The 102,065-nt window shown below is 45.9% G+C and overlaps 2 protein-coding genes across 2 annotated transcripts; both read right to left on the reverse strand.

Moving 5' to 3' along the window:
* Nucleotides 1–26,722: 26,722 nt before the first annotated feature.
* On the reverse strand, nucleotides 26,723–47,688 carry Coq2 (coenzyme Q2, polyprenyltransferase). Its single transcript, XM_076546723.1, has 7 exons — nucleotides 47,407–47,688; nucleotides 41,686–41,852; nucleotides 36,483–36,604; nucleotides 34,727–34,812; nucleotides 32,900–33,033; nucleotides 30,243–30,431; nucleotides 26,723–27,519 (listed from the first exon to the last, which is right to left on the reverse strand). The coding sequence occupies exons 1-7, from the start codon at nucleotides 47,657–47,659 to the stop codon at nucleotides 27,358–27,360; spliced, it is 1,113 nt and encodes a 370-aa protein (XP_076402838.1). The 5' UTR covers nucleotides 47,660–47,688; the 3' UTR covers nucleotides 26,723–27,357.
* A 4,223-nt stretch (nucleotides 47,689–51,911) lies between these two features.
* On the reverse strand, nucleotides 51,912–93,644 carry Hpse (heparanase). Its single transcript, XM_076546724.1, has 12 exons — nucleotides 93,328–93,644; nucleotides 84,659–84,804; nucleotides 82,270–82,395; nucleotides 77,719–77,892; nucleotides 74,150–74,318; nucleotides 73,091–73,138; nucleotides 71,852–71,945; nucleotides 71,344–71,450; nucleotides 65,966–66,080; nucleotides 64,164–64,282; nucleotides 60,894–61,040; nucleotides 51,912–53,463 (listed from the first exon to the last, which is right to left on the reverse strand). The coding sequence occupies exons 1-12, from the start codon at nucleotides 93,543–93,545 to the stop codon at nucleotides 53,304–53,306; spliced, it is 1,623 nt and encodes a 540-aa protein (XP_076402839.1). The 5' UTR covers nucleotides 93,546–93,644; the 3' UTR covers nucleotides 51,912–53,303.
* Between the last annotated feature and the right edge of the window lie 8,421 nt (nucleotides 93,645–102,065).

Raw genomic sequence — 102,065 nt, forward strand, 5'->3', positions numbered from 1 at the left:
ACTGGTTTCAGTATTTGTACAGCTGGTGAAACACATACTCTGTGAACTTTCTGCTTAAACACAAAAATTAGAATCAACACCTTGGCAGATAGGTAAAACTTGACCTGTCGATGTGACTGCAACTCCTGGTGACCCTCCTGCCTCCACCTCGTAAGCGCTGAGGTTACAGGCATGTGTCACCAAGCCCAGCTCCATTAGTGCTAATTTTAAAAAAGTGTAAGGATGCAAACTGTTACCTTTGTAAAGAAGAACATGAGTGCTGTTTGATTGGTTGCAATTGCTGAGAGATGACTGACTTGGGCCTTTTCCCCTAAATTGACAAACAATGGGAAGAGTTAACAAGGAAGAGCTATCAAGACCCCATAGCCAAAGGTAACATGAAGGGAAAGAGCTCACTTCATTACAAGAATGAGGGACTAAAACCTAGATAGATCTCTGACAGACAGACAGATAGTGAAGGGGGCCACAGATAGATAAAAAGAACAAGGCAAACTCTGGCCTTTTCTGCCCCTCCTGACCTGATAAAGTCCTTTGTGCTGGGTAGTCTGTGGCAACTTAATACACAAACTAGAGTTATCTAGAAGGAGGGAGCCTCACCTGAGAGAATGTCTCCATAAGATCTGTCTGTAAGGCATTTTCTTAGTTATCAATGGGGGGTGGGGGGCAACACACTGTGGCTGGTTTCAGCCCTGGGCTGGTGGTCTTGGGTTCTATAAGAAAGCAGGTTGAAGCTGGGCATGGTAGCGCACGCCTTTAATACCAGCACTTGGGAGGCAGAGGCAGGCAGAGCTCTGTGAGTTCAAGGCCAGCCTGGTCTACAGGGCTAGTTTTAGGACAGCCAGGGCTACACAGAGAAACCCTGCCTGGAAAAAAGCAAAACAAAACAAAAAGTTCAGAAAACATGAATCAGCTTACTTATTTCTCTTATCTGAAAGAATGTCCTGTTTGTAAACGAACATTTAGGTGGTTTTATGGGGTTCATTGTTCAGGGCTGGGGAGGAGAAAAGAGAGCTGATTCAGTTAAACAACAGTTGTGGACATTCTGGCCGTAGCACAGCCCATTTGTGGTTTTTAACATTCCGATTTGAGATCTCTTGGAAAGGGAATATTGTCTTAATGTCTCTAGGCAGATTTGTTTGTAGGGTTGAAAGTTTCTGACTCCCAGCCAACAGGAACTGTAACCAGATCTGGGGAGCGTGGGGCTTCACTCACTTCCCATGGCCCCTTCATTTTCCTCATCTTTCTATCCTGCCTCAAAGATATTTCAAATTTGCTAGTACTGTTTTGAAAACCTTCTGCCTCGGCTCTGCAGCTGCCAGGGAAGGGGAAGAACACATTTTCAGTTTCCTCTCGTAATTGCCGGGAAATCAAAACTTAAGGACTCCCTGGTGGTGGCACAGTCCCAGCTGGGGCGACAGGTTCTGCTCCGTGGAAACATCCTTGATGCTCCAGAGACCAGGACAGCTACATCATCCAGGGAGGGACTCTTTGTAGTGAGACTTGGACCAGTGCCTGCCTGGGTTGAGCTTTCAGGCCAGAATGCACCCAGGGTGCTGGCCAGATGTCAAATGCCATATCCCTGGTCTCCACACTCTCAGAAACAAAGGGACGCGGGGGGTGGGGGGGAGGGCATGTCGGGCATGGTTCCTGCCTCTCTGGGGTTCCCAGTTGCCTTGTGTCTGGTTTCCTTAACAGTGAACCTCTCGGTTGAAAGGGCTGCATAAACTCAGACCTCACAATAGCAAGGCAACATAGGCTCTTCTGGGCGAGTTGCTTTTTGTCCTGTGCTAGCAGGAAGGAACACCCGGTCTACCGCGTGGAGAAGGCAGTTACTCTCCCCTTACTACAGTGGTCTGCTGACTGAAGAGGCGAGCCTGTGGCTGGCCAGTTCCCTCCGAGAGTTCAGATGGCTCAAAGGCTGATATTGTTTCTAGTCAAGTCTAGATACACTCATGCTAGTATTTTATGTGGTGCTTTTGGCGAGAGAGTAGGAACGATTATGTTGGGTTTCATCGCATACGTGATCTAAGATATTTTAGGCTTAGGGCAAGGAGAAAGAATAGAACCCAACCCTTCATAGATAGGAGCCAGGGCTCTTGGAATCCGGGACATAGGAAGTAAGAACACAAGTGAGGTGTAGGCATGTTTTCCTGGAGTGGTCCCGTCTGCCATTTACTAATGTTATCTGGACAGAATGTTAATGTTTTACACGAGCAATCCCATCTAATCCCCACAACCCCATAATATGTGCTGCTATCTTCATTTTATTGTGGGAGCAACCGATGCTTATAAATGTGTACATAGTGCCCAAGGTCCACATGGCTGATGGTCAGGCAAGATCTGGACCCGTATCTGTCTGTCATGGTGGACTCTATTGATTTGTGCTTTATATAGCCAGGGAAGCCTTTGGACTCCCCAGAATAATGTTTGTGATTTGGGGTGTTGGAATTTTTTTTTTGTTGTTGTTGTTGTTGTTTATGTGGGGTCCTTCTCAGGCCATGTGCTTAGACAGTGTGTACTCTGTCACTGAGGTAGGTCCTCAGCAGCAGGACAAAACTTTTAAATGCAAAAATCACAACCAAACGCCGGGCGGTGGTGGCGCACGCCTTTAATCCCAGCACTTGGGAGGCAGAGCCAGGCGGATGTCTGTGAGTTCGAGGCCAGCCTGGGCTACCAAGTGAGTTCCAGGAAAGGCGCAAAGCTACGCAGAGAAACCCTGTCTCAAAAAACAAAAAAACAAAAAAACAAAAAAAAAAAAAATCACAACCAAACAGAATAAAAAAAGAGAGAGGAAGAAGAAAGAGGAAAGAAGGGGGGAGGGTAATTCTATTTGAGACACCAGCCGAGCGACTTCCTGGAGCCTGTGGTCACCACGCCAAACGCTCTTGTCTCTGCCTGGCTTGATAGGCCGATGGAAGTGAAAGTGACCTCGGGCTAGTTCTTCAAAAACGTCTGTTTTAAAGTAAAACAAAACTTAAACTCAACCAGCTACAAGCTACCCACTGACTGGAAATTCCTGGCCGGAGGAGAAAGCAGGTGAAGTGCCAGCGCATAACTGATCTCAGTCAAATATCTCCTTTACTTCACATGCAGAGTCATCCCGGAAGAGATGTGTTATCTTCCACTTGTGTTCTCTCAGGTGGGCCCCCCCAAACCATCTTTGGTTTCCTCGATACCACAAATTGCTATTTGCTCAAAATAGGCGCTTTACATTTTTCTTGTGTCTACAGGACCCTGTTAAGTGGTCAAAAATGCAGCCTCAGTCTGGCTCTTGGATAACTTAGTAATGAGTAAGGCATCAGAAGGGAAGGAAGGGGGCTGGAGAGGCGGCTGGGCAGTTGAGAGCACCAGCTGCTCTTCCGGAGGAGCTGCGTTCGATTCCCAGCCCTCACATGGCAGCTCACAACCATCCGCACCTTCAGTCCCAGGGGATCCAACACCATCTTCTGGCTTCCAAGGGCACCAGACATGTAGTGCACAGATATACACATGCAAGCAAAACACTGGGACACACAAAATAAAAAAGAAATCTTTAAAAAATAGTCAAGGCGATACATGTTCATCTTGGAGGCCATCCAAGCTCCCCAGTGAAAGGTGCAGGTGGTGCTCAGGATGATACCTAGTAGGGATGTGTGCTCATCCTGGATCTGGTGGGGGAAGCAGACCCAGACCCATATGTACCACGGTGAGGACCAGTTTCGGATGTAACCAGGACAGCAGGCTCCCTGCCTGCACTGTCCAGCAGCTATTGAGAAGAGTAAACTTAGAGAAACTGATAAATGGTGCTCAAACATCCAACAGTGCGGCAAGAAGGACCAAGAACAATGTGTAAACAGTAGTAGGGATTATGCACACCCACCCCAGCGTGTCTGATCAGGTCACGCCTCGCTTCACAAACACAGGGTTGGGAGGAGGAGAGGGTTGGAATGGCTTCCAAGAGAATAGGTGACTCCTTTAGGTACGCCAAAGAAGTCCCCACTAGCTCCTCACGCCAGGGGCAGAAGCATGGCGGAAGCTTGGATCTCTAACATAGGCTCTGAGAGACTTCTTTTTGGGAGGGAGGATGTGGTTCAGAGCCATCTAGCTGGAACTCTCAAAATTCAAGACTTCCTTGAAGTCACATGTTTAATTTTAAAACAAATAATTTTCTATTTTACCCCACAGTTGTGTTGGTATAAAAGTCTTTTTACATGAAACTACCATGTGCAGTTGCCCCGTAAGATCTGGACTGTGCTGTACCCCACAGTCCTACTGGGGCTTAGGATTCCACTATAGCAAGTGTGGAGGGATAAAGACTTTGAGTCCATAATGACGGGCAAACACACACATGTGCCAGGCATGGTGGGGCACACCGTTAGTCCCAGCACTCGGGGACTAAAGAGGCGGGCAGATCACTGAGCTCAAGGCCAGCCTGCTCAACAAAGCATGTTCCAGGACAGCCAGGGCTTCACAGAGAAATCTTGTCTCAACAAAACAAAACAAACAAACAAAAAACAGCAACAACAACAAAACCCAACCAAACAAACAAAACAATATATACACATGTATACCACATCATAACTGTTACCAATTCTAGATCTGGGTACCCACTAGTTCACTCTTAAATGAAGACCTGACATTCGTAAGTATAGGCAGTGCCCTCCATGTGACCTTTCTTACAGAGGTTTATGGTAGCTGTATGATATGTTCACAGATATTTTTCACTCTTTCCCTCCAGAGAGAGGGGCCTAATTCACCTTCCTATAAATGTGGACCAGACTTAGCTACTTGCTACGTCTAACAAATTCAAGGAAGGACAGTGATCGACAGGCTGGGTCATTACCACTCAGGCCTTGTGTGCAAACTCCAGGGTAACTGAGCTACACTTGCTCCTAGACAATCCAGCAGCCTGCAAGCCACTGGGGCATGGATGCTGCCCACAGACAGCATCTGTGGGCGAGGCATGGGTGCAGGTCAACCGCAAGAGATATCACAAGCCACGCCAGGCATTGTGTCGAATGCCTATTATCCGAACACTTGGGAAGCGGAGGCAGGAGGATTGTGCAGGTTTGACGTCAGCCTTGGATACATAGCAACACCTTGTCTCGAAACACAGGAAACAAAAACACAGGTCTTGTTCCTGGTCAAGCCTTGAGATGACCACAGCCTGGCCAACAGTCAACAGATGTTTCGTTGCTCCTAGGAGGGAAAAGTAGGATCAGAAGAGCAAAGGGAAGCAAGAGGCATGACCTGCAGGCAGCCTAGCCGATAACATCCGAGTCTAGTAGAGCTTTGGCCTTTCCCATCCTGGCTCAGGAGAGTCACATGTACCAACCGAGTCAACTTCACATTCACTCACATCGTGTACTTGGCTTTGAATCGTCATGGAGACTACAGGTATCACAACAGTTGGCATATGGTACAAAGTGGATCACCAATGGCCCTCTTCCTCAGAGAGCTTGCTTTCCAGAACACCTGTGGGGCAAGATCACAGATGGAAGTCCAAATCTTAAAAAAAAAAAAAAAAAAAACCCGGGCGGTGGTGGCGCACGCCTTTAATCCCAGCACTTGGGAGGCAGAGCCAGGTAGATCTCTGTGAGTTCGAGGCCAGCCTGGACTACCAAGTGAGTGCCAGGAAAGGCGCAAAGCTACATAGAGAAACCCTGTCTCAAAAAAAAAAAAAAAAAAAAAAGATTAAATAATACACATTGCACCTTTCTGTGCTTACATACCCTCTTCCTTCCTTCATCCCTCCCTCCATCCCTGCCTTCCTTTTCTCCCCCATGTGCTGGGCATTGAATCCAGAAACATGTGCATGCTAAGCAATGTGCTGTACTGTTAAACCACATTTATAATGATCTAAAGGACAGGGTGTAGCAGGAATCTTAAAAGTTCCTATTAATAAAGTCAAACCTGAGGCCAGTTATTGGAGTGAACACTGGAAGATCAGAGAGGCAGAATAAGCCACAGCTATCTCACCTCACCAGTTCCTCAGCTGGTCCTATTTCCTCAGACTGGAAGCCTCTTAGTCCTCATCCAGAATGAATCCCAGCTGAACTGTGTTGCTTCAAAGCCTGAAAGCTTAACCAGTCAAATGCTTAACCAGCCACATGCTTAACCAGCCAAATGCCTCTAGTTTCTGGTCCTCACGCCTTATATACCTTTCTGCTTTCTACCATCACTCCCTAGGATTAAAGGCTTGCTTTCTGGGATTAAAGGCATGAGTCACCATGCTTGGCTGTAGCCTTGAACAGATGGATTTTTATGCCTCTGGAATGCTAGGATTAAAGGCCTGTGCTACCACTGCCTATCCTAAGTATCTAGTGGCTTTTCTCTTCTCTGACCCCAGATAAGTTTATTAGTGTACACAATATTTTGGGGAACACAATACCACCACAACCGGGTCAAGGTTGGAAGTCTCACACAGCATGAGTTTCCACCACAGGTCATGGAAACTGCTGGCTCCTTGGCTTAGCACTTGTGGCCAGAGGCTTGTCCTGTTGCTGACTCTGTCCCTTCCCACGCTGCAGAAGACGCTGGGTGCACCATGTAGGGAACCTCTGCTCTCTCGTCCCCACCCCATCAAACCTATGTTGCTGGGAAACTCCTGAGACTAGGGCTATGTTCTCAGGAAGGACTGAACAAGGGAAGAGGAGTCTGGGTCCTATGAACGGGCTTAGGTCTGCGTAGGCAGAAACAAGTGAGGTCTCAGGCACCCAGAGCGTGGGACAGAAGAAAATGGCGCTGAACCCATGAGACCATGGCTGTCAGCTGCGGACTCCTTGCCCTACAAGGAGGAGTGTGTTTGGATGAAAAGTGAGACCCCCTAAACATACAGAGAGGACCCTCATGCCCGGGTCAAAGGACAGTTGGCCTGTGTATTACACAATGAACTCCTCTCTATGGACCCTGAATCACCAGGGTTCCCAGATTTACTTCCCCTAGAAAGTGGAGAAAGGGTGACTTCTGGGTCATTGTTGACACAGAAGGAAAGTGTGACAATCCATGTATACAAGGCTCAGGAGGAACTAGAGGCTGCAACGGACGCGTGGTTCCATCGTGTCTGTTCTGGGGGTTTTATTTTTACGAGTGTGTGTGTGTGAGTGTGTGTGTGTGTGTGTGTGTGTGTTGGTATGTACAAGTAAGTGAGTGCAGGTGCCCAAGGAGGCCAGGAGACGGTGTCAGACCCCCTGGAACTGGAGTTACACACGGTTGCAAGGCACTCACTTTGTGTGTGCTGGGAACGGAACCCGGGTCCTCTGTAAGAGCAAGGTGCTCTCTTAACCACTGAGCCATCTCTCCCGCCTAATGCAGATTTAAAAACCGGGGGTTCTGGGCAATCGAACTCAGGTCCCCGTGCTTGCAAGGCAGGAACTCCGCAGACCCAGCCGTTCCCCATGCTCAGGTTCTAATTACTGATTTAGAAAGATCACATCCTGCGTGTGAGCTCTTCTCCCCTTCCTTCGCTCCAGGAGACTTAGGTTGGCCAGCCGTCTTCTCTCCATGCCTCCTCTTCCTCCGTAATAGCATAGGTTCACGTGTCTCTCATTTGAACTCAACTGCAGAAGCCCCATATTGCGTCTGTGTCTTCATATGTAGAGCCCAGGTTCTTGGATGAGTACCTCCCTGCTCCCACTTCCTGCCTAAGCTCTGCCATACTCTAGCCCTGGCTGACTGACCTTGCCGAGCTCAGAGGACCCTTCTCAGTCCCCGCCTCCTCTCCCTGTCATCTGGTGCTCGCTGCTCTCTCCACCCTCACAGGCTTCCTCCTTTCCTTCCAGGAACTCGTTGTACTGTTTACTTTCCAAGACCGGGCACAATTCCAGCTCCTAGACAGGCCTTTCTTCCTCCGACCCAGCAACATCTGCTTTCTCGGATCTTCCCACCCCACGTCCTGTCTGGCTGTTCTTTCAATGATGATGCTCTCCAAACCTTCTTGCTTCAAAAAATTGTCTCCCTTTCTTTGAATTTCTAGGCTTTTGCTAGAGTTTGGATCTGGAATGACTCCAGAAACTCCAGTAAAGTTTGGTCCCCAGCAGAGGGTACTACTGGGAGGTGGGGGAACCATCTCAAGAGATAAGTGAGGGGTTCACATACTCTTTCATTTCCCACCTGCCCACCATGGGGCTGGGGGTGGGGGCAACATGCAACCAGGAGAGTGATCGCTTCATGGCTACCTTTGTCCATTCTCTCTCAGCTTGTTTTACTTCTTTTGTAAGTTATGGTTCTAGTCACTTACGGTTCTAGTTCTTGGAATATAAAACTAGTGTATAATTTGCCATGGACCTTGACCTTACCTCCTACATGGAGCTAATTCCTGTCTCATGGTCCACCTAGCTCTCCACACTGGCACCTTGGTCATCCAGTTACATGTGGCATCTGGCTCTTTCTCAGTGGGCTCTCGAGCTCTGGGCCCCAGGCTCCTAACCCCTTAGTTACCCAGGCCCAAGTATCAGACAACCCTAGCAGTTTTACACCCTAAAGCAAGGGCATTATTCAAAATAGCTCACTTGTATTTTCCTGAGAGCCCAGGCTGACGAGAACTCATGACATTCCTTCTGGCTCAGCATCCGGGGGAGTGCTGGAGTTACAAGCCACCACGCCCACCTCAGATTTATCAAATCTTAACCTGTTTGGCCCACCCACTTAGACCTTCCTTTAGAAACCACAGTGAAAGCTCATGTCTATGTCTGTCTGTTGTTGTTTGTATTTTACTCTTTTGGGGGCCTCGCCACCCAGCTCCCAAATAAATCACACACAGAGGCTTATTCTTAATTATATTTGCCTAGCCTTAGCTTGGCTTGTTTCTAGCCAGCTTTCCTTAACTTTAAATTAACCCATCTGTCTTTTGCCTCTGTGCATTTACTTTTCTCTATTTTCGTATGCCTTTCTTTCTTACTCCGTTGCTGGTTGTGTAGCTGGGTGGCTGGACCCTGAAGCACTCCTCCTTCTCTGGCTCCTTCTTCTTTTTTCCCCCCAGATTTCTCTTTAATCCTCTCCCTGCCTGCCAGCTCTGCCTATCCTTTCTCCTACCTTGCTATTGGCCGTTCAGTTCAATTAGATCAATCAGGTGTTTTAGACAGGCACAGTAACACAATTTCACAGAGTTAAACAAATGCAATATAAACAAAAGTAATACACCTTGCCGGGCGGTGGTGGCGCACGCCTTTAATCCCAGCACTCGGGAGGCAGAGCCAGGTGGATCTCTATGAGTTCGAGGCCAGCCTGGACTACCAAGTGAGTCCCAGGAAAGGCGCAAAGCTACACAGAGAAACCCTGTCTCGGAAAAACCAAAAAAAAAAAAAAAAAAAAAAAAAAAAAAAGTAATACACCTTAAAATAATATTCCCCAACATTTCCCCATTTTTGTCTAAATAAAAAAATGGTTTTAACCTTCACATAGTAAAACTATACACAACAAAAACAATTATCAAGTAGGAATTACATTTACAATATTCTGTCCATTTGTAGTTAGCATAGTCAAAGAAAATAATGCATGATCTATCCTATCTTAGTGGATCCAAAGTTTTACACCTAACTTACTTTCTATCATAACTAAGAAAAACTGCAATTATAACTATCTAGTCTTCAACTCCATCAAAGACCCAGAAAGATGTACTATTATCTAACAACAGAGACACTTCGCTGCCTGGACAATCAACCAAAGTTCCTCTGCAACATTGGGGCATCCATCTTCAGCCTATAGGCTTAAAGTATCTGGCAGACTTTTTTGTGAAGCAGGAAATTTAAAGGACTCTCCTGCCCTGTATTGGTAAAGTTTATCAGTCACTTTCCTCTGTGTTCTGCAGAATATCTGACAGACTCTTCTGTGAAGCAGGAATTTTGAAGGACTGTCCTGCCTTGTTTTGTCAAAACTCAGCAGTCACTTTCCTGTGGGTCTTGCATGTCCAGTCTGCACAGCACATTGCCAAGCAGTCAAAGGCAAGAGTAGTTTCTTTGCCCAGTGCCTAACCTTGCCACAATGAAAGCAAACTCCATCAGGAGTTTCTTCAATGCCCATCATCTCTGAAGTAACTTGGTGCTGCCAGGAGCAGATGTGTCTCATTGTCATGAAAATTCCTAAGTTAACAAAACATTTTAAATGCCATATTCTATAAGTCTTTGAAAGGTTTGAAGACCATCTGTCTATCTAAAATATATCTCTATATGATCTGGAAAGCATACTTAACATATCTACATATTTGATTGTTATTAATGACTAACCACTAACCTGTATTCCTGATTATCCTATATAGTTTATAATAATAGCTTTAAAATACTAGTACTTCACTATACATTTTCAAATGAACGACATAGGCACAATACTTCAAACAAAATTAGAAACATACGTACGATATGTTGTAACAAAAATAACCTTAAATTTTTATCAGTATACAAAAATCCTTTAAACAAGAGTAGAAACATATACACAGTGTAACAAAAATAACTTTATATTTGTATCAATACATATACTCCCCTAAATGATAACAAACATTCATAACCCACCAAATAATCAAAAGCCTCCCACATGCATCTTGGGAATATGGATATCATGTTCTCTAAACTGGTTCCTGCTGTTTGTGGACAAAGTATCTTTAGGGTCCCAGAGAGAAAATTTTAAGATAAGGATCAAGTCCTGGAAAGACCAGCAGCAATCTTTGCTGATAGATACCACCTGTTAAGTTTTAAGGGGTCTCTCTTGATCACACCTGATCCATCTTATTCCTGAAGGAATCTACAACCTCTAGTCTCCTGTGGGAACAAAATTCCAAAGCATTTTTTATTTCCAATTGAAAACTGCATTTTTTGGCTTCTTTTTTAAAGTTAAGGCATTCCTGAAGTTTCTAGATTGGTTCAGTTTTGCAGTTCTGCTCACAATCCCATGTGTTCTAGCAGCTGTCTTTTGCTCTTCAGTGTTCAAATAATTCAGAACCAGCACAGTACTATACAGGATCCAGACTTTCTGTGTATTTCCCATCTTACATGACTTTTTTTCTTTTATTCTCCCTTTAAAGACTTTATTTTATAAACTACTCATTTTTTTCTATGACTATACCCTTTTTCTTTTAAGCCTATGCACATTGTTAAACACACTGTAACCTGTTTAGAGATTTTTTTCCATCTGAAAATCTTTTATTGCATATCTTCAGCCTTTTTTGACTGTACGAGCAAACCTTTAAACTGCTAACCTACACCTGGTTTCTCCAAACAAGGCTCTCAGCTGGCTCTACCCACTTCTCAGGTTGGGAAAGCCAAGCCTAAAGCTCACAGTCTGGTCAGAAGTTTGTGACTGTAAACTGCATTCAACCTTCCTAGCTGTGGAAGTCAGTACCTGTGTTGCCACAGGCAGTTTTTACTTAGCTTGCCGTTTTTATTTATTTTATTTAGACCATCTGGTGTTTTAGACAGGCACAGTAACACAGCTTCATGGAGTTAAACAAATACAACATAAACAAAAGTAACACGCCTTAAAGTAATATTCCCCAACATTTGCCACTCTTACCTCTGGCCCAAGGCTGACCTGCTGCCTCCACACGCAGCCCTGCATGGAGGAAGGGAGACGTGTCCCTTCTACTTGGAAACTTCCAGGGACACGCTGCTTTTCAATGGCAGTAGTCCCATGTCTGCCTCGCTGCACCTGGGTAGTGTACAGCGGGGAACAGCTGTCAGAGGCGGGAAGGGATTTGTCTTAGGGTCACCCCAAATCAAGTTCTTAGGCCACTCTGGTGTCCAGTCTCGGATCAAAACCTGCCATACCTGGCAATATGAGGAAGTGGGCATCCGACGCTTACAGACCTGCTTGGCCCACCCGGTACCTGCTCAGTCAGGGTGAGACAAAGCAGCTGTAAGGCAGAGACCCAGCAATAAAGAATATAATGCTCTTGCCAAGCATGGTGGCACATGCCTTTGATCCCAGCACTTGTGGTGGTGGTGGTAGGTCAGGGGAGGTGGTAGGTCAGGGGTGGTGGTGGTGGGGTAGGGGGAACAGAAGCAGGTGGATCTCTGAATTTGAGGCCAGCCTGGTCTGCAGAGTGAGTTCCAGGACATCCAGGATTGTTACACAGAGAAACCCTGTCTCAATCCCCCCCACCCCCTGCAAGAATATATTGCTTTTAAATAATAGCCTAAAGTGGATACACTTATTTCAAACAGTAGCCCAGGCTGGCCAGTAGCTATATGTCAAGCAATCTCTCAGGGACTCAGGATTCTTCTGTAGCTGGAGATTTTTTCTCCGGGTCCCACCAAGCCCTGGCAGTCCCACAGCCTACTTATAAAATAAACACACAGACGCTTATATTATTTAAACTGTTTGGCCTAATGGCTCAGGCTTCTAGCTATCTAGTTCTTACATCTTAAATTAATCCATTTCTATAAATCTATACCTTACCACGTGGCTCGTGGCTTACTGGCATCTTCACATGCTGCTTTTCTTTCTTTCTTTTTTTTTTTTTTTTGGTTTTTGGAGACAGGGTTTCTCTGTGTAGCTTTGCGCCTTTCATGGAGCGCACTTGGTAGCCCAGGCTGGCCTTGAACTCACAGAGATCCGCCTGCCTCTGCCTCCCGAGGGCTGGGATTAAAGGCATGCGCCACCAACGCCCGGCAACACATGCTGCTTTTCATGGCAGCGGCTGGCAGTGTCTCCCTCCTCAGCCTTCCACTTCCCAGAATTCTCTCAATTCTCCTCTCTATTAGTCCCGCCTATACTTCCTGCCTGGCCACTGGCCAATCAGTGTTTTATTTATTAACCAATCAGAGCAATTTGACATACAGACCATCCCACAGCATTCTTCTACCAACCTGTTACCCACCCTCTATACCTTTTATTGCCTGTACAGCATGGGTTCTTGTAGTTTAGATGGCAAGAAGACAAGAGTCCCACAGAGAAAATCTAGGCATCTTGTTATTACAGAGGAATCTGGGTTCCCTTTTGTCGGTTCTCAGTCTCACTCATAAAAGAATTTTATTTATTTGTGTGTGTGTGTGTGTGTGTGTGTGTGTGTGTGTGTGTATGTGTGTGTGTGTGTGTGTATATATATATATATATGAGACAGGGTCTTTCTATGCAGCCCTGGTTGTCCAGGAACTCACTCTGTAGACCACGCTGGCCTCAAACACACAGAGAGCCACCTGCCTCTGCCTGGAGTGCTGGGAAGAAAAGGCATGGGCATGCACCACCATGTCAGGTTAATTAAAAAAAATTTCAAATGGGTGCAGAAGGAAGCTTGAGGAGCACCTTTCTAGAATTGGAAAGATAAACCACAGGGAAGGCCAGCTGTGACTCCTGGGGGCCACTGCAGGGTGGGGTGAGGGGGGTGCTGGAGGGGTGAGAGTGGGGGGGGGGGTGGGAAGAGGAAGAGAGTCAAGCTTTGTGTGTTAGCATCAGCGTGAAGGTCTACAGGAAGCTGTGGAGACTTGGAGATCACTGAGAGACCCAGAGTGGCAGGGCAAGCGTGCTTTAGATTTTGGTCGGTACCCAAAGAGGAGATAGAAGCAGGAAAGGACAGGGTGTGCTTTTTTGAGTTACAGCTCAGAGAGGGGACAGCCTTGGCACTGAAGGCGGCAAGCCACTGCCTCCAGAGCAGGACTCCTTCCGGGGGTCTTGGAAGGCTCTCGCCCACACTCTTGGGCGCTGTGCAGGGCCTGCAGCAGGTGTTTATGGCACGTGACGTTTCTCTTTCACTTGGAGCTGGCTCAGCATAGAGTGCTCGGTTATTGGTCCTTATCAATTCCCTCAGGGCCGATTATCCGGCAGGTGAGAGGACAATATGACAGGGCGTCAATCTGAATTTCGGTTCCCACACCCGAAGACCAATCCCCAGAAGCAAGGTGCCTAGGTCAGCGTCTGGCGCTCACTGTGCGCTCTGGGCGCCGCCTCCTGATTACCTGTCCCTCCCACCCGGTCTGTGGGACTTGGAATCTTTGCCACTCTCCTTTGTTATGGCAGGTAAATCACTTGCGTGCACTGTCCTGTCCTAAGGGTTTGTTTTAAAGCTTGGCGTGAATAAGCTGTGATTCCAGAATTGGAGAAAAATTCCTTTTCTCTTACCTTTCTCTTTTGTCTGCTTTCTAGACACTTAGCTAATTATCGGTTTTCTACATGAGAGAGTAAAGAGAAAGGGAGGAAGGGAGGGGTGGAGGGGTGGAAGGAGGGGGAGAGGAAGAGAAAATGAAAGTATTTTTTAAAGAATAAAAGCTCTATAGATAGCTGTTCCGCTTCAAAGAAGTTCCTCATCCTTTGAATTAGATTTATTTACATATTCACCATCTGTTCCCCTTAAAAACCGCAATTTTTTTTTTATAGTTTGTAACTGTTGTACTGAAACATGATGAGATTTGATACTAGGTATAGATTTAGGGATTAGTGTGTGTGTGTGTGTGTGTGTGTGTGTGTGTGTGTGTGTGTGTGTGTGGTGGGTTTTAAGGAGAATGAACAACCCATTCCAAGGTATTGCCCCAGGGGTTATCAGAAGTGGCAATTCTCTGTCAGACTTGGGTACTAGACCAGAGTCCAAGCATAATTTGGCCAGGGGAAGTTTAACATAAAGACTTATTAACTATTCTAAGGGACTGGCTAAAAGGGATAAGGAGAACTCAAGGATTCTCTAGGGCTGATCAAAGTACACTGGGAAAAAGGAACTGGAGGGGAGTCCTTCTCCTCCAGCTGAGACTCAAATCCTGGAGACGATGAGGTTGAGGACCACTGGGCAAGCTTGCTGGGCGGCTGGGGCCTGCTTGTCTGTAATCTATGAACAAGTAGATCACCCTGTCGAGGAGCATAAGAACTGAGGCTGGCCAGTAACTCACGGTCAGGACTGGAGAGGAAACATGCAGGCAAGGATGGCCGACGAATCCAGCGCATGGGGAGAGCTTGGCTGGTGGCAGGAGTCCCCCTGCCAACCAGGAGGGCCATGGTCACAGAGTAGCCTGGGACTGTGTTAGAGAAGGGCTAACATTTCGGGAACACAAGTTCATGTGCAGACAAAGCAGCAGCAGCAGCAAGAGAATTTTAGTCTCCAAGTTAAAGAGTTCATTGACAGTGTTATTCCAGTTTGCTAACTTCCACCTAACTGGTGAAAATGACTTCTATCCGCTCTATACATTTTTTTTTTGAGTCAAGGTCTCACTGTGTGGCTTAGACTGGCTTCAAACATCCTCCTGCCTCAGCCTACGAGTTCTGAGATTATATAGGCATATGCTACTGTAGCAGGAATCTTAAAAGTTCTTATTAATACAGTCAAACCTGAGGCGAGTGATTGGGGTCAATGCTGGTAGATCAGAGAGACAGAACAAGCCACAGCTATCTCACCTCACCAGTTCCTCAGCTGGTCCTGTTTCCTCAGACTGGAAGCCTCTGAGTCCTCATCCGGATGAATCCCAGCTGAACTGTGTTGCTTCAAAGCCTGAAAGCTTAACCAGCCAAATGCTTAACCAGCCACATGCTTAACCAGCCAAATGCTTCTAGTTTCTGGTCCTCACACCTTATATACCTTTCTGCTTTCTACCATCACTCCCTAGGATTAAAGGCTCGCTTTCTGGGATTAAAGGCGTGAGTCACTATGCCTGGCCGTTTCCAATGTGGCCTTGAACTCACAGAGATCCCAGATGGATTTCTGCCTCTGGAATGCTAGAATTAAAGGCGTGTGCTATCACTGCCTAACTAGTGGCTTTTCTGTTCTCTGACCCCAGATAAGTTTATTAAGGTACACAATATTTGGGGGAACACAATACCACCACATGCTACCATACCAATTTACTTAAAACAAAACAAACCTTGTAGGATCAATACACTGTCTCTCGCTGGGACCTGGGGCTCATCAATTAGGCCATTAGGCCGGGCTGGCCGGTGTCCCCTCCCATCCTGTCCTCTTCTCCCCCTCCTCCGCACACCGGTAGTGATGGCATGATAAGAGTGCTCCACCATGTCCGCTTTTTTAAACATGGATTCTGGGGACTGAATTCAAGTCTTGAGTCATTTCCCCACATCTCCCCAGCCCTGATATTGTTGTTTTGTTTTTACTATAGCACAATGCATTGGAGAGTCAGGCACATCGCTACTTGTATCCTTTGTTTGTTCTCTTTTAATGTTGCGAAGCTTTCCATTTTGTATGCATATATATGTATGTGGCTTACGTATTCTTTCATTGGTTCAAGGGTCTTATCCGGTTTGGGGTGACTGTGAATCAAGCTACCATTGATATTCAACATGTCTTCCTCTCTGATGAATACCTAGGAGTGATACTGAGGGTCACAGAGCCACTGCACAGTTAACTGTGTAGGAAACTGCCTGGCTCTTTTCCAGGGTGACAACCCCTGTGTGCATTTCCACTAGCCACACAGAAGAGTTCCGGCTGCCCCGCACCCTACACTGCCCCCAGGATCTGTTACAGTCAGGTGCTGTCCAGGGCAACGGAATGAAGACCGGGAACCCTATCTGTTCATCTCTCCCAAGGTTTCTGCCTCGCATTTCCTTCTTCCTGGACCGGTCATGGGGATAGGGTAGCTGACTCTGCAGGAGCATTTATCTGCACACAAAGACCAGCCAAAATCCAAAATGGAGACAGAAACACGAACGTGTGCATGGGGAAAATGGAAAACTGGGTACGGTTCTCCCACACTCTTTCATGTGGTAGAAGGTCTTAATTTTCAATTAGTAACTAATGTATGCTTAGAACTTCCTTACTTGTGAGTTGATTTACTTGAAATATAGACTCAGAAGTACGGACTTGTTATGGATTCTTTAAAAAATACATATATGTTATCGTTGGGACTGCAGAGATGGCTCAGTGGTTAGGAGCACATGCTGCTTGGTCTTCCAGAGGTCATGAGTTCAGTTCCCAGTGCCCAGATCAGGTGGCCCACAACTGTTCGCAACTCCAGTTCCAGGCGATCCAACGCTGCTCGCCCCTGCAGACACCTGTACTCACACGCACACACCCACATGCAGACACACGTAATAAATAAGTTTTCTAAATTATTATTAGTAGTGCGTGAGCATGTTTGCATAGGTGTGAGTGAGTGAGTGCACGTGTGTGTAAGCATGTTTACATAGGTGTGAGTGAGTGAGTGCACATGTGTGTGTAAGCATGTTTGCATAGGTGTGAGTGAGTGAGTGCACATGTGTGTGTAAGCATGTTTACATAGGTGTGGGTGAGTGCACATGTGTGTGCCACAAGGCCTGTGTGGAGGACAACTCTGTGGAACGGGTTCTGGGGATTGAACTCAGGTCACAGGGTCTGCATGGCACACACCTTTATCCGCTGTGTCACGTTGCCAGCCCTTCTCTGGATTCCAATATGTCGGTGTTTCCTGTTGTCTGTCTTTGAAGACATAAGCTGAGCTGAAAGCCACTGTGCTTATGAACGCCTCCTGCCCCAGGGCTGACCTCTGCTACTGTCCTTCTCTCCACACTGTGTTTATCTCTGTTGCTTAAGTATGAAGGAAGTTCAGTTTTCGGTCGCGATAATTTAATTTGTCATAGCAGTACCAAAGCGGGGGGGGGGGGGGGGGGCGGGGATAATTGCTGAGTTTAATCTTTAAGAGAACATGCACAGCTCAGTGGGTAAAGCAGCTCGTAGCTGGACTGATGTCTGAGTACAGTCCCTGGAATCCGCCTCTGGAAGGAGAGAATCAACTCTGAAGGTTCTCCCCGATCTCCACACATGCAGCAGCAGCATGGCTCCTCTCCCAAAAAACAAAAGTAAAAAAGTAATATCGAAAGAGCATTCTCAGGGCTGGAGAGGCGGCCCAGCGATTGGGAGCACTTGCTGCAGAGGGTCGAGTTCAATTCCTATCACCTACAAGGTGGTTTTTAACTGTGATTCCACTTCCAAGGCATCTTGTGACTTCCTCTGGCCTTCCAGGACACTGCATGCATGTGGTGCACACAGCAGGTGACACTCATACACCTAAGATGATTATTATTATTATTATTATTATTATTATTATTATTATTATTTTGAGACAGGGTTTCTCCATGTAGCCCTGGCTGTCCTGGAACTCACTATGTAGACCAGGCTGGCCTCGAACTCACTGAGCTCTGCCTGCCTGTGCCTCCCAAGTTCTGGGATTAAAGGCCTGTACCACTATGCCTGGCTTAAAAATAAATATTTAAAAAATTTTTTTATTGTATTTTATGTACATGTTTTGCCTGCTTGTATGTCTGGGTACCATGTATGTGTTTGGTGTCTGTGGAGGCCACAGAATTGTTCTCCTAAAACATACCCTGGAGAGTCCCGCTCGCTTGCTAACGAATCGCTCTTCATACATTGCTTCTGAGAAGAGAATCCGGAGCCGGAGAACACTGACAACGCCTACAAAGGATGCCCATGTTTAACGGGCACGCGGCGGGCTTAGACTGCGCTCGCCGTGCTGTGGTGCTTGGCATCCAGCTGGCGAGGACTCCTGATAAAGACAGATCAACTTCATAGCGAGGGACGCGGCGAGGGGAAAGAGTAACGAGACTCACGAGTGGTGTGTGATTCCAGAAGAGAAAGACAAAAAAAAACCGGTTCACTGAGATGGAGACATCTGCAGGACTAAGGGAGGGGCAGCCATGGCAACACCTGAGGGCATCTTCCAGAACGGAGGGAGGGAGGGAGGAGGGAGGGAAGCAGAGGGAGCACTCGGTAGGTGAGCCAGCAGGGAACCGAGCCTGACCACGCAAGGCTGCTCTGAGGACCTCGGCTGTCCACTGAGGGAGGCTGGGAGTCACTGAGGTTCTGAGCAGTGGCCAGATGTGGGGCTGCCTAAAGCTTTAGAGACCCTGTGATTTGGGGGGAGAGGGGGGTGTAGGGGGCGGGAATGACTAATCAGGAAGCTGCTGCGTGGGCAGGAAGATGGTGACTCGGGTGGGTGCGGCCTCCGTGGGGGTGGCATTTGAAGGTGGAGCCCAGAGGCTCTGGATTTGGAGTACAGCGTTTGAGGGAGGAGTCCCTGATGACGGCCTGGCTCTGGATTTGGAGTACAGCGTTTGAGGGAGGAGTCCCCGATGACGGCCTGGCTCTGGCCACAGAAAAGGAAGAATGGACGCCATTGCTCGGGTCACAAGGAGGGTAGGACAAGAAGGTCAGAGAGGAGAGTGGGTTCAGTTTCGAGCGTGCGAGGTGGGAAGGCACTCTTCCGGTGTTGCAGTGACTCTTCCGGTGTTGCAGTGACTCTTCCGGTGTTGCAGTGACTCTTCCGGTGTTGCAGTGACTCTTCCGGTGTTGCAGTGAACAGTGCCAAGTGGGTGGTTCTGAACTGGATTCTGCTCAGGTCGGGTTCAAGGAAGAGGCGCGGGGTGGAGCCGGACACTGTGCTAAATCAATGCGCAGGTGACTCTTGGCCAGGGGTGGCGCAGGCCCGTCCCTCCATCTACTCGGGAGGCCGAGACAGGAGGACCGAATGTTCGGGGCCAACCCCCACTGCGGAGTGAGTCAAAGGCCAACCCGGCAACGTGGCGAGCCCTTCCTTCCAAGTAAAAAGAGTAAAACGGAAGAGGGCCGTGGGTAGAGCTCAGTGGTGGAGGCTCACCCAGCACGTGTGAGACTCGGTTCAACCTCTACTGTGGCAAAAACCAACAAAACAAAACGAGAAAAGACAAGTGCAGAGGCCTGAGCCCCCAGTCCGGCTTCGGCCATTTTATCGCGCAATTCTCATAACACCGCCGCCACCACCACCACCACCACCGCCGCCACCACGAGGTTAACTTTATTTAAATGCTGTCAAAGACATAACCAAACTGAGGCTGGAGAAGTCGCAATGGTCTGGTCCACGGTACTGTTAGGAACTGTGTGGACGCAAAGGCTCATTCTTCTGATGCCTCCCACGTGGCAAAAACTTGTTCTGTTTCTACAAGCTCTTGATTTTCTACAGGATTTCTGTGAGTCCTAGAAGAAAGGAGACAGGGTGCAGACACCATCACTCGGCCAGTGGAAAGGATGTATTTGGGAGCCAGGCATGGTGGTGTAAACCTGCAATCCCAGATAAGTCTACAGTCTGAGACAGGAAGGTCAGAGGTTCAAGCCCAGCCTAAGAAATTTAGAGAGAACTGGTTGGGGTGGTGGTGGTGGTGGCAGGTAGTGAGTGTGGTAGAGCAAGCCTTTAATCCCAGCACTAGTACTCAGGAGGCAGAGACAGGCGGAAGGTGGATCCCTGTGAGTTCGAGGATAGTCTGGTCTATATATTGAGTTCTAGAACTGCTAGAGTTATAAAATAGGACCTCGTCTCAAACACACACACCACACACACACACACACACACACACACACACACACACACGCCAAACAAATGTCTTTTTAAATTTTATTTATTTATTTTTATTTTTATTTATTTTTTATTTATTTTCCAGACAGGGTTTCTCTGTGTAACAGTCCTAGCTGTCCTGGAACTTGCTTTGTAGACCAGGCTGAACTTGAACTCACTGAGATCCCCCTGCCTCTGCCTCCCAAGTGCTGGGATTAAAGGTGTGCGCCACAACTGCCCGGCCAAATGTTTTTTCAAAAAGTTAAAACAAGACAAGCCATCCTGTTAGGCACACTGCTGCTGTAAACATGAGCACTGGCCTACTGGTTAGCTTTTCATATCAAAAGCCTAGAGAGAGGAACTAACGTTCTCAAAGGGGTATCTGGAACTTTGGTCCAGAGAGGATTTGGTTCAGTCTTCCGATGGCCTAATTACGGTGACGGAGCAAACTCTCTTCCAGGGGATGAAGAGGTTTGGGAGGGACCTGTGTGGGTGCAGGCTTGAGTTCTTGATGACAAAGCGGTTGGCTCTGGTTGTTCACTGGGGTGAGAGGGCAAAAGCTCTTGACTGATGCTGGGGCAGCCACTGTGTGCCCAGCTCATAAACTCTCAAAGCTCAGCTGGAGTGGTGTGAATGCTGGTCTCCCTGGTGACTGGTTCCTGGCATGCCTGAGCGGGTGGTCAGGTTCTGTCATGTCCCTCTAGTCACAAGGAGAGTCTGGCAGTGCATTGTAGGGACGCCGTGGCTCCCTCCCACTGCTTCTTCCCACCCACCTGATCAAGTCCCTCTCTAGCTCACACAGTATTCAACCTGGCTTCGGTGCAGCCAGACTACCCCCAGGTGTGGCTCACTCTCAGGACTGGGACTCAAGATGCCAGAGTAATCTGCAGCCCACTGATTGTCGGCTGGGTATGGAGAAGCCATTGATTGAGGTTTTAACCATATGCCATGAAATTAATTTCAGTTTTTCCTCCTTGCATTTGCAGACACACCCACAAATGTTCTGAGTTTACATACCACTCTGAAGGATTCACATCCAGATCGGCCCCACCCCAAAACCCCGGAGAGTATTCATTACTATCACCAGTTTGCAGCTCAGTCTCAGGAGCTTCCTGTTGGCCAGGCCAACTTCAAAGTCTTCGTGAACTCAAGAATTCACCCTCCGCTTGTCCTCTAACATTGCAGTTTTATTGCTTTGACTTTATACCACAAATTCCTTTAGAAAAATGACACATTACGTAGTTCCACATGCACTGGAGGCATGAGGCATGTGCTCTAACCCTGAGATGGATCCCCAGGCTCCTTGTCAGTTTTGTTTTGAAACAGGGTTTCATTAAGTTGCCTATGTTGGCCTTGAAGTCTTTCTGTAGCCTAGATCTTGAACTCACAAACATCCTGCTTCAGATTCCCTAGGAGTCTGTGCTTTTTAAGAACAAGCTTTCATAACTTCGTTTTATAGTGACGGACCACTTCGGTTCTGAAGAACCACATTTCAAGTGTTTGCAAGCTTCATGTGGCTGCCATATTGGATGGCATGGAGCTATAGACCACACCGCGAGCTTTTGGAAGAGGGGAACTGATTCACCTGTGTCCCAGCAAGTAGCCTGGGTCTCCCACGTAGTGATGTTTCAAGTGTTCGGTGACTATCCAGAACATATTGTTGAGGTCATCTCTAGACAGTAAACGTGCTCCCTTTTCCACAGAAGAGAGAGTTCTGTATAAAGTACAAAATCTAAAATCAATGCCAATAAAATGACAGTCTTATCAATGAGAACATGAGTTTATCTAATGTCAGATCCTGATACTTACTATTCAGCAGGGCAGCGTGCACCCACAGTAACTGTCACCCATTGGGCAAAGGCACCCAGACAAGCCATAAGGAAGGAATATACATTTCCTATTAACACATTGCAAAATAGTAAGTGCCATGGGCGGGCGGCCACAGGTCATAAAAGAAACAACTCATCCCTGCCTGGTCTGTTAAAGAGTGGACAAGTTTATCTCCACGTTGACTGGAGTCAGGAATGAGGTTCCGTGCACTGTGGATGGAGACAGCAGATCTTTCCGGAGGACAACTTGAGGAAATGTTTCCCAAGCCACAAAAATGTTCACAGTACCACACCCGATCTTCTCTGCACTCTATAATCTTTGAAAAGGACAGCTAGGTACACAGAGGCCTGCCTCTGCCTCCTGACTACTGGGATTAAAGGTATGTGCCACCCAGGGCCGGCCTGGAGGTCTGTTTTTAAAGGCAGAGATTGACAAGTACAGGCCACACTGAGAAATGAAGGGTTCTCCTCACAGGTTAGTTTGAAACAAAAAACGAGAGCTTACGGTTTTCCAGTTTTTGTTACAGGCAAAGCAATATTGCAACAGGCTGCTGAACCCAGAACCTTCCTCATATTTCTCATTAGTATTCGTCACATGTTTTACAGTTTTGAACATGTGCACATAAAACGGAAGCGTCCTTACTGTGACCCCTCACGCTGGATGCATGCAGTTTGTCCTCGAAGGGCATCAACGATGCCTAGTGACCGCACCCAATGGAGCTCTCAGAGGTTAGCTCACTCATCACAAGGAATGGCAAGTAGTCACGCATTTTCAGTGTGGTGTGCTGGGGACACCCCAGTGGTGGAGACGGGGCTCTGAGTTTGCCTTCCCAACGGGAGAGACAGAAACATTCTCAACTCTCAGAAATGTATTGGAGCACCCAGGCCTCAGAGAGATGAGGGGATCGCTGGTAGATTTAAGGCAGCGATGATCCCAACCCAGGCTGTTATGGCTATGGCTAGCACACAGTTCTTAGCACCAGTTCAGTGGCACGGACCAGGTTCCCAGGGAACTCAGAAGCTAGGCTACGAGAGTTGGGATCATCTGTTCATTTTGTATGTAACAAACACACTCTTATACACCCAGTGGCTTAAAACAGATGAACCGTATGAGATTACCGCTTCACTGGGCTGAAGTCACCACGTCAGCAGGTCTGGCTGCTCTGCATGCCGGGACGTGAGCCCTCACCCTTGGCTTTTTTGGTTGAGAAAGGCCACTTGCGTCCCTTGGTGCCCGATCCCTCCCCTTCCACCGCTAGGGTCCCTTGCTTTCTGGGATTGTCTCTCTCACCACCACTTCCTTTGATCTCCTGCCTCTCTCATAAGAACCCTGGGATTACTCTGCATTCCAGATGCAGCAGGGGCGGTTACCTTCCCATCCCAAGGCCCTTGGCTCAGGTACAGTTGCAGTGCCTTTACTGTAGAAGGTAGTATCCGTAAGTTCTGGGGGCTTCTGTTCAGCCTAGGACAGCAGCAGACACCAGAGGGGCCAGCACGTGAGCTGAAGACAAAACAGAGCGGGAGTGAGGAGGGCAAGATAGCCCACGGTGGATTCTAGTTGAAGCATGGCCTTGCCACACCAGGTTCAGTAGCTTCCCGGGGACACCGAAGCAAGGACGTTAATTTTCTCAGGATTCTGGATGCCGGAAGTGAGGCCATGAGGCCTCCCCGCTAGCTACGCCTGTGCGGTTTGCAGGGTCTGTCTCTGCGTTTACTCATCTCGTTTTTCTCTTTTGAAACAGGGTCCCGTTTTGTAGCTCAGGCTGATCCGGAACTCACAGTCCTCCACCTGTCAACGCTGGGATGGCAGGTGTGTGCCACCACACGCAGCTGACACTTGTCTCGCATGTCCATTTCCTCTGCTTACGAGGACAGCGGCTCCTCGGGGACCTTGTGTGAAGCCAGTCATTTCCTCCGAGGCCCACTCTGCAAATGCAGCCATCTGCACGAGATCTTCAGGGTTAGGATTGAGTATCCGAATGTGGTAGGGCTAAGACTCTGTCCCTAACAGCTCAGACAGAAGCCAGCTCAGCTAAACGCTGGCATCTATTGCAGATAACAATGTGGCACCTAAGGGCTCCTCCCCGGAGTTGTCTGAGCGACTCCCAGCAGCTCCTCTGCCTATGGCTGGGCAACACTGCTAACAGAGAATAGCTAAGCCCAAAGAGGAGCACAAAGAGACCAGGCCAAGAGGGGGGTGTGTTGAGGGTGGGGGTGGGGTAGAGGTTGAGTTGGGAATTTGCAGGGTACAGCCTGATGGTAAAGCCCTTTACAGTCTGGCGGAGACATTGAACGCTTAGCAAAGGTACCAGGAAGAGGGGGAGGTGGCACTGGGGTGTAATGGCTGGACCCTGTGATCCTGTCTCACCTCCACCCCAGTCGGGGCTATAAGCCTCTTCTACCTACTTCTGTTCTGCCCACGGGCTCCAAAGTGGCCTGGGGCGAGGGTCTGCATCCAGCACCCTAACCTATCCCATCAGCAAGCAGCGTCACACCCGGGCCAGGACAGGGTGGTCCTGACAGTCCTTGGATGGACTCTGTCATTCTTGGAGCTCATGGTCTGCTCCATCTTTGTTCCTGTCTCCCCTTTATCCACCCACATGGCATCTCCAGCCTTAAGACAGGAAGAAGAAATGGAAAAGCCCCAAACAACTTAAGTTGAAGCATCTTTACGAAGGAGAGATTTTGTGACTCAACCATCCCGGTTATCACGAATGCTGAGATTTTTCATTAATCTTAAGATTTGTTACTGTGAAACGTTCATCAGCTCATGCAGGAAAATGAGAAACCATTGAAATCCATCACATTCACCCTTTCCTCCTCTATCTCCTCATCACCTTATCTCCGGAGCCCAGATGGACCTTTTGGCCCGGGGAGATAGCAGCCCAGCTGCAGAGTGGTGCTATCTCTCCAGAGTCCAGCTGCTGGGCTATCTCTCTCTTTCCAACCTTTATCCCTGATGCCTGTCCCCTGTTCCCGCCTCCCTGTGCTGCCGTGAGGCACGCACAGCTGCTACTGTGTGACCTCCGCACACTGAGTGTGCAGGAACTACAGTCACGGCTGCACTCCCCCGGGCTTCTCAGAGCCTGCTGCTGTTCACTAGTGTCATTCAGATTAACTGTGGGCCCCTGCAGGCCACAGCCAAACACAGCTGTCACCTCACCATCAGTCACCGCTGCTTACGTCAAGGAAAATGTAGTTCAGCTTAATAATTAATACAAAGGCAAAAATCAAGAGCACAGGTTGGAAGAAATACTGGTGGGGCTGGAGCGAGGGCTCAGTGGTTAAGACCACTGGCTGTTCTTCCAGAGGACCCGGGTTCCACTCCTAGCACCCACATGGGAGCTAGTATTGGCTGGAACTCTAGAACCAGGGGAATCCGATGCCTTCTTCTGGCCTCTGCGGGCCCTGCACGCATGTGCTACCCAGACATACCTGCCAGCAAAACACCCATAAGTATAAAATAAAAAGTAAAGGAGGAAAAACATACATGCCAGCAAAACACCCATAAATATAAAGTAAAAAGTAAAGGAGGAAAAACATACCCAAAACTGGCCGGAGGGATGGCTCAGTGGTGAAGGACACTTGTCCTGCAGAGGACCTGGGTTCAGTCCCCAGAACCCACAAGGTGGCTCACAACCATCTGACAGCCTCTTCTGACCTCTGTGGGCACCAGGTACACACATGATACGCAGACATATGTGCATGTGAAACACTCATCACATAAACTAAAAAATCAATCTAAAAAGAATGAAAAGAAACACAGGTGGTATTTGTGAAAGTTAAAAGCTCCTTTGAGAGTGACATTTAAAGACCTGCTGTGAGGAAAAGGCAGCAGCTTCCCTCTGGACAAGGTAAACAGTAGGTGCAAAGGCCCTGGGTTAGGTGTCTGCTCGGCTGAGAGGTAGGTGGGCAGCATGCCTGTTGTGGGTGAGAATCTGAAGGGTGGAGATGAGATCCCATCATGGGTCTGGCAGGGAGTCAGACCTGGAAGGCGTCCTGAGTGACTGGGGCACTGGAGGCGTCCTGGGTGACTGAGGTACTGGAGGTGTCCTGGGTGACTGAGGCAATGGAGGCATCCCGGGTGACTAGGGCAATGGAGGTGTCCCTTGTGACTGGGGCAATGGAGGTGTCCCGGGTGACTGAGGTACTGGGTGACTGAGGTACTGGAGGGCGTCCCAGGTGACTGAGGCACTGGATGTGTCCCGGGTGACTGAGGTACTGGAGGGTGTCCCGGGTGACTGAGGCACTGGAGGCGTCCCGGGTGACTGGGGCACTCACTGGAGGCATCCCGGGTGACTGGGGCACTCACTGGAGGTGTCCCGGGTGACTGGGGCACTCACTGGAGGCGTCCCGGGTGACTGAGGCACTGGAGGTGTCCTGGGTGACTGAGGCACTGGAGGTGTCCCGGGTGACTGGGGCCCTCACTGGAGGTGTCCTGGGTGACTGGGGCACTCACTGGAGGTGTCCTGGGTGACTAGGCACTGGAGGGTGGGCTGGGAAATGACTTGACCTTACTAAGGTTTTCTGGCTACTTCAATAGAAACATGATAAAAGGGAAACAGTGATGAACAAGTTCACATAACACATGTAATGTGTTACCATCTTATAAAATGACGGTCCAAATAAGGAAGAAATAAACACACATCAAAATTCCTACGTCAGGGCTGTAATGAGACTCACACACATGGATATAATAGGTAATAATTTTATTTGCTTACATTCTTCTAAAACATCCAGAACCAGATGGCTTCTCGAATTACAGCTTTGGCAATGAGTAAAGATCACAATAAAAAATATGCCCCAACTTATCACAAGAGATTCTTACAGAGAAATAAATAAAGCATATGGTCATTGTCATAAAATCCATTAATTCTGATGAGTTACACATCACATTTTTCCTAAAGTTCCTGGGACTTGGGATGAGAGCGACCAGAGCAGAAGGCTGCCCCAGGCTAAGCTGGGGTCTCCTAACCCAGGCGTCCCTGGCTACTATGACAGGCGGCATTTGCTAGCTAACAGCTGCATTAAAATCCAGCCAACACTCTGCTCACAGGCTTCCTTAACAGACTGCTCACACAGATCCGACACTGTGGTCTCGAGCCCTGAGTGTTTTCTAAACCACTATTTGCTAGGAGGGGACCCAGAGCCCTGGGCATGCTGCACAATGCTGCACAGTGGCTCAGCGTGCCCTCTACCTCTGAGCTACAACCCACGCCGCCATTTTGCTTCTTCGAGACAGGGTCCCACTGTGTCACTGAACGGCCTTGACCTCAAGATTCTCCTGCCTCTGCTTCCTGAGTGCACCACCAGGTTCAGCTGATCTGCTAATTTTCTGCTCTAACATCTTCAGGTTTTTCTGTTTCTTCGGTCTTTTCTTTCCACAAATTCCCAAGGACGATCCCTATAAACAAGAGTATTCCTGTTGTGCGGTTGGAGGCAAATTTGTCCCAGCAGTCCTCTGGTCTGTGGATATCTACAGTGTAGATCTGAAAGAGAAACGCACGGTGTAGGCAGCACAGCAATCCATTCAGAGAGAAAACACAAGGTATAGGAAGCCGTTAGTACACCCTAACCAGCTTCTACTGCAGAAACATCAAAACAGTCCTCACAGGGAATCACTCAAGCTGTATTCTAGCAGCTCTGGCTGAGGGGTATGAGAATGTTTTGAGAAGTTCTAACCATACGTTGGACTTCTCCAAACAAACACACAGGAAACACTCCCGTGTCCAAACGTTCACAGCAGCTGGAAACGGCACACAGGGCTTTCTGTGAGGAAAGGTCAGGATGCAGGTGTTCTGAAATCACTGTAAACACGCCCCTCTGGCTATGTGACCAGGGCAGACATGACACACATGTAAATTTCAAGTTTCAATTTGGGTGCCATCCCAAGACATATATTACATACATGTCTTGCAAACTTAAAAGTCTACAATCCAAGCCTTGTGGGCCTAAGCACTCGGGAAGGGACCCTCCATCTGCCTTGAACACATGAACTTTTTGGTTCCGAAGCTCTGCCCTCGGGTTCCACCTTTATTCTCCATAGCAGTTTCTCAAATGAGAAGTTTGATTTGAGCAGACCAACTCCACTATGCAGGGTGATGAAATACTCTGCATATCCCTGGCTCTCACTCACTGACTGAGGGAGATGCTCCTAGGTTACTAAGACAACCAAAGATGTTCTACTCATATGTTTCTAAGTCCCTCCTGTGCTCACAGGCGATCCAGAGACCCAGATCTAAGGCCAGCTACCTAGATCACACATGTTTTCTTTCCACACCAGCCCTGTGGATATACCAAAAAGTCTCCTTCAACTTTCCTTCCTTTTCCCCTTCCTTTCTGGACAGGGCCTCACTGTGTAGCTGAGGCTGGCCTTGAATTCCGGATCCTCTTGCATCCCTAGAGCTAGGATACAAGCATTGGGTGCCACATATCTGGCTGGCCTAAACTGTCTCTTTTCTATTGGGATGTCAGCAGACTCAAAATCAGGACTTCCTTTTACACAGCAAGTTTCAGGGCAGTCAGGGTTGCACAGGGAGACTCTATCTTAAGGAAGGAAGGAAGGGAGGGAGGGAGGGAGGGAGGGAGGGAGGAAGGAAGGAAGGAAGGAAGGAAGGAAGGAAGGAAGGAAGGAAGGAAGGGAGGAAGGAAGGAGGGGAGTGTACTGAGACTCTAGATGCAATTTAAAATATAAAGTAGCCTATATACTTCTTACAATACTTAAAGATACTTGTATATTTCTCCCTCTTTTACCATCTAATAATTTAATGTATACTTCTATTTAGACCAGACAATTAATTGATGATTATGGGCCTTGTAGAGCCAAGTTCTCAGTTCTCAGGGGTTCTGAGACTTTCTGAAGAGGAATCACGACTTCTAGCATGTATAGTGAGGACCACAGAGTAGTCTACATCAGACTAGTTCTATTGTGCATGTCATTGCCTACATGAAACAAAGTTCCCAACGATGTGTATACACACCATCTAAATGCATGGTCATGAATACCTTTTTATTCTATCCAAAGAAAACTACACAACACTGTCAGAGAGAAAGCCCGTTTTTCTTCAGCCACTGATTCGGTTAAACTTAGACCTGGCTGATCATTTTACAAGTTCCTGACACAGGTTTCAATACAAGCCTGTGCAGTGGAGGGGCGGAGGGATGCTGGTTATCATCACGGTCACAGCTGTTTTCTAGGCAGCCTCCGTCATGTGAGCATTTCCTGTAGGCTTTGTTCTCTGGGAGCTGGGACTTGAAGCCAGGGCCTGGCCCACACCAGGCAAGCTCTCTAACACTGACTGCATCTCTATACCCTTCTGTTTCCATTTGGAGATCAGCCTCCACTCAGTGGCTTAGGCTGAGCTTGAACTCATGGATCATCCTGGCTCAGCTTCCTGAGAAGCTGGGATTCCAGGCTGCAGGACCCATGTTTTATCTGACTGGCAGTGGTCTCTATACCAATGGAACTCATGATTGTTATGCTTTAAAATTTCGTGTGTGTGTGTGTGTGTGTGTGTGTGTGTGTGTGTGTGTGTGCGCGCGCGCGCACGTGCGATTGCACATGTGTGCATCACAGTGTGCGTGTAGGGGTCAGAGGACAACTCAAGAAAGTTGGTTCTCTCTACCATGCGGGTCCTGGGGATCAAACTAAGGCCATTAGACTTGGTGGAAGGCCCTTCACCGGATGAGTGACATGTCTGGCCCTATTTTATTATTATTGCTGTTATTTTAAGGCTTATTAGTTTGCTTTTGGAGTACTCAATTCAACCCACAAGATTCAGCTACAGCTGAAAATTTCTCAGACATATCAGAAATAATTTCAGGAGAATCAAAGGAAAAAAAATCCCCATTTAGATTTATGTTATTTTCTCTAAATTAACAAGGTTAATTTTATTCTGTTGGTTTGTTTTGGCTGTTGTTTGTTTTGAGACAGTCCTGGTTGTCCTGGAACTATGTAGACCAGGCTGGCCTTGAACTCACAGCGCCGCACCTGCCTTTACCTCCTGAGTGCTAGGATTAAAGGCCTATGCCACCAACCTGAAAATGCTAATTTGTGGTGTGACAATTTGAAGAGGGGGCGGTTCAGAGCAATGCAAGCCAAGCAGCCTGTTTCAGGGAGCTCCTTGCCTAGTGATCAGCATTGATTTTGCTTAAATAACGTCGTCCCTAACTCCAGTGAGGAAAACTGGGGAGGAGAAGGGAAAGGCCAAACCTGACGAGCCAGGTGGGCTCCCACGGCAGCCACGGCAGCGTAGTAGGGCAGCGTCTGACCACAGTTGGCTCCTGCCAGGCTCAGCGCTCCCAGCATGGCGACCCCAAAGCCACTGAGCCACATCTTGGTGTTCTCCCTGAACAGCAGTGCCGTGGACTTCAGGCCAATCAGAGCGTCGTCTTTTTTGTCCTAATGCCAGGAAGAGGAAAGTGCATTGTGATATTTAACTCAGTAGTATGGAAACCACATTTCTTAAGTATTCAACTCGGTCTTTTTTAGTATATTTACATGGGCACAGAACTAACTCTGCTCTCTAACCGAAGAGCACATGTTTTAAAGAACACATAGCTACACCAGAAGCCATAAAATCGAGACTCATAGCAGATCGGCAGAGGATGCCCAGGACGGCCAGTTCCACATTCTGTACAATCAGCAGGGGCTCACGTGCCACTCTACTTCCTATGACCCCAGAACCACCTGGAATTGGACTTCTACATTAGGACTAAAGCTCACTGTTATATTTTAATGTAATTTATCTTATTTTTGAGACAGAGTCTCTCCATGTAGCCCTGGCTACCCCGGAACTTGCTGTGTAGACCAGGCTGACCTCAAACTCACAGGGATCCCTCTGCCTCTGCCTGCTGCATGCTGGTACTTAAAGGCGTGCGCCACCACACCTGGTTTCAAGTCTATTTACTGAGCTCCGTCCCTCCAGAGTTCTCAGTTCTCCGTTTCAGTCTGGCCGCTGTCACAGATGCACGGGATGCTGTCACTGCACGGCCACAGCCACCCACTTTCCTCTCTGCCCCGCTGACTCCCTTCGTGCAGAGCTGGGTGCTGGTGAGTCTGCGGCTCTCCCTGTAACTACCACACACACCCACATAGAATAAGTATAAAACGTTCATCAACATATCCTGACTAGACACACAAACAGTAACTAACTGTGGGGCACGCAGTCATCGTTTCATAATGTGTACGGATGGTAAAGCATCACTTCCTACACACCGACTAGTAACAATGTTTACCAACAGTACTTCAGTGAGGCTGGCAAAGGTATAAACATAAGGTCATGGATCAAGAAGGACAACAAGAGGCATCCTGAACAAACTACACAAGGGAACACTAAGAGAGTGTAAGGACGTTTGCGTGTCTGAGTAAACACTCCTTTAAAACAACGTTTATTTAATTCATGCGTACATGTTTGTGTCCATGCATCTTCCGTGTGTGGGTGCCATGGAGACCAGAAGAGGGCATCAGACTCCGAGGAGCTAGAGCTACAGGCAGTTTTGAACCAGCAGGAGGGTGCCGGGAACCAAACCCTGGTCCTCTCCAAGAGCAGCAAGTGTTCTCAATCGTGGAACCATCTCTCCAGACCCCCCAAGACACTGTTCTTAAAATTACTCCTACGCTCATATGTATGAAGTGTTAATGGTGAGAATATTATTTCTAACTGTCAAAACTCAGTAACAGCTGTCGCTTACCAAAACAGACATGGTATTCAAAACTGTGGTGCCATTCTAAGTCAGGGACGACCAGGTGTACTCAAGTGACAAGGAATGGATAAAACATGGGGTGGCAGATGTGACGGCTGGTGCCTGGGACCCAGCATTTGAGGCTGTGGTGGGAGGGCTGGAGAGTTCAAGGACGCCTTCTGTGACACTGTGGGGCCAGAGGTCTCCTAGTGAGAGCTGAGCTGGCTTTACCCAGCAGGGCTGCATGTGAGGATGGCCTGACCTTGCACGTGGTCACCAGGTGTTTGGAAGGGTCTGCACTTGGCTGTGCCGGGGGAGGTCTTTCGCCCCGCCCCTTGGCATTCCTATAAAAAGCCCTTTTGAAGAGACAGAAGGGGCTGGGAGATATGGACCCAGGTCCTCCCGAAGCTATCCTGTGTTTCTGTCTGTCTTCTCCACACTATCTTTCTATCTAAATATTTCTTATCCCTCTCTCCTCAAGAGTACCCTAGGAAAAGTGGGAGCTGGCCTCCCACAACACATGAGACCCTGTCTCAAAAACGATAAAAAATAGACTAAAAAAAGGAAATGCTTATTAGCTCCACAACTAAAAGTCTGCCTAATACAGTGATTAGAGACATCAACAGAGGCGCAGAGTGACAGAAAGCGCAGGACACGGAGACCGTCTGGGCTTGCATCTCAGCTCTGCCCCACTGCCCATGGGACTGCGGGCAAGTGACTTGTCTATAAAATGGAGACAAATAAGATCCCTCCTGTGCAGGCTGGTAGGGGATTAACTTAGTGTCTGTAAAATATTTCAGATGGTGCCTGGAACATAGCAAATACTATTTAAATGCTTGTGAAGGAAACAGAATAAGCCAGTTGAACTGCTGAGTAAGCAAATGTAGAAATGAACAGAAATATGTTGGATAAGGGGAACTGGGGATGGTTTTCTTTTCAGGGAACAACGGATTTCCTTTCCTCTCTTTAAAGTCACCGTGCAGATCTGTAATCCCATCTTGGGGAGCAGAGTTAAGAGAATCAGGAGTGCAAGGTCATCCTTGGCTAAACAAGTTCGAGGTTAGCCTGGGCAACATGGTATGCTGTCTCAAAAAACCAAAACCAAACCAAACAAAGAAACGAAACCAGTTCTTAGAAAACAAGAGCAGTGAAGCCAAAGTTAAGGAAAATGTGCCACTTCTTTACCTGATGGGCATAAATAGTGTCATATATCAGTGTCCACATAACTCCAGAGAAGTAGAGCGGCAGGCACACAGCTGGATCACAGGAGCCCTTGACAGCAGACCATCCGAGTAGTGCACCCCAGTTAAAAGTCAGCCCTGCAGTCGGTGGGGAGACAGGAAGAGGGGAGCAGAATGCACGTCAACAGTCAACAGGAGCATGGGGGGGGGGGGGGGAGCACATGTCAAAGGCTCACTGCAACCGTCAGGCCCGGCTCCCCTGCTCTCTCTAGGTCCTTCTCAGAATCGTCTCAACCTCTTGTGCTTGGTACTTATTTGTTCCATCTTACAAAAAACAAAATAGGCACAGAAAGTTGAACTTCTAATTAAAATAACATAGCTAATGAAAAGAATAACATCTTTTAACAAGGTAACTAACAAGTCTGTGCCTGGCAGAGCCAACAAACTGCGTGTGCAGGGGTCTGAACACAGACCTGCCAGGCTCAAAACCTGTGTTCTTCCAGCCTCACTCTACCTCCCCGCTAAGCTACAGGAACAAGAGTACAGGCAGAACACTTGCTTCTTGCTCAAGCGCAGCCTCTGTGAACATCCACGTGCCGACAGCGCCTACATCCTACCGCAAGGCCGTCACCTCCTAAGCGCCAGGCTAGAGGCTCAGCCTGCTGCTGCTGGACACCCTGTCTACAAATCTCTCGGACCTGAAAGGCAGTCTCACGCCACTCTGCAGAAACCTCTTCCTTTTCTTACTGTGTCTGCTCCCCTCGGAGCACCTTCCTCACTGAGAAAGCGCCTCTGGGGTCCTAGCACAGCCATGTCTGCCACACCAGACTTCAGTGGCCTGCCTGTCCTCTAGCTCCATAAAATGGTGACTGTGTTCTTCTCATGTTACCTTCTGAGTACTCGGTGCGATTCCTGCACAAGGCACAAGTAAGACTCGATAAATGTTTACAGTAACGACACCAGCTTTAATATATGAGCTTGAAGATGGATGCTTACACTCCTTTACCAGAAGAGAGAGAGAGAGAGAGAGACAGAGAGAGAGAGAGAGAGAGACAGAGAGAGAGAGAGAGAGAGAGAGAGAGAGAGACAGAGAGAGAGAGAGACAGAGACTTCCAATGGGGGGATAACTATTCCGTCATAACTTTTCCATAAGTCAAGCCCTCATTACTTCATAAAATCTTTTTTGATTCTTTTATTTACTGGAAGAATGGTCCACAAAATTAGAATCAGCTTAGGAGTAGTTTAGAATGTCCTGGAAATAGGACAGAAAAGTCTGGAGGAGTTTCTGACCTGCCCACCTATCTACCCTACCTTCTGGATCTCCCGCTCATGACAAACACTGTCCAGAGTGTCTGCTCTGTGTAACGCCAATGCTGGGCTACACGTAAAGATGTTTTTTAGTCCCTCACAGTTTATTAATGGAGAGACAGAGAGGCTGCAAATATATTTTTGTTGAAGTTTCATAGAGGGAGCTGTCAAAGCCATTAATTTTAACCTTCGTTTGTCTACAGAGTGCTTGCTACCTCACTCCCAAATTCCTGAGGATCTTTTCGTGACATGTCTAGAATTTTAAAAGGTACTTCAGAAAAATAGTAATCCTGATAATCTTAATAAATAGGTAAGATTTCCTAACCAATGAGAATAACTAATTAAATTCCTTTAAAGTCTGAAAATTTATTCCTCGGAAAACTTGATGACTGACCTGATATTCATAGACACAGACAGACACAGACACACACACACACAGACACACACACACACGCACACCCATGCAGGATATAAAAGCATGGCAGACAGTGTGAAGGGAAATACTTTGCTGTCTCAGTCTTACCCAAGGCTAACTGTGGCCAAAATGTGATTCTTTTCATCAGTGGGTAGGTGGCGACAAGAAGTAAGGATGCTGCGCCCATGGCTATGCTGGAAACAGAAGCAACAGGATTCAAGTATCATTAGAAAGTACTGATAGCACTAACTGCAAGGTATTTTGTCTTAAGTACTGTTTTTGTGACGTTCTTCCCTAGAGTTGGACTTGCCTACTCTAGAGGATGATTAGAAAGCATTTTAACTGTCACAAGACAACAGCACACACACACACACACACACACACACACACACACACACACACACACGGCACTCTCACGCCTGGGTACTGCTGTCAGTGCTTCAATCCTGTCTCTTGCTCTATGATCATCACTAGGAAACAGTTCCTTTTGCAGAGAGGAAACGGGAGCGCAGAGAGATTAAGGAGAGGACTGTCGATCAGCTCATCTGTGGGAGCAAGCTTTAAACCTTAAAGCAATCTGGCTCCAGCATCCCACCAATTTAAACCACCATGTACTATGAACTGTTTACAAACCCTAAGGTGTGTAAGTAAACCAAAGTATTGTGCAAGCGTGTGTGTGTGTGTGTGTGTGTGTGTGTGTGTGTGTGCGCGCGCGCGCGCGCGCGCGCGCGCGCACGCGTGCGCACGTGGTGTGTACAAGTGTATACATGAGGGATGAGTCAACTTCAGATGTGACCCTGAAGAGCCTTACCTTACATTCTGAGACAAGGTATCTCATTGGAACCCCAGGGCCTGCCAGGAAAGGCTGGCTGGCCGGCAAGCCCCAGAGATCTGCCTGCCTCTGCCTCCCCAGTGCTGACTTTGTAAGTAGGTGCGAAGGATTAAATTTAGGTCTCATACTTAAGTGGCAAGTACTTTACCAAGTGAGTCCTCACTCTGGCTCCTGTGTCTAACAGCGAGCGCACCAGCCCGAGGAGATTCCATCATACACAGCAGGCCTTACTTCTTAAAAAAGAGAAGACAGCCGGGCATGGTGGTGCATGCCTTTTAATCCCAGCAGTCAGGTGGCAGAGGCAGATGATCTCTGTGAGTTCCAGGCCAGCCTGGGCTACTTAGTGAGACCCTGTCTCTAAACAAACAAGCAAGCAAGAAAGTGAGAAAACAACCATAGAAACGTAAGATGTTTGAGGTCTGTCAAAGCTTGTCTAACACAGCCTTTTCACGCCATTAACGCTGGGGGCCTGGCATGCAACCAGGCCTGCCCTCTACAGAGCAACACTTTTGTGGGCACTCCCCACTCTGTGCTCTCCTTACTCCTGAAGTACTTTTAAAACAGCCATCTGATGCTGTGTCTATCTAGATTACCCAAGAACGGGTCCTCAAAGCTTTCTCTTCTGCTATTTATATTAGTTGCAGACTCTGGGAAAGACACAGTTCCGCTCTGTGTTAACTGAGTCTAACCACTTCTACTTTTGGGCATTCAGTGGTTACAGGCGTGAAAGGAAAATTATACACGTACCTATGGTTGTCTAGATACGTGAGACCCTGGGGATGGGCCTTGGGTCCCACCAGGAGCACCCAGAGCAAACACTAACGGAGTTTCAGAACCAAGCGGGTCTTCTCACTCCTTTGACGAAGCGCTCCTGAATCCTATAGTATGGTGAGTTCCTTACTCTTCCTAACCCATGGATGCTTCACAAGAATCAAAAGGAGATTTGTACTAAAGAAAGAATTCTACTTTACTTCCATTTTCCATTTCAGAGGAGACATTATATCTAGAACTGTGACACTACATCTAACGCACCTGTAGCAGTTCAAACACAGGAGGACTCCCAGTGCTAAGGTCAGCTGTCCCCCAAGGAAGACGAAGGACTGGAAGGTTGAAATGTCTCCAGCGGCGATTGGGCGATTTGCTGTTCTCGTAACCTCAACACAGAAAAACAGACACCTTCACCTCATACACAAGTTCAATTGTTCATTTAAGCACTGATTAATAGATGGGTGCACAGGCTAGTGAGATGGTTCAAGCCTGATGACTGGAGGTAGAGCCAAAGACCCCACATGATGGAAGGAGAGAAAAGCCTCCTCCAAGTTCAACTCTGACCTCAACTCACATGCAGTGTTTACTTAACCCCATACATGCTCATACAAATAAATTAACGTTACTGTAAAATTAAAGTGAGGGCCGGAGAGACGATGGCTCAGCAGTAAGAGACCGAGTTCAATTCCAGCAATCACGAACATGCTGGTGGCTCATAACCACCTATAAAATAGGATCCAGTGCCCTCTTCTGGTGTGTAGGTGTACATGCAGACTAAAGCACTCATGTAATGAAAATAACCTAAACAAAGAAACCTTTCAAAAACATATATACAAAGTTATTATATACATACATACATACATATGAGAGAGAGAGAGAGAGAGAGAGACAGACAGACAGACAGACAGACAGACAGACAGACAGACAGACATGGGCCTGAGGCAAGCACCAAGGCATGGCTATGAACAGAGCGAAGACAACATCTGAAGCACTGTTGAGAACTCAACCCGCAGGTTTAAATGTTCAAAGCGCCTTCGTAAAGTGCTAAGAGCTTGTCCCCGCATCCCATCCCAAAACACAGAGTTCCCCCTGATCTCGATGCTCAGCCACAGGAAGGTGACAACATGACAGGAGTTCTCAGGAGAGGGACTCCAGCAGGAGCAGGCAAGGCCAGTGTCCTGTTCTAAGCACGGGACGCACTAAATCAGATGTGAAGAAAGATGAGCTGAGTCTGCACGTGGGCGTGTCTTTGCCATGCTACTGAATGGGTCTCTGGTATCAGACTGACTATGCTGAAATGGTAAATTTGCTGGGGGAATGTGGACGGCGCTGTTAAACACAGGAATCGTGACTCCTGTTCTCCCTGCCGCCCCACCCCCCGCCCCGAAATGCAACTATACTAAATTCAAACACAAATAAAGAGAGTATAATAAAAATTTTCAGTGCTGTCAGAAATCAAAAACTTTAGAACTGGAATTAAAAAGCCTCACATCTGAGACAACATTTTTAACCTATTGTTTATCATACAATCACTTGGATGGTAAATTATTAACCCAGTATCAACAACAGCAACCCACTCGTCATTCCATACAGCAGCAAGTTACTTACTATTCAGTGCATGAAGCAAGTCCTGGGCCATAAACATGCCCTTACTGATGGATAACATTTTAGGAAACTGAGGTAAGGACTGCAATTATGTAGCATGAATCTTAAAAGTTCTTATTAATAAAATCAAACCCGAGGCCAGTTATTGGGGTCAATGCTGGTAGATCAGAGAGACAGAACAAGCCACAGCTATCTCACCTTGCCAATTCCTCAGCTGGTCCTGTTTCCTCAGACTGGAAGCTTCTCTGTCCTCATCCCAGTGGCTCTCAGCTGAACTGCTGCTTAAAAGCCTGAATGCTTAACCAGCCAAATGCTTAACCAGCCAAATGCTTCTAGTTTCTGGTCCTCACACCTTATATACTTTTCTGCTTTCTACCATCACTCCGTAGGATTAAAGGCTTGCTTGCTGGGATTAAAGGTGTGTGTCACTATGCCTGGCCGTTTCCAATGTGGTCTTGAACTCACAGAGATCCCAGATGGATTTCTGCCTCTGGAATGCTAGGATTAAAGGCATGTGCTATCACTGCCTAACTAGTGGCTTTTCTGTTCTCTGACCCCAGATAAGTTTATTAAGGTACACAATATTTTGGGGAACACAATACCACCACATTTAGGCCAAGACTTTTTGACCTCACTCAGAGAGAATGGAAAAGGTTGGCTGGCCTGAGTACTTCTTAATGAAGCTTTTTCTCTGAGATGACTGCAATTGAGAAGCAGGCCTGGAGAAATGGCTCAGCAGTCAAGAGCCCTGGCTGCTCTTCCAAAAGACACAGGTTCAATTCCCAGCCCCCACACAGCAGCTCATAACTGCCTGTAACTCAGGTTTAGGGGATCTGATACCTTCACACAGACATATATGCAGGCAAAACATGAGTGCACATGAAATAAAAATAAATTATTTTTAAAAATTATATGGAAATCCCATATAGCCTTATCATCCCTTCCATTACTGACATCCTGGGAAACGATATGCAACCAGAGTTCTGACATCACTACAGACCAGATCTGTAAGACCCCGACTACAAGCTCTCCATTTTCCCTGTGGACAGTGCCCTCCCTTCCCTCCATCACTCCTGGATTCCTATTACGTCATTTAGTGAGAAGCACAGTGTGGTCCTCTCAGGTTTTTCTTTCTCTTGACACAATCCTCTGGAAATTCACCCCCATTGTTGCATTGGTCTTTTTTTGTTGCTGCTGCTGTCATTTTCCAGAGCATGAATGTACCATGCATCGTCTCCTCACACAAGAAAGGACAACTGGCTTGTTCCAGCTTGGAGCTGTTACAAGCAAAGTCACCAAAAACGTTCACACGCAAAACGTCATGTGAACATAAGCTTTATTTCTGTGGGGTGAACGCACAGGTGCACCCGGGACTGATGATGGTGTGTGCCTACAGTGAAACAAACCAGGGCCCCAGACTGAGGACGGCTGTGTCCCGAACCCTCTCCGCCAGCAGTGTGTGAGCTGTTCCTGTCGGCAGTTAGTGCGGCTGCTGTTTTTCATCTCAGCCATCTCGACAGGTTTGTAGTGATTCTTTACTACAGTGAAGTCTGCACTTAAAACAAAGCTAGTGATGTCAAAACAATTTTTATGTGTTACTTGCAATCTTGGCATGTTTTTGTTGAGATAGCTCTATTCATGTATTAATTAGATTTTCAGAGTTTGGTTCTGAGAATATTTTATACTGGTGTCCTGGTAGGCATGTGGTTTCAAAATATCCACCAGTGCATACTTTTAATTCTCTTAAAAGGCCTCAACGTGTCTAAATTGATTCTGGTGAAGTCCGATGTAGTATTATTTCTTTTTATGAACTATATTTTCAGCATTTCTCCTCCATTGCATTAAGAGTTACAGACTTTAGTATCTGACTGTGATACATCTGATACATAGTACTGTGGATTTGTTTGCTATGTTGATAAGCACTCACCTTTCTGAAAATGTGTACATTTATTTGTTTATTATGGTGACAGGCACTCACCTTCCTGAAAATGTACTTACACAATATACACTTATACCTTTTGCCAAATTTTGGACATTCGGCTGTTATTTCTTCAGGTTCTTTTCCATATTTCTTACTTGAAACCCAAACATTTTATGTGTCCTCGGAGTCTAATCTCGTGTATTTTTATTGTTTTATGTGTATGGTGTTTTGCTTGTATGTGTGTCTGTGTATCACATGTGTGCGTGGTGCTTACAGAAGCCCAGAGAGGGCGTCAGAGCCTCTGAAACTGAAGTCACAGATGGCTGTGAAGTGTCATGTGGGCATTGAGAATTGAACCCAGATCCTCTGGAAGAACAACCACTGTTCTTAACCACTGGGCCATCTCTCCAGCCCCTCATTTTATCCTTGTTTTAGTTGGGTTTTTGGTACCACTTTGGCCAAGGGGAGGCACTGTGGATGCTGCCTAATTATTTCTAGGTGGAATTAGAAGCTCATACTTGCTCCCTGGCCTCCACTGGCTTCTGAGAAGCAGGCTTTTGTGGGTACTTGGTTCTGGTCTGTGGCAATTTGTGTTCCCAGCTTGCTGGCCTCTGCAGTCCCAAGACTGAGTGAGACATGTAAGGCAAAAGTAACACAGAGAACTAATTCCCTCGGCCTTCTGGGGCTCCTGAGGCCCTGCCACCTTTTGCTCTCCAGCCTCTTCGGTTGTTTTCTCTGACAGCTGGAGTTTCAGTTGTACTCAGTGGGAAGAAAAAAGAAAGTATGTCTAGTCCGCCTTCCTGGGAGCAGAAGTCAGACTACAGAAGCAGTTACAGTGTGGGACTTCCACATGCTTTCTAAGGTAGATAAAGCAACTCAGTCAGATGCTATAATTTTTCATTTCTTCTTCAAATTCCATACTTCCGAAACTCAACAGTCTTAGATTAGTTTTGAAGGTAACTAAGAACAAACTCCTTTTTGAATATTTACTCTCAAATGTTCACATTTATAAACAAGCGCACCGTTTCTCACACATGCTAATTAATAGCACTGGTTTTCATCTTCTAGAAGCCTTCCATTAAACTTTAAAAAAGGAACACTGAAGCCTCATTTATAACGTATGCAGAATAAAAAGTGATCCAGGAAATGTGAACATTTGAATCAGGTTTGCATTTGCTAGCCAATCAAGTGGCCTCAACTGTGTCTGCATGGTATGGAGGCGCTTCATCACAGGGCTTCTGCCCCCTTCCATCCCATCCTATTCTCTGGAAACACCACACACACACACACACACACACACACACACACACACACACACACACACACGGGTAGCGGGGAGGGAAAGACAACTGTACAGTATAATATACTTTTGTCTCACAGTGGGAGACCAACTGCAGTAACTAAGAATAAAATAGGACACTTGTAAGAAGTGTATTTTAGTAGAAGAGCTCTTGTGATAACACTTGGATGGTGCACGGTTTAAAACTTACACACTGAAGGTCTGGTATTTCCCACTTCATAGTTCTGGGCCATGGCAGACTGTGGTAACTGGAGCTGACGAGCAAACTGAGGGCAGGGCTTGGGTGGAGCCACGGCTAGTGCCTGCCCCAGTCATTTCAACCAAGACCTGACTTAGAGAAGAGCAGCCTCAGCGCAAAGCTGACCTGTCTTCAGACATGGAAAGGTTCAGGGTCAATTCCAGCCGTCGCTCCTACCATTAACCTCTTTACCCTCGGCTCTTACACTTTAAATACTTGGAGAACTCCAGTGCACATCCTGCCCTGCCGCCACTCTTCTGCCGGAAGGGGGGTGAACTGCCCTGTGCGACAGCGGCCACTCAGCCCATGGCTTCTCATGGTGTATTTCAGTGGACTCGGGTGATGTCATCAGGGTGGTCTGCAGGAATGGGGGAAGCCTCTCTTCCTCCCAGGGTGAAGCTACCTTTTTATCGAAGTCACGGTCCCACATGTCATTAATAGTGCAGCCTGCTCCTCGCATCAGAACAGCTCCAGTGCCGAAGAGTGACAACATGTACCAGTCGGGAAAGCAGCCCGGTTCAGCCGCCAGACCGATGCTCCAGGTGCATGGCAAGTACAGCAGCCAGGTTCCTAGACAAAACCAGAACCACACGTAAAAACAGAAGGGACACACTGAAGACAGATACCTGCTGCATCTGCTTAACCACTGTCTTGGCTTTGGCTGCTGCCACCAACACCATGACCAAATGCAACCTGGGGAAGAAGAGTTTATTTGGTGTGACCATCCCTATCATGGTCATCACAAAAGGAGTCAGGGCAGGAACTCAAGGCAGGAACCTGGAGGCAGGGACTGACGCTTACTGGCTTGCTCAGCCTGTTTTCTTCTATCACCATGACCATCTGACCAGGGTGGCACTGTCCCCAGTGGGCTGGGCCCTCCCACATCATTAATCAAGAAAACGTCCCAGGCAATCAGATAGACACTTTTCTCGGTTGAGGTTGCCTCTTCCCAGATGACTCCAGCTTGTGTCAAGTTGACAAGAACAACCAATACCCGCTCCCCCAAAAAACCCAAGTACATAGCACAATCACCACACCCCAAAAAGTATAATCAAAGTAGAACACCTGACAGGCCAATGCTTAGAATGGCAGGACTAGGGAGGCTAGGCAGGAAGACCAAGAATTCAAAGTAATGGGGTGTGGTGGCACATGTCTTTAATTACCAGAGTTTCCTTAATCCAAGAGGCAGCAGATCACTTGGCCACACAGCAGGTTCAAGGCCAGCTGTGGCTACACAGTGAGACCTTATCTCAAGAGTTCAAGACTAGTCTGGTCTATATAGCAAGTCCCTGTCTAAAACAAAACAGCAACTTCTCCCTAAGAAAACCTGAAAAAACTAGAAAAATAAGCCACATGTGGTGCTGCATATCTATCCTCTCTGTACTCAAGAGGCAAAGGCATAAGGATCAAGTTGAAGGCCAGCCTGGTCTACATATCAAGTCCTAGGCTAACCAAGGCTACATAGTGAGACCCTGTCACAAAAGCAAAATAAAGCCAATCAACCAACCAACAACAACAATAACCAAAAAAAACAAAAAACAAAAAAAACCCACAACCCATCAAATCAAGGGAAAATAAATCTGTAACTCAAATTACACTAAGTATTTATCCTAATACATAAAAAGCTCCCAGAAACAGAAAAGAAAAAGATCAGTAGTACAACTAAGAAATGGACAAAAGGGGCTGGAGAGACAGCTCAGCCATTACGCACACACCTGCTCAGGTCAGTAAAACCTTCCTTTGCTGTGGTCAGCACAGTCTGCTGAGCCGGTCTTGTGGGAAGGGCCCCTGCAGTGCAGGCTTTCTGTCCTGTACCATGTGTACAGAGGGCTGATCTAATGCCTAACCAGTAAACTAGATGAGCTTGAACTAAATGGAAGTGTATTACACAGGTCAGAGGCTTTACAAATGACCTTGGGTATTCTATTTCTAAAATGGAAGTCTGTCAACTACCTGTGTGTATCTTACCTGTTAAAGTCTAAAGGGTGTACAGAGTTGTTCTGTTTGATACAGGTCTTACTGTATAGTCCAGGCTGGCCTTGAATTCTCAGAGATCCTCCTGCTTCAGCATCCTTGGTGCTGGGATCATGACTGGCTTGACAGAAGTTTTACTTCCTGATTTAGGGATGTGAGAGGCAAAGGGCCAGGTGATGTACACCTCAATCCCAGCACATAGGAGGCAGAGGCAGGAGCAGTCTGCATTCAGGATCAGCCTAAGCTCCACCGTGAGACCATGTCTTAACATCCAAGAGCTGGGATGTGCAGCTCAGTGCTAGTGTTTGCCTGGCATGACCCAGGGCTCTGGATTATCTTACATGAAAATGGTCAGATTAACGTCCCTAGAATGTTTAAACTGCTTATAGAGCAGAAGAGCAGTAAGAGACCCTCAGATGAAATCCTGAAGAAGTGTCCAGCTCAGAGCCTGAATCCTGGTTGCCTTGGGCAGACACACACTTAGAAAACCTTATCTAAACCATGAGCAACAGGTAACATTTACTGGGCGCTCATGAAGTACTAGCCAGCAGTCTAACTCTCAACAGCATGTCCTAAAAAAGTATTACTCATAATGCCACCTTACAGATGAAGGAACGGAGTGAGGCACATGAAACAACTGCTCCTGTATGCAAGGGCAGAGCTCACACGGGACGGAGGTGTAGCTGAGGCCAAAAAGACAAACTACTTGTCACTATTTGCTTGGTGTAGCTAGAAATGAAGTCACCACTAAACAGTCTTAGGCTACATAACACCCAGAGCACAGTGTCGCAAGACCTTCCTGGTCACAAGTCCACATGATGATTATGACCTCAGTCACTGATAGGCACCTGGAGTGCTCCCTAAAGATGAGGCAGCTCTTGTAGACCGAAACGCCAGGAGACCACCACTTGTAAGGGGGCAGACACTAGCCCTAATGTATCTGAGGGCTTACGTCTCAATTTCATCTGAAAACAAGGAAAAAGAACATCCACCTCACCGGGTTTTAATGAGATGACAGTATTAGGGCCGATGGTCATGAAAGAGAACTTGGAGCTAATGTGAGCTACAAGTACTCTGCCAGTCTACAAGCAGAATGGACTAACCACCTACATTAAGATGCATAACATACGTAAGTCCGGCTACAGCTTCCTCTAATCTGTAACTTCGGAAGTAATAACACAGATCACAGGTCACAGCACGGAATATGGCTTATGGATTCCAGGCACAGGCGTCAGGCGCTTTCAGAAAACACTTTTGGGTCTCACGAGAAACAAAAAGGCACGGATTCTCTTTACTGCACTAACTTGAACTGCGTGGTCTGGAGGAGAATGTCCCCCACAGCTTCTGCATTTAACAAGTGGCTTCTTCAGCGGGCGGTGCTGCTGGAGGTTTAGGAGGTGCAACCTTAGAGGACCAAGTGTACCTGGAGTTTAAAGACTCCACACCGCCATTCAGGGTGCTCTCTGCTCCCTGCTGGCGTTCCAGATGGGAACTCCCAGCTTCTGTCCAGCCGCAGCTTGCTGCCACGCTCCTCCACATGATGGACTCTCACCCTCTGCAACTGTCAGCCCAAATAAACTCTTTCTTCCACAAACTGCCTTGGTCATGGTGTTTTACCACAGCAAAAGAAAGGTAACTAATACAGAGACTGAAAGATAGAGGGCATCATTTACCCAAAGCCACACTGGTTAAGATGGAACTCTAGCCCAGCAGTCTGGCTGAACCTTAAGTCAAAAACTCTTATTTCTCATACCTAAATCTCAATGCACACGGACATTCTACTTCTTCTGCCCTCCTGATTCCAGGAGCATTCTTTCTGTCTTCCCTGTGACACCTTCATCCCTTATGGTTACTCTGTGAAGAAAGGTGTGGAGGTGGTGAGAAGCCAAACAGGTCACAGGCGGAAATGTTCATTAAGAAAGGGAAAAGTCTCTGGGAGAGGAAATAAAATGGTCAAATTCTGAAGGGGTTGGGCAGAACAAACTGCCTGTGCAGACTAAGCCTGATTCTCCAGTAGAGAAGGGGAAACGCCACAGCCAATTTGGTGGAAAGGGTGCCCCCTGGTGAAACCCGAAATAATCCAGGTTGTCCGGTGAGCAGCCCAGTGGTAGCCCAGAGCGCTTGCCTTGAGTTCCACCCGAGGACTGGGAAACAACAGAACTTTGTTACTCGCTTCTCAAAAACAACAAAGTCTATGGTCTATGAAAGTAACAAACTATAACACCAATACAGTAAAACAGTAACTGTTCCACTGTCTTATAAGAAGAGCATTATAAATATTAAATCAGAAATTCTACTGTCAATTACTGCTCCTGACACATGGTAGGGGCCCAAACCATTTGTGTGAATTCTATGCAGTAATCATCCTATTTAGCATCAAAACATGCAAGCCGGTATCTTAAGATACTTAACACATATAACTATAAAGACAATTTTCTCTAATCATGCTAATAAAGGCAGCAATAGTGCCCTTATTTGCAGGCACGATTCAAACTAGTTATCATGGTGTAGATGGATGTTAAGGATAACTCTATAAGGTCAACATTAGCACTTCCCTCTTATAGATAAAGAAACGAGGGTGTGGAGACACGAAGTAATTTAACCACAGTCCCGCCACTGAATGGAGTAAAGGCTCAAAGAGGTCTGGCTCTCAACTTGGCTCATAACCATTTTAGAGTCATGTTACAAGGTAGAATGCACAGCCACTAGAATAATGATGTTTAACTGTGCAAGCAGAAACAACGGCAGCTGCTGAGCTGTCCTGTAAGTCTATCCTGCAGCTTTGTCACCCAGAATCTAAGAACAGGATTATAAATTGCTTGTGTAAACCCTGAATTACACAACACCCTAATAACGGCAGGCCGACCTTTCATTTATAGGCTTTTGTATTTTAATCTCTGATTGCTAAAATTCAGTGCTTGAATCCCAAACAGCGAGCAAACACATTCAGAATATCAAAAGTGAGGCCTCGATGAGTGTGGTGCCCCTCCATACTTTGTCACCTGGAAGGCTGCGGCAAGCTATGGAGCTTGAGGCCAGCCTGGAGTACAAAGCCAAGTCCTTGTCTCAAACAAGACAAAACAAAACAAGGCATGGTGGTGCACACCTGTAATCCAAGCAATTGGGAAATGGAGGCAGGAGGGCAGAGTTCACAGCTGGCCTCAGGTGCATAATGGGACCCTGTCTGAAAGCCAAACACCGAAATCCAATAGGGACACTCTGGGGGGTCTGGATAGGAAGAGGAGCAAACAATTTAGACATCTGGATGCACTTCCACACACTGGAACTGTACCTATCAACATCTAGATTAGCTCGAAGTCAGCCTTGACTTCTTCTGTCACCCACTTTCTCCTGTCCAGCCTGTCTGCCATTGTTTTCTAGACCTTTCTGGTGTTGAGAGTCGGGATCATATTCTTAATACACGACATGTTTTCGTTTAGTTTTTTTGTGTTTTCATACTTCCCTAGGTCATCAATTGTCTCTTACAACCAGAAACATTCTTTGAAAGCTGGTAGTTTCCCTAGCTTTCTATCACTAAGGCTGAGTAAGTTCATTTACTACTACTGGGCTGTGCTTAGGAACGCCTCCGCGCTTACGGAGCTTATATTGTATCACAGCCGTCAACAGTGCGTAAGTTAGATAAGCACTACGATGAAGAGGGGAAAAACAGACGGGGTCATGGAGAGGTGATTCTGTTAGGTGACAGGCAATCCGGAAGCGCGATACTGGCTGCATCAAATGCACTACATCTTCGCAACCCGTGATGCAGAAAGAAAGCCCGGTACCAACACTAGGTCCTCCTCCTCTTACGAGGAGCCTCACTTTCTTCAACACTTTGTGCCTCCCGGGCCTTACGGGATTGGAGGCAGGATCGAAAACTAACGAATGCAGAACTTCTGCAAAGCCGCACATCACCACGCCTGGGCTTCGAGACAGCAAAGGCGCGCTAGATCTCATCTCGACAGCGTCAGCGGCACGCACGTTTATCGAGGCCATGGCCCGCCTCCGGGTGTCAGGAGCGTGGGACAATCTGCGGGTCCCCGGCTCAAGTCCTGACCGGGTCCCGGCGGGCCTGGCCCCCACGGGGCGTGCAGGCGCGGCCGGGTGGCTCGGCAGCTCCAGGGCGCGCCGCCCCGCCCGCCGCACTCACCGATGGGCTTGTCCAGGCGCATGAGGCGCAGGTAGGGCTGCAGGGGGCGCGGCGCCGAGTTCACCACGGCCGCGGCCGACAGGCTGAGCGCGCGCCCGCGCGGCGCCCCCGGGGCCCGCTCCCGCCGCTCCCGCACGCCCGACGCCGCGGCCGTGCGCGCCGGGGCCAGACAGAGTCCGCGCGGGCCCCGCAGCCACGCCGGGGCCACGGCCCGCAGGCCCGGGGATAGGCCTCGGCCCCGCAAGGCCAGCATGGCGCCGAGGCTGGACGCCGCCCGTGACGTCATCCCAGGGCGACGTGCCGCGGGCGGGCATGCGCAGTGGAGGCCAGAAGAGGGCGTCGGATCCCCTGAAACTGGATTTTTATGGATGATGCCGAGCCATGTTGTTGGTGGGAATCTAACCTGGGTCCCCGTCACCGCTGAGCCGTCCCGCCAGCTCCAGGTTTCTTAATGAACTCGAAAGGATAGTATTTATTTATATAGAATAGTTGTACCACAGAAAGGAAAGTGTTAAGTCCAAAGATGTTAACCACATCCGGATGTTCACTTTCTGAAGTTAAAAGAGAACCAAGAATCATATAAATTCAGATTTATTTTTTCAATTAAGGGAAATTCTTGTTTTCTTTTTCTTTTTTCAGAGCTGAGGACCGAACCCAGGACCTTGCGCTTGCTAGGCAAGCGCTCTACCATTGAGCTAAATCCCCAACCCTTTTTTTTAAATTATTTTTTTAATTACACTCATGATATTCATTAATTACACTCATGATATTAATTACATTCGTGGTATTCATTGATTACATTCACAGTATTCATTCAATAATTATATTTATGATATTAATTTATTAATTGTATTGATTCATTACATTCATGATATTATGTCCTAATTCTACTGTCTGTTTGTGGGACTTTTCCATCTCACAAAACAGAGGTTCTGAATTAGGGAATCATTGCTCTATATTCCTTTCTTCTCCATATTGAGATAATGGGAGACAGGAGTTCTTTGTGCAGCTCTGGTTGGCCTCAAACTCACAGAGATCCGCCTGCCTCTGCCACCCTGAGTGCTGGGATTAAAGCAAAGGTGCGTGCTACCACCGCTCTGCACGCTGTCTTTATTTATTTATTTATTTGTTTGTTTGTTTATTTTGGTTTTTTCGAGACAGGGTTTCTTTGTGTCATTTTGGTGCCTGTCCTGGATCTCACTATGTAGACCAGGCTGGCCTTGAACTCATAGAGATCCGCCTGGCTCTGCCTCCCGATTAAAGGTGTGTACCACCGCCACCCGGCTATGCTGTTTATTCTCAAACACCCTTTTAGGTAGCAGAGGTTCCCACCATGCCAAACACAAGGCACTTTTACACTTGCACACTATTTCCAATTGCCTGGCGTTCCCATCACAATACTTAAAATTCAAAAGGAATTGCGAATGCTTTCTTTTCTGTTTTACAGGGAAAAGATGGTAATGCTATTTTTTATTTTGCTTAATTATTTTATTCTATTATGATGTTAAAAACCCATCAGCTTTTTTGAATCTCAAACCCATTTCAATCACCTTACTCGGTGGTATATACATTAGAGAAGACAGAAGAACACCAAATAGTTACTAGCATGAGGCTGGAGCTCAGGAGTCACCACAGCTCTCTTTCCTCTTCTGTTAACCTCACAGAGGTGTCCAACCTTTTGCCATTGTGACATGATGTTCATGGCCTTCCATGGGATGTGTGCGTGAGCGCGCGCGCACACACACACACACACACACACACACAAAATAAATACATATAATAAATGTTTTTTAAAAGAAGAAAGTAACTATTTTTGTTTCAGCCACAAAACTCACATGCCCTGACAAGTTTCACCCCTGGACATTCATTTTTTTTTTGTAGATGTTATGAACCACAAGGATGAAATAAATGATGAAAATCATTGGAACAGTACGATACAGTGCAGATTAAAAGCTAACAGGCATAGGAGCTTAAATAGTTGCACTAACAGGGCAGACAAGCATTTTCCCTAAGGAACCTTAAGAAACTTTAATATTACTACATTTAACATTCTGTGACAACTTTGAGCACTGGTCTTCATATAACCATGCTTTCTTCATATAACTATCCACAATTAGTAGCATCTTACCAGCAATTTATATTGCATATGCTTCTGCATATGCCTCTAAACTTTTCTTCCTTTATAAAAATTATCTTATTTATTTATTTATTTATTTATTTATTTATTTATTTATTTATTTATTTATTTATTTAGGCTGGCTGCACCTTGTAGCTCTGGCTGGCCTACAGCTCTCTATGTAGACCAGGCTGACCTCAAACTTACTGAGATCTATCTACTCTGCCTCCCCAAATGCTGGGATTAAAGTAAAGCCCATGCTACCATGCCCAGCTGCCTCGATAATTTAAAAAAGATTTTATCTAGGTGTGGTGATGCATGCCTGGAATCCAAGCACTTCGGAAGTGGAGGCAGAATCAAGAGCTCAGGTCATCCTTAGCTACATGGGAAGTTTGGGGCCAGCCTGGGCTGTGTGAGACCTGTTGTTTTTTAACCAAGTTATATTTATTATTTGCTTGTAGCTGGTGGAAGGTGTGTGTGTGCCTGTGTACGTGAGTGTGTGTATTTAAGTCAAACATGGGGGTCCTGGGGATTGACCCAAGGTCATCAGTCTTGGTGGTAATCATCTTTACCCAATGAGCCATGTCTTAGCAAAATAGTAAATTAAAAAAAATACTTTTAAAGAGGAAACATGTCAACATAAAACCACAACTCTTACCTCATCCGGAATATAAGTTTATTCTCAGCCAGATATGAGTGACCATGGCTCAAGAACATGGATTCGGATTATCCCAAAACTATGTTTCAATGTAAAAATAATGAAGCAGAATGAAAGGAGGTAATAAATCAAGGAATTTGATAAATACATTGTGGGGATGTCATAGGTGAGTTAGAGCAAAGAGGGAAAACTCTGGTATAGGTTGTAAATGGCGTCTATGATGTGTAATTTTGGATTGGGGAACTAAGTGAATGCACTCAGGCTTTATGTGATGGTTGAAAGGATGTTAGGTCAGAATCAAAGGTTAGCACTGAGTGATTAGTAAAGGGACTAAAGATAGCCCAAGATGATTTGTTTCTAGATCTGTAACATTCCAACTCTCCACAGTCATGAAGTTCTAATTTATAAGCCTGGTAGGCTCTTTAACATAGTTTTAGCTTTTTCAATAGGGGTTTAAATTTACATAGGCAGTGCCTTCTCAGGTTTCAAATATCATTAATGTTTTTGAGTATTCAAGATCAAAATGCCTCATCCTACTTTTATGATTTGTGTGTGGGGTGGGGAGGCACACAGGTACCCCTGCATGTGTGGAGGTCAGCTCTTTGTGGAGTCAGTTCTCTCCTTCCAACTTCCTGTGGGTTCCAGGGATAGAACTCAGGTTGCTTGTACTTTAAGCTATTTTATGTCATTAGGAAGACATCTGTGACAGTATGCTGATCACGGGAAATGACTAAGATTCTGTGTCCACTTCTTGTGAGCGTCAAGTGAGATGAGATGGATACAGCTGAAACAGCTTGTGGCTGTCACGGTGAGGGTTCCGGGACAGAGTTACACAATGTAAGTTACATGAATGCTAAAGGAGGTGTTGACCTTCATGTCTGACTGGGTCTTCACAAACATGAACGTCCGTCACCTAGAAAGGAGAGTTAGGCTAGAGCAGCCAGAGGGGACAGGACGCGCACACGAAAGCATGGGAGCAGAAGGCGCACGCACATGCGTGCTCAGACTTCCCACTTTGTGAGCCTGGAGGGTGGAACTGATGACGTGGCTAGGGTTAAGGCTGATGGAAAGGTCTGTAAGAAGTGGAAAGCCATTTGAGTATTTCCAGCAAGGCCGGAGAGCAGGTGGCTCAGGGGTTAAGAGCACTGACTGCTTTTGCAGAAGATCCGAGTTCGGTTCCCAGCACACATCAGGTGGCTCCCAATCATCTGTGACTCCAGCTCCAGGAGGATGAGATGCTCCTGTCCTCTGAGGGCACCTGCACCCTCACACCTTCCCCTCCCCTCAACGTAATAAATCATGAAAGTGTTTGAGAAAGTCAGGGTGAATGAATGACTCAGATGTTGCTATAATCATACAAGTGAAAAATTAAGCATTAAGTTTATTCAGTGGAAGAGGAACAAGGAAAATAGGTAAGTCCGGACTTTACGACTGAAGTAGGAAATGATGTTTATGCCTATGGTTCCTCTTCTTCAGAGCCAAGAACTTGGATGTTGGGGAGGATGAACTAATACAGGTAGGTATACAGAAATGGTGAAGGGAAAGACTTCACTCATTCGTTCATTCACTCATTCATTCATTCATGGTACAGTGCCGAGGATCAAACCCAGGGCCTTCAGTCTGTCCTAGGCTAGCATTTTTCCAGTAAGCCACAGCACAGTCCATCAAAACCAGCCTTGCAAATGTAAGAACCTGTAAGCTTTAGCTTTCTTAGAAGAATAACCATGCAGATTAAGGCTATAAAATTAGTTTATTTCAAATGTGAAAATATAAAAACTGCTTGCATAAAAGTTTGAGAGTATTGAAGCATCGAAACTTTAAGGTCTATTTTAATCAATGTACTCAAATTCAATTGAGATAATATTCACAGCAGACACAAACATGTAGAATTTTAATCCTTAAGAGGATTAAAATCCTGGGGGAAATACATTCTGTTACTTGATCAGAGCACAGGACTGTAATGTCCAGTGATGTGGACCCCACCGAACCTCCCAGAGGAGGGTGGCTTGATGACAATTATAGGCATCAAATGGTCATGGATGGTGACTGGGGAAATGACCGTAGACCTATTCCTAGCCAGTAGGACTTGAGACTTGAAGAAAGGCTTGCTGGGAGAACCTCCAGGAAAGGTATCTTCAGGTCTGTGAAGGAATCACTCATCTTCTTCCTCTGGTTGCTACCAGATCTCAATGAACCTGTAGATCAGTCACAGGCATCATGTGACCAGGCCGAGAACAGAGCCAGTGCTTCAGACAGGGGCAGAGCAGGTGAAAGCAGCTGACCCATGGTGTGCCCAGCTGTTGACCCTGCTTCACTTGAACTTCTTATGTGGGCTATAAATGTCCTCATTTAGTGGTCTCTGTTACTCACAGTGACGTCAAAGCTTCCCAAGCGAAGCAAGAACTAATGGTATAGAAAAAGTGAACACTGGGATGATTATGACATGTCAGGGGTTTCCTAAAACTTCTGTCTACCAACCGTCTCCTTTACAGTCATTTCCAAACTATGTCACCCCTTTCCTCAAGTGTTGTCACTGGTTTTTGTTTTTTGTCTTTGTTTGTTTGTTTGCTCTTAATACTACCCCACCCACCCATCTGTCCTTTCACAGATGGTTTCTGAAAAACAGAGAAGAGGAATGGGGCCAGTTCTCTTCCTTTTAGTTCCTGTCAGGTGTGAGCAGATGTGTCTTTTCCAGGCAGTATGAAGCTGTGGCAATGAGCCTTGCCCTGCCGGAGCTCCAGAGAGGCTCCTGAAGGACAGACTGGACAGTCTTCTAACCAAAATAATAATAATAATAAAAACAAAGCTTTAAAAAAATCATGACATATCCTTCACTTCTTTGCCTCTTGTTCATATCGAAGGCATTCCTATACATTTTTAATAACCCTCAAAATAGTGCATGCAAAATGCTAGGCATCATTTGGCACACGGCGCCATTACCTGCCATTACCTATAGTGTCTGACTTAGATGAGGTCACACTGGCGCCAGCACTGAGGCATGCCCCCGTCCCTGAAGGCTCTGGAACTGAGAGGCCTTCCTACAGACCACTAGAGCTTTGCTTTACTCTCATGAATAACACCCCTGAACTCTTTCATCTCGGGGCTACTGTATGCCTTTTATTTTCATAAACAAGCAGCAATTTTGGCATTTCTTATGACAAAAAACCCATAGGAAAAGGCAGGCATGCCCAGGGAGGTTCCTGGGCGGAGTGGTTTCTCTGTTAAGGCTGGCAGAGTCTGGTCATCCACCATCTTCAGGGTTTCACCGTTCAGCTGGACAGATCTACGGAAAGGAGAGACAGGCCTGAGTTGGGCAGGTTGTGCATGCACTATGGCCTCTGAGAAAGCTGTGAACTAATTTTAAACCATGGAGGACTTCTGTGGCAGCGTGAGTTATATAATTTGTATTTCCGCACTAGGTGAGATTAGATGTCTGACCAAGACAAACTTAGAGCCACAGAGGGAGAGAAAGTAACTGGAGCAGAGCCCGTCCGGCCCGCCAAGCCCGCAGCAGTACTGTCTGGCTTTTTACAGAAACATGCACAAACTATGCACCTGTTTTAATCTCTTTTTCCAAGATGGCGTCACAGACATAGCTCAAGCTGGAACTTACTGTGCGACCCTGACCGGCCCCAGACTCCCAGTGATCTTCCTACCTCCTCTACACCTAGGTTCTTTATCTTTTTCTGAGGTGATTTTTGTTATTTGTAAAAACTGATAGGATTGATGAGTGTTATGTTTACGCCATATATAGAACACACGTGACACATGTATAAGTCATCACCATGCCTGCGTACAGTAAGCACTATGGAAATGTTATGTATTGCCATTTTTTTTTCATATACATGAACATAACAAGCCAGGCCTGTAATCCTAGCACTGTCAGGAGGTGGAGCCAGGGGTTCACAGTCTTCCTGACTACACAGCATATTCAAGGCCACAGGAGACCCTATCTCAAAAACTCCTAAAACAAAAGTAACCCATTACATCATCCTACTTTTAATACCTCAACATATTTTTCCATCTTTCTATGCATATAAACACATTTTACTTTAACGGTTGTGCTTATGCATATGAGGGTTGTGTCTACATGCCAGAAGAGCATCGGCTCCCATTATAGTTGTGAGCCACCATGTGGCTGCTGAGAATTGAACTCAAGACCTCTGGAAGAGCAGCCAGGGCTCTTACCCTCTGAGCCATCTCTCCAGTCCTGTATATATTTTCTTAAAACTTATTTTTCATTTACTACATTCTCATGTTTGTTCATATCATACAGTATTCATCCACTGTATCATTTTAGTGACACACAGCACAGGATTCTATGCTGTGAATTCATTAGTGCATTTACTTAATTCTCTACTTCTAGATATTTTGTTTCCATGGGGTGCTATCCTGTGTTTTTCCTTCTTTTTTCACAGGTTCTTTCTCTGTAGCTCTGGCTGGCCTAGAACTCACTATGTAGACTAGGCTGGCCCCTAACCTGGGAGCCATCCTCCTATTTCTGCCTCCCAAGCGCTGGGATTATAGGTGTGCACCATCATGCCTAGCTTGCACTGCTCATGTTTTAAAAGCCTTTTCACCTCTTTTCTAAGACTGGATCTCACCATATAGCTCTGACTGTCCTTGAACTCACTCTGTAGCCCAGGCTGGCTTTGAACTCACAGAGATCCCCCTGCCTCTGCCTCCCGAGTGCTGGAATTAAAGGTGTGCATCACTATGTCCTGCTCCACCTCCTGTCCTTACGAGGGTCAGTGGGTAGGAACTGGGTTCCATATAACCTTTGTCAGAAGCTCAGCACCTAGTCCCACAACTCAAGGCATACTAACAACATGCCACAATTGGGCCAGCAGATACCACCAAGGCTATTCTGAGGTGGATTCAGTCCACAGGCTTTGGTTTTGTTTTTACGCTCACATATCACATCAAGTTTATATAAGGAAGCAGAGGAAATATGACCATCTTCAGGAAACCACAAGTAAAAATAGGTCTTGAAAGATATCTCTGAATACTGGTAGTAAGAGCACTCAGCATGAACTGAAGGACTGTTTGAGAATGCCTACCAATGCCAGGCGGTGGTGGCACATGCCTTTATCCCAGCACTGTGGAGGTGGAGGCAGGTTGAGCTTTTTGAGTTTGAGGCCAGCCTGGTCTACAGAGCAAATGCCTACTGAAGTCCTAGGATCAATTCAGTGCTTTGCTACCTCAACTTGAAGGTAAGTTTGATATTGTGAATTAATAGTGCTGTGTAAGACAGGAACACAGCAAGATTCCACCTGCTCAGGTTGTGGTGTTTAATCAACTATACAAATGTGCCCTGAGGGATGTGGGTTTAAGTGGATTCAGCAATGAGAGTGGGGTTTCATCTGAGGGAAGTAACTGGCTTCATGTTTTGAAGACAGAAACAGGAGGATAAGGAATAGAAGACAGGTCTGTTGGACTGCAGGTGAGATAAAGGTTTAAAGAATTAGTAAGCAGCAGGTTTGGCAGAATTGAGCAGCCTTGGAAAAATTCACCTGAGATAAATACATAAATACTGTTCAAATACTTTCACTCAAGGCTGGTGCGTCAGCTGACAGCCTGATTCTGGTGCCCCAGACCCCCATGCTGGAACTTCCGCATGCTGCCCTTTGACCTCTGCACTCGGGAATGCACCCAAAATGTACTTAGAAACAACAGAAATAATTTACCAAGAAGCTGTTTCCAGCCATTTTCTTACTCTATCCACCCCTCCCCCCAACTACTGCAGTGCTGTGGGAGAATCCCCCCCAGCTCTGTGTGGTGTTTTTAGTCCACCCACACGCCCTAACTAGATCAGACGGATGGTTCTGTGCCACTGGCTATCAGTATCCTCGGAACAAATACTCTAAATGTGGAAGTACTCTACACGTGATAAACACCAGCCACAAACCCTTTATCTACAATGGTGTCCTGCTTGAGAGATATGCTGGGGCAGTGGTGGCACAAAGCTTATGGGAGACACCAACCAATAACTGATCTGACTTAAGGCCCACCCCACGAGATAGAACCCATATCAACACTGCTTGGGTGACCAAGAACCTGAGACTAGATAGCTAGCCCAGGGACCTAGGGCAGAACCGAATAATACTAATCTAAAAAAAGAAAAAAAAATGTAGTGATGAAACAGCTCCTAATGATATTCTCTCTTCTCATGACCAGTGCCTTGTTCAGCCATCATCAGAGAAGCTTCCTCCTGTATGGGACACATATAGAGACCCACAGCCAGGCATTACACAGAGAGCGAGAGACCTGGGAACACTCAGCCCTAAAGGGGACGTCTCCATCAAATCCTTTCCCTCAGAGCTCAGGGAACCCCACGAGGAGAAAGAGCAAAGAGTGTAAGAGCCAGAGGGGATGGAGACACCAAGAACACAAGGCCCTCTACATCAACATGAGCAAAGCTCATGTGAACTCACAGAGACTGAAGCAGCATGCACAGGGCCTGCCTGCATGGGTTTGTGCCAGGTCCTCCAGGTGTATATTATGGCTTCCAATCTGGTGTTTCTATGGGGTCCCTGAGTGTGTGAACAAGTGGGTCTCTGTGGGAGTCCAGAGATTTCCTAGTGAGATCTGAGCTGGCTTTACCCAGCAGAGCTGCATAGGGCATGGATTGACCATGTGCATGGTTACCAGGTGTTTGGAAGGATCTGTACGTGGCTGTGCTAGGGGGAGGTCTTTTGCTCCACCCCTTGGCATTCCTTTAAAATACCCTTTAGGAGCAGGGTGGTGGTGGTGCATGCCTTTAATCTCAGCACTCTTGCACTCGGGAAGAAGAACCAGGGGGATCTCTGTGAGTTCAAGGCCAGCCTGGTCCACAGAGCGAGATCTAGGACAGGCACCAAAACTACACAGAGAAACCCTGTCTCGAAAAACCAAAAACCAAATGACAACAATAAAAAAAAAAACAAAAACAAAAAAAAACTGGAGAAAAAACCCTTTAGAAGAGACAGAAGGGACCAATGGATTAGGATCCGGGACCTCCCAAAGTTATCCTGTGTTTCTAGCTGTATCCCCCCTCTATATTTCTATCGAAATCTCTTATCCCTCACTCCTCAAGAGTACCCTGAGGAAAAAAAGTGGGGGTGACAGTTGATGAAAGATATGACAAGCATTAATGTGTGGGTGAAAAGCTTGGTGAAATTCTGAGTGAAGTTTTAGTTAAAGTTGGTTGAACTTGGGATTGACTGGGAGACCAAAGATTTAAAAAGCAGAAGATTCTCTCAAGACACAAGTTGTGTGATAATAGTGTGTTTTGTGTGTGAATGAGAATTTGTAAATGTTGAATTCTAGGCTTCGACAATCATTGTCAGTGCAGATCAAGCTGCAAGTATTTATGTTTTAAAACTTAAATTATAAAGCTAGTTACGTCTTTCTAACAACTAGTTTTAATGTTTATGAGCATATTTTACCTACATTACCTTTTCAGGATGTTGAGAAAGATGTATCACAAGCACAGACTGGAGGCTGGGGGCTAGATGGTTTTGAGAAAGAGGTCTTGGTGGACTCTTTCATAGAGCAAAGGGAAGCAATGCCTTCTGGGAAATGAGCTAAGTTTTAATCTAGTTTTTAAGATTAGAAGTCAAAAACAAAAATATTAAGGAAAGGAAAACCTAATTGATCTTTGAAGTATTGTTATGTGGAATTGAGTGGGACTTTTGAGGCCTTTCTTCCAGAAAACAAGGACTTGGTTGTCAGGCCTATATTAGGCCTAAACCTTGGTGACATGTAGTTGTACTTAAATCATTTCAATGGAAAGTGTCTTAGTGATTGGAACTTCTAGTGCAGTTTGGAGTTCTTCCATTTGAAAATGTGATATTTGCATGGGATTGTTTGAATCTTGTTTTCCAGTCCCTCCCCATCACCACCCTCATAGTCTGAAGGTAGATTTTTCTCTTGATAAAGGAACAAAAAAAGTGAACATCTTGTTTGTAAATAGGTATCTAGTAACTAGTGGTAAACTTGAAATGGTAGAATTCTTTAAAGCCTAATTCTAGGTAGCCTTAGGAAAATGTATCTTAATTATTTTTGAACCTGTATTCACCTTTTTTTTTTCAAATATCTTAAGTTATATTTTCTTTTTCAGAGCTGCTTCTTATTTGGGGCTACTTTTTTTCTTTTTTTTTAAATTGAGGCGTAATTTATAAAAGGGTATATTGTTTTGATGAGACTTTTTACAACTGTGGCTGGATGTCTTTCTTTAGTCTTCCAAGAAGGGCCATTTTACTTTTTTAGAGTTACTTTTTAAAGTCATGAGGTCAACAACCTGGACTACTATGCATGTAAGTGCTAATGCAAATTAAAACCCAAGTTGACCTCCAGCAGCAGTTCATTCTATGTTGACAGTGAGAGAACATTTTGCCTGTTAGGATACTGTTACTCGTGGACTGAAATGCTGAAGAAACCCCTCCCCCTATTTTGTTTTTTGCAAAAATCAAGGTATATTCTAGGGTTTCCTGGTTGACCTCAACAGATAAACTGAGATGATAGTCTTAGTTCAGAAATGATCTGAATGTAGATTTACAGTCTACGTGTACAGCTGGCTAAGTGAGATCGCTTTCACAGTTCTGCATGTATCCCTTCGGCTCCCCATTAGTCACTGAACTCTTTTTTTTTTTTTTTTTTTTTTTTTTTTTTTTTTTTTTTTGGTTTTTTCGAGACAGGGTTTCTCTGCGTAGCTTTGCGCCTTTCCTGGAACTCACTTGGTAGACCAGGCTGGCCTCGAACTCACAGAGATCCACCTGCCTCTGCCTCCCGAGTGCTGGGATTAAAGGCGTGCGCCACCACCGCCCGGCATGAACTCTTAAAACTGGTATTGTAACATTATCACAATGTTTTGCGCCAATTTTATAAACTTTACAGTGCAATATGTGTTCCTTTTCTGAGGCAAACCAAATGTATATTTCTCAAGGTTCTGCTGCTAACAGCAGCGTTGATGGAGGATTTTTTATACATTTGTAATAGATAGAAATAAACCAGAAAAAAAGAAGAAAAAAAAAGTGGTGGAGGAAAAGGTGAACACTGCAAGAATACTCAAAAGGGCTGAGAGTTGCAAACGCCAAGAATGGCTTTGCATAGTAAATGGAATAGAACAGCTCTGAACTATAGCTTACTTTTCCTGGTTTGGTCTGACAGAATGATTGAATGCTTTTGTACAAAAATCAGAGCCTTAAAAACAAGGATTTGGTGAGATTGTAAAATGGTGTGCCACTTTGGCAAAACAGTTTGGTGGTTAGTCAAAATGCAAAACATTGTTACTCTGTTACTCAACAATTCTACCCTTAGGAATATATCCTCAAACTACTGAAAATGTGCACCTATGAAACATGTACATGAAAGTTTATAGCAGTGTGTTGCTAATAGTAAAAAAGTTAAAACAACTCAAATAGCTATCAAATACTGGAGAGAAATAAAATGTGGCTTATTCATACAATAGAATATTATTAAGACATAAAAATGAATGAGAAACTGACAGATTAAATGACTTTGGTGAACCTTCATAATTTCATTTGTAGATCTTTCCATTTCTAATTTATAAATACATTTGGGGTTATAAATTATAAATGTACTGCCTCCTGTCAACATTGTATACTTCTATTTGATGATTTCTGTGTCAAACATTATATGGAAATGTTTCCAAGTATTTTCTGTATTAACTGTGAATGAATAGAACAAAATAAATTGCCTGTGATGGAAAAAAAAAGTGGGGGTGGGCCCCTCACAGATCTCTGAGCTTTTCAACTTTTCTTCTGTTGGCTTGTCCAACTTTGATGTGATAGTTTTTGTTTATCTTATAGTTTGTTTTGTTATATATATTTTTTAAAGGAATGAATGAAAACCTCACCACCAGGGTAAAGGTTAACAACTGAGCTGTCACTTGCTGGGAGAGAGAATGAGTTTTCCTCCATAGAGAGACACACCAACCTCTCCAGGACAGGCCTCATGTTCAGGAAGAGCTGACAACATAGTGAACGCCACAGCTTTTTGTGTGGCTTTTATTTGGATATAGTTTGGTGGGGTTTGTTTGTTTTCTTTTTGAGTGTGGCCTTATTTTGTTTTCCTGGCCTTGGGGAGTTTGTTGTTATACTGGGTTTTTGTTCTTTTGAGAAAGAATCTAAAGCTGAGTTGGCAGGGCAAGGATTTGAAAGGACTTAGGGGAGGGGAAGAATATGATCAAAATATATTTAAATTTAAAAAATGTTTTAAATAATAAAAAATATAAAAAACAAATAATCGAGCCGGGCAGTGGTGGCGCACGCCTTTAATCCCAGCACTCGGGAGACAGAGCCTGGCGGATCTCTGTGAGTTGGAGGCCAGCCTGGGCTACCAAGTGAGCTCCAGGGAAGGCGCAAAGCTACACAGAGAAACCCTGTCTCGAAAAACCAAAAAAAAAAAAAAAAAAAAAAAAAAACCAAATAATCTAAATACACTGACTGGATCTTAATATGTGAAGATATTTGGGATTACAGATTTTCTTCTAAGATAACTACTAGTTTGTGTCCATATCCTACATTGCCCTCTTACATGAGTTACAGCTGTATAAATAAGTATTCACATATAGAATTTATGAAATAAAAAAATGTTAGAATGTAATAGTTATCCTCTCCCCCCCCCCCCCGCCACTGAAAAACCCTCTCTATTCTGATAAATGCCAATAAACTTACATAAAGTTTGCAATCAACAAGAAAAATTACTTACTTGGAAAGTAACCCATCAGGTCCAAAAGGCCTTAGAAGGTACTTGTCCACTGGCTTGTTAAACAGTTTATATGGCAACTTCAAGTGCTTGGTGACATTATGGAGGTTCAAGGCATACAGAGTTAAATCTCCTTCCCGATACCTTGGGCTAAAAGCAAACAGGTTAATTCAGTCACATATCTGTCTGACTTACACACTGAAGAACTAGAACATTCATGCAATCAGAGATACCGAGTACCATATTCATATGGTGGTGGGATGTATTAGCAGCCTTTCCAAGGATGATGTTAGGCCAATCTTGTGGCCCTATTTTGAAAACAAGAAAAGTACTATTCTTCATATCACTACTTCGTGAGCCAGAAGGCTGAGAGCTTTGCTCCTTTGCCACATTGAGCTCCAGAAGGCCATAGCCAGACCACATGTTTTTATATATAGGAAGGATAATGACAATCTTGATGATAATAAGATCTATAGTGAATTCCAGTTATAAACTATATAAACGAGCTATTCCTAGTCTAATAAAAAGACTAGCCAGGAGGCTGGTCAGAGCATAGGCTGCTCTTCCGGAGGACTAGGGTTCAGTCCCCATAACTCACAACATAACTGTTGTAATGCCAATTTCAGGAGATCCAATACCCTCCTCTAGCCTCCAAGGGCACCTGGTACACACATGGTATACACATATATGCAAGCAAACACCCATACATATAAAATAAAAATAATTTTTAAAAAAAAACTGAAATGGGGCTGGGGAGGTGGGTAAGCTGGTAAGATGCTCACTCCATCTCCTGAAACCCCGTGAAAAGCTGGACAAGGTGGCTCATGCTTGTCATTCTCGTGATGCTGAGACGGGAAGGAGAGACGTGACTCTCTAGAGCTTGCTGGCCAGCTAGCCTAGCAACTTGGCAAAGTTCCAGGCCAGTGAGAGACCCTGTCCCTAACAAAAGGTAGACAGCACCCGAGGAAGGACCCGAGATTGTTGATGTCTTCATGAACACTCATGTATGTGCATGAACACATGTGTACCCCACATGTGAGCATGCACATATACAAAACACACAGAATATGCTAATCACACATAATAAAAGGATGATTAAGACAGACGAAGGCCGAGGGTGGTGGTGCACACCTTTACTCAGAGCACATGGGAGGCAGAGGCAGGCAGATCTGAATTCAAGGGCCAGCTTGGTTTATATAACAAATTTCAGGCCAGTCAAGACCTCCTCCTAGTAAGATCCTATTTCAAACAAAACAAACAAAAAATAAATCTGTTGACTTTTCCAGAATTTATCCACTTCAGCCATTCCGTACTTCATACCATGACCTCCACTGTTCCGAGTCCCCAGTGCCTAGGAGTGGAGAATGTTAGGGGGCTTTGGGGGATAATACTAGCCCATCTGCCATAAGAGATGGGAACTCAGATAAGCTAAGCCCTGGGGTTTGGGGATCTCTTTCTACCTAAAGCCAGAGTGCAGGTCTAGCAACATCTGCATGGCCTCTTGCTCTAAAACATGGTCACAACTCAAGACTATTTTTTATTTATTTGGTTCATTTCTGGGAAGGACATATGTGCGCCACATGTGTGGAGGTCAGAGGCCGACTCTTGGGAGCTGGTTCTCTTCCACTGCCTTGTGGTGACCAACTCGGGCCCTGCAGTCCCTCTACCTGCTGCGCTGTCTGCTGGCCCAGGTACAACTTAAAAAAGAATCTCTAAGTTAAACAAGCTAGGCTTATTTATTTGTGCGCATGTGCACACACAGAGGGCAGAGGACAGTTTTCAGGAGTCGGTTCTCTCCTTCCACCACGTGGGTCCCAGGGATGGAGACCAGGTGGTCAGTCCTGACGGCAGGGGCCTTTAGCGGCTGAGCATTCTCACAGGCCTTTCCACCCTTTGATGCTGTTGGTGGTGTTGATTCTTTCTTCCACCTGGGTAAACTAAGGAGATCAGTCCATCCACAGACTTGTATATTCAACACTAATTCATGTTCATATTACACGCACCCGTAAGGAATCATCTGCGTACCATTCAGGATATGTTTTCATTATAGACATTATTTCATTAAAATCATTATGTAAATCTTTGCATATGCCCATATTGAAACAATTGTTTTGCTTTTTAATCTTATTTATGTTTGTTTTTCAAGACAGGGTTTCTCTTTGCCCTGGCTGCCTGGAACTTGCCCTGTAGACCAGGCTAGCCTTGATCTCAAGGATCCACCTGACTCTGCTTCTTGAGTGCTGAGATTAAAGGTGTGCCACTACCGCCCAGCTTGGTTTTTTATTTTTAAAAAACCTTATTTATGATGTGTATGAGTGTTCTGCCTGCATATATAGTGTGTGTGTGTGTGTGTGTGTGTGTGTGTGTGTGTGTGTGTGGTGCCTGCTGAAGCCAGAATGTTGAATGCCCTAAAACTAGAGTTACAAATAGTTGTGAGTCACTATGTGGGTGCTGGGAACTGAACCTGGGTCCTCAGCCAGTGTTCTTACCTGCTGAGCCATATCTCCAGCCCCTGTTTAAGCAATTGTGTGTGTGTGTGTGTGTGTTCTTTTTTTTTTTTTTTTTAAGAAGGATTCCTCTTTTTCTTTTCTTTTTTTTTAAGAGTTATTTATTTATTATGTATACAGTATTCTGTCTGCACGTATCCCTGCAGGTCAGAAGAGGGCACCAGATCTCATTACAGATGGTTGCTGGGAATTGAACTCAGGACCTTTGGAAGAGCAAGCAGTTCTCTTAACCTCTGAGTCATCTCTCCAGCCCCATGTGCATGTTCTTGTATGTGAAATGTGTGCGCATGTGTGTGGTGACTAGAGACCGACAGTAGATGTTTTTCTCAGCTGCTCTCTATTTTTTCTTTCTTTTTTCTTTTTTCATTTTTTTTTTGAGACAGGGTCTCTCGTTGGCTTCGAGTTCACCAATTCAGACAGACTGGCCAATCAGCACACCCTGGGGACCCTTTTGTCTCCGCCTTCCCAGTGCTGGACTACAGGTACGCACTGCCACATCCAGCTTTTTCTACATGGATGCTGGATGCGGATCTCAGGCCCTCATGCTTCCTTCCACACAGCACTTCCCCAGCCGAGCCATCTAGCCAGACCCGCTGGGAGGTTTGGGAGTCTGGCATCATGAAGACAAAGAAAGAAAGAAAGAAAGGGTAAGGAAAAATGACACAGTTCAGATCCTTACGCAGCTGGAGGGCAGCAGGGGTGCTGGACAGGACATCTCCCGCTGACTGGCTGACTTGTTTGGGGGAAGCGTGTGCCGGGTACTTACTGGTGGGTGTTTGTGCAATGCAGATACGCTCGCAGTTTGCTCCTGTCCGGGCCTTTCACTTGCACCATCAACACCTGGGGACCTACCAGTTTCTTGAACAGGAGAGAGAGCCAGTAATCCTGTCATTCAGGGGAGAGAAGGAAAACAGATCTCTGGTTATTTTCTTTTATTATTTATTTATTTATTTATTTATTTATTTATTTATTTATTTATTTATTTATTTATTGGTTTTCCGAGACAGGGTTTCTCTGTGTAGCTTTGGAGCCTGTCCTGGAACTCACTCTGTAGCCCAGGCTGGCCTCGAACTCACAGATATCCGCCTGCCTCTGCCTCCCAAGTGCTGGGCTTAAAGGCGTGCGCCACCATACCTGGCCTATATCTTGAAGATTATGAATAAAATAGTCAATTATTAGATGGTGTTTTTAAAACAAATATATAACCCTGGCATGTTGTAAAGTTAGCTAAGCTTTATGGCTTTATAGTTGTTGTTGTTGAGACAGGGTCTTACTCTGTAGCCCAGGCTGGCTTGAAACATACCATGTAACCTGGCTGGCCTTGAACTCATGGTGATTCTCCTGCCTCAGCCTCTCACGTGTGGGATTATTGGCAGGAGTTACATCTGAATGTCATAAACAATTCTGAACCTTGGCCAGTAGCTAGACAGCATTTTCTCCTTTCTTTTTGTGTCTGTGTGTATTATGGCGTGTGTGTGTGTGTGTGTGTGTGTGTGTGTGTGTGTGTGTGTGTGTAGGCACGTGTGCACCATAGAGTTTGTGTGGGGGTCAGTCAGCAACCTCTAGTGTCGGTCTCTCTGCTTCCTGCTGGATACACCAGAATATGTGGCCTCAAAACGTCTGGGAATTCTGTCTCCTCCTCCATCTCCCCCTCCAACTCCCCCTCCCATCTCCCCCTCCATCTCCCCCTCCCATCTCCCCCTCCATCTCCTCCTCCCATCTCCTTCTCCTCCCATCTCCCCCTCCCATCTCCTCCTGGGAGCTCTGAGATCACAGATGGACAACACTGCACCAGACTTTGCATAGTTTCTAAGGATTCAAAGTGTAATAAAGGTGGACAAGTGTGCTGACGCACGCCTTTGATCCCAGCTCTTGGAAGGCAGAGGCAGGTGGATATCTGTGAGCTGTGGCCAGCCTGGGCTACAATAGTGAGTTCCAGGACAACCAGAGTTACATAATAGAAAGAGCTTGTCTGAAAAAAACAAAAGCCAACACAAAACAAAAATAAACCCAAGTGCAATAAGCACCTTCACCCACCGAGCCATCCTCCCAGCCTTAGAGCAGCAATTGTAGCTTTGACTTGCTTTGCAAAACATTATCCAAACGGTTTAATAAACGCATACCACACTCTTAGTGGACATATTTTATTTTTATTTATTTTAGTATCATTATCAATTTTTTGCTTTTGTTTTTTTGAGACAGGGTTTCAATGTGTAGCTCTGGCTATCCTGGAACTCACTATGTAGACCAGACAGGCCTTGAATTTTCAGAGATCTGCCTCTGCCTCTCAAATGCTAGAATTAAAGGTATGTGCCACCACCACCCAGCAAGTGGCAAGTGAACAATATTTTAAAAGTGATTCCTGGTTCTTAATTTCTCTCTCTCTCTCTCTCTCTCTCTCTCTCTCTCTCTCTCTCTCTCTCTCTCTCTCTCTCTCTCACACACACACACACACACACACACACACACACACACACACACACACGATGATCTGTAAGGGTCCTCCCAGCTCATCTTTACTGAGGGGACTGACTACTCCTCACAGTCACAGGAAGTGAGGTCACTTACAGGTAAGGGATTGAAGTTTTGGTCCACTAGGTGGTAGTTGCCGGCTCCGAAGAACACCTGCCTCATCACCACCTCTATGCCCATCTGGGCTGAGATGCCCAGCTTATCCAGCCACCTGGGACAGAGTGACACGAGCTTTCTTGAGATTGGGAAACAAAGTCATTCCATTCTAATTACACATAGAGTTGCTCATCTGTGTGGGAGGAATCAACAGGAAACTACAAGAATGGCATTAGTTACAAATAAGTCATTCACATGAGATGGTGACGGAAGTCTCTCTCTCTCTCTCTCTCTCTCTCTCTCTCTCTCTCTCTCTCTCTCTCACACACACACACACACACACACACACACACACACACACACACACAAATGTACACATACACACCCTCCCATACAATGACATGCTCTATCTAGAAGGACAAGACAACTTCTCCGGAGCACAATCAAATCTCCACCTCTGTAGACAATTGTTATCCAGTTCCGTTATCCTCACTCCTCTACCCCACAATGTTTGTGGACACACCACACACACACACACACACACACACACACACACACAGTGAAGACTAGAGAGAAGGCAGTTGTCAACAGTGGTCAAAACATGAGCCACACAGAACCACAGCCAAACCACTATGATCACCTCCCCCACGCCTTCAATGAATGGCAACTCTTCATTCTTTTCTCAATTCCTGAGCCCTCATGAACACTGAAGGGTTTGTGTTTATTCTAACTTATAGCAAGGACGATGGTGGGAACAAGAGTACTAATGGATGAGAAAAAAGTCTCAGTAGGCCTCAGAATGAAGAGCATGGAGACAGTGAGGATCAGAATGAAGAGCATGGAGACAGTGAGGAGCAGAATGAAGAGCATGGAAACAGTGAGGCTCAGGATGAAGAACATGGAGACAGTGAGGCTCAGGATGAAGAACATGGAAACAGTGAGGCTCAGGATGAAGAGCATGGAGACAGTGAGGAGCAGAATGAAGAACATGGAGACAGTGAGGAGCAGGATGAAGAGCATGGAGACAGTGAGGATCAGAATGAAGAACATGGAGACAGTGAGGAGCAGAATGAAGAGCATGGAGACAGTGAGGCTCAGGATGAAGAACATGGAGACAGTGAGGAGCAGAATGAAGAGCATGGAGACAGTGAGGAGCAGGATGAAGAGCATGGAGACAGTGAGGAGCAGAATGAAGAGCATGGAGACAGTGAGGCTCAGGATGAAGAACATGGAGACAGTGAGGAGCAGAATGAAGAGCATGGAGACAGTGAGGAGCAGAATGAAGAGCATGGAGACAGTGAGGCTCAGGATGAAGAACATAGAGACAGTGAGGAGCAGAATGAAGAGCATGGAGACAGTGAGGAGCAGAATGAAGAACATGGAGACAGTGAGGCTCAGGATGAAGAACATGGAGACAGTGAGGAGCAGAATGAAGAGCATGGAGACAGTGAGGAGCAGAATGAAGAGCATGGAGACAGTGAGGAGCAGAATGAAGAGCATGGAGACAGTGAGGAGCAGAATGAAGAGCATGGAGACAGTGAGGAGCAGAATGAAGAGCATGGAGACAGTGAGGAGCAGAATGAAGAGCATGGAGACAGTGAGGAGCAGAATGAAGAACATGGAGACAGTGAGGAGCAGAATGAAGAGCATGGAGACAGTGAAGAGCAGAATGAAGAGTATGGAGAGAGTGAGGAGCAGAATGAAGAACATGGAGACAGTGAGGAGCAGAATGAAGAGCATGGAGACAGTGAGGAGCAGAATGAAGAGCATGGAGACAGTGAGGAGCAGGATGAAGAGCATGGAGACAGTGAGGCCTCAGAATGAAGAGCATGGAGACAGTGAGGCTCAGGATGAAGAGCATGGAGACAGTGAGGCTCAGGATGAAGAGCATGGAGACAGTGAGGATCAGAATGAAGAACATGGAGACAGTGAGGAGCAGGATGAAGAGCATGGAGACAGTGAGGAGCAGAATGAAGAACATGGAGACAGTGAGGAGCAGAATGAAGAACATGGAGACAGTGAGGAGCAGGATGAAGAGCATGGAGACAGTGAGGAGCAGAATGAAGAACATGGAGACAGTGAGGAGCAGAATGAAGAGCATGGAGACAGTGAAGAGCAGAATGAAGAGTATGGAGAGAGTGAGGAGCAGGATGAAGAGCATGGAGACAGTGAGGAGCAGAATGAAGAACATGGAGACAGTGAGGAGCAGAATGAAGAGCATGGAGACAGTGAGGCTCAGGATGAAGAGCATGGAGACAGTGAGGAGCAGAATGAAGATCATGGAGACAGTGAGGTGGTGCACATAAGCAACCCCTGGTGTAAAACAGCCACGCTTGTGCAGTGGACAATGAGGTGTGCCAGCCAGTCCTGAAGTTCGTGGCTCATCCTCAAGTGTGACACGGATATTTTAGAGCTAAACTTCTTGAGAATCTGCAGTACAGCTCTATGCACATTAAGCATTCTCGAAGCCGAAATTCTGGACGAACTCTTCACATCTTCCCTCCCCTCCTCGACCTTTTCTTCCTCTTCCCTTGCCTGCCTTGTCTCTTTTCCCACAGGGTGTCTTTGTGAACCCCTGATTCTCCTGTTGTGGCCTCCACATGCTGGGATGGTAGGCAAGCCTCTACCCCTAGAAAAGAGCAAGCTTCCCCAGAGAAGGGACCCTGCTACAGGCTGGACCTTAAATGGCCTCCAAAGGCTGGTGTTGGAGCCCGGCCTCTGCTGATGGTGCTTGTGTAAGACGGTAAGGCCCAGTCAGAAGTAGGCCCTTCAAAAGGTATCAGGCCCTCCTGGCTCCTCCCTGTTTCTCTTTTGCCTCTACTCGGCCCCGAGGTGAGCAGTTTCCTCCACCACGGGCTCGCCATAAAATACTGCTTCACAGACCCAAAGGCAACAGGACCAAGTGATCAAGGGCTTAGACCTCTGAAATGAGCCATAGTCAACATTTTCTCTACGAAATCATTTATCTCAGTATTTTTCACAGTGGCAGAAGGCTAATTGACATGCATTCTTTGGCCTGTTTTTAGGACATCATAATTCTTTCTTTCTTCCCTTTGTCCTCTTCATCCTCCTCCTCCTCATTGTTGTCATCCTCCTGTGGGCTAAACCTTGGGCCTATGAGCATTCAAGACAAGTGCTCTATCACTGAGGCCTCATTTTACTCTTTGTGTTTTGAGACAAGATCTTGCTTAGTTGTCCAGCCTGGTCTCGAACTCACTCTGTAGACCAATCAGATCTTGAACTGGTAGTCCCCCTACCCCAGCTTCCTAAGTGGCTAGAATTACGAACGTGCGCCATCAAGCCCAGCCAAACGTTCTACAACAGTTCGTGCTGGCTATTGATCAGGGACCCTGGTGGTGCCAAGCGTCTTGGAGCTGCTGCTTGACGATGATGACGGTGCTCGGGTGACTGGGGCTGACCCTTCACTGACCTTGGTGGAATTTGCGGCATAACTCTTCCCTATGTCTTTGACATGTTGAATGTTTGAACCCCTTGCTGTTAAGGGCCCCTCGCTGAAGGCTGGAATTGGGACAATGTAACAATATTTATGAAAGCTGATGTTAAGAATAAAACTTAAGGTAATTCCCTGGGAGAATTAGCTATGCAAGAAACTGAGTCTTCTGTACAACCTAATGCTTAGTGGTGTTAATAAGCATGAGACATAGGGTGTAGAAGAAATCATTTAAGAAGAAAAGCTTAGGGAAATTTTAGAAGCTGACAAACTATAACTGAATCATTAGGTTTTTATGTTTTGCCCCAGAAATATGGAGCTAGTATGGACAAGGAAAATATTTTTGATTATTAAGTTAATATCAAGCCTTGGTAACATCCTGAAGGCAAAGTAAGCAGTTTTAGGAACCTTTTGTTTTGGTTTAGGTTGTGTTTTTTTTTTTGTTTTTGTTTTTGTTTTTGTTTTTTTGAGACAGGGTTTCCCTGTGTAGCCCTGGCTATCCTGGAACTCACTCTGTAGACCAGGCTGGCCTCAAACTCAGAGATCTACCTGCTTCTGCTTCTTTTTTTGTTTTGTTTTGTTTTGTTTTTTTTGGAGTTGAGGGCCGAACCCAGGGCCTTGTGCTTGCTAGGCAAGTGCTCTACCACTGATCTAAATCCCTTTAACGCACACCTTTAATGCTAACCCCTGCTTCTGCTTCTTGAGTGCTGGGATTAAAGTTGTGTGTCACCACTGCGCGGCCAACTTTAGGAATCCTGATGTTCTTTTACTCTTTCCAGGATTGTGATAAAGATAGAGACCATATTGAAACAGGAGTTTATGACAGAAACACAAAGAGAAACATCTTGGCTCAGTGAGCAGCCTTGTCAGACCAGGACCTCTCTAATTGTAGGAAGAATAAAGACCAGAAGACGGTATTTCAGAGGTCAAGGGAAAGGATGGTAGGCTTATGTCAGATAGAAAAGGAAGAATTTGAACAAGGACCAGGGAATTAGATTTCTGCAGAAAGATCAAATATTCCTTACAGTAGACTTATAGAATAACATGTGGTGGGAAATAACTTCTGATCAGTTAACTTAGTCAAACTTAAATAGAGACATCCTGTCTAGCTTTTCTGTAACCACAAGGCTTTACAACACCAATGTTAAGGAAAAGGATAGTGAGTTAAAAAGAATTGATTTTATCATAATGTTTGATTTTAGTTCTCATGAAATTTGCCGTTTGCTTGTTTTGTTTCTTTTACTTGGTAAGCCTATATAATCACAGAAGACTTTATAGAATGTCTGCACCATGAAAAGACTTTGTCAGCAATGATTAAAGTCCGTGAGGAAATGATTTTGTGTATAAATAAAGCCTGTGAGAGATACAGGTTGTCAGAGTAGGACAAGCCACACCGAGATGCGCTTCCTCTCTGTCCGTCTCTCCTAAAATGAAAGTAAGAAGTGTCCCATGTCTGACTCCTCCCTCACTGCTCTTGCATCCACCCATCTTCAGACCCCGTCCTCATCTGGAGCTGGACTCTGCAGGACACCAATTAAAGATGTCTGACAAGGTTTAGCAAACCATTTTAGATAAAAGGTGTAGGAGTGTTTTGCCTGCTTGTATGTCTGTGCACCAAGTGCATGCCTGGTGCCTGTGGAGACTGGAAGAGGGCATTGGATCTCCTGGAACTGGAGTGACAGACGGTTGGGAGCCACCATGTCAGTGCTGAGACTTGAACCCCGGTCCTCTGGAAGTGTAGCACTGTTCTTAACCACCGAACCATCTCTTGAGCTTGGAAAATTACTTTTTTTTTTTTTTTTTTGTAAGACCTGGCACAAAGTTTTAGGGTTCTGTCACAGACGATGTGTTTGATGTGGGTTTTGGCTGACATTAGGGGGTGGAAAGAGCTGGAATCTGAGCCCAAAGCCTGTACAGCATCACTCACATGAAGCCAGCAGCAAAGGTATTGGACAACAAGGGTGCTCCCCCGCCGTAGGCAGAGCTTGTTTCTCCCAGCCAGACCTTTTTCCCAGGTCTTATTTCCTTAGTCACCTGGGGAACAAGAAGAGTTCCACAATCACTGCAAACAAGTCAACCACCTCATAGCTGAATGTGAGCATCTCTGCCTCTCCAGACTTGTCTATCCTGTTAGTTACAGATATCTTTAGAATCACTTAGGTCTTGGCCATTATCTCTTATGGGCCTAGTAGGGTATGGAAAGAATATAAATACAGTCTATAACAGTTCATTCTACTGAAAAGCCATTAGAAGTATTTTAATTTCTAATCACCACAACTAAACAAGATCCAACACCAAGGAGGAAACCAAGGAATAAGACACAGTGCTTACCCTTTAAAATCAGAAAAAAATATGGCAATACGTAAATATCCATAGACATCATCAGATTATAAAACAGAGACTGGTGTGGATGAAAAATTTTGTAAGACTATTACCTTTAGAATTTTTCGCACAGAGAAAATAAAAGTGTCCAGCACGTCAGAGCTCAGAAAATCTTCTTTGGTGGCAACGCGTCCATTCAAGTAGTAGCTATTATTCGGAAAGAATTTACAGTTTACTTCCCGCTGTAAAGTCAGTTCTGAACCTTGTTCTTCCTCCTGCTCTTTCTCATTGTGCTGTTTTTAAAAAGGCGGAAGTCCCTCCCGAGAGGAGCTAACGCTGGGAAGACGCCGTTCTATCCGAGTAACTACACATCAGCTATCCCACCTTAAGCAGGGACAGACAAAGCTACAAGCACTCAGCGTTACTTATTCTTTGCCAGCAACTGGTTTTACCTGCTTTTGTGGCTCATGGCTTAGTTGGCCATGTACCTCAACCTTGTAGTAACTGCCACATTGTTTAAAACATTACACTTCCGTTTTGATAACATTAAAATCCTTGTGCAGTAGATGTTCTAGACGCTGCCCGTTTATTACTAGAGCTTTTAAAAGTCAATCAGCAGCCGAGCAAAAATAAGTTCTTGAAAATTGGCAATTAGTATCTCTGTGATTTCAAGGCCAGTCTGGTCTACATAGAGAGTTCAAAGCCAGCCTGGCCTACGTAGAGAGGTCCAGGACTTCCACAGCTTCATAGATTTTGTCTCAAAAAATCAAAACAAAAACAAACAAACATAAAAAAGACAGGGTTTCTCTGTGTAGCCCTGGCTGTCTTGGAACTAGCTCTGTAGACCAGGCTGGCTTCAAACTCAGAGATTCACCTGCCTCTCCCTCCTGAGTGCTGGGATTAAAGGTATGAGCTACTCCCAAACCTCGAGAATATTTTTAAAAATTCTTTCCTTATTTATTTAGAGAAAGTCTCACTAGGTAGTTTTGGCTAGCCTGGAACTCACTGTGTAGACAGGGCTGGCCACAAACTCACAGAGACCCACTACTTCATCTTCTGAGCACCTAGATTAAAGATGTGCACCAGCACACGCAACTGATTTTTAGTTTTTATGTGTAAATGTGTGCTCGCACGAGTTTAGATGCACTATGTGTGTGTAGTGCCCTTAGAGGCTGGAAACGGGTATTGGATCCCGGGGAAATGGAGTTCCAGGCTGTTGTGAGCCCAGCTCCTCTGCAAGAGCAGCAAGTGTTCTAACCACAGAGCCATCCCTCCAGCCCATTAGCTATAACTATATCATGGAGGCATTCGGAAGTTAATAATGGGGATATTAAGTTAATGTGGATACTTACTGATGCCATGTAACTGCGTCAATCACTTCTCCGCCAGTCTTTAGGAAACTAGAAGAAAAGTTCCACAATGGGGTCACCTTACCCTCAAACAAGCATATGCAAATTTTCAGAAGAGCTTCATTCCCTGGAATGACTCACTGTGATGTGAGTCTCAGGCAACAAAAACACCCTAATCATATCCTTGGAATTTTAAGCCAATGTTTCCTCTTTTGGTAAACAATATAACAGTGAACTGTTTAATAATGTAGAGCACAGGGGATTCTCCACCGGAAAGGACCGTTTATCTCCAAGAAAAGTGGTTTTGCTTCTTTGCCAAGAGGGCACCAAAAGCAAAGAAGGTCCTGTCCCTCTCAGAGCTGAAGTCAAAATCAAGGCCACTGGAAGCCAAGAAGGCAGTGCTGACAGGCACCCATAGCCACATAAAGAAGAGGTGCCCATCACCCACCTTCTACAGCCCAAAACCCCACAGTTCCAGAGGCAACCCAAATACCTCTGCAAGAGCATCCCCAGGAGAAACAAGCTGGACCTCTAGGCTATCATTTCATTTTCCCTGACCACTGAGTCAGCCATGGGAAAAATAGAAGTCATCAACTCACTCCAGTTCGTTGTTTATGTCAAGACCAACAAAAGGGAAATCAAACAGGCTGAGAGGAAACTCTAGGACATTGAAATGGCCCCAGGCAATACCCTGGCCAGGCCTAATAGAAGGGCACATTCTCGACTGTCTCCCCAAAGATGCTTTGGATGTTGGGACCATCTAAACTGAGTTCAGAGGGCTAATTTTTAAGTACACATTCTTTTTTCACCATTAAAAAAATAATAATAAGGCACTGGAATGTGGTGGCTCACACCTTTAGTTCCAGCACTCAGGAGGCAGAGGCAGGTGGATCTCTGAGTTCTAAGCCAGCCTGGAATACACAGTGAGTTTGGGAGAGTCAGGGCTACATAAAGAGGCCCTGTCCCAAACAAACAAACAAACAAACAAACAAACAAACAAACAAACAAGGAAGAAGGAGGAGGAGCCAGGGAGAAAGTAGTTGTGCATCCCCCAATTCCTACCTTCTCAGCAGCTTAACTGTCTTCCCTCGCGGCTGACCAATGTCAGGACCATAGAGTTTCGCATTTTTGAAAGCTGACTTTTGTAGAAGCTTATGCAACGCAACAAAATCTTCTCCTAACTGCAGCCCATCGATGAAAATGTGAGCTTTCTTCCAGAAACTGTTGGGCTCTGGAAGACAGCAATTCTCATGTTAACCTCTTACTTAAACATTCTTTAAACACAACCATACAGCAACAAACAGTTTTCAAACTACAAACCTGGAATCAAAAGTCAAGAAAAGCGGGCTGGAGAGATGGCTCAGTGTTTAAGAGCACTGGCTGCTCTTCCAGAGGACCTTGGTTCAATTCCCAGCATCCACATGGCAACTCACAACTCTCTGTAACTCCAGTTCCCGGGAATCCAACACTCTTACATACATGCAGGCAAAACACCAATACACATTAAAAAAAAAAAGAGTCAAGGAAAGTAAGACACCCCCCCATAGTTAATAAAGAAGAGAGTTTAGAATCATAAATATTTTAATTATGGTACAAGGAGGGAGTAAACAAATTGAAGCTAATAATAGAGATGTTAAACCAATGGGCCTTTGGAAAACAGTTTATGGACAGTATTTCAAGCCTGATTTATTTATTTGTCCACAAATAACAAAGGAAAAAGAGGGGCTAGGGGGAAATCTCAATTGGTAGAGTACCGCCATGCAAGCCCGAGGACCCGAGACGGGATCCCCAGATATGGTGGCCCACTTGTGAACCCAGCATTGGAGAGGTAGAGATGGGGTGATCTCTGGGACGTGCTCTCCAGCTAGCCTAGTCTACAAGGTGAGTTCCAGGCCAATGAGGGACCAAGTCTCTCACATACACAAAAAGGTAGAAGGCACCCAAGGAAGGACACGTTAGGGTGTTTTCTGGCCTTTGCGTGTTCATGCATATGACCTCAAGCACACAAGTGCTATGGATATCACTCTGTATAAATAAAATGCTGATTGGCCAGTAGCCAGGCAGGAAGTATAGGTGGAACAAGCAGAGAGGAGAATTCTGGGAAGTGGAAGGCTGAGGCAGAGAGACGCTGCCAGCCGCCACCATGACAAGGAAGATGTAAGGTACTGGTAAGCCACGAGCCATGTGGCAAAGTATAGATGAATAGATATGGGTTAATTTAAGATAGAAGAACTAGATAACAAGAAGCCTGCCACGGCCATACAGTCTGTAAACAATATAAGTCTCTGTGTATTTACTTGGTTGGGTCTGAGCGGCTACAACACTGACAGGTGAGAGAGATTTGTCCTGACCGTGGGCCAGACAGGACCAGGAAAACTCCAGCTACACACAAGCATGTACACACACACACACACACACACACACACACACACACACACACACACACACTTAAAAAAAAGAAATCAAGAAAGAAATAGAACGGGCAGGGAGGAGAATTTTATGTGCAGAACAGTGCCTGTCCTAAATAAATAGCATGTGCTCATTAAATGACTGCATTTTATTGTTGCACTTCATATTTAGCTATATTGCTTGATGTATGGGAAATTCTTACAAATATATTTTAAATAAATCTGACTAATCATTAGCATATTAGAACTTATAAGTTCCTTGGGACTGGAGAGATGGCTCAACAGTTAAGAATATCAGCTGCTCTTCCATATGACCTGGACCCCCTGGTGGCTCACAACTACCTATAATCTATACTGGAAGCCTCTAGACAGCTTGAGCATACAGCGGAGGCGGCGTGGGGATTGGAGCGAATTTGCTATTTTTGTTGCAATAACGGAAAGCAACTTGTGGAAGAGATAATCTCTTTTGTCTTATGGTTCCAGAGAGGAGCTGAGATGTGAAGATCTCATGGCCAGCTGAGATGTGAAGCTGAGAGATCACATAGAAAGCAAGGAGAGAGGGAGAGAGGGAGAGAGAGAGGAAGAGAGAGAGAGAGAGAGAGAGAGAGAGAGAGAGAGAGAGAGAGGGAGGGAGGGAGGGAGGGAGGGAGGGAGAGGGAGAGGGAGAGGGAGAGGGAGAGGGAGAGGGAGAGGGAGAGGGAGAGGGAGAGGGAGAGAGAGGGAGGGAGAGGGAGGGAGAGGGAGGGAGAGGGAGGGAGAGGGAGGGAGAGGGAGAGAGACAGAGAGACAGAGAGACAGAGAGAGAGACAGAGACCGAGACTGAATGTGGGGTGCAGCTATAAACCCTCAGAGCCAGCTCCCTGTGACGTACTTCCTCTAGCAAGACTGCACTACCCTCCACAAACAGTTCTTCCAATAGGGGGCCAAGTTGTACACATGCCTGAGCCAATGGGGGCCATTTCTCATTCAAACCACCACATGGAGGTCACCTGACAAAGAAACTAAGAAACACGGAAAGGGAGGGAAAGGGAGAATCAACTGCCACCCTCACAGTTTCGCTGAGTTCAGTTTGCTAAGCACAGTAAGTTTAAAGTCTGCAAAGCCCAAGGGGAGCTGGGGAGGCTGGGGAGGCTGGGGGCTCCAGCAGTTGTTTTATTTTTTTTAACCTCAAAAACGACACAAGGATGTGCTCCCAAGATGGCGCAGCTGGTAAAGCATTTCTCACTCAACCCTTGTAGAGGTGGAAGGAGAAAACCAATACCACAAAACTGTCCTCTGACCTCTACACGTGTGCACTGTGGCCCATGACCTTCCCCCATCACACACTTAATAACAATACACAATTTTTTTGGGGGGGGCAGTGTTTGAGACAGCATTTCCCTGTGTAACAGTCCTGGCTGTCCTGAAACTGGATTTGTAGACCAAGCTGACCTTGAACTCACAGAGATCCTCCTACCTCTGCCTCCTGAGTGCTGGGATTAAAGGTGTGAGCCACCAGTGCCTGGCTCAACACACAATTTTTTTTCTTAAGGAAACGTAACCACCACCAGCAATACAAAGGTGAGGTTGATGGCTCTATCAGTACAGGGCTTGCTGTGGAAAGCAAAGGGGCCTGAGGTCATATCTCCAGCATCCACACGGAGTGCTTGGCATGTAGTTGCCTATAAGCCCACTGCTGGGGGGCAGCGACAGGCATCCCAGGGCTCAGGGGCCTTCCAGTTAAGGTAATCATTGAATTCTAAGTTCAGTAAGAGACCCTGCCTCAAACAAAGTGGATACTGACAAAGGAAGACACCTGACTGGACGGACACACACACACACACACACACACACACACACACACACACACACACACGGCACACACCCACAAACACACACCCACACACACCCACGGCACACCCACACACGCACATGCACACACATGCACACACACACACACACACGCATACACACACACACACACACACACACACACACACACACGGCACACACACACACACACACACACACACACACACACACACACACACACGCCCCTAAACTGGGATTATCAGTAGGCTCTGGGATTCAGAGGAGCGTTCTACTGATGCAGCTCCACTGTTGAGCAGCTGCATGACTGTGTCTAGGGAGAAGTCTATTTACTAACATGGAAAAGGATATCAAAACAGGAAAAGGAACAGTGCAGGGAATTCCTTTATGAGTGAGATGTTCCTGGGTACATACCGTTGCCCAGTTCCCAGGAGATGTTGTAACCCTTGGAAGCGCAGTAGTCCAGCAGCAGCTGAGCGTTGGAGCTGTTCCACTGCAAGTCTGGTGTTCTTAGTAACGCATTTAGACCAAAGATCAGGTCTAACCCTGAGCACTTCGCAAAGCTGTACAGCATGTCCACCGAGCTTCCTAAAAGAAAAATGGTGGTGTTAGTTATGTCGGCACCACAGCGAAGACTACCCCCAGGTTCACTTTTCACGAGTTTTCTTTATATTTTTAGTCAAAGTAATCCCATTCCTAATAAATGGCTGTCATTATGCCTCAGCAATGACACAGTGGACAGGCAGATCAAAAAAGAAAAGCCTGGGCTGGCGACATAGCCCAGTTGGTAGAGTAGTTGACTAGCACGCAGGAAGCCTGGGTTCTACTTAGGACTCAGACTCACTAAATAGCTTAGGATGACCTTGAACCTCTAATTCTTTTGCCTCCATCTCCTAAGGGTTTGGATTGTAGTTTTCTATTTGTGTTCTGAGACTGTCAACAATACAATTTTAAGTTTCTAAACTTTTGTTTTTGTTTTATGTGTTTGAGTGCCTGCATGCATGTCTATGTACCGCCACTCACATGCAATGCCTTCAGAGGACACAAAAGGTTATGAGATTTCCTGAAATGGAATTACAGATGTTTAAGCGCTGCCACGTGGTGCTGGGAATTGAACCTGGGACCTCTGGAAGAGCAGCCAGTGCTCTTCATCATCGAGCCATCTCTCCAGCCTCAACAATATAACTGTAAGTGTGGTCTTTGAATTGGATATCATAGGCATACTAAGCCTCTGTGATTATCATGTAAATTCTCTAATCATTCTTCAGCAGAAATTCACTCAGGAACTCCTCTAGTCTAGAAAGAAAGAAATACCACTCTATCTGGTAAATGTCAAAACTTCCTCCTTAAAAGCGGCTTGGCTTTGTTCGGCTCCCAAGTCCTTGGCTCGAATCCTTTCATAGTCGCCACAGCAGAGCCTAAGATTCAACGCTGCTGACAAAGGCCCTGAGTGGCACAACTCCAGCGAGCATATTTGCTGTGTCACTGACTTCCACAGCACTGTGGCCAGTCAGCAAGGAGTGACCAACACAGGGATTAAGAAACTCTGAGCGCAGCCACCTAGCATTCCAGTGGGTCTTACAGCCTCGGTTTGGGACAGCCTTGAGCTTGGGATCACAGAGCACACACGAACCTGCACACTCACTCTCCTATGAGGTCCAAACAGCTGTGACAAGTGTTGCCTATCTGCACACTGGGTTTGTGCTGGCTGTTCCACCATGGTTCTTAGTAATACACGTAGACCAAAGATCGAATGTGGCCCTTAGCACTTAGCAAAAGTGTATACCCGACACTGGAGTCCACTGCAACCTAGTGCTGTGGGATGTTCTGTATGGCAAATGTGTTGTCTGATTGGTTAATAAATTGGCCAGTAGCCAGGCAGGAAGTATAGGCGGGACCAGGAGGAGAATTCTGGGAAGTGGAAGGCTGAGGCAGAGAGACACTGCCAGCTGCCGCCATGAGAAGATGTTAAGATGCCAGTAAGCCACGAACCACGTGGCAACTTATAGATTAATAGAAATGAGTTAATTTAAGCTATAAGAACAGTTAGCAAGAAGCCTGCCACGGCCATATGGTTTGTAAGCAATATAAGTCTTTGTGTTTACTTGGTTGGGTCTGAGCAGTCGTGGGACTGGTGAGTGACAGAGATTTGTCCTGACTGTGGGCAAGGCAGGAAAACTCTAGCTACAAATGGTGCCCAACATGGGGCAAGAGTTTCCACTTAAAACCTGAGAAAAAAGATTCTAAAACGGAGCTAAAAACAGCTTCCTAGTTGTCTCTCTCAAGTTAGCGGCAGCCTGTTGGTTTGAGCTACTCTATGGTGGGTTCGTGGCACCCAACCCTGTACCTCAATTGCAGTAATTACACCCATGATCACTTGCATATTTCAAAGAGCGATGTAGAAAGTTCTCTGGATCAGAAATCTGCCACCGGAGTCATGTAGGTTCACCTTTCTCACAGATCAGAACAGGAGTGCTGTGGAACAGTCTTGTATATTTTAAGTATGTATTGCTCTCATTGTTAATGAAAAGCTGATTGGCCAATGGCTAGGCAGGATTTTGTGATCAAACTGCCAGGTGGATTTGCTTCCAGTCAGATCAGAGGACAACTTCAGCTGTTTACTCCGTTCTGTATTCATGAGTGTATTTCCTCAATTGATATCTTTTTTTTTTTTTTTTGGTTTTTCGAGACAGGGTTTCTCTGTGTAGCTTTGCGCCTTTCCTGGAACTCACTTGGTAGCCCAGGCTGGCCTCGAACTCACAGAGATCCGCCTGGCTCTGCCTCCCGAGTGCTGGGATTAAAGGCGTGCGCCACCACCGCCCGGCTCTCAATTGATATCTTAATAAATCCCTATTGCCCATTAAACAGACTCACATGGTTGATCTTAACACAGATAGGTCAAATATTTATCTGGAATGTTTGGATCCAGAGAGTTTTACAATCTACATGTGTTTCGATTTGAGAGTATTGTAATCTTTACCAACTGCACATCTCTAATTCAACTAAGACTCAAAACAGTGGATTTTGGAGGATTTCAAATTTTGGACTTTCAGATTCAGGATTTTCAACCCATGGGGGATTTTCCACACTTCTGAAAGGAGAAACAGAAGAGCGAGGAAGTGCGGGTGAGTTTTATATGTTACACTTCTGGTTTTTACTTTTGTATGAAGACTATATTCACGTCTCAACTCCCATTCTGAATCCCACTCTGTGGCCGGCTGACAAAGTCATAAGTCAAGGAAAAAGCCACACAAGCTTTGGGTTCAAGGTCTTTCATGAATTTTCTTCTTCTCTTGATGCTGGTTATTAAAGCCAGAGCCTCACACATGCTCAGTGTGCTCTAGCACTGAGCTACATGCCAGCCTCTCTCCTTAACTCTGTGTATGTACATGCAAGTGTGTTCATGTGTGTAGTGTATGTGTATGCACATGCTTATGGAGGTCAGAGGTTGACATTGAGTGCCTTTCTCTGTTTTTCATCCACTTAGGGTTTTTTTTTTTAAATTGCTACCACCCATCACAAATAACAGCAAATAAAACAGTAAAAAAATTATTTACTTTATGTGTATATGTGTTTTGTCTGAATGTATGTATGTGCACCATATGGGTGCCTGGTATCCACATGGGTAGAAAAGGGTGTCAGGTCCCCTGGAACTGGAGTTACAGACAGTTGTGAGTCACCCATTGCTGTGGGCCACAAGTATATGTAATAGAGATTCAGCTGTATATAATAAAGCTATACCTAGAAGGGTCAAGGAAATTCTTCAAGAGGAAAGTCAAATATCAAGGAATATTTGATGATATTCAGTTTTTAATATATCAGCTGTCTTCTGCTATGAATTTCTTGTGCACTCATATACTACTAGGCCTTAAAGGCAAAAAGTATAAGCTTCCCAGACCTACTGCTGATCTACTAGGTAACACCCCTACAGAGCCTAGGGGACAGGCAGACTGTAGATGCATAGCTTTGTTTCTTGTGCAAATGAAGCTCAGACTTTCCTTCCCCAGACTGGCCAAATGGCATTCGGGAACATTTGACTCAGAACAAAGGGTTTTTTGCATAGCCAGGTGTGAGTGAAGGGAGGCAGAATTCCTGGTCAGGCAGAGTCATGTGGCCAGAGAACAAGCAGAGAGTTTCTGGAGATGGTAGGGCAGAGTCACATGACCGGAGAGAAAGGAACAAGGCAGATCTTTTGTAGAGAATAAGGATTGGGTCAGGTCACGAGAGTAGGAAGAGAAGAAATGAGAAACTGGAGAAATGAGAGGGAAAGCGTAAGAGCTTAGTCAGGGCTACGAGAGGACAGAAAACGAAGGGACAGAGAGGAACTGAGTGTCGGGGTAGAACTGGGGCTGTGTAGATAGAAGTTTGTCATAGAGAAATAAAGTAAGCGGACGTAAGAAACTGGTGTACATCGATTCTTTTCCCTCAGATAACCCCATGCTGGACATAGCACCTTCCCCAGGACTCTGGGAAGGATTTTCTCAGGGCAGGCCCCTGGGAAAACTCTGATGACCCATGTGGGTGCTGGGTATCAAACCCCAGTTCTCCGGAAGAGCAGCCAGTGTCTTAACCACTGAGCCACCTTAACGGCTCTTAACGATGACAGCCCCAGCTTTAGTTTTCTGAGATACAGTCTCTCACTGAACCTGAAACTCACTATCTGACCAGAGTAGCTGGCCAGTCAGTTCAGGGGATCCACCTGTCTCAGTCCTGAGCTCACTCACATAAAAACACACACTCAGTTTTTATGAGAAAGCTGGGGATTCTGGGGATCCTCAGCTTGGGTGGCAGGCACCTTACCAATTGAGCCATATCCTCTCCCCCGGCTCCCCGGCTCCTCGTTCTCTCTCAATAGTACTGAAGTACTGCACAGCTTTATACACTGCTGCAGGAGTCAGTAAAGCCCGAGTGCGGGCCCTCCGACAGGCCTGTGGCTAGAACCCCGGCAGGCGCTTGGTTTCTTACGTGAGTAGGTGCTGTTCTTGTACTCTCTTTGGTACTGTTCTTTGAGCAGCAACAGCTCCAGGAAGGGCCATTCCACCTGGAGTCTCCTCATCACGTCAGCAGAGACGGGCTCAGACCGGCAAACGTCTGCAAGAGGAAGAGAGCGCTCAGGGTCACCATTTTCACAGTGACAAGGTTGAAACCCAGCCTGGACGTTTAGTCAGCTGTTAGGTAGCTGAAGGAGGTGGTTAAGTTTCTGGTTATTAAGTACAAGACCAGAGAAAGTTGTATTGTTACATGTGCCAAATTTGTAGGCTAGTTCATGGCTACCAAGAAAACAACCAGAGGGCAATTTCCTTAAGAAACATTGGGTGCAGGCGGTGGTGGCACACACTTTTAATCCCAGCACTCAGGAGGCAGAGCCAGACGGATCTCTGTGAGTTCAAGGCTAGCCTGGTCTACAGAGCGAGTTCCAGGAAAGGCACCAAAAGTACACAGAGAAACCCTGTCTCAAAACAAACAAACAAACAAACAAACAAACAAACAAACAAACAAAACCAAAAAAAAAAAAGAAAGAAAGAAACATGGGTGTATACTGACATGGAGCACTGGGCATGATTTCAAATGGTTTACTAATTTGGAGATCCCCTCAGTAGCTTAAACTTATCAGAGAGAATTGGATGGAGAGGTCCGAATTCAGCTAAAAAATGAAAGCTTGTTTTCAAAACACAGCTGGCTGTGGTGGCACACACTTGGCATCTCGGCACGTGGGATGCTGTGGCAGGAGGATTGGCACCAATCTGAGGCCAGCTTTGGCTACACAGCAAGACTCTGCCTTAAAAACAAAACAAAGCAAGGTTGGAGAGGTGTCTTAGCAGTTAAGAGCACTTGGTGCTCTTGCAGAAGACCTGGGTTCAAATCCCAGGACCCACTTGGTGACTCACAGTTGTCTGTAACTCCAATTCCAGGGGACCCAACCCCATCTCTGACCTCCTCAAGCACCAGGCACACATATGGTGAACATACTTACATGTAGGCAAAATGCCCGTACACATTAAAAAAAAATCAAAACACATAGAAAGATGCTATACCTGGATGGTATTTGCTTTGTAGTGACTTCTTCTGTGATGAATTAGAGCTAATGAGTCCAAACTGGTAAATTACTGACTGTTCTCCCTTGAAGGCTGGTACTGTCCAAACTTCTGGAACCACGGGGTGTGCCTGGGAGCCACCCCCACGCTCCTCCCAGGAAACCTGCACTGTTTTATCACAACAGGGGTGCTTGCTGGCAGAACCAGCTGGGACTGGCTGATGACTTCCTTTCTGGGAAGCCGCCCTGTGACTGGCTGACAGAGAGTCTCTTTTCTCTCCCAGTGCTCACAAAGGGTGTCTCAGAGGAGCTTTGGGGATCCCAGGGAGCCCCTCACCTGCTCCAGGATGAGGAAAAGTGAGGTGCAAAGACAGGTGTCCCATCTAAACTTAGATTATAAATGCAGAAAATGGCCAAGTGGCCAAAAAAAAAGGATCAGGCTGGCTGTGTCTGGTGGGCAGGAGCAGGCTGAGCAAACTCCCTTACTATTAAAGAGGCCCTTGTGTCTTCCTTCTGCTTTTTCCTACTCACCACACTTCCGGTTTGGGACCAATCCTGACTAACTGCTCTGAACACTTTCTCACTGGAGAAAGTGAGTCGAAAGGAATATGTAATGTACGAACTAACTAAATGCTCGTCGCTAACATAGACAGAATACACACGCTCTTAAGGCGTGAAGAAGTACACAAATATCTCACAATTCTTCAGATAACGGTTTAGCAGACATCTGATATCACACGGCACTTCTGAAGGTCTTGGACCAGCAAAGGGCAGGGGTCTCAGGTGAGGTCCACACACTGCCCATGTTAGAACCATCTGAAAGCTTGCTAAGGACAGAGTCTAGGGTTGGATCCCTGAGACCCCACCACTCAAACTCACCTTGGCAATAGGGACAGTCAGTGAAGTTGAGACCCAGCACCCGGTGAATCAAACCATGCTCAAGTGAAAGTTTTCTCCTGGGTTCCTTTGTTCGACCTTTCTTCCATTCTCCTTACATAATCATGGGCTTCAGTCTATTGCTGTGTTGTTACCTATAAATACTCTCCAATCTGACCCTGTTTCTACCCATGTGTTCCCTCCAACCCGCTATTTTCAGTGACCAGCACTGTTTGTTTATAACTCCCAGTCCTGCCCAGTACGCTCTTCTGGAAGGCTCCATAGTTATGAAATCATCAGAGGAGGAAAGCCACCCACAGTTTCCTCGTTCCCCTTGGGTCCTCTACCTGTCTAATGGTCAGGTCTGAGCAATAACACTTTTCTCTAAACATTCTCATGACTGGTACAGGTTAACTATGATATATAATCTTTTCAAGGGTTTACCATGGTTGACTTGAGATTGCCAGTAACTTCTTTCTTCCAAAGTTGGTTCCTTCTTGGGATCAAAAATAAGGAAGTCTGTCTTGGTTCCACCAAATCTCAAGTATGCAGGAGATAAACCTCGGGCTAAAGTCCGAAGCCTTGGAGAGCTGTTGTGAAGACAAATAAGAAAGTATAATAATAATAATTATTATTATTATCATTTTAGTTTTTTAATACATCTTACTATGTAGCCCAGGCTTGCCTCAAACTTGGAATCCCTCTGCCTTGGTGCCAGAATGCTGAGATTATAGGCATGCACCACCATTCCAGCTTGTCATTTTTCTGAGAAAGCTCAGTTAAACATCTTCACTTCCTTCTCTCTTGGTGGACCTGCTCCTTAACTTCTAGCCGCTAGCCGCCCCAGTGGGGTAGAGAGAGGTAAACAGTTCAAGACCTAGTTGTCCACAGAAATAAAAGATTCAGTGACCGACTGGCTCAGAAGAGTCAAGGGTAAGTTTCGGGAAGAGCCTTGGAAGACAGCACCGTCACCTGCTGAGATGGGGAACCAGGTCACAAGTTTGAAAACGGGGTGGAAGAATCTGTAGAAACTGAGATGCCAACTACAGTGGCTAATCCTTCAATGTCATCTCGCCTCTATTTATAATCACCATGGAAACACATCTCTAGGTATGCCTATGAGTGTGTTTCCAGAGAAGTTTAATGGAGGAAGTAAGATCTGCCCTCAGTGTTGGTGACACCACCCATGGGCTGGGGCCCCAGATTGAATAAAAGGGAGAAAGTGAACATTCATCCCTCTTCTCTCTGTGCAGATGCCGTGGGACCAGCTGCCTCGGGCTCCTGCGGCCTCCCTGGGGTGACGAACAGCACACCAAAACAATCCTTTCCACCCTGAAGTGGCTGTCAGGCATTTGTCCAGCAGCTGACAGAACTAATACGTAACTGGACACTGAACCCACAGATCCACAGGCCACATGTGACTGGAACTCGAGAAGTACGTCTAGGCTTGGGGAGGGGACTCCTCAGTATAGAGTCGATGACCAGTCACACTTAGACTGTAGACCTGATGTCCCCTAGGAACCCCACAGCCACTGACTACACTTGGCAGGGACCCGGGTACCTACCTGCCTGTGCTCTTCTTTCCCTCCTCTGTTCTGACATCTCCGGAGCACCCCTAGTCCCAACACTGTTACCCACCTCACCCCCACTCCCAGCCCATCTGCATCCCTTTGGTAGAGTCAGACCTCACAGCCCACTTGAGACCTCCAGCGTCAGTCCCCTTCTCCCACTGATAGCCCATCCCACCCCACCCTCTTCACTGATCTGGGACTGCGCGGAGTATGAACCCAGAGTTCCAACCAGAACTTCAGATCCGAGACCAGTTAGAGTCCGAACACAGAAACCCGAGTGGCTTCAGACTGAAAACCCAGTGTGACTCTGCTGGTCCACAACCTGCCAGATTAGAGTAACAGCAACCAAACAACCAAACACCCATGCCGCGAAGGGGAGACCAGATTATCTACACAAAGAAACACACGAATGTCACAGCTCCAGATGCCTAGATCCCAGTGCAGAAACAGAAACACGAACAACCAAGACAACATGCCTCCTATGGAAACCAGCACCCTCTTCTGATATGTGCTAAAAAAAGCAATTTAGCTGAAGTGCAAGACAAGTATTTCAATATGGCAATTATGAACAAATGTCTCAATGAAGACAAAACATAATAGCCTCGCAGCCCATGAATGCCAATGTACAGCCCAGAAGTTCATGTCAAGGACTTACTCAGAGTCCCTCAGGCCTCATACCATCCCACTGACTTGGGCCAGGCACTGGTTCTGGTCCTTGGCATTTCTATTTTGTTGGATGACAGAGGAGATCCATTTAGATGTATGTAACTACTATCTGTAAGTAATTGAGACCGGTCAAGATTTGGTGTCCTTTGGGAATTGGCGGGGAAAGGAGCTGTGGTACCAAATGATGGCCCGGGTCAGATACATGTGGCCCCAGAGGTATGGACCACAGCATCATGGGTTGTTCTCCATCAACCCAACCTGCCTCATGTCCTGTGGAGGATTTCCCACTCTCTGAAATCAGCATCCTCAGATGTCTCACTAGTCTGCCTCTCCCAGCCGCTGCCCCTGGTACTGGCTCCCTGAGAGCAGAGACCTTGTCTGCTCTATCAGATTCTTCCCAGTGCCTAGATGAATGCCTGGCACACAGGGATGCTCAGCCAATATTTGTTAAATGAACGAACAAAGCAAGCCAGCCTGAGAAAGGGCAAGGGAAGGCCAACCAAGGACCGTTTTTTTTTTTTTTTTTTTCTTAAAACAAGATGACATTAAAACTCATTGCTATGGCCATTGCCATATAAAGCAAGTCATATGTCTCAGAGTTTTGCTAGGAAGGACCTTTTGTTTGTCTCCTTTGCAGTAAAGTATCTTTTGTGTTTTTAGAATACAATATTGATGTCCTCTGACCAAAAAAAAAAAAAAAAACAAAACAGATTTAACACAGCTGCAAAACTTGCCATAAAAACAAAATTGATCAAAGGCACGGCATTTCAGTCATATGCAGGAGAAAGGGGAAATGCCCGCCACACAGTGTCATGGAAATAAAAGATGTGTAAAGCAGCTGCAGCTGTTCCCTTTCCAGAGGAGGCTGTCAAGGAAAAAACACAACACACAAAACAGTCTGCAGGTGTTTTTATATTACCTTTAGGGCAAAAATATATTGTTTATCTTTGACACAGAGCAGAGGTGGTTTATTAATATGCACTAAATGCTATTATATTTCCATTTCCAGATTTAAGGGCCACCCCAGAGATTCCAGAGAAGGAAATAAGATTGGACCAAGTGACAGTTGGCATTTCAGTAAGAGCAATGAGGCAGAAGCAGAGGCCATTATCCCAGAATGGTTTGGATGATAAACCTAAAAGCTCAAATATGGAAGAAGTAGAGAGAGGATGCAACTACTCAGGGAGGTGCTTTTTAAAATGCAGGCATGTTCAGAATTGACTTTTGCTATAACGTGAAGGAGCTGAGAAGGCATGGAGTTGTGATCCAAGAGCATGAAGTTGGAATTTTAAGTTTTCACATACAGAAATGAAGTTGCCGGAGAGGAAGAGAGTCAAGACACTGTCACGATGCTTGCAGGTTAAAATGGAGTAGAGCGGCATGTGCTAACAACCAACCGTCAGCACAAAAGCACCCTGGTTCTCAGTGCTTGCCAATTTCCACGGTGTAAATATCTCCACTGTCGCTGTTTCCAAGGTGTAACAGTGTGATGCCACAGAATGTGGCGTTGAGAAGAAATGCACACAGCTCCTGGTGGGGATGCAAACTGGCCCAACAACTGAGTAACCATTACCTGAGAGGTCAAGGATGGAGAAATTGAGAGACTTGTTTTTTCAGGTAAACTTGATGTCACCTAAGATATCAGGACTTGGGACTGAGAGCTGCACCAGATTTTAATCAAGATGGGGACTAGGGGAACAGAGTGAATGACAGGATGGAAGGAGAGCTGGAGGGGACCACACACTGGTATTACCACAACCATCTCTAGTACACACCAATTTCATCCATTGCTTTCGGCAGATTGGAAGGATTTTTTTTTTCCCACTTAGTCTCCTAACATCACAAGGATGTGAGTGCCATTATTAGTCTCACTTTATAAACACGGAACCTAAACAAAAAGGAGCTAAACTAACTCACCAGAGCTAACAAGCCGAGGGGGATGTGAACTGCAACAGTCTGCATGCAGACCGAGGAACCACTGTCTAGGAGTAGCAGGCACGGGAATGGGGTATGAGAGAGCGCAAAACTCATACTCAACACTTCAGGGAAGTGTCTCCCATCAGCTAGGGCACAGGGGTAAAGGAATACTCTGTGAGAATGATAGCAGGGTTACCACGCTCAAGGCTCCAGGGAGCATGTCGGAATGGCTTGGGATGGAAGGGGACACCAACGGGTCCATCAGGGGACAGAACTTCCCAGGGATCAGGCCTGGGATGCTCTCAGTTCTTTGTCTCTCTCCAGTCAGATCATTTCTCTCAGAAACAGACAGGGGACCTGTGGCCCTGGGCACTGTGGGTCTGGTAGTGTGAATGAGAAATGTCCCACATGGGCGCACTTGTTTGAACATGCGGTCCCCAGAAGATGGTATTGTTTGAAGAGTTTTAAGGTAAAGCCTAGCTAAAGGAAGTATGTCACTGGGGTGGGCTTTGAGAGCGCCTAGCCACACCCACTTCTAGAAGCTCTTTTTGCGTTGTGTTACTTCCTCTTCTGGCCACCGGCCGCCCGCCATTCCTCCTCGGCCATCATGGACTCTCTCTGAAACAGTAAGTGCAAACAACCCTTTGCTTCCTCACCTTGCCTTTGGTTGTGGTATTTTGTCACAGCCACAGAAAAGTAACCAACACAACCAGCTATTAATGCACGAACTTCGTATTGGTAACAAATGATTCTCCAATACAGAAAGGAGCTGTCAATAAAGATGTGGGAATTTAACTATTAAAATTATTAATGAATGGTGTCTGAGTTAGGGTTTCTATTGCTGTGAAGAGACATCACAACCACGGCAACTTTTACAAAGAAAAACATTTAATTGAAGTGGTGGCTTACAGTTCAGAGGTTCAGTCCATGATCATTATGGTGGGGAGCATGGCAGCGTGCAGGCAGACATGGTGCTGGCTATCATTATCAGAAGACAACAGGAAGTGGATTGTTTTACTGGGAGTAGCTTGTGCATAAAAAACCTCAAAGCCCATCCCCACAGTGACACACTTCCTCCAAGACCATACCTACTCCAGCAAGGCCACACCTCCTAATAGTGCCACTTCCTTTGGGGCCCATTTTCTTTCAAACACCACAAATGGTTATTGAAATTGCAAAAAATAATGTTTACTGAAGAAAGAGAAGCAAATTACTATGGAAAGCAAGCAAAAACCACATTTTTTTGCTTTGTTGTCCTGGCTCGTTTTGTGTCAACACAAGCTAGAGTCATCAGAGAGGAAGAACCTCAGCTGAGGAAATGCCTCCATGAGATCCAGCTATAAGGCATTTTCTCAATTAGTGATCCATGGGGGAGGGCCCAGCCCATGGTGGGCGGTGCCATCCCTGGGCTGGTGGTCCTATAAGAAAGCAAGGCTGAGCAAACCATGGGAAGTAAGCCAGTAAGTAGCACCCTTCCATGGCCTCAGCATCAGCTCCTGTCTCCAGGATCCTGCCATGTTTCAGTTCCTGTTCTGATTCCCTCCAATGATGGACTATGATCTGGAAGTGCAAGCCAAGTACTTTCCCTCTCTCTCTTAGTTAGGATTTTTATTGCTGTGAAGAGACACCATGACCATGGCAACTCTTAGAAAGAAAACATTTCATTGAGGTGGCTCACTCATAGTTTCAGAGGTTCAGTCCATTATCATCATGACGGAGCATGGCACCATGCAGGCAGATGTGGTACTGGAGTAATAGCTAAGAGTCCTACATCTTGCAGGCAACAGGAAGTCAGCTGAGACACTGGATGGCATCCTGAGCATAGGAAACCTCAAAGCCTGTCCCCACAGTGACAGACTTCCTCCAACAAGGCCACGCCTCCCAACAGTGCCACTCCTTTGAGATTATGGGGGCCAGTTTCATTCAAACTACCACGCTCCCCAACTTGATTTTTGGTCATGGTGTTTCATTGCAGCAATAGAAACCCTAACTATGACAGTTGTTCAGTGCCACTTTTGCCCTGTAGAACTTGGGATTTCTAACGATCCTCCACACTGTATTGTCTTAATGAGGAAACTGTGGCTGTGTACACATATGTCTTATTTCAAGTCAAGCTGCACTGTCTCTTACAATAGCTACTAGCTGCTGGGCACTGGAAATGTCGTTGGACTGAGCTGAGACGTGCTGTAAACATAAACGACGAGATTTTAGAGGCACGATTTCAGAAAGGGACGGGGAACTATCTCGTTACTCTTTTTATATTGGGCAGAGGGTGCAGTTCAGTGGCAGAGCAAGCTGCTTAGTGTGCAAGACCCTGGACTCTTCTCTCCAGCACTGCCAAACGTTAGCATCCACACGCTTCTTCCGACTGTTTATGTTTACTTTTTGTTGTTTTAACGCTATTTGAGACAGGGCTTTGATATGTAGCCCAGGCTAGCCTTGAACATGTGATCCTTTAGTTTCTGCTTCCCAAGTGTTAGGGTTATAGCTAGCAATCATGCTGAGCTTTTTTGCTTTTTGTAAAATGTGTTTACCAAAGAGTTTTAAAATTACACTTGTTCCTTGTATATGAGGCTCCCATCATAATTCATGTTGTTTCTAGGACTGGGGTCTCTTTGGTATTCTTCACTAATCCAGGCTGAGAATATATTCTGACTAATTTCCCCAGGGAAGAGAAATTTAACAGATGTTCCTTTCAATTCTACAGCCTTCTAAGATTAACATTTAAATTTTCTGTACTGTCTGTTCTCTGGTTACAAATGTGAGAGAGACCTGTTCCTATTCATCTAGTGCCTGTAACCGAATCAGACCACCCCAGTTCATTTGTTTAGCCCTCCTTGGAGGCACCTCTGAGGTTTGGGCCCCAAGTTGCCTACCTGTATATTAATGGCAGTTTTTTTTCTTTGTTTGTTTTTTAAAAACAAACAAACAACAAAAAAAACCCTTTTCTATCAATTTGTTTCTAGACAGTTTTTTCCTAATATACTCTGCAGTGTGTCCTTTAAAACATAACCACTGGCTTGTTTTCTTTTTGGATGCCTTTGTCTTTGGATCAGAGTCTGCCTTCAAATACTGCTTTTATTTGCTAGCTGATTGACCTCCTCCCATAACCTCAACTTCTTCACTGTTGCCTCCCAAATGCTGGGATTAAAGGTATTTGCCATCACACTTGGCCCCTAAATTTATTTTTTAAAGACAAAGTCTAACACAGCCCAGGCCGGCCTTGCTATGCAGCTGAGAGATGATCTTGAACTTCTGATCCTCCTCCGTTTGCTTCTGAGTGCTGGTGAAAGAGTCATGAGCCGCCACGCCTAACTGTATGCAACGCTGAGGACTGACCCCAGGACTTTGTGTGTGCTAGGCAAGAAGAAACAATTAGCTTAACCGTCAAACATTGTAGTAAGTGCTTATTATCTCGTCAAATCATCATACAAATCCCATGAGTCGCACTTGAGAAAACCAGGGTGTTTGGACTGTCAAACTCTTAGCTGTGGGACTCTGTGAAATCAGCAGATTACACCTGATAGTGTGGGCACGGGACGTGTGATCGATGTCTACGCCTTCGACAGTGGTGACATAAAGGGCTGGTAAAGATGTAGTGTCCAGTAAGTGTGGTGGCATTCAAGAGGCTGAGGCAGGGAGATCATGAGTTCAAGGCTGGCCTGAGCTAATGGTTACACAATGTCTCAAAACAACAAAAGACTTGCTCATCTCTGGAGGCTTCCACGGTTTAGATGACCTGGGACTGTGCCTGGAGTCCTTCATCTTGGGGACAGTCTGCACTCACGGAGCAGGAGCAGTAGATGCGTTTCCTCGGGAGAAGGGGAAACCGTGCCGCTGATGAAGCAGCGTCCAGTCTGCACCCTCATCTTGGAGAAACATATGCTTATCCAAAGGTTTATTAGCATATATTAATTATAGATAATAATGGGTTTCATCATGACATTTTCGAACGTGTATAAAAATATTTTGATTGTATTTACCCCCATTGCCCTCTCTTGTACCCTCCCACTGATCCCTAATTTTCCCAATTAGTCTGAGTCTCCAACTCCTCTCTCTTACCCGTCCTCCCCCCGCCCCCCCCCCCCCGCCGCCCCCCATTTAGGCCAGTCTGGCCTCACACTTGCTGTGTTGCCAAAGATGGCTTCACACTCCTGATCCTCCTACCTCCAGTTCCCGAGTGCCGGGATCACAGGCACCACAGGCACCCCCCAATCCCAGGCACGGTGGTATATAGCCTCTAGCCTCTCTCCTTCCTACTTCTACTGTCCCCGCTCCCCCTGGTTTGGTCCAGCCTGGCCTCAAACTCCATCAAACTGAGGTACACCCAGTGCCCTTATATTTAGATGCTGAAAAAGCAGCAAGATGAGCGATGGTTGTTCTCCATTGAGGCCTTTTCTATCTGACTTTTCTTCCATTCTTCTTCTTCTTCCTTTTTTTTTTTTTTTTTTTTTTTTTTTTTTGGTTTTTCGAGACAGGGTTTCTCTGTGTAGCTTTGCGCCTTTCCTGGGACTCACTTGGTAGCCCAGGCTGGCCTCGAACTCACAGAGATCCGCCTGCCTCTGCCTCCCGAGTGCTGGGATTAAAGGCGTGCGCCACCACCGCCCGGCCTTCTTCTTCCTTTTTTAATCTAAAATTCCTAACAGAGTTTAAAGGACACCAGCGTACTGGTCCTCTACTGAAGCAAATTCAAAGGCTCCATCTGAAGTGCTGGGCTGTGTGACAGCTTTGGGTTTTTGTTTTTTTTTTCCTCCAAAGCTCCTCTTAACCTGGGCTTGGCTGGTGCCCAGGCAACAAGCGCTGAGTAAATGAGACAGGAAAAAGCTTTTTGGGGGTTGGCTGTATATGAGACGGAGGCTCGGGCTCGGGGAGACCAAACGCAAAGTTGTTTCAGCAAAGAGAGTGGCTGGCCCTCGCGAGCGTGAGAGGACAGGAGAGGGGACCGGGCGCTGCACTTACCCCAGGAAGGTGAGGAACCGCGGGTCAGTGGCCAGGTTGGCGTCGATGGTCACGGACAGGAACGAGGGACTCACGAGATGGAGCGGCTGCTGGGTGGAAAACTCCAGGTCCACCACGTCCTCCGCCTGAGCTGTCCCCGCTGGGGCGTCCTGGGCCAGGGCACCGAGCGGCCCGCAGAGCCACAGCAGCAGCAGCAGCAGCAGCCGCCGCCGCCGCATCTCACCTGCCTGGACCGGCGCCGCCGTGAGAGCTCCAGCCCCGGGTACCCGGCCCGCTCGGCCTCCGGCGCCCGGGCTCCGAACCCTCCCACTCCTCCCCTGCGTCCCTCCCCTAGCGCCCTCTTCTCCCCGCCCTCCCCTCCGAGCTCTCTCCCATTTCCGTGCTGACTTCCCCCTCTGCGGCGGCGGTCACGTCCACTTTTGAAAATATCCACACCCATCCGAAGGGTGCGGAGGTGGCCAGAATCCAAGATCCTGGGAGGCCTGGGGAGGGAACGCCCCGGAGCCGCGCGGGGGTTGGACCCAGCCTCCTGATGTCCTGCCACACCGTCCCCTCTTCTAGGTCCTTTTCAGTTAGCGCCGGGACTCAACCCTGAATTAAAAGCCCCGGTTGAGGATTCAGCCGACCCTTAACCCCGCTCCCATCTGCCTTAAAACACTTGTCACTTGAGCCTGCCCAAGTCTGGCTAACCTAGAGTGTCCTCTGCCGGGATCCGCTTCTCAGGTATCCCACGGTCGCTTGAAAATCTGATCCGAGCCTCGGCTGAACCGCAGCTAGAAATCAGCCCTCAATTTTCTTTTTCTTCTTCTTCTTTAAAAAAAAAAAACAACTCATGAAAACAGTACTTGGGAGAGCCCAAGAGTATAAGATGCTCCTAGGTGGTCGACAGCTAAAACACCCCCACCCCACCCCCACCCCAGTGCAACTAACCATCCTTGGAATTCGAAGCAAATTCCCCCATGCGTTTATCTCTTGCTGGTGCTTCAACTTTTCTTTAGTTTTTCCCTTGTCATTTACACCAGTATAGAATGATGGGAAACACCAAGTGCTTAAGCTTGGTGTGTGCGTGTGTGCGTGCGCGTGCGTGTGTGTGTGTGTGTGTGTGTGTGTGTGTGTGTGTGTGTACCTGATACCCCAAGAGAAGCTCTAACCGTGCTACCTTTCATTTCTACAGCATGCTGCCAATTGTGAATTTGCCTCTTTACACAGGAGGGCACACAGAGAGAGAGAGCAATCTGTCCACGTGTCAGAACTACGTGAACGCAGGTCCACAAGCCCAAGCAGATGGCAGTCTGACTCCACGTCCGTGTAGTCTCCCAAAGGAAGCCTCCCTGTATTTCCAGGTAACTCAGGTCCCGGAAAACACCCTCACAGCATCCTACCATGTTAGAATTGAATGCACTTGCCGGTACTGTGGCCTTGCTCAGTGCTCACTGTATCCATGGGCTTATAAAATTCTCAAAAGAAGAGATGGAGGTTGTGGTGTACCTGCGAAGTGCTCAAGCATGGTTCCTGGCCTTCGGCAGGCAAGCCATTCATACTTACCTGGTAAGCAAATGGCACCAAAACCCTTAGAATTTTCTGTTTAGATTGCACCACCAGTAAAGCAGTCAATAAAAACAGCTTGCTTGGTATGGGATGTATACCTAATTTGCACCCATCTGTCTATCCTTAGGCGATTTAAAAATTACATGCATAGTTAATGCTGTGACCTGCATTGAGCTGGTGTGCTATAACTACGGGATACAAAGGAGAAAAATCCATGTTAACAGCAAACTGTCTGGAGTGTATAACCGGTGGAAGGGGGAAGCGGAAGACGGTGCCATTTCCCATCTGTTATGACATGGATCCACCTCTCACCTCCCTCCTAATGTCATGGGATGAAGTCACACCGGTTCCTCTGGAGTTTTGGGCATTTTGGAAAGGAGATCATCGCAAGCTTTCCATGCTCCACGTCTGTGACACCCTGAGATGTGGGCAAGCAGGATCTACAGGCAAGCTGCTAATACGGGACCTGGGAACAAATAGGAAGCAGAGGCACTGCTGGCTCCTGGTGAGCTCTTGGCGGAGATCAGTTCCGGCTCCAGACTCTGAGCTGATTTGTCCCATTGTGCCCGAGGAGGATATGGACATACTCAGAGACACTTTATAATAAGACACTTCATGTATGTGTAGCAAGGTCCACTTGACTGTGCTTACGTTCTAGCCCTCAATAGGGCTCGGAATCTTAGACCAGTTCTTAATTATTTCTGTTATTTTGTTTGTTTGGTTGGTTTTGAGACAGGATTTCCCTGTGTAGCTCTGGCTATCCTATCTCTCTGTAGACCAGACTAGGCATGTGCTACCACCGCCTGGCAATTATTTTTGTTTTCAAGACAGAGTCTCACTGTGTTGGCTTGAAGCTCACAACATGACGAGGCTGGCCCTGGACTCACACCTCTGCCTATCTCTGCCTCCTGAGTGCTGGGATTAATGACCGACGCTGCTCTGTTACGCTCTGTCTTAGACAAAGTTTTTAACTTTGAGGAGCTTCAAGTTCATGTGTCGGAAGTACAAAGCCATAGTTCAAAGTTCATTTTTCTTTTTAATTAACCAACTTGAGAGCATGTGACACATTGGGCTCCATTCATAACCTGAAACTTTGTGTTCAGATGAAATAATTAAATACTATCCCCTTACTGATTTGAGTTTTTAGAGACAGGGTTTTGCTTTTTAGCCCAGGATGGCCTTGAACTTGTACTGATTTTCCTACCTCTGCTCTGGAGAGCTGAGATTACAGATGTGTGCCTCTGTGCCCAATTTACCCCTTTAATCTTTTTTGTTGTTGTTGATTTTGTTTTTGTTTTGTTTTTTTTTTTTTTTGGTTTTTTCGAGACAGGGTTTCTCTGTGTAGCTTTGCGCCTTTCCTGGAGCTCACTTGGTAGCCCAGGCTGGCCTCGAACTCACAAAGATCCGCCTGGCTCTGCCTCCCGAGTGCTGGGATTAAAGGCGTGCGCCACCACGCCCGGCTTTTGTTTTTGTTTTTTTGAGGCAAGGTTTCTCTGTGTAGTTTTGGTGCCTGTCCTGGATCTTGCTCTGTAGACCAGGTTGGCCTCGAACTCACAAAGATCTACCTGGCTCTGCCTCCCGAGTGCTGGGATTAAAGGCGTGTGCCACCGCCGCCTGGCGGGTTTTAATTCTTAATTCTAAATTTTCCTACCATCCCAACTAGATTTGGTGACTTGAAAGAAATAAGATTTCACAGACCTTGGCGGGTGGTGGTGGCACATGCCTTTAGTCCCTGCACGTGGGCAGAGGCAGGAGGATCTCTGTGAATTTGTGGACAGCTTGGACTACAGAGAGAGTTCCAGGACAGCCAGAGCTACATAGAGAGACCCTGTCTCAAAAAAAAAAAAAAAAAAAAAAACAGCCGGGTGGCGGCGGCGGCGGCGGCGGCGGCGGCGGCGGCACACGCCTTTAATCCCAGCACTTGGGAGGCAGAGCCAGGTGGATCTCTGTGAGTTCGAGGCCAGCCTGGGCTACCAAGTGAGTTCCAGGGAAGGCACAAAGCTACACAGGGAAACCCTGTCTTGAAAAACCAAAAAACAAACAAAAAACAAGCAAAAAAAGATTTCACAGATCTTCTTCACTGTGGACATAGCCATAATCCCTGAATTTGTTGCTGTTTTTTTTTTTTTGTTGTTGTTTTTGTTTTTTTATACAGTCTCTATCCCAAGTTGGCCTTGAACTCTCTTTGTAGTTGAAGATGACCTTGAACTTGGGTTTTATTTGAAACAGGGTCTTACTTTCTGAGTTTAGCCTGCCTAGAACTTGTTACATAGAGCAGGCTGGCCTCAGATCCGTTCATGCAGCTCGGCCTGCCCTGCTATGGGATGTTCTGTGTGTCAAATGTGTTGCTCTGATTGGTCAATAAATAAAACACTGATTGGCCAGTAGCCAGGCAGGAAGTACAGACGGGACAAGGAGAGAGGAGAATTCTGGGAAGTGGAAGGCCAAGTCAGAGAGATGCTGCCAGCCGCCATGATGAGAAGCAGATGTTAAGATACCGGTAAGCCACAAGCCACATGGCAACTTATACATTAATAGAAATAGGTTGATTTAAGATATAAGAACTAGATTGTTAGAAGCCTGAGCCATTAGGCCAAACAATTTAAATAATATAAGAGTCTGTGTGTTTATTTTATAAGTGGGCTATGGGACTGCTGGGGCTTGGCAGGAGCTGGAGAGAAAATCTCCAGCTACAAATGGCGCCAGAACATGGGGCAGGAATTTCCACTTAAAACCTGAGAAAGAATAAAAAAAGGATTCTAAAACGAAGCTAAAACAGCTTCCTAGTTGTCTCTCAAGTTAGCGGCAGCCTTCGGGCTTGAGCTACTATATGGAGGGTTCCTGGCAAGTGCACTTGACCTGCAGTATGATGGGAATGAAGCATTTACAAGCGGCACATTATGCTGCGTGGTGGATTTAGTCTTCGCTAGTACAAAAAAAAAAAAAAAAGAAAAAAGAAAAGAAAAGAAAAAGAAAAAGAGGTTTCTGGGCTACACGCTGCTTTGATAGAAGCATAGAACCACTGTTTCTAAGAGTTGATGGCTCCCAGAGCTGGCGGTAAATGTACCACGGCCATGTTGGGAAGCTGAGGTGAGTGGAGCCACCAGCCAAAGCTGCTATTTTAGCCCTAGTAATGCTGCAGTTTAAAACAATAGATTCACAATAAGACTGATTCAGATGAAACAAGACTTTAAATGTTTTACAATGTGTATAAAAATTACATAGGGTTGGAAGAGAGAGAAAAAGGAATATATACAGTTATATAAAGAAATAGATAGTTTTAAAAAATAAAGCTTTTAAAGAGAAAGTAAAAGTAATATATAAAAAACAAGCCACATAAAGATGGATATTACACAGAGAATCTGGATTGTGTTGTCTTTGATATTCTTAACTGCAGAAAGACATTTGATTGTAAAAGCTGTTGAGTTAAGCCAATATGTATATTTTAAAGATACCTTGATTTCAAAATTTGGATATAAGGATATGTTGCTTTGGAAAGGAGGCTCTGATTTTGTTTCCACAGAAAACAAGAGGCTATGGATTTGTTCCAGATTAAGATACATCAGGTTTGACCAGCCAAGACCCCCTGAAAGGTCTCCAATGACACCAAGTCTCAGATGATCCAACATCCAGAACTGTTTCAAGGCAACTGACTCAAACAATACACCCTCACAGACTACTCCATAATCCTAAAATTTTCTTTGTGTCCCCATAAGATACAGTGCCCCCCATCCAGCAGGAAGTAGTAAGAGAAGCTACGCCCAAATTCCCAAATATACTAAGCTGGCTTTGGAGATGGTAATTGGCTCACTCCTTCTCTAAACCCAAACATACTGCTTAAAAAGAAAGAAAGGAAGAAAGAAAGAAAGAAAGAAAGAAAGAAAGAAAGAAAGAAAGAAAGAAAGAAAGAAAGAAAGAAAGAAAGAGAAGGTTGAATGTGGTGATATTGTGTTCCCCAAAATATTGTGCAACCTAATAAACTTATCTGGGGTCAGAGAAAAGAACAGCCACTAGATATAGAGGCCAGAAAATGGTGGCACACCCACCTTTAATCCTAGCATTTCAGAGACAGAAATCTGTCAAGATCTCTGTGAGTTCAAGGCCACACTAGAAACAGCCAGGAGTGGTAACAAGAGCCTTTAATCCCAGGAAGTGATGGCAGGATGCAGAAAGGTATATAAGGCATGAGGACCAGGAACTAGAGCTGGTTAAGCTTTTAGGCTTTTGAGCACAGTTCAGCTGAGAGGCATCCAGTCTGAGGAAACATGATCAACTGAGGAATTGGTGAGGTGAGAAGGCTGTGGCTTGTTCTGCTTCTCTGATCTTCCAGCATTCACCCTAATGCCTGGCTCTGGATTTTTTTTTATTAGTAAGTCCTTTTAAGATTTGTGCTACAGTTAAGAGATTCTTTTGTCCTGTATCAGAAGAGCGCTCTAGTGTGGGACAGAGAAAAACCAATATTTTTATTTAAAACAGGTTGATTATAAATGCAATCTCTTTTTAAAGAAGAAAAGGGGATATGATATAGATATGATAGGATATAGATATGATAGGATAAAAGGGTAGATTGTTGAACCTACTTTTAAAGAGCAACAACTTGTTTAAAAATGTTTTGCATTGCTATGGATTTTAGTCTATTGATATAGATTTAAAGTTAACTTTGTTATACTGTATGTATATTTCTACTCTTGTTTAAGGTATTATGTTTGTACAGCTCATTTAAAATTATAATGAATAATTAAGAAATAGATTAATAATTAGTCATCTATGATAATCATACTTGTAGTCATGTTGTTTTCTAGGTATACATAGATGTAATTCAGTTAGATAGGTAATCTTCAAATACTTCAAAGACCTACAGAATATGGCATTTAAAATATTTTAAAAATTTAGACTTTCTAGACAATGAGACATGTCTGCTCCTGGCAGCACCAGATTTACTTCAGAGAGGAGGATGGGCATCAAAGACACTCCATATGGAGTTTATCTTCACCTTGGCAAAAATAGCCATTTGGGCAAGAAACTGTTCTTGCCTGGACTGCTTGATCAACTGGACATGCAGGACCCATAGGAAGGTGACCACTGGACTTTGCTTGGCAAAATGGTCCTTCAGGTTCCTGCTTTGTAGAGGAAACTGCCAGACATTCTACAGGACACAGAGAGAAGTGATGGAGAGACTCTAGGCCTATGGGCTGAAGACAGATGCCCCAACTTTACAGAAGGACTTTGGATAATTGTCCAGGCTGCCAGCTGTCTCTGTCCACTCTCATAAGACTCTCAAAAGTTGTTTGCATCCTTCTACCATTTCTCAGTTAATATTATATCCTTCTGAGGCCTTTGATGTAGCTGAAGACTAGATAGTTATAATTTCTTTAGTTATGATAAAAGATAAGTTAGATATGAAACCTTAGACTCACAAATATAAGATAGATAGGATGTCTTTTTTAATTTTGCCAAATACAAATAGACTAGTTATTATAAATAGACTAGATATTGTAACTGTAATTCTTGCTTGATAATTGTTTTGTTATCTGTAATTTTACTATATGAAAGTTAAAACCTTCCTTTTGAAAAAAAGAAAAAGTAAAAGAAAAGTGGCTGAGTGCTGTGGGATGTTCTGTATGTTAAATGTGTTGCTCTGGTTGGTTAATAAATAAAACACTGATTGGCCAGTAGCCAGGCAGGAACTATAGACAGGACAAGGAGAAAGGAGAATTTTGGGAAGTGGAAGGGTGAGTGAGTGAGACACTGCCAGCTGCCATGATGAGAAGCAGATGTTAAGATACCGTAAACCACGAGCCACGTGGCAAGGTATAGATTTATAGAAATGGATTAATTTAAGATGTAAGAACAGTTAGCAAGAAGCCTGCCATGGCCATACAGTTTGTGAGCAATATAAGTCTCTGTGTTTACTTGGTTGGGTCTGAGCAGCTGTGGGACTGGTGGGTGAGAGAGATTTGTCCTGACCGTGAGCCAGACAGGACCAGGAAAACTCCAGCTACATTAAAGGTGTGTACCATCCCAGCATCCTTAAATATCTGACCCTTCTACATCCACCTCCCAAGTGCTGGGATTGCAGGGTGTACCACCAAGTGTGGCTTATGTGGTGCTGGGGTTTGAACCTAGCAAGGCCAACTGCACGCTGAGCAAGCTCCCTACCAACTAAGCTACATCCCCAGCCCGTTGGCTTCTTTCATTAGGTTGCTATGTATACACACTGCTATAATGTATGCTTTATACTATTCAATGATTCTCTCTCTCTCTCTCTCTCTCTATATATATATATATATATATATATATATATATATATATATATATGGAAAATGGGTACAGAAAATGAGCCAAAACTATGAGAGAAAATGTCAATAAGAAGAAATAAGCACCAACAGCCTCATACAATAAACAAATAGATTTTTATACTGTTATCTGGGTAATTATTCAAAAGTCCCAGGAAATAGGCTGAGTGGCTAAATTTGATCACCTATATCTGGGATGACAAAGGCCCTAGAAGATCCTACTAATTATACTCGTGTCAAAAAAGTATAACATGGTTTACCAAGTAGTACATTATTTATGGCAACACACAGGCTCTGTAAACAGTGTGAGTGGAGTAAACCTGGGACTGAAAGAACCCAGGAAAATTTCAGGAAGGTGGGCGTGCTGGGGGTGGGAGAAAGCAGACTCACCGGATGGTGTGTTTAGTCTGGGCTCTCTACTATGTTCTGCACTTCTGGGCCACGGTCCTTTGGGTAGACATGATCGAGAAACTGAATGTGCAAGGCCCTGGGTTTGATTCCTGATAGCTGAAGTGTACACACACACACACACACACACACACACACACACACACACCACAAAAGAAAGGAGGGAGGAAGGAAGGAATAAGGGAATGAAGGATAGTACTTTGAAGGTGTATAAAAAGGTTTCCTGATTTGTTGGTTCCGGGTTCTGAGTTACCTGAGGAGGGAGGCCTGTGTGGTAGACAGTGTTGTGCTGGAGTCTGCTGATGAGGTTTTGTACTGACTAATGTTTGCATTGCAGGTTTGGAGGGAGTGAATGTTGGAGTGGTCACTGAGCAGCTAGGTGACTGCCTAGGTGTTGAATGTGCTAATTTTTTTTTAACATATTGATTTTATTTACTTATTGGGGAAAGTGAGACAGGGTGTCACTGTGTGACTCCAGCTTGTTCT

The sequence above is a fragment of the Peromyscus maniculatus genome, chromosome 10 (genome assembly GCF_049852395.1).
Source record: "Peromyscus maniculatus bairdii isolate BWxNUB_F1_BW_parent chromosome 10, HU_Pman_BW_mat_3.1, whole genome shotgun sequence".
In the NCBI taxonomy this organism is placed as follows: domain Eukaryota; kingdom Metazoa; phylum Chordata; class Mammalia; order Rodentia; family Cricetidae; genus Peromyscus; species Peromyscus maniculatus.

Excerpts from the sequence above, each read along its gene's own strand:
- Coq2 (XM_076546723.1), bottom strand. The coding sequence starts at position 47,659 with ATGCTGGCCTTGCGGGGCCGAGGCCTATCCCCGGGCCTGCGGGCCGTG. Across the intron at positions 36,605-41,685 it reads ACCGTGACTTCGATAAAAAG|GTTACGAGAACAGCAAATCG; the intron begins GTAGCTTCACCC and ends TTCTGTGTTGAG. Across the intron at positions 33,034-34,726 it reads TTGGCCACAGTTAGCCTTGG|GGCTGACTTTTAACTGGGGT; the intron begins GTAAGACTGAGA and ends CACCGACTGCAG.
- Hpse (XM_076546724.1), bottom strand. The coding sequence starts at position 93,545 with ATGCGGCGGCGGCGGCTGCTGCTGCTGCTGCTGCTGTGGCTCTGCGGG. Across the intron at positions 84,805-93,327 it reads CGGTTCCTCACCTTCCTGGG|CTCTCCAAGGCTTCGGACTT; the intron begins GTAAGTGCAGCG and ends TCTTCACAACAG. Across the intron at positions 71,451-71,851 it reads CTGTGCGAAAAATTCTAAAG|GTGACTAAGGAAATAAGACC; the intron begins GTAATAGTCTTA and ends CTTGTTCCCCAG.